Source organism: Callospermophilus lateralis, chromosome 1 (assembly GCF_048772815.1).
Source record: "Callospermophilus lateralis isolate mCalLat2 chromosome 1, mCalLat2.hap1, whole genome shotgun sequence".
NCBI lineage: Eukaryota > Metazoa > Chordata > Mammalia > Rodentia > Sciuridae > Callospermophilus > Callospermophilus lateralis.
The window spans coordinates 33,880,527-34,024,705 of NC_135305.1; the positions used below are offsets into that span (position 1 = coordinate 33,880,527).

At 35.6% G+C, this 144,179-nt stretch overlaps 1 protein-coding gene and 1 pseudogene across 1 annotated transcript; both read left to right on the forward strand.

Moving 5' to 3' along the window:
* The first annotated feature begins 24,210 nt into the window (after positions 1-24,210).
* On the forward strand, positions 24,211-24,697 carry LOC143403390 (M-phase phosphoprotein 6 pseudogene; annotated as a pseudogene).
* Positions 24,698-37,442: 12,745 nt separating this feature from the next.
* Sdhaf3 (succinate dehydrogenase complex assembly factor 3) lies at positions 37,443-98,144 on the forward strand. The gene is made up of 3 exons (XM_076861471.2): positions 37,443-37,688; positions 95,907-96,109; positions 96,228-98,144. The coding sequence occupies exons 1-3, from the start codon at positions 37,515-37,517 to the stop codon at positions 96,283-96,285; spliced, it is 435 nt and encodes a 144-aa protein (XP_076717586.1). The 5' UTR covers positions 37,443-37,514; the 3' UTR covers positions 96,286-98,144.
* The last annotated feature ends 46,035 nt before the right edge of the window (positions 98,145-144,179 follow it).

Here is a 144,179-nt window from a genome sequence, read left to right on the forward strand (position 1 = left end):
CTTAATGAAGTGAGATAATGAATATAAATCAAGATTATAGCTGAAGCAGGCTTTAGGACTGAGACACGATGTTATGACTCTAAGGAATCCTTAGAAATTTGGAGACAGGTGCTGTATCCTGCAGAAATTGTATAGAAATTTGGGGCATTTATTATGACCATTAAAGCAAAAGACTATTGGGCTGGGATTGTGACTCAGCAGTAGAGCACTGGCCTAGCACACACGGGGCCCACAAATAAATAAATGAATGGAATAAAGGTATTGTGTCCAAAACAAACAAACAAACAAACAAATAAATAAAAAGCAAAGGAATATTAAAGCAGGATGGGAGACTTGAGAACAGTTAGGTTCTTTACAATGCTGTTCATTTCTAAGATGACAATGATTGTGTGATGAACCATTATTTTAATAGTAACTTCTCAGCATTGAAAAACACTTCAACAAAATGGGGAAAGGATGTATCTTGAATATACAGTTGGCTCTCTGTTCCTGGATTTCAAATCTATAGATTCAACCAACCACAGATGAAAAATACTGGAAAAAAATATGTTACATTGCTGCTGACATGCAGTTAGGCCTACACAGATTGTGTCTGTACTGCACACATGCAGACTTTTTGTCTTATCATTATTTCCCAAACAACTATTTGCATATCATTTATATTTTATTAGAAAGGATTTAAAGTATATTGGAGGATGTACCTAGGTTATATGCAAATAACTATACACCATTTTATATAAAGAACTTGAACAGCTATGTGTAGATTTTGGTATACGCTGGTGGTTCTAGAACCAATCCCCCTAGTTAGCAAGGAATGGCTCCACTTACATTTGGTTTTGCAAAATGGGACTTTACTGCAGATGTTCTACTAGAATTTTAGTCTTTAGAAAAGGATGATATTTTCATTCTTTTGAAATAAACTAGATTTCAGAAATAAAAACAGTCATCTGGCGCTAGGTCTTTTGATGGTCAAAAATATAAGACGACTAGCTAACTCTAAAAGATTTTTTTTTTTTTGCATTGGATATTCAATCCAGGGGTGCTTGTCCACATCTCTAGCTTTTTAAAAATTTTTAAATTTTGACATAGGGTTTTTCTAAATTGCTTTTGGCCTCACTAAGTTGCTGAGGTTGGCCTTGAACTTGCGATTATCATGCCTCAGTTTCCTGAACCACTGGGATTACATGTGTGTACCACCACCCCAGGCTCTAAATGAAGTTTTACAAAAATATTTTTTGACCGTTGCATAAATATATAGTATCTTGAGATGTCTACTTTAAATAATATTCTTTTGGATCTATGTATTTTATTAGTGCTCACTCTTCAAAATCTCTATAAACTTTGATATTGCAAATAATCTTGAAAGTGAAATATTTACCTGAAAAATCTCTGGTGAAGTTAGAAGAATTTTGCTTTTCAGAAGATAATGAAAACATGTTGACTAGATAATGACTGAATTGGATGTGGCCACTGCTTTATCAACAGTTCCCTGCATCTCTCCACCTCTCCCACCATTATAGTGACTTGGTAGGAGGCATTCAGTCACTAAATTATAGAAAGAGTTGTAAGAAGAAATCTCAGCACACTGGAGTCATTAGGGAGTGGTTCCTTATTTATAGATGTTCTTAACATCATTGAGAAATGTGTATTTGAGCTGCCTCCCTTTAGATTAATAGTAGGTTCAAATGCTACAAATTGGGGGTATATGTGTGCATAGCTTAAAAAAAAGAAAGAAAAGAAGAAAACGAAAAAAAAAAAAAAAAGGAGTGACCAAAACTACATGCATTACAGACTTTAAGCCTTTTAAGTATATTATTTCATAACTTTCTTTACTGTGAAATTAAGTACTTCTAAGTGGTAAAGATAGTATTTAAGCTAAAAAGATGCAAAAGCTGTTCTTTAGTAGAATAGTTTGGTTACAAGTGGAAACAAAAATCAATTCTGGCTAACTTAAACAAAAAAGAAAAAAAGAAAGAAAGAAAATTCCTCAAAGGATATTGTTTCAAATCTCAAAGATCCTGACCTTCAAAAGGATGGAAATTAAAACAGTTCCAGAAGAGTTTCCAGATTAATGAGCACATCCCTGTGTTTGAGACCCTTCTAAACCAAACCGTATGTACCCCTCTGGTTATTCATCTACATCCCTTACAAATTCCTTTGTAATAAGAAGGAAAGTGTGAATGGAGTGTTTCCCTGACTTCTGTGAGCTTTCCTAGTAGATTATGAACTCAAGGAAGGTGGGTCATGGGACCTCTGATTTGTGGCCCATCTGTGAGAAGCACAGGTTACAAACTGGGATTAGAGATTGTCTTCTGAAGTGTGTACAGTTTTGTGGGACTGAGTCTTCACCTGTGGGATTTGATGCTATCTCTATGTAGATAGTGTCGGAATTGAAATGAGTCATAGGATACCCAGTTGGTGTCTAGTGGAGAATTGCTTAGGGTATGGGGGAAGCCCTATCCATCTGGTGGCAGAAGTGTTCTGTGTTGTGAGGTTGTGAAGGCACAGGGTGTAGGTGTTCACCAGCCTCTGTTGCAGAGAGAGCAGCTTTTCTCTTGGGGGCAAGAAGTAGTCATTCACTTATTACATGAACATATGGAGCCCTCTGGAGTCTCAGGCCTGACTGATGAGCTTTAAAAGAATGAAAATCTCAAAGGTAGGATTTTCAGCTGTTTTGTCACACTCAGAGTCCAGAACTGTGTCTGGCAAGTTGGTAAGTTTGTTGGATGAATGAATGAATATTTCTCACACGTTGGGCTTCCATCAAAGACACTTTGGTATTCAGGATCTTCTGATAGTGCAGTGAGTAGGGCAATCCTTAGGAATGAGTATGATCTTCATTACTTGTTCAGTACCAAAGTGAAGAATCAGAAGCCTACACTTTCCACTTCTATGGAAAATTGATTAGGCTTTAAACATAGATAGCCTGCAATGTAACTTTAATGCGAACCACCTGGAACTGGTGCATCACCCATAGGTTAAATTGCATGGTCCACAATGTGACTGTCCCCATCTCTGAAGCCAGCTACAAGTGGAGTTCTCAGGTCACCTGCATTCTGAAACAAACTGCATATTCCTACAAGTGTCCTCAAATAATTTGCTCAAAACATTTACAGAATTAGGCAAGTGAAATAATTTGAACTGAAGTTTTATCATAAAAGGATACTAATCAGGAATAGTCAGGTAAAGATGGAACATGAGGCAAGGTTTGGCAGGTTCTGAATGCAGAGCTTCTGTGCCCTGCCCAGCTCAAAGCTCCAGCCTTCTAACACATGACTGATCAATCTGCATCCCTGATGCTGAGCCATATCATGTCTTAGCATAAACTCAACTTCTATCCAAGTGGCTCACCAACACCCAAAACACTCCAACTACTTGGAAAATTCCAAGGAGTTAGTCCTTCCCAGGAGCTAGGGACAAAAGCCAGTCAAATTCTTTATTATACAATAAGTGTCTGGTTTTAGAATAGAGTCTTAGTTAAAAAGTCTGGGAAGAAACAAAATTTGGTCTCTGATTGAACAAACCTTAATCAGGCCCCTAAAACTTCTGCTAAGCCAATATGTGCATTTCCTTGTAAAATGCACTTTTAGAAAGAACTCTGCTAGATCAATTTAGCAAGAACCCCAATTCTCTATATCTGATCACCCTCACTATCTGATTAGGTTTCTCATCTTCCAACATCTCCCTTGATGTCTGATCATCCTTCAGCAAGAATACTATTAAATCAGTTCAGCTGGAAGCCCACTTACCTTTGATTTCCCTCTTAATAACTTTCCATCTACTAATCCACCCTTCTCTTTGGCTATACATTATCATTAGTTCTTCTTATATTTGTAATTAAACCAAATATCCATCCCTTACTGCAGAAATCCATTGAACTGGGCCCTATATGTTGCAATGGTCTTAAAGTCTGCCTTACTGTGCTTTAACAAGTGTCATTGAATAAGTCCTGGTGTTCTATTACACAGTAGGATGAATATAGTTAATAGTAATGTATGATATATTATTATATATTTAAAATAGGCAAAAGAGAGGGTCTTAAATGTTCTTACCACAAAGAAAAGATAAATATTTAAGCTTACATATATATGTGTCAGATTAAAAAGTAAGATAAAATGTTAAAAAAAATTTAAAGCATTTTTTCTTTAACAGAAGCACTCAGATAATTGAGTGTTTAATAGACAAAAACTTAAAGGTTTATTTGACAAAGTCCAAGGTTAGAAGAATTGTCGTGGCACAAGGGAGCCTTTGTTTGTCAGTTTTAATTTCATAAGCAATTGATTCTAAATTGAATCTATAACATGTAAAATAAATGTTTATTTGATTTATATATATATTTAGTTATAGAGGGCACAATGTCTTTATTTTGTTTACTTGTTTTTATGTGGTGCTGAGGATCGAACCCAGGTCTCATACATGCGAGGCGAGTGCTCTACCACTGAGCCACAACCCCAGCCCTTGATTTTAATTTTTTTAAAAAAGGATAATTTCAGTAATACAGGTGGAAGCAATTAGAGGACAGCTCTTTAGGTCATTGATAACAGGATAAATAAGCTTGAAAATTTTTAGTCTTTGTTACTCCAGATTCAGGCCTATGATTGGCCTACTCTGGATGACATGCTCATTTCCTTAATTTAAGTCCACTCATGGTCATAGCCAATGGGTGAGGCATGGCTCTCCAAAAAGCAAGTAATAGATGCTTAGTAGGCAAAAACAACAGATGTGTGCTTTTCCAAAGCATTTTCTTATACAAAAAATATGAAGTGTAGCATAAGTAGCACTCTTGTTGCACTATACATGGTGATTTTTTTCCCCAGTGCCAGAGATCAAAGTCAGAGTCTTGTGTATGCTACGTGTGAGTGCTCTACCACTAAATTCCACCTCAGCCCACAGTGACTCTTGAACTTGACATTTTGATTAAGATTCATGGATATGACACTGTGATATTCAGGGCTCTTTTATCCATCAGAATTTCATTCTAGATTCTAATTAATATGATCTAGAAATGCAGAGCACCCAAAGAGGCACTTCTCAAGCAGACAATAGTGTTAAATAAATAAACAGGTGACATGTTTACCTCTAAAATCAGAAAAAGATAAATGGTCTTCCAGAGTCGCATGCTAAATCTTCCAAAAATATGAAGCACATTTTTTTTTCAAATTATGTATGAATTTGCACATGGAAACTATAATCATTTTCTAACTTGGAGGCTCTGGGGTCAGCCCTGAGCAAGAAGTGAGGCAGAGAGCTGAGACCATAGACGGTTGGAGTGGTCTTGTTGTCAGATCATGTCATTTTAGACTAGGATAGTGACCAAGGAAACAAAGATAAATATGTAGTGAACAGACATTTTGGAATTCAGTTTTATGGATTCTGTATTGTAAATAATTTTAGGAGCAAGACTCTGAAATGACTGTAGTAATAATACTGAGCATTTGCTTTAATAATCATCTTACTTAGCAATCACACTTTTCAAAATAAAATGAAATAAATCTAAGTATGAGTAATATTATTTTCCCAATTCTGCCAATACAAAAAAAAAAAAACCTGCATATAGCTGTGATTAATCCAAGATGAAAAAAAAAATCCTGTCTCTGTGCTGATTCTTAACTTGTTTTATATTGTGTTACAGCATAGGCAGCATCTCATTTTTCTGCATTTTTCTTAACTATAGGTTTTCAAGACATGTCCAGGTACCCTGCTATCTTAAAACACGTGTTCATCCATCTGCCATCTGCCTAAAAGCCCTCCCCCACTTGATGATGTTCGTTTTGGAATGGGTGACAACTGTAATGTGTTTTAAATGAGGGAATGGACAGCATATCACCAAAATCAGGACCTTTTCAAAATCCTGCTTGGAAATTCTACTCCTTTTATATCTATTTTGTCATATTTTGTTCATTCTGACAGTAGTTAAGATGATGACAATTTTCATGAAAAAATGTTTGTTGGGAAGAAACCAATCATAATTTCTTTTTCTACATCTCTACTATGTGGAGGCTCTACAATTGCAAAAAGACAGATGGCAGAAACCGTGCCTCCTCCACTGAAAACATGAGGTTTCTTAGCATTTGTTTAATTAAATACGGCTGCTTCCACAGCTTCTGAACCAATGTTTTGAAGAAATAAACTCTTGTAAAAGAAAAACTTATTCATTTCACTTTATTTGTACAGTTGATGCCAAGTTTTCCAACCAACTCTCTTTCCAGAGCTATAATAATATCCAGGAGAACTCAGGAAAATATGTGAAAAATGGATTGACATGGTGTGTTTAGAGCTGGGATTTGGGTTCAGTTCTGGGTGCTCACTAGTTCGTATTTAGCACTTATTGGTGGCATTTACAGTTTGCCTGATTTCTTGCCATTGGAATGCACAACCAGAAAAGTACAAGTGCTGAGGTCTGGTGCTTGTTGGAGAGGCTTAATGGGTTAGACTAGAGGAAACAGGACTTGGTTTCTGGCTTTGTTAGTGATAGTTTGTGTGCCTTCAGACGAGTTACTTAGCATCTTTGTGCATTCTCTCCTTACCCATCCAACGTTTTTTTTTCTTCCAGCAATGAAAGGGGTGGTGAAAGACAACGGGGAGGAAGATAGTAGTAACCTACTTTTCGGGGTCAACATAAGTAATTAAATGGATGCTTCATGATACTTTATATTTTGTGATCAAAATATAAGAGAGGATAATTAAGAAGACCAGTAAACTAAGAGGTAACCTTATATAACATGCTTCTTTTGTTTACACTTTCAAAGAAATCTTTTATTGTACACTTTCCTGCATTGTTGAACCCCAGGATTTCAAAATTCAATTCAATAGACTTTTCACAGTTTTTATCTTTCGGACCCTGATAAAACTGAAAAGAGAGGTTTCCATTATTATTTTTGCAAGTTTTTATTCTATTTACTCCAGACAAATTTTACTCTGAGGAAAATATAATGGCTGATAAGTCAAGATAAAGTATGCTTGGATATGCATTGGAAAAAAGACTTGACATTTTCATAAAATATTGTGCATGATAAACCTCCTCCAATACTTGCCTTTAACAGATGTCTTGCTCTGAAATGGAGCATTCTTTTTTTGTATGTGAGCAGTTAAGTAGTTGACAATGAGTTATCTATATGCAAAAGGACATTCTGCCTTGTGCAAATGGTCGTTATAATTATGTGGTTCTCAGTTCCCTTTAGTCCAGGAGCATAGCCCAATTGAAAGCAAGTAAATCCTATAGGACATGATATGCCTTGATAGTTAGTCTCACTCAGGAACTTGCACTGGACAATGATATTTGTGGATCCAGCTCAGCTGGGGCTCACTTTCTCCCCTGGCATCATGGGTGGGCACATGACTCAGGCTTTGAAAGTGAACATCATACTCTCTCCTTTACCCATGACTAATTCAGGAAGGTATATGTCATCCTATGCAGGCCAGTCATAGTTTAAGAAAGAGAAATTCTTTTTTCTGGGATTGTTATGCTTGAGGATATAAAGCCCAGGGATAATATTGCCCATATTTGCCATTATAGCTCATTAATTTTTTTTGGCTGAGTAATATTTCATTGTTTATAGCTCATTAATTTTTATAAAGGGGTATAAAAAGACAGTCTTCTAAGAGGATAGTAAAAATGACTAATAGTCATATTCATAATTATTAATAACAGCCATATTTGTACTAGAAAGAAATGCAAATTAAAATAACAACTTCTTGAGTTGGAAGATGACTAATTGATTAATTAATTGATTAATTAGTGACAAATTTAACTATTGGAAAAGATGCTGAGAAATGCTTGAGTTTGTAGGGGTAGACATTTCCTTAATAGTTTTTGAAAACAATTTAAAAATACTTTACCAATACCTAGGGCCTTGTGCATGCTAGACAATCACTCTACTGCTGAGCTATATCCCCAGCCTTTCCCCCTTATTCTTTACCAATGTCATATTCTTTGCCCCAATAATTGAAAATTAATTCTAAGGAAGTAATCCTAAATAAGAAGCATTTAGGGCACAAAACCAGAAACAACTAATAGCCAAGGTAAGAAAATATTAAGTAAATTATAATAGTCCATTTGAAGTGATATTTGAAGATCAAGTAAAGAATGTAGATATCAAATATTAACCCCAATAATCTTTTAATGCCATCTATTTTATAAACGATTTGTTATATTTGTCTCTTTGATATTTTCTTTTAAAAATATATTGTACAAAGTCACTGTTGTGAACTTCTCACATCTTTTCCCCATGCCCCAAGTGCTGCTGTACAAGAACTACAGCTCATGAGAACTACTGAGATACATTAGGCCAAGGAGCTCGAGGCTCTCTATCCCCAATAGAGAGCGCATGGTACAGCAGGTGCTGTTCACAGTGGCAGACAAAAGGGGTGCAAGTGTTAGTGGAGCAACTATTTCCAAGAATCAGATATTAAAACTCAGCTTCTCTGAAGACTTGAGCCTTTAGAGAAATGGTGAGAGAACAAATTAAAGAGTATCAGGAATTAGGTATTGGTCCTTCAAATTTTGAAATTGTATAAAGATAACTGTAAGTTAGGAAAACCTTTTTTTTTCCCCGTGTGTGTGTGTGTGTGTGTGTGTGTGTGTGTGTGTGTGGTGCCGCGGCTTGAACCCAATATCTTGCACATGTTAGGCAAGTGTTCTAAGTGTTCTGCCACTAAGCTCTGCCCCCAGCTCCAGGAAAGTTTTTAGAATCAGATTGCTCTTTCTGTTTGTCGTGCTAACTTTTAGGGCTCAATGCAAAATAAAAATGTGAAACCCTGGTCTAAAAATCAAGAGCAAAAACTGTTGTTTCTATCCATGCTCGCTCTCTCTCTCTCTCTCTCTCTCTCTCTCTCTCTCTCTCTCTACCTTGTCATAGTGTTTTTTGTTTGTTATTCAATATCATTCTAAGTAAAGAAAAAGAATTAGATATTAAATGTTTAGCCTGGGCACAGTGGCACACCTGTAATCCCAGTTATTCAGGAGGCTGAGGCAGGAGGATCATGAGTTCAAAGTCAGCCTCAGCAAAAATGAGGCACTAAGCAACTCAGTGAGACCCTGTCTCTAAATAAAATAAAAAATAGGGCTGGGGATGTGGCTCGGTGGTCAAGTACTCCTGAGTTCAATCCCCAGTACCAATAAATAAATAAATAAATAAATAAATAAATAAATAAATAAATATTTAACATAAAATTTTCCTGTTTATTCTTTTATTGTGGTGTAGTTTAAATGCAAATATCAGAGTACAATATTAAAAAGAATGAGAAATTTCCTGCCTTCAGCTGCCAGAAGAGACAAATACAAATCATACTCAAGAAAGATGAAACAAAGATTGCCTCAAGCATGGCAGTGAGGGCATTTGTGGAGATGAGCACAGAACCCTGAAGATGCATAAGGGCATATGTGTTTGGGCCTGTCAGTTACTGGGTTTGGCAACTGTCAGGAACTGGAATCCATGCAACTGCAGGTGGGGTCTGGGGAAATTGAGGGTGCCACCACAATCCACAGGAAATGGGTGGTTCCCTGGGATCTTAAAATCTCACTGCAGGAATATACTTAGGATCTGGGTGAAGGTAGGGGAGAATCTTGTCCTTGCCTAGAGGCAGCCTCTGGCAGGCTGCTCAGCAGATGTGCCATGGTGCAGAATGCTGAGCTTCCCCATGCTTCATCCTGGAATGCTTCAAGAGGACAGAGACATAACTCCTTTCCTCTCTGTGTCATACACAGGGACAGAGGAGAGCAATTCTTGTGCAGCAGGGAAAGGGGAGATGACCTGGGCAATGGGGTGATGGGCAGGAGCAGGGAGCAGCCCAGGAAGAAGCAGTCCTGTGGAGATGGAGGAAAGCAAGATGATGTGGGAGCTGAGGTTCCAAGATCCAGGTACATGCTCCATTGTCCATTGGACTTCATTTACCACATCCAAATCCAAAGTTTCCATTATAAAACTTTCCAAGAGTGCAACCACAGAGCATTAAGCCCCAATCTACCTGCGTTACTGCTCTGGTTTCACTGCCTGCCTGAGTGAAGGAGGCACTTAGCCTAGTTAATCTCTCTGCAGTCTTCCAGTTTCAGGATATGTACATGGTTCTAGTCTAGGTCACATTTTTCACTCTCTGAAGGCTTATAGAGTTTAAGAATTAGATCACCTAATTTAGTCTTGTTAAAAAGATCACTGAAATATACCAACCAGACACAGATTAGAATAATAGAGTACTCAGCATGCTCAGTACTAAAGTGAACACTACTGCCATTATTGCGGGAGTGGATTAGTAGTGATGGGAGTAGTTTTGTTATGAAAGTGAGCTCTCTTTTCTTTGTCTTGGGCATGCTTGTTTGCTCTTCTGCCATTTATAATGCAGCAAAAAGACCTTTGCCAGTGCCATAGTTTGGGACTTCCCAGGCTCCCAAACTGTGAGAAATAGTTTTCTTTATAATTTACTCAGTCTGTGGTATTCTATGATAGCCATGGGAAATGGACTGAGACACGTGTATGTTAAGTTTGCTCTCAACAAATGAGATAGTTACCCTCTTTAGAAAAATAGACACCTCAGTGTTGTTAAAGAAATATTTGTGACTTCTTTAAGAAAAGGCATTGAATCACAAGATTTTAAACCTGGAAGGGAGAAGGGAGATCACCAGTGCCTTTGTACAACTGCTCCAAAGTCAAACAGCTTATTATATAGAAACTAGAAACCATGTCTCCTAATTCTCAGTTCAAGTGCCCTTTATAATATACAATACTGCTTCTGCTAAAGTTTTATTTAGAAGCCTATTTTGAAACCTCCTATGTATGGTTGTACCATACATAAAGGAGATAAGATTTAGCTGTATCTGCAAAAAAAGAACAAAATGGTAAGAAAGAGAGTTTGACATGTTAGAATACCATTCATTAGCAACATGAGCAGGCTAATGAGAAAACAGAAATGGCTGATTCATATGATGCGAATGATATTACTGTCTTTATTTTTCTGCTGAGTCTCTGTTGCAGTTCATTCTTTGTGGTTTAGAAATAGAAAAATATAAATTCCAAACCAATTTCTACTGTCATTCCCCACCTGGCTGGCAGTCTGCCTTTCCCATCCATATGCTAATATTTACATTAATCTGCCGTTCTAAAAAAATAGATCAGTTAAGTTTCCCTTATTCAGAGCAATTTACTCAACACATTTCTGTTGAAAACCTCACATCTTAGACACTGCAAAGACTATAAAAATAATTAAACAAAGCTAAACAACCCCATTTTCAAGGAGCCAAGAAACAAAGAAAGGGAACAGGAGGGTTTTTTTTTGTGTGTGTGTGTGTGTGTGATTTTGTTTAATCCAGACCACTGCTACCTCTTATTATGACTAATTAAAAACTGAGATGTAATAGAAAAAAAAATAAATACCCCAATGGGGAACCAGGAGACATGGAATCTAGTTCTTGCTTAGCTTTTAATTAGCTGTATGACCTTGGGCGGGTCATTTAATCACACTGGATCCCCATTTTTTTTTCATCTCTGAAATGAGAGGTTTGGAAGGGAAGTAATTTGAAAGCTCCCTTCAAAGTCTCAAATCCCAATTTATGATTACAAAACATTTATGTGAACTAAGCAATCATCTAATTTATTCCAGATTAACTTATAATTAACTTATAATTAACCGATGTTCCCCTCACTTTAATTCAGAACACTGAATAAAATTGAAATTACAAATTGAAATCAAGATGAAACAAAGCTTTTAGTGTTGGCAATGTTGGCAAGAAAGTCAGTAAAGTTCAAGTGACTATTATATAGTCTTTTTTGTTTAACTTTTGCCTAATGCATAGTTGTTGTATGGGGAAACTCTGTTGTTTCATGTCTTTTCATTCTGATTTAAAGTATAAAGCTGAGCACACACACACAAATCTTATTTAAGGATGAAGGAAGGTACAAGAAGGTATTTTGAATCAGGGCTCACAATTCATCTACTCTTTGCACCAAATAAGAGTTTCCTCTTTCAGGCTGTGGTTAGTCCTGATATTTTTGTGGTGCATTGGGAAGGCTGGTACATATGCACATACAACTTAGCCACAGATCATGCTCAGAACCCCTAGCAGCTAAAAACTGTACATAGGTGGTCTTGATCTTCAGGACCCAGATTTGACAGGGTACAGTATAGAAGAACTCACATTCTTATAAGTGTCCTCAAGGTTTTTTTTTCTTAATATATTTTAGCATATCTTTGCTTTCCTTTGATTCCTTTGAGGTTTAAGGGTGGTCACTGGCAGAATTACACAAATAGAGTGTTCACAGCTCAGCAGTCCTTGGATCCACATTTGGGCTCTACGTGGGTGGCACAGGAGTACATGCCAATAAGAAGCCAGGACAGATCTGTTAACAGAAATTAAATGACTCAGGATAGAGCCCTGAAAGCTTCCATTAAATATGAAAGACTTAAAAATTGTAATAGTAGAAAAAATGTTGATTTAAAAATTACTAGTAGTTTGAGTGTATTAATGTTTTCAAAAACATGTCTCTTTTCATATGTCCCTAAATTAATATTTTTTAATGCTTCTAAAGTTATAAGTCATGGTAGCCTTTAGACTTGAGTTTTACTTCACATTAGAATTTTTAAAATTGAAGAGAGCCTACACAAGCCAGAAACAAAGTATATTTGTGTTCCTACTTTGGCAAAAACTGGTGACAAATCGGAAGATAAGGAAAATATCACTTAAAACATAGCTTATGAAATACCACTCACGCTTCTCAATTTACATCTTCCTATGGGATCTTATCAGTTATCTTGATGAAATCAAAATCAATTTCACTAAACTCAACCTAGATAGTTAATTAAATTTCCAGATTCCTAATTAGGGTAGTTCAATGATCTGTGTCCATCTCTCTGTTCTTTGAAAATATTGAGCTTTGTTGGCCTTACTATTAATAAATAGCCCACTCAAGGTTTTCACTCAAAATTCACAATTCATACTGCATACATGAAAAAGCATATACTTTCTTTGAACAAAATATTTTTGATTCTAGTCTTCAGAATAGCAGCTATTTCAGATTCTGCTTCTGTTTGGTTAGAGGTAGGATAAATGTCTGCATAGACAGTAAAATAATTTTCAGTACTTTCTTCTTACTGTTGAACATTGGAAGTAACCTAGGTCAAGAACTGTCCCTCCAGTTACTTCCCACCTGGTTGTCAGGCCACCCATGTTGAGCAGCCACAGAGTCCAATTTCTATACCAAGGCAATATTTTCCTTTAGTAGTCGCCATACTGTACTAGAATTGGCATTAAATGAGGACCTCAGACATGGCTTTCCTGGGACATAGTTATGTGTTCTTCCCTGCTTTATTGCCAGGATGATTATTCTCGGGGAAAAGCTATTTCCAAAGGGATTGTAAGACACTTGCTGGCTGCCAAAGGAGGGATTTTGAAAACGGCTGTGGTGCTGGAAGAAATGATCCTGACCACATGTGTTCCCTGAGATTGCACGGAGAGTAAAGCTCATAAAAGGAGGGCTTTTGGAGAGAGAAGAACTTTTCTCCTGTTTCTCCTTTTGCAAAATGACAGGAATTGGCCCTGTGGAGATAAAGAACAGAGATTTAGGATGGAAAGTAGCATTCTCCACAAATTTCTGAGAGGCCAGTACTTTGCATCTGTAATTTAACAAGTCAGAGGATAACTGAGATGTTTTGGAGTCTGTATTGGATCTTCTGGGGTTGTGCTAGAATAGTCAGTTAGTGAGTTATTATCCATTTCATGCAGCTTCAGGTCTTATAAGACCTTCATGAAGAAGGTCAGGAATGAGGAAATTAAGGCACAGGCTATGTTTACCAAATACCTTCTTTGGGAGGACTGTTCCCACTGTGTCCTCTTGACTTCCCAGCTTTCCTAAGAGCCATATAGGAAACAAGAACTGTTTGTTTTATTTTGTAGAAATACCCACTTTCGGCATTTCTGTACATCAGTGATAAATCCTCTGAAAGAGAAACTAGGAAAACTGCCCTATTTACATTAGCCTCAAAAAAAAAAATACTTGGGAATCAACTTAATGAAAAAGATGAAAGACCTCTATAATGAAAATTACAGAACACTATAGAAAGAAATTAAAGAAGATCTTAGAAAATGGAAAGATCTACCTTGCTCTTGGATAGGCAGAATTAATATTGTCAAAATGAACATACTACCAAAAGCACTATACAGATTTAATGCAATTCCAATCAAAATCCCAATGAAATTTCTTATAGAAATAGAAAAATTAGTCATGAAATTTACGTGGAAAAATAAGAGACCCAGAATAGCCACAGCAATACTAAGCAAGAAGAGTGAAGCAGGTGGCATCACTATACTAGACCTTAAACTATACTACAGAGCAATAGTAACAAAAACAGCATAGTATTTACATCAAAATAGACTTGTAAACCAATGGTACAGAATAGAGGACCTAGCGACAAACTCAAATAAATACAGTTATCTCATACTAGACGAAGGTGCCAAAAACATATATTGGAAAAAAGATAACCTCTTCAACAAATGGTGCTGAGAAAATGGAAAATCCATATTCAGCAAAATGAAATTAAGCCCTATCTCTCATTATGCACAAAACTCAGTTCAAAGTGGATCAAGGACCTAGGAATTAGACCAGAGACCCTGTGCCTAATAGAAGAAAAAGTAGGTCCAAATCTTCATCATGTGGGATTAGGCCCTCTATTTCCTTGACAAGATTCCTATAGCACAAGAATTAAAATCAATAAATTGGATGGATTCAAACTAAAAAGCTTCTTCTTAGCAAAAGAAACAATCAGTGAGATGAATTGAGAGCCTACAGAATGGGAGCAAATTTTTACCACATGCACACCAGATACAGCACTAATCTCTAGGATATATAAAGTACCCCAAAAACTTAACACCAAAAAGACAAATAACCCAAACAATAAATGGGCCAAAGAACTAAACAGAAACTTCTCAGAAGATGATATATAATCAATCAACAAATATACAAAAAAAGATCAACATCTCTAGCAATTAGAGAAATGCAAATCAAAACTAAGATTTCATCTCACTCAAGTCAGAATCGCAGCTATTAAGAACACAAACAATAAGTGTTGGCGATGAAGTAGGGGAAAAGGCACACTCATACATTGCTGGTGGGACTGAAAATTGGTGCAACCAATCTGGAAAGCAGTATGGATATTCTTTGGAAAACTTGGAAAGGAACCACCATTTGACCCAGCTATCCCACTCTTTGGTTTATAACCAAAGATATTAAAAACTACATACTATGGTGATGCAGCCACATCAATGTTTATAGCAGCACAATTCATAATAGTTAAATTGTGGAACCAACCTAGATGCCCTTCAACAGATGAATGGATAAAGAAACTGTGGTATATATACACAATGAAATATTACTCAGCATTAAAAGAGAATAAAATCATGGCATTTGCAGGTAAATGAATGGAGTTGGAGAATATTGTGCTAAGCGAAGTAAGCCAATCCCAAAAAACTTAAGGCCAAATGTTTTCTCTCATATGTGAATGCTGATCCATAATGGGGAGGGGGGAGCATGGGAAGAATGGAGGAATTTTAGATAGGGAAGATGGGAGGGAGGGGAAGGGAGAGGGCATGGGGATAGAAAAGATGGTGGAATGAGATGGATATCATTACCCTAAGTATAGGTATGAAGACACAAATGGTGTGACTCTACTCTATGTACAACCAGAGACATGAAAAATTGTGCTTTATATGTGTACTATGAATTGAAATGCATTCTGCTATTATGTATAACAAATTAGAATAAATAAATAAATTAAAAAAAGAAAAAATAAATACCCTTTTTTGATACACTCATACTTTGCAGGTGGGACAGCAAATTGGTGCAAACACTCTGGAAAGAAGTGTGGAGCTTCCTCAAAAAGGTAGGAATAGAACTACCATTTGATCTGGTTTTATTGCTCCTTGGTATATATATCCAAAGGAGTTAAAAACAGCATACTATACTGACACAGCCACATCAATGTGTATAGCAACTTAATTCACAACAGTTAAGCTATAGAATCTACCTAGGTACCCCTTCAAAAGATGAATGGAAAAAGAAAATGTGGTATATACACAATGAAATATTAGTCATAAAAGAATAACTTTATGATGTTTACCAATAAATGGATGAAACTGGGAACTACCATGCTAAGTGAAATAAGCCAATCCCCCAAAACAAAGATTGAATATTCTCTTTGATATGTGGATACTGACACAAAACAAGGGGGAAAACAGAAGTTCAGTGGATTAGACAAAGGGAAATAAAGGGAAGGGAATAAGAAAGAACATGGAGTGAATGGGACATAACTTTCCTATGCTCACATATGAATATACCACAATGAATCTTCACATCATGTAAAACCCAAAGATTGGGATCATAATTAGAATAAGGTGTACTCCATATTTGTATAAAATATCAAAATATACTGTCATGTATAACTAAAGAGAAAAAAAATTTAAAAGAAATACCCCCTTTCGCTCATGTTCCGGGAAAAATTGGGTAGTGGGTTACTTATTTTTGGTAACTCTTCTGGTTATCTGTGCTGTCTAACAAACTACTCCAAAAATTAGTAGCTTAAAATAATATAGATCTTTTTTAAGCTTTTATGGTTTATATATATTCTCTTTGTATCACAGATTTTATTGTGGTAAAATGTACATTTTGTTCATTTGTTCATCTGTCTATCAATGTTTGAGTTGCCACCTTTTGGATCTTGTGAATAATGGATGCAATTTAAGAAGGGCTCAGATAGGCTGTTCTCGCTCTGGCATTTCTCATCTGATTATAGTCAGTGTTTAGATCTAGAATAGAAGGAGGCTAGAAGCGCAGGGAGCTGACCCGACATCTCTCTCTTTATTTAGGTATGGACCTTTTTATGTGGACACTCTGTGGGACTACCTTTGGGCTTTGCTACAGCAAGTCAGACTCAGGGTGATAGTTCTTTTTAAGGTGGCATCCTTGGATTGTGCAGAAATGTTTCAGCAGACAGGTGGAAGTGTGCTGAGGCTGGAATCTCAAAGATATGCATCTTTGGCTTCACTGATTGATAAGATTCTCTTCAGAATCCAGATAATCCCCTTCTACTTCCATTTTAAAAGACTTTATTCTTCAGAGCAGTTCTAGGTTCACAATAAAATAGAGGAGGAAGTGCAGACAGTTTTCATATATTCTTCACTCCTATGCATGTTTACTCTTCTCCCACCCTCAATCAAAATCCTGAACCATAGTGACTACTTTGCTATAATCAATGAACCAATATTGATACAACATTATCATTTAAAGTCCATTGTTTATATTGGGGCTCTCTCTTGGTGCTTTACACTCTGTGGGTTTTAACAAATGAATAATGACACATTTTCATCACTATTGTACCACACAGAGAGTTTCACGGCCCTAAATATCCTCTGTACTCCATTTAGATTTCCCTTTCTCCCCTCCAACTCCTAGAAACTGCTGATTTTTTTTTAACTATCTCTACAGTTTTGCCTTCTCCAGAATGTCATATAGCTGGAATCATACAGAACTTAGGCATTTCAGATTATTTTTTTCTACTTAGTAGTATGCATTCACTTTTCTTACATTTTTATATTTATTTTTATGTGGTGTTGAGGATGGAACCCAGTGCCTCACATGTGTGAGACAAGAAGTCTACCACTGGACTACAGCCCCAGTGCCAGGAGTCTTATTTATCTATAAAATATCTGTATTAATTACAGGCTAAGTTACTGTCATAAATAAAGCTGAAAATGTGAGGGTTCAAATGGAATAGAATTTTTATCTTCCTCCTATAACAGTCCAGAATTAATGAGTGATACAGAGCATGAAGGTGGTTCTGCCACACGAAGTAATTCAGGGATTTGGGTTCCTTCTGTTTTGTTGCCATGTCATTCTCCAGGGTATTTTCATTTTTGAAGTTTTGTGGTGTGCTAATTTTGTGCTGTGCATTTGAATTTGGAACAAGGAAGAGGGGCGGGTGGGCAGAGGAGAGGGATAGAGGAGAGATAAAAAAAAAGTGCAAGTAAATTCCTCTTAAAAGGATTTGATGAAGAACTGGGACACTTTGTTCCTACTCTATTAGGTGGAATTTAGTGATATGTTTCTGCCTAGATACAGGGAAAGCTGGAAAATGTAGCCTCTAGCTTGGCAGCCATATATTGGATCTATAAGAAGAAGAAGCGATGATAGTAACAGTGGACAATAAATAGTCTTTGTCACAAAGCTACCATGGAGTTTCAGGTTCTACTTAGAATTGTTGGTAGAGGGATGAAGCTGATGAAGTTGCTATGATTTCCTTGCTCTCCCTCTTCTCACCTGAGCCATTGCAACCACATCCCGTGTGGGTATCACTAGAGAACACCCAGAATATAGAAAGGGTCTGGCTGAGCGTCCAAAAGGGTAAGGAGCTGAAAAGCTGACCAGCTCCAGATACATATATAAAAAATATGTATATATCTTTTTCTTTTGCTTGGAGATACTTCTATGAAAACACTTCATCATTGCTAGGGTTGAATAAATATAAATCAATAAACACATTTATTGAGCACCTAACATGTGCAAAGCTTTGCCTTGCAAACTCTGAGGCATTAAAAAAAATTATGAAATGATTCTTGTTTCCAAAAAGCACAAAGCCAACTTTGGTACACTCAGTTATGAGAAGTTAAAGAGCAATGAGATCCCAAAGTAATGACTTAACATTTAATTACCCATTATGTGCTCTACAACATAAGAGGGCCCTATGTCCAATTACTTATTGAAGCTCTTTATTATATGGGCTGTCTTATGCAAAAGACAGAAGAGCCAAAGCAACCATACTGAATGACAAGGAGTCCTAAGAGCACATAGACTAGAGATTGATAACCCCAGTCAGTCCAAACCATCTACCTCTGTATACCCCCATTCATGGCCCAATGAGTTCTATAGACAGTACAGTGGAGTTCAAAGATGGAGGACATGCTGGGGTTGAAATCCTTTTAGGGAGTTTCTTGATGAAGTGAATTCCACCTGTCACTAAAGGATGGATAAAGTGGAGAGAAGATAGTAGGGCTTAATAGCAAGAGGGGGGAGAAAAAGGGGTATCTCCTAGGACTGACTACTTATGCCACATGACTAAACTAAAAGGTTATGCAGGAATAAAATAGGAGGAACAAGGGCTGGGATCGAATCATAAAGGACTCTGAATACCCATCAAGAGACCTTCTGAATGTGCTGCCTATTGTGGGAAAGGACAGGGTGAACCTGGCTGCAATTGTTTTTAAATAACACACTATACCTAGACAATGAAGAAACACCATTTTACAACGTTAGAATTTAAATGTTAAATGGAAGTTGCTAATCACAGTGGTTTCTTCTAAAACCTGGGGCATCCACAAAAGTTCCATTTGAAGATCTATAGTTAGCCAGCTAAGCATTTTTATAGACTTTGGTCTTTTGAGTGTTTGATCAGTTTTTGTTTATTCTGTCTGATGAGGCTGGTCTCACACAGCCCTCCTTGGTGTCTTCAGAAGGGAAAGAGCCATTACTCATTGCTGCCTCCCCAGTCCTGTCCCTGCCTCAGAGGAGTGTGGGGGCTGCTCTACTAGTGCCATACTGGGAACAAAGTTCTGAAAAGATGGGCACAAAGCTTATATGTTTATGTTTTTATGGCTGAAGGCAGTTGCCCCTAAGTTATTAGGTGACATTTCTTTCACTGAAGATCATAGCAAACTGATAAAAGTACCTATTTAGAGCCAAGTGCTTGCCTGTAATCCCAGTAACTTGGGAGGCTGAGGTAGAAGGATCACCAGGTTGAGGCCAGCCTCAGCAACTTAGTGAGACTGCCTCAAAATTAGTTGGGGGTTGGTGGGGAAAGGGCTGGGGGTATAGCACATTTGCCTAGCTTGTGCCAGGTCATGGATTCAAACCCCAGTACCATGAGAAACCTGCATTACTAGCACCCTTCCTTAGGTCAATAGAGAGCATTTAGTGAGATATTTGTTTAATAAAAACATGTGATGCATGTTAGCAGAACATTCCCAAGACCAAGCACAGTACTTGGTACAGAGATGATTCTTACTAAATTATGTCAAATGATTGAACTAAGTAATCTATGCAAAGTAGTTCTGAAACAAATGCCAACAAGAATAATCTTTAATATACTTCTTCTTATAATCTAGTATTTTCATTTGTTTGAAAAGACTCAGAAAAATTGTAAGGGCTGAGGGTAAAAAGAAAAGTATAAAGAAAACAAAAAAAAAAAAAACCACATCCAATTTTACTTTCCAGTGAACATTTAGGTGTATTTCTTCTAATCGTTCTTTCTATTTCTGTCTTAGTTCATGCATGAATTTTAATGTATTTATACCAAGCACATAACTGGGAGAGTTGAAGCATAAATTAAAGAATGCTACATGGATTTTCTGAGTTTTCTTCTCTGCTATATAAATAGAGAGATGCAAATATATAACTATATCTTATGTGATTATGAGCTTAATTACACACATTGGGAGCTGGTTGTACCAACTCACATGCTTCATATTATGCATATACTCCTTTTGCTCTCAATTGTGCAGCATACAATTAAGATCTCATTAATACTAAACTAAAACAAAACAAAATCCAAAAGGTAGATAAAAACACAAATTTCTGAAACCATTTGGCGTCCTCATTTACACAGATGTGTTTGCCACTTGTCAACCCTAGCTTTCTTCTCTGAGGCTTTCACAAAAGGAAGAGAAAAATTAAGGATTTATATGTTGCCTCTTGTTGGTTATTTTGCTAGCACAGGATTTCAGCAGCCACTGAAATTGGCTTATAGAGGAGTCTCCAGTCCAGAGATCTATGATGAAGATAGCACTTGAGCCAGAAAAATATTTTAATACACTGGCATTATATAATTGGACACTATCTTTGTTTTTTATAAGCCTTGGAAAGCTGTCCACACACTTGGAGAAGTTGTTTAGAGTAACCCTCCACAACCTGTCAATGTTAGGTAAAATAATGGGCTTTTCTTCAACATGATATTAGGGGATTTGTATGAAGGGCCTCTATTGTGCAGTTGAGATGTTTTCCTCTTCTGTTTATTCTACTTTCCTATCTAGCTGCACAGGAGGTACAGTTAGGAGGAAAGGGGGGAGGCTGGTATGTGCTCTGTCAACCCTTCACCACAAACCCAGCTGCCAAAGCTGAAGCAGCCACACAGAGAGCTAAGGAAACTTAAAAAACTTAATTAAGGGGAAAAAAGCAAACAAAATAATACTATAGTGAATTTACTCAGTGCTGTAGCCTTGCCAGGGAAACCACAGAGTCTGCATTTATATGTTTCTTATATAAGACATATCTAATTAAAACAGGAGACGGGACAACAAGCTTTCTTCTAAGTTCATTTAAATACATGTTTATGTTGTGTTTAAATTCCCTGTGGGGTAATGTAATGACAATCCAAAGGCATAAAAGCAATTTGATTAGGCAGCTAGACCCTTCAAGAATACTTTTAGCCTTAAGTACTTAAGATTCAATCACCCTGCTATACCCAATACAAAAGTTATATCTCCAGGTTGGGCAAGCCCCCAGACCTGAAGACCTAGTTCCCAAGCCTGGGCTGATTGACTTTCACCTTTGCAGTCTCTTTTCTCTACTGCCTTAGTGTTGTAATTAAAAGACTATTCTTGAGCTTTATTTTTGGTCCACTCTTCAATGATTTTAAATGAAGCTTCAATGGGCAAAATTTTGGTTACTTAAAAATCACCTAAAACCTCCACATTATATACATATAAATAATATGAAGGTAAAGTTGGGGGAAGCAACATGTCACTCTGTTAGTTTATCTATGGATTATGTTTTAGAACTGTCCTTATTAAAAAGTGATCTACAGTCCTGAAGCATTAGCATCACCTAGGAGCTGGTTAGAACTGCAGGATCTCAGGCCCCCTCCTGGACTAATTAAAGCTGCACTTGTATTTTAACAAGATAATCAGATGACTAGTGAGACTGTTAAAACATCAATTTAGGATAAAGGTCTTCTGGACAAATCATTCTTCCATCAGGCCCATCTTAAGATATTCTGATATATTAAGATATTCCAATAGGAGCACTATGGGAATCATTCCATGTGCTCAGGTTAGTTTTTTTTCCCCTTGGAATTCTGATTTCCCTTTTTGATCTGATAAATACCTTAGGAGATTGATAAGTAGAATAAAGACAATCACAGCATAAATTTTTAAGCCTCTTCTTTATGTCTAAGTTTAACTTATAATGGTTATGGACTATGACTAGGTATATTTAAAAGTGAGTTAATTTTATACTTATGTACATATTTTATGTATTTAAATGGATATAAATGAACAAAAACTTTCTTTAATAATGTGTACCTTTATATGGCAACATATATAGATTCTATATAGAAAGTTTCTTCTGCCAGAGTAATTGAAATGGTTGTAATTCCATTCTATGTTCATAAAGGAAGAATGCACCTGTCTTCTTCCCCACTTTTTTTTAACATAGATCCTATTTGACCTAACTTTGAAATGTATTTTCCATCACTGGCTGCATATGTTATGACATTCTTACATTTTAAAACAGTCTCAAAAAGAACTTTACTACACTACCTACAAGTTCATTTCAAATCCAGTTAAATAAAATTATTAAATTAAAATTATTTTGTGATATTTTCCCCTAAAATTCAAAGACCTTATGTGCTAATATGTTTGTGAAGAAATCCTATAATCATTCGTTGCCAGAGTCTTATTTATAGAGGGAGAATAAATACTTATTTGTTACTTTTAGTGCAGCCCTACAAATAATTTTTAAGAAGTTACTCTTTCAGAATAATGTAGTTTCTAGGCCTATTCAGGCCCTATTCTTTATTTCATAAGTAAATAATCTCCTTTTCTTATCATCTTATCATTTTTTTCACTTGTCAGTCATATTCAGTCTAATTCAGTATGAGTAAAAGTAATTTAAAGGCTTTCACAGGACAAGTCCAAGACAAAAAAGTTACATGATTGATGCTGAGAGTCTATCAGATACTACAGGATGTATCTTGAATCAGTAAGCTCAGCATGGATTTACAAGAGATTATTATTTTAAGAACAACTCTTGCTGGGCACAGTGGCACACGCCTGTAATACCAGTGACTTGGGAGGCTGAAGCAGGAGGATTGAAAGTTTAAAGCTAGCCCCAGAAATTTAGTAAGGCCCTAAGCAACATAGTAAAAACTTGTCTCAAAATAAAAAATAAAAGGGCTAAGATGTGGCTCAGTGGTTAAGCATCCCTTGGTTTAATCCCTGGTACAAAACAAAAACAACAATAATAACAATAAAAATCCCCAACCAACCAAACAAACAAATAAACAAAAAAACCTTTTCTTGTTACTCAAAGGGAAACCTTCATGCTTTTGTATAGTAGGGGGCTTGGGTATAATCTCTGACTTAAGAATATAGATAGTTAAGTGACATCAGTAACATGGCAGAATAGGAGCTTTCCATAGTCATCTCCCTGGAGAAGCATTAAAATTTAACAACTACTCATGAATGAAACTATCTTTGTTGGAATCTGGAATAGCAGAGAAGTTCCAGAACATTATTGAAGCATAAACAACAACAATAACAAAAAAAACCAAACAAACACTCCCCCCAACAAAATAAAAACAAGAATAGGCATAAAGAGTTAAAAGAACAGTTTCACTTTATCCATGTCACTTTGCCACCAAGGTGCCAATCCTTGGTCCATGATTCCTCCCATAGAAGAAAGGGAGAGTACAAGAAGTACCCAGCTTCCCCAGCCATGTGGGATGCTGTCAAGGACCCACTTCTTTCTCACCATACTCAGAAAATTGAAGTGATAGGCACTGCTGAGTGGTTGGACAAGGCTAGAAATACTAAAGAAAGACTGTGGATTCTACTAACCACTCTGTGTACTCCATTGCAAAGACTGCCAGTGAGCCACTGGGATGTTTTGTTTGTGGAACTCCCTCCCTAATTGGCCCATGGGTACCCCCCAAATGATCAAAGTACCTTGCTTTCTTCCAGTCTGGCTGCTGAACACCCCTCATAGATAGTGAGTGCAAGTACCCTGTAAGATAGCTAGCTCAACTCTGTGTGATTGGGAGAAGACACATGAACTTGAACAGTTTAGGACACTGCCCTCAGGAAAGCAAGCAGGAGACTCTGAACATCTGGCCTGTCTTTGCAAGATCAAGAGAAGGTATACAATCTTAAGAATTCTCCCCAGGCTTGCAGCTGGAGCCAGCATGGTGGCCGAGCACAAGACCAAGTTGTCCAAGAACCTGCTGTGCATGAAGTTCATGCAAAGGGGACTGGACTCGGAAACCAAGAAACAAGTAGAAGAAGAAGAAAAGAAAATAATCAGTGAAGAGCACTGGTACTTGGATTTGCCAAAGCTCAAAGAGAAAGAGAGTGTCATAATAGAGGAGCAGAGCTTCTTGTTATGTGAAGATCTTCTGTATGGAAGAATGTAATTCAGAGGATTTAATCCTGAAGTTGAGAAATTGATGCTTCAGATGAATGCTAAGAACAAAGCAGAAGATGAAGATGAAGATGAAATAGTAGAGCTTGATGTGTCAGATGAGGAAATGGCTAGAAGATATGAGACCTTGGTGGGGACAATTGGAAAAAAGATTGCCAAGTAAAAGAGACGGTGCCAATTATGAAGAAGATGAAAATGGAGACATAAAACCAGTTAAAGCAAAGAAGATGTTCTTAAAGCCCCAAGATTAAAAATGATGCCTTAAAACATGTCTTGGGTGGCTGTAAAAACAGACTTTGGAGCCCATCCCAGTGGCATCTTTTAGCTATTAATACTTGATATTTATTTGTAAAGAGATGTGTAATTTTAGAAATAGACTGTGTTTGAAACAGATGTGTAATGGATGTTATACATCCTTTTCTGAATAAGATTCATCAAAAGCAGAAGTTGAGCCTGAATCTTACAGATGTACATAGGCACAACGTTGCTTCCTAAAGATTTTACCTCGGTTCTTTTTACATAGCTCTCTAGTCACTGACCTTGAATGGATTCCTATATATTAATTCAAGTGTTTAAATTGCCTTTAAGATTATATTTTACTTTAAATTATTAGTCATTTAATCATGTCCAGCCAATTCATACATTCATTTTGGAGTCAAATGTCATAGGAATTTATTATATGTACATTCACCAAGAGCAAACACACCTCTCCAACCTGAAGTATTTTCATGCTACCGGGTCTATCACTTTATGGTATTGTTTTTTGTTTAAGGCATTTAATTTTTTAAAAATGTTCTGTAATAAACATCTGTTTACACACACACACACACACACACACACACACACATAAATAAATAAATAAAAGAATTCTCCCCAGAAGGGAACAAGAGGTGTGTAGCAAGCACATACATAAAAAAGGTCTTTGAGAGCCTTAGAATTCCTAGTCAGGCTGTTTGGTGAAGGCATTTCTGTCCCAAAGCAAATCAATAAGAACTGGTGTGGGTGCCTATTTCTTCAAATGTAAAAATATTAGACTACAAGGAACATGAAATATTAGAAATATTAGACTACAAGGAACATGAAAAGCCAAGGAAACATGAAACCCTGAAAAAAACACATTGATATTCAAGGACTTAACTTCAAATAAATGGAGATAAATTTATTTAATAAATTTAAATAAAAAAGATAAAAAAGAATTCAAAATAATTGTTTAAAGTATTCTCAGGAAGCTACAAGAGAACACAGATAACACAATGAAATCAGAAAAAACAATACATAAACAAACTGAGAGGTACAATAAAGAGATAGGATAAAAAAAGAACCAAACAAAAGTTCTAGAGCTAAAGAATATGATGAATGAAATGAAAATGAAATAGAGATCACCAACAAAGGTTTGATCAAGCAGAAGAATCTGAAATTAAAGACAAGTCATTTTAAAATACCCTGTAAGAAAAAAAAAAGTATAATGAAGATGATAGAAGAAAGCCCACAGGAGTTTTGAGACACTATCAAGAGAGCTAATATTTGTTTTATGGGAATTCCAGAAGAGAGAAGGGAAAGCAAGGGACAGAGAGCTGATTTAGAAAAATAATGGCTGAAAACTTGCCAAAATTAAAGAGAGATACAAGCATGTAGGTACATAAAATTAAAAAATCTCTAATCAGGTTCAACCCAAAGAAAACTTTACCAAGACATATTATAATTAAACTGTCAAAAATCAAAGACAAAGAATTTTGAAAGTAGCAAGAGCAAAGAGGTTTATTGCACACCAGGCAATAAGGCCATCAACACGATTTCTCAGCAAATGCTGCAGTTTAGAAGACTGGGTTGATGTATTCAAATACTGGGGAAAAATAAATTGCTAACCAGGAATATTTTATCAAGAAAAGCTGTCCTTCAGAAATTACTTATAGAAATAAAATCTTTCCCAAAAGAAAAATGGAGGGAGCTCATCATCACTAGACTTGCCTTGCAAGAAATGATAAAGGGAGTTATTTAAACTGAAATGAAAGAATGTTAGTTAAAAACATGAAACCATATGCATAAAATTTAATGGTAAAGGTAAGTATGTAGTCAAATTACTCAACACTGGAATAAAGGTATATAAATTACTTATAAATCTTATAAAGGTTACAAGACAAAAATATTAAAAATAAATATAACAGAGTAATTTATTCTTAGTTATACAGTATAAAAGATGTAAATTGTGACCTCAAAAACATAAATTATGAGAATATAAAATTGTAGTTTTTTATATTCAATCAAGGTGAAGTTGCTATTGATTTAAAATAGACCATTGTTATGGTTTGGACATGAAGTTCCCCTCAAAGCTCATGTGTGAGACATTGCATGAAGGTTTGGAGGAGAAATGATTGGGTTATAGCCTTAACCTAATCAGTGAATTAATCCCTGATGGGATGACTGGAGGCAGGTGGGATGTGGTTGGAAGAAGTGGTTCATTGGGGATGTGGCTATGGGGTATATATTTTGTATCTGGAGAATGGAGTCTTTCTCTCTCTGCTTTCTGATCTTAATGTAAGCTGCTTTCCTCTGCCACACTCTTCCACCATGATGTTCTGCCTCACCTCCAGGCCCAAGGAATGGAGCCAGCCTTCTATGGGCTAAGACCTCTGAAACCATGAGCCTTCAAATAAACTTTTCTTCCCTAAAATTATTCTGGCCAGATATTATAGTCACAGCAGCAAAAAAGCTGACTAAAACAACCATTATAATTATAACATGTTTTACATAACCTTAGGGTAACTATAAAGCAAAAACTTATAGCAAATACACAAAGATAAGGAGAAAGGAAGAAAAGCATACTACCATAAAAAATCATTAAATCACAAAGGTAGATAGCAAAGGAGGAAAGAAAAAAATGAATCTATGTAACAGCTAGAAAATAACAAAATGGCAATAGTAAGCCTTTGTCTACCAATCATTACCTTGAATTAAATGAATTGAGTTATCCAATAAAAAGACAGAGAGTAAATGGATGGATAAAACCATAAGAACCAACTAGCTGCCTAGAGGAGGCTCACTTCAGCTTTAAATATGCATATGGGCAGAGAGGTGAAGGGAGGGCAAGACATTCTATACTAATAGAAAGAAAATCTAGAAGGGGCAGATACACATGTAATCAGATAAAACAGACTTCAAGACAAACACTATGACAATAATCAAAGAAGGTGACTATGTAATAATAAAAGTGACAATTCATCAAGAGGATATAACAATTATAAATATATATGCACCCAATAACAGAGCACCTAAGTATATAAAGTAAGTATTAACCAAAGGGAGAAAAATACAGTGATACAATAATAAAGGAGACATTAATATCTCACTTTCAATAATAAATAGATCATTCAATAAAGCATTTTTTTGCAGTATCAAGGATTGAACCCAGGGGCACTCTACCACTGATCTACAAATCCCAGTCCCTTTTATTTTTAATTTTGAGATAGGGTCTCATTATGTTGCTAAGGCTGGCCTTGAATTTAAGATTCTCATGCCTCATTCTCACAAGTAGCTGGGATTATAGGCACACACTATTCCACACTGCCAAAATATTGGTCTTGAATAACACTGTAGGACATAACAGACATAATGAAACATTCTATTTAGCAACAAGAGAATACATATTATTTAGGCTGGGGTTGTGGCTCAGTGTAGAATGCTTGCCTAGCATGTGTGAATCACCAGGTTCGAGCCTCAGCACGAATATAAATAAATTAAATAAAGGTATTGTGCCTATCTACAACTAAAAATATTTTTTTAAAAAAAGAATATATATTATTTGCAAGTACACATAGAATATTGTACAAGATAGATTATATACTAGGCCACAAAACAAGACTAACAAATTTATGAAGATTGAAATCATACCAGGGATCTTTTCTAATCACAATTTTTGAAACTTAAAATCAATAACAGAAGGAAAATTGGAAAATTCACAAATGTGTAGAAATTAAAAAATACACTTCTGAACAGCCAATGGGTAAAATAAAAATTTTAAAGGAAAATTAAAAAAACATATTCATACAAATAAAATTGGAAACAACATATCAAAACTTATGAGATATAGGAAAAGTACTTCTAAGAGAAAACTTTACATGGAGAAATAATTACATAAGAAAAAAGATACATCTCAAATAAACAATCTAACTTTAGCTCTTAAGACAGTGGGAAAAGCAGAAAAAAATATTACTAATCCAAAGTGAGTAGAAATTTAAAAAAATGAAATAGAGAATAGAAAAACAATAGAAAAGATAAGATCACATGTTGTTCTTTTTCCTTTGTTTTTGCAGTGCTGAGGATCAAAACCAGGTCTTCATGCATGGTAGACCAGTTCTGTACCACTGAGCTATACCCCAATGCAGAAGTCAGTTTTTGAAAGAAATAAAATTGACAAACACTTAGCTAGACAAACTAAGGAAAAGTAAAGAAGTCTGAAATCAATAAAATCAGAAATGAAAGAGAAGACATTAGAACTGATATCACTGAAATACAAAAGCTCATGAGTAGATATTATAAATAATTACATGCCAAATATGGATAAACTAGAAGAAAGAGATAAATTCTTAGAACAAACTACCATCGCTGAATCATGAAAAAATGGAAATATGAACAGACCAATAATGAGCAGGGAGATCAAATCAGAAGTACAAAACTTCCCAAGAAAGAAAAGCCCAAGACCTGATGGTTTCACTAATAAATTTTACCATCTAATGAAGAACTAATACCAGTATCTCTAAAATTCTCCCCCAAAAATTGTAGATGAAGGAATGCTTCCCAATGTGTTGTATGAGGCCAACATTGCCTTGTACCTCAGCCAGACAAGAGTACCACCACATGAAAAGGAAACTATAGGCTGATATATATTTTTTAATATTTATTTTTTAGTTGTAGTTGGACATAATACCTTAATTTTATTTATTTGTTTTTATGTGGTGCTGAGGATTGAACCCAGGACCTTGTATGTGCTAGGTGAGTGCTCTACTGCTGAGCCACAACCCCAGCCCCCCAAGCTGATATCTTTTATGATTATCAATGCAATTTCCTCAACAAAGGGATAGCAAAGTGAATTGAACAGTATGATCAAAAGGGTCATACACCATGGTCAGATGAGATTTATTTTTTATATATGAAATCAATAAATGTGATTAACCACATTAATAGAATGGAGGATAAAATCATATGATCAACTCAATAGATCTAGAAAAAGCATTTGACACATTCAATATCCTTTTATGAAAAACTCAACGAATTATATAAGAACTGTATTTCAACACCATGATCACATGTGACATGCCCATAGTTAATGCCATTCTCAAGGATGAAAAATTGAAAACTTTTCTAAGATCAAAAGTAAGACAATGTGCCCATTCTTGTCATTTTTTAAAATTAAATACTAGAAGTTCTAGCCAGAGCACTCAGGCAAGATAAAGAAACAGAAAGCATCCAAATAGGAATGGAAAAAATAAAATTGTATGCAGGAGACATAATCTTATATCTTATAAACCCTAACGTCTCCACAAAACAATCATTAGAACTAATAAACAAATTGAAAAAAGTCAAGATATAAAAACTAGTTGTGTTTTATGCACTAACAGCAAACCATTCAAAAAAGGAAAATAACAAATAAAATTCTTAGGAATAAAGTTTTGAGGAAATAAATAAATCTTATCCGCTGAAAACTATAGAACACTGATCAGAAAATTGAAGAAGGCACAAATAAATGGAAAGATAACCTATATTAATGGATTAGAAGAATCACTATTGTTCATACTACTAAAAGCAATCTACAGGATCAATGTAATCCCTATCAAAATTCCAATGGCACTTTCCAAAGAGATAGAAAAAATTTTCTAAAATTTGTATGAAACCATAAAATACCATAACACCCCAAACAATCTTGAACAAAAACAACAAAGCTGGAGACATCACACCTCCTGATTCAGATTATATTACAAAGCTATGGTAATCAAAACAGTGTAGAACTGGAATAAAAACAGACATACAGATTGATGAAACAGAATAGAAACCCAGAAATTAATTGAAACATATGGTCAGCTGATTCTGGAATATTTGCACTGTGGATACCATGTGGGAAAACTGGACATTCACATGAAAAGAGAAAGGAAGAAAAAAGGAAGGAAGGAAGGAGGGAAGAAAGGAAGGAAGGAAGGAAGGCCTCTTTTCTTATACCACAAACAAAAATCAACTTAAATAGGTTGAAGATTCAAGCATGAGACTTGGTATTAGCTACTGTCATGTGAAACTAGAAAAAGCTTCATGACCTTAGTCTTGACAATGATTTTTTGGATATGATATCAAAACCACAGAAAACAAAACCAAAAATAAACAAATAGGGCTATCTGAAAACTAAACAATTTCCACACAGCAAAGGGAACAACCAACAAAATAAAAAGGTAACCTTCAAAATGGGGGGAAATATTTGCAAATCTTGCATCATGTAAGGGGTTATTATATCCATACTACATAAGGAACTCATAAAATTCAGTAGTAAACCACAATAAAGGTGGGGAAGGGAAGAAGATAAGTTCAGTAGATCAGACAACATGGAACAAAAGGAGGGGAGTGGGGATAGGAATAGGAAAGACACTAGAATAAGTCTAACATGATTTTCCTATGTGTACATATGAAAATACCTAAGTGAATCCCACCATTGTGCCCACCCACAAGAATGGGGTCCTAATTAGAATAAGATATATTCTATGCTTGTATAATTTTATCAAAATGGATTCTACTGTCATGTGTAACTAAGAAGAACCAATTAAAAAAAGTATGGTGAAATGTCTATTATAGTAACTTGCTTCTGGGGAAGAAAAAATTGTGTGGGAAAGAAAACAGTTTTCTTGGGATGATGTAAATATTCTGTGCTTAAAAGCAGTGAAGGTTTTTATGAGTGTATTTGTCAAAACTGTACAGTCAATATTTGTGCCATTCAATACATGTACATATGACCATACCAAAAAATAAATATGTAAGGAATGGGGCTGGTCTAGGTTGGGAAATAGGTAGAAGCATAGAAGAAATAAAATGGCATGTAATAAGCAGATGTTGAATGTAGATAACTGGTATATTATAATATTCACTTTACATACATTTACAATTATGTAATAAAACTTTTGTATAAAAAACCCAGCCAACTAAAAAATAGGCAAATGATCTAACTATACATTTTCCAAAGAAAATAAGCTGTTCAAAATCAAAACCATAATGTTAGGATGGCTGTTATTAATAAAAGGCAAATGTCAACAATTGTTGACAAGGATGTGGAAAAAAGGGAATCTTTGTACATTGTTGGTAGGAACGTAAATTAATATACCCACTATAGAAACAGTATGAAAAAATTTGAAAATAGAACTACCATATGCTCTAGAAATTTTACTTATGGGCATATGTCTTTTAGTGTCATGTTGCTGTGACAAAGTATCTGAGAAAATCAACTTAGAGGATAACACATATTTTGGCTCACAATTTTAGAGTCTTCCATCTATGGTCACTTGGCCTGGTGGCTTTTGGACCTATTGTGAGGCAGTCTCTTGTGGTAGAAGAAAGCTGCTCAGCTCTTGGTAACCAGGAAATAAAAGAGAGAGGAAGGGCCCAGGGACCCAACATACCATCAAAGGTTTACCTGGGGGACCTTCCTCCCACCTCCTAATTGTACCACATATTGGCAACCAAGCCTTTAACACATGATCTTTCAGGGACATTTCAGATCCAAGCCATATCAATATTCAAAAGATATAAATCACTAACTTGGAAATACAGCTCCATTCCACGTCCATTGCGGTATTATACACAATAGCCAAGATATAAAAATAACCTGTGGCCTTTAACAGATGAATGGATAAGGAAAGTATACCATATAATTTTATGCATATATCAATTGAGAAATATTATTCAGCCTTAAAATGGAAATTCCTGCCACTTGTGCTAATATGGACGAATCTGGAGGATGTTATGCTAGTGAAATAGGATAGGTGAGGAAAGACAAATCCTTCACCATCTCACTTATATGTGGATTCTTCAAGTCAAACTCACAGAAACAAATAGTAGAAGAATGGTAACCAAAAGTCAGGGTGTGGAGGCAATGGGGAAAATCAGTCCAAGGATGCAAACTATTGGTTATAAGTTCTGAAATTATATGGAACATGGTGATTGCAGTTAATAATAATGTAGTGTGTACGTGAAATTTTCTGAGAGTAGATACTAACCATTCTTAACACACACAAGTAATTATGTAAAATGATAGATATTTTAGTTTTGTTAATATTTTCATAATGTACACACCTACCAAAACCTCACATTGTACACCTTGAATATATATAATTTTTATTTGTGAACTGTACCTCAATAGAATTGGAAAAAAGACCCTTAAAAATAAAAAGGATTTAAATTGTCCGATTCTATTACTTAAGTATCATAGATCTATTATTATGTTTTAAAGTGAGAATTAAGTTAAAAATCATATTTCTTAGAACAGAGTGCAGTTTCTACTATCAACTTACATTCTCTCCCCCTTCTTCTCCTCCTCTTCACCATCATAACTAATTCTAATTGTCACTTCTTGTGTGCCAGGCATCAACTAGTGTAAATACTTTTTACATATTAAATCACTAAGTTGTATAAGAAGCTTTTGAGGTATATAATATCATTCTTATTTTAAGAGGAAAAAATTAAGGTCTGGAGTTGTCAAATGAGAAGTCACAGAGTTTAAAAGGGGGTTAAATGAAGAAAAAAAAGCTGTCAGAGATGCCACCCATTTTTTAAAAATATATTTAGTTTTTAGTTATAGGTGGACACAATATCTTTATTTACACTTATGTGGTGCTAAGGATTCAACCCAGTGCCTCACACATGCCAGGCGAGTGCTCTACCTCTGAGCCGCAACCCCAGACCCTTCCACTTTTAAAAAATTTGTTCTAATCAGTTTTGTTGTTGTTATTGTTCTAATCAGTTAACATGTTTTGAATCTAGGTAGGTTGAATAATGGTGGAGGAAAAAGTCTTTGAAAAAATAATGAATTTAGTTTGGATCAGGGATTCTGAAGGAATGACAGACCCTGGGATTTAGACTAATCCAATGGTTACAAAGGAAAGCTGAAACTGTGGAGAGATCAGAGGTGTGAGAGATCTGGAGGTATTCAGGGTTCAGTGAAGGCCTATGAAACGATTAGGGTGGGCTTGGCCAGGTGGGGGCAGCAGAGCATCACCAATTGCTGACTATGGCAGAGCACTGAGAGTCTCTTTAGGAGATAGAGGAAGTGGGCCCCTGGAGGTGGGACTACTGGCACAGCAGCAATGTATCCATGATGCAAAGGTTTCGAGAAAACCTTTGAGTTGGTAGGCATGTGAGCAGATGCAAGTAACTAGTGATTTTGGAAAAAAGTGATTTTAGAAGAGTAGCGATATCAGCATCAGATTAAAGGGATTAAATGGGGGAATGGGTATGGAGATAGGAAAAGTAGGAATATGTATTTTTGAATCTGCCAATGAAAAAAAACAGAGTAATAGGATGGTAGTTTAAGGTGAAGGCAGACTAAATGGGGAGATTTTTTTGTAATTTGAAGTATTCTTATGAAAAGTTTATGAGATCACTGGAGTAATATCATGAAGAGAGTAATTAAAGATGACAAAGAGGGAAAGATGCTTCTCAGAATAGTTAAGATATAATCAAGGGTACTAGTAGGTGAAGTTTTCTGTTTGAGGAGAGCAGGAAGAGAGAAGATACAGATGATAGAAATTTTATGGATCTTTACTAAGAGTGCCAACCTTATATAATTAAGCTGTTTTCTAATAGTCATCAGTTATTTGGAAATCTTAAATCATTTTTCCATTATCTACTTTCCCTTACTATTGCATTTTAATAAATAGAAACTTCAGGTACCATGTAAAGATGTTTAAAAAATTCCTTGTTTCTTACATTGGTCACTTCAGTGCAGTCATGTACCTAAATTTTAAGGTGGGAAATGAGGGACCATTTCTGATGTCTACTGGGATGAGTATAAGCAGTTATCATGAATGGATCAGGCTTGTTCACCTCTGTAGACCTCTAAGCAAGTGAAGATTATTTGGGTCAAACATGTATCTTGTCCTAGAGTTTTCATTATTCACCATGATTTAGAATTTGAAATTCGAATGGGCTTAATTCACAACTGAGCCACTTGTGTAATCAAATCCAAGTCTGTGAATGCATTGCTTCCTAATCCAGTGACATAAAGAAGTTTCCAAATCTTTTACCACCAGCCTCTCCTAGTCCCCAATGCTTTTCACTTCTGTTGTAAAGGGAAATGCTCCAAGGTTATTTGCAAGTGACTTACTTTCCACAGTGTAAGGTGAAAACTAGATATAACACAAAGTAGCAGAATGTCACGTAGATGTTCCCTTTCTCCTTTCAGTTTATTTTTTCTTGTTCAGCATTGCTCTCTAACGCTTTTGATCTGAAAATCTCTCTCTGCTTGTTAAAAACCTTCTCTAGTTGCCTCTACCATCTCTATGGATATGTGTGGTTCTTCTATTTTGTGTATAGTGAAAGGCTCCTGCATGCTCCTCATGCAGTCTTGTTTCTTCTTCAACAGAAACATTTTCAAAGTAATTATTTCAGAGTAGGTATGTGCCCTTTTTTACTTTACCCAAAAAAAAAAAAAAATTGGAGGGAATATGGGAGAAGTCACGATTAGTAAAGCTGGAAGAGAATTCGTGAGAATTAACCAATCTCACTTAATTGACATGTGACAAAATCAAAGCACAGAGGGGTTAAATGATTTGCTAGATAACACACAGGAAAAAGAAACAGATGGAGGAAGAACGAAAAACCTGCATAAAGTATAGTAATATGGATTAGTTGCCAAGAATTCAACTCAGTGTTTGTTTTTTTCAGTTTATGGCTATTTTGACCATGAGAGGAAAACTAAATTGGAAGGTTAGGGAAACAGAAAGTTTTGTCTTCAAAAGTTAACTGTCCAGCCCATCTTAAGAAAAAAATATGGCTCATCTGTCATTTCCCTCACTGTTATTGCTTGATTCCTTTTCACAAGGCCTAATCACTTCACCATTGGATTCTTTTTGGCCCATCAACTCCATTTCTTAGCATTGATTATTTTCAGTGCTCTGCAGACCTTTTCTGTTCCCTTTAGACTGAATTAATTCTTTCATTTATTTTTTTATTAATTCATTGGCAGAATGTTTTCCCACATTTTTATGAGAGCTTTGGCTCTGAAAGAAGTATTTATTATACATGTACTTTAACCCCAAAGGAAACCAGAAAAGAAGGAAACTGGAACAAGAAATTAATATTCAATTTATGGGGATATTAACAGATGAAATATGGTTAGAAAAAATTTCCTGAAATAAAATAACCACACTGCCCTTCAATCCTTGCCATCAGTGTGGTTTGTCACAATACCAAATTAAATCCATTTTTAAAAAATGTCCTGTTATTTTAAACAAATATTTTCCTTAAATTTAAGCAAAAAGAAAAACTCCATTCAGGCAATAAATATTGGAGTGTTTACTATTTGTAAAGCACTGTGGTGGGCCCTCAAGAGCATAGTGAAATGAGTAAGTCTCTGTGGGATACTTACTTTTTTTGAATTTCAAAAGCCTTTGCATAGATGGAAATCCGGGGTCTGTTAGAGAATCACACAAGTTTTCACACTCTTGTCTTTTCCCCACCAAATCTATGCAGCACTTGATACCGCTGAACTTCTCCCATTGATTTAACAAATATTTACGGCATTCTTAATTATTGGTCTGGTGTAGGTCACTGATATATGGCAACAACGGTGAAAAGAATCACAAAATTCTTGCTCCTGCAGAATTTGTACTCTAGTGGGGGGAGAAACAGAATATATAACTAGGTAAAATATCATGTATAAGTACTATAGGGGGGCTAAAAAAGCAGAGTAAGATCATTGGAAGTTTTTGGACTGGTGATGTTGCAATTTCAAAGATTTCCAACAGGGTTTCCAGGGAGGGTCTCATTAGGATTTTAAGGGGTAGGGAGACTTTGGGTTTTATTCTGATAAAAAGTTACTGGAGTATTTTCTTGGACAGATGATCTGATTTGTAATTTTGGAGGACCATGAATGAAGTTGGTCATGTCCTGAAGCAGGAATGTAGCTAAGGGAATTACTATAAAACCCAGTAGAGAGATAATTGTAGTAGAGTGCGTGGAGGAAACTGGTAGATTTCTGCATATATTTTGTTGGTGGAATCAACAGAATCTGCTGAAGAACTAAAGATGAGATGGGGAAGAATGAGGACAAGGAGCTACCAGCTTTAGAAACCAGTTATATTTTCAGTATCACCTTTGTAAAAGGTGGAACTTTTTAAACCTCTTGATTCCAGTTTTCACCCCAGATTCTTTAGCCAGAATCATCAGGACGTTGGAGACACTACCTTTAAAACTCCTCCCAAGATTCTTCCACAGCCAACTTGGGCTAACAAAACTTGAGGGCTTAATATGTAACCTGTTGGTTACATATGACGAGCTCAAGCACAGCACTGTGCAGTGCGCGTGGGCCGTTGGGCTAGTGGAGGAAAAGATGAATCCTACTTTAATTCAGGAATACCCTTAAGAAACCTTAAGTGGGTTGGGTTAACCACGGTACGGGAGGGCTTTTTGGAGTAGTCTGATTTTACAAAGTTTTTCTCAGACCTTTAAAAAGAAGGAAAGAACAAACATGAAAGAAAAAGACAGTGGGGTGGTACGGAGAGAGAGGTGACAACTGCACACTCCAGATTCTAGTTCCTCGCCTCTCTCCGCGCGACACAACTCGGGAGAAATAGCCCTGAAGCGCAGACGCTACTACACGAAAGTTACGCCTCTACCAGAAAGGGGCCGGCCCGTTTTCCGTACGCAGCAAAGCTCGAGTTTCCGGAAGGACCAGATTCGGGAGCGGACCAAACCGGATGGAGGTCGCGCGCGCCCGCCTTTTCCCGCCCTCTTTCTGGTTCACCCAGAGGCAATTTCTCAGGGGGGCGGGGTCGCGACGACCTTTTGCGCAGGCGCAGTCGGTGGTCCACGCGTGGTGAAATGCCTGGAACGCACGTTTCTCGTGTCCGTGGCTTATATAGGCGGATCTTGCAACTACACCGGGTTCTACCCCCGGACCTTAAATCTCTGGGTGACCAGTACGTGAAGGACGAATTTAGGAGACATAAGACCGTTGGTTCTGACGAGGCCCAGCGTTTCTTGCAGGAATGGGAGGCAAGTGACGCCCCCTTTTCTTCGCCTCAGAGGTTTGGGGTTTCCTTAAGTGGTGTTCCCGGTTTGTCCCTTTCAGAGTCCGCCTGTCCCAGCTCGTGCCCACTAACCCATACAGATTAAACAGGGGCATTCTACACTTGATAAAGTTGCATCCTGAGTCCCTCAGTTTCTCCCACCGGTTCCTGGCTGGAGCAGATCCAGTGTGTCTAGCTCAGTTCAGCCTTTTGAGCTGTTGCAGATACTTGTCGTGAGGTGAGGATGGAGGTCATAGAATTGACTAAATCACTGTCAAACGCCCAGAGGGCTTGCCGGCTTCCGTCCGCTCCACTGCCTTTGCAGGTAGCAAACGCCTGTTAATAAGTTAATGGTTATTTCATAACAGTCTCCACACTTAGAGGTTTGTTTTCCTGATCTTTTTAAATCTCAGGGTCTTAGTGAATTTCTTACTCGATACAGAAATCAGATAAAGGACTGTTAAGGATTACTAGTGGTGGAGGAGGAAAATACTGGTCGGAGTTAAGCCAGGTGCAAGTTGGTTTCTTTAGGCTCTCCAGTCACGAGTCACGTCGCTTTGTTACTTTACCCTTCGCTCTTGTACCCAGTCTTAGCAGTCGCATGCATTAGGGATTAGTGACTTTAGTTTTTGAACGAAGGAAAAAAGATATTTACAATTTTTCGTGCGTTGGGGGCCCTGCAGGATTTCCTCTTCTTATTGTTAATATTAAGAAATGAATGGATTTGGAGATTAGAGTACGTCTCAGGTATTTGAAAGCATGGTAGAGGTGAGTTTTATGTCTAAAAAGTTGATGGTTGAAGAGGTGATTGAATTGGACTTTTTAAAAAAAAATCATAGAGGTTATACTAGGGTAAACCTGGAACTTCTTCACTGAATTCCAGAATTGATTGTTGAACCATTAAAGTTTTAAAGACGGACATTTAGATTAATGGCGACATTTAGAAAGTTCATAAAAATCATGGTGTAGTTGATATAATTTGTTTGCCTGAAGCCAGGGAAGTTTAATATTTTAAGTGCAGACCACTTTCTTTTAATAAGGTAATTTGGTCTTGGAGCCAGAACTAGATTCAGATTCAGGCTTGGATATTATTAAAGGTCAGATCACTTAATTTTTCTAGTCCTTTATCCCTCACCTGTAAAGTAATAGTATTTATAGTATGCATCTGAAAAGTAGTGTATGTTCCACTAAGAATGTATTCCACTAAGCTACATCCAACCCTTGTTGCAGACTTTTAACTATTTAAAAAGTATTTAAAAGCGCTTAGAATATTATTAATTACATTGAAACTATTATATATTTAAGGTGTTTGTTAAGTGACCTCTTTTAAGTGAGTTCTGTTTGTGGATAGACAGGAGAGTTTGGTTCTGTGCTGGGAAGAAATGAGGTTACTTTTAGAAGTCATAGTTGGAAATTTTCAGGGAAAATGTAGGAAAGAGTGGGAACTTAGAATAAATTGTTATAAGCTGAGGGAAGAGAGGGTGTAAGAAAAGAACTGGTAAATTGTTGAACAACCTAGGAAGCTTGGTAGGAATTTAGCTTTTTTTGTTTTTAACTCTTTTGGAATAATTTTAGACAAGGTACAGAGATAGTATGGAGTTCCCATACATCTGTACCCTGCTTCCCTTTCTGGTAACATATCACCAAGGTATGTTTATCAAAACTAAGAAATTTAACAGTATTATAATATTATTAATTATACATATTTTCGCAAGACTTCCATGAATGTTTTTATTCTCTCCAGGGTTCAATCTGGATCCTTGTTGCATTTAGTCATCTTTTCTCCTTAATCTCTTCCAATCTGTGACAGTTGATCATTTTTTCCCTATCTTTCACTGCCTCAACACTCTTTTGAAAAATACTAGCCTTTTACTTTGTAGAATGTTTCTCATTTTTTTTTGATGTTTATTCATGGTCATGGGATTGATGTTATCCATTATTGAGAATACTATAGGAATGAAGTATCCTCAACACTTCAGAAGGTACATATCTACATGACATTATTGGTAACGGTGATTAACTTGGTTAAGGTGGTATCTGCCAGGTGTATCCACTGTGTTTTGGATAAGGTTTGAGTGTGTCCTCTAAAGGTTCATATGCTTGATGCTTGGTCCCTACTGTGGTGATGTGTAGAGGTGTTAGAACCTTGAAGAGGTGGGGCCTAGTAATATAGTTTTTTTTTTTTTTTTTTTTTTGGTACTTGGATTGAACTCAGGGGCATTCAACTGCTGAGCCATATCCCTAGCTCCATTTTTGTATTTTATTTAGAGACATGGTCTCACTGAGTTGCAAAGCACCTCGCCATTGCTGAGGCTGGCTTTGAACTTGGGATCTTACTGACTCAGCCTCCTGAGCTGCTGGTATTACAGGTGTGCACCACCTTGCCCAGCTTCATTCATATTAATACAATTCTTGTTAGGACACTGGTTAGTTCCTATGAGAATGGGTTGTTATAAAAAGAGTGAACCTGGCTCTTAAATCTCTCTTGTGTCCTGTCTGCTTGTGATCTTACACATTCTTCCACCATGATGCTATCATGGGCCAAGCAGATACCAGTACCATATTCTTGGACTTCCAAAACACTGAGCTAAATAAATTTCTTTTTTCTTTATACATTACCCAGCATTAGGTATTTTATTATAGTGACAAAAAATGGATTAAGACTGTATTTTTTTTTTTTGTAATTAACACCTATTTTAGGGCAGAGACTCGGAGACTAAGTTCTCTTTAAACTTGGCCAGCTATTTTTAGTGTTCATTGAAGATTTTTGCCTGTGTGTTCCACTAAGCTATGTCCTCTCCCTGTTGCAGACTTTTAACTTTGCTGTGTGGAATTTGGCCTCTAGGATTCTTTCGTATACTTCTAAAAGTAATTTTGGCCCTGAATGAATTCTGAATTTGTTTTGTATCATGAGCAAAGTTGGGTATGAGTACTACTGGATAAAAGAAAAGGGGAAGGATCAAGAGTGCTAGAGAAGTTTTCTAATTCCCCTTGTTTGGGATCATGGAAAACAGGCATATCTCAGAAAGAATTCAGCTGGAGAAGTTTCTGTTTCAGGACCACTGGGAGGAAAGTGAAGGAAAGTATTTTATTTCATCTTAAGAGTAAACATGTAAATGTGTGTTTACAGAGAAAATTCTGAATTTATATAATTTCTTAAGAGAAAAAAATTGCAAATTTAGGAAGAGATGTTTGTGATTTATTAAGATAATGTTTGATAACTGGTTTATAAAATGTTCGTTATAATCTTATTCCCAAGTCTTTTAGGAGGCAAGAAGTAGAATTGTGTTGGTAGATCAGGGTCTTATGGCATTTTAAAGTTCTGACTCTGTTCATTTTATGAAAAATGGCTGATTTAGATAATACTTTTAATTTTTCTGTCTACCACTTATTTTCTAGGGACTCAGAATAAGAGTTAAGATTAAATAGTAAATAAAATATGTTGGTGAGAGAATGTGAGACAGCAAAAAGTAGTGTGCTTTCTATAGCTATTTGAGAGCCATATGTTTAATTTTCCTTTTTCTACCCCATTTATTTATGCAGATTGCCTTCTTGCCTGGCTTCTCTTGCTTTTCCTAAATATTTGCCTTGCACAGTGTCTGGTGGGGAATGTTTATAAGTAGAAATTCTGTTTCTGGAAAAAAGTAAAAAGGCTTAAGCATTCTGCAAAAGTGTTAATCACTTTCTATCGCCAGGAATGTGGTAGGCATATTATGGGGCATAAAAATAAACAGTTAATATATTTTACTTTCACAGTGTTCAAAGTTTTGTAGTGTAGAATAGGCAGTTATAACACAGTATCAAAGAATGTCTGTTAAATGCTATGGGAGCAAGGAGGAATGAAGATGAAGGCAACATAGATGATTGAGCTGAGCACTGAGTCAAGAATAGGACTTTAATATTAGAGCTGGCTGCCATGCCTGTAATTTCAGAAGCCTGGGAGGTGGAGGCAGGAGGATTACAAAGGTTGAGGCCAGCCTGGAGAAACTTGGCCAGAACTTCAGGAAAAAGAAAAAAACAACAACAGGACTTTCTAGAAAAAGGAATAACATGTGAAGCATTGAAGTAAGAAGCAATGTGACTTTTCACAGCATTGCTATGCTTGGAATTTAGTTTCTTATGAAAGATTAGGAAGAGATAAAGCTGAGAAGAGACAAGATATTCTTCTAAAGATTTTAGGGTTTTATTTTGAATAGAAAGATTGTAAGCAGTGGTGGAAATGATTTAAATTATATTTTAGAAAGATCATTTTAGCAGCAGTATAGAAAGAACCAGATTGAAGGTAGAGAGAATTATAGGCGATGATACAGTAATCTCAAATATATACATGCCTGAACCAAGACAGAGATGTTGAAAATGGAGGGTACAGATTTATGAGTTATTCTTTCAAGGCAAAATGGGACTTGACTTATGGTTTGGGTATGAGGGTAAAAGCTCCTGTTAGTATGCAGAGGTGAGATGATTAGATTATGAGACCTGCAAACCAATCTGTCCATCCTAGTTTGAATGGAATGGGTGGTAACTGTAGTCAGGTGGGGTGTGGCTGGAGGAGGTGGGTCACTGGGACATGCCCTGGAAAGATGCATCTTCCCTGTGGCTCCTTCCTCTTTCTCTTTGTCTACTTTCTGACCCCACTCAGAGTGAAGAAAGGCCCAGAGCAATCAAGTTGGCAATCTATGGACTGAGACCTCTGAAACTATGAGCCCTAGATAAACTTTTCCTCCTCTAAGTTTTTCTTGTCAGATGTTTTGGTCACAGTGATACAAAATACTGACTAAAACAGTGACCGACATAGGCTTAGCATGGGAGGAAGAAATAGAATGGAAAACCATTAGGTTTTAGAATAGGGTACTAATAAACACAATAGGTACATAGGAGGAACAGGTGGGAGAATAAGTTGAATTTGGTACATTTTGTGTTAATAATTCCAGTGGAACAGTTAAGTACAGATATTCTAAGACATGTATTGGTCTGATACTGAGTAGACAGATTATGCCTGGAGATAGAAATTTGGAATTCGTTATCTGTAGTTGATGGTCCAGAAGTGTGGATGAAAGTGCCCAGATTAGGTGATCAAAGATTGATGACTAACATTTAGGGGAAAGTAGCTAACATTTAGGAGTCAGGAGAATGAGTAGATGATAGTGTAGTGCTAGAACCATTCTCTTTTGTTTAAAATTGCATTTAATTGTTCCTAGTCACTTTGCAAAGAAACATTCTTCCTTATTATATTTAATTCTTCAGACTTGTGTGATAGTAAGGAAATGCTGCTGAGTCATGTAGCCATACATTTGTAACTCATTTGGGATATATTTTCTTATTTATGACTTTGAAGTGCATCGTTAGATAAAACATGTGATTAAGTTGCATGTCACATATATTTAGAGTTTCTTTAACTTAGTATAATTAGAGTTGGATGGGTACTTTGCTAATTTTTGTAATTGTATACCTCTTATACCTAATTTGGGGACCTCATTTTGTTGATTTTGAACATTCTGATTTAAAGTTTGTATTTTAGCATGTGGGATAAAATGAATGAATTACCTCTTTGTTTAGTAAATTCTATGTTTGGAGAATATATTTACTTAGCATGAGTGGGTCACTTGAGTGCCTCTTAGTTGTATTGTTTATTCTGTATGTTACTTGCAGCTTTTTGTTTGTTTGTTTTGGTTTATTGAATGCTGATGGTTTATTGAATGGATCTGTTACACATATATTTTCCATATCAAAGTATGTCTTTAAAAAGTTTTTAGACCTATTGTGGTACTTAATTAATGGCCTAAAAAGAAATAAAATGATAATAGGGAAGATATGAAATAGTATATTCTTGCAACATAAATGTGTTTTAGTCTTTGTTGTTAAAATGAAATACCTAGGGGGGGTAACTTTATAAAGAAAAGAGGTTTATCTAGATCAATGTACTATGCCAGCATTGACTGGTGTCTGGTAAGGACTTCATGGTGGATGAAATTACAATGGTGGGAACATGTTTGGGAGGGAGAGATCACATCGAGACAGGAAGTCAGAGAAGTCAGGGTTTGGAGTTACTCTTGTAACAACTAGCTCTTACAAGAACCAACTCAACTTCCAAGGGCAGTGCCCCCCAGTGACCTGAGAACCTTCCAGTAGGACTCATCTCTTAAAGGTCCTGCCACCTCTTATAGAAACATCTATATTTGTGTATGTATGTATACAACATGCAGTCTTACACATTTGAAGTTTTTGTTCAGAATTTGTACAGAAGAATAATATTAATTTTACTTGTTCAACTATTTTATGTAACATAGTTTATGGCTGCTTAATGCGAATGAAAAATACACCTGAAGTTTTATATCAGAAATATTAGAATTGATTGAAAGGTAGGTTCATTTTACTCTGTTAAACTCTTTTTTTTTCTTTTTTTGTTTTTCAGTTTATATACACTTCAAATTTTTTTCTCCCTAGTACTGGAGATTTAACCCAGAGCCTCATGCATACTAGGCAGGTTTTCTAATACTGAACTATATTTCCATTCCCATCAACTTTTTGTAAAAAATCAATAATGTGTGCATATGGTTTAAAAATCAGTGTAGAAGAGCTTATAATACAGAGCAGTATATTCTTTTCTGAATTTTAATTTATCTCTTGTAGGGACATTCTTTATTTTAGTCTTGTTTCAGATGTCTTGTGAATTTTGGTTATCTGTTCATATTTATTTTTTTATTTTTTATTATTTGTTTTAATTAGTTACACATGACAGTACAATGACCTTGATATATCATACATTTGAATCAGATGGGATATAATATCTCATTTTTCTGAGTTTATAGGTTGCAGAATCACATTGCTCATGCATTCACAAAAATACACACAGTAATAATAATGTCTGTTTCATTCTACTATCTTTCCTATCTTTCCAATCCCTCCCCTCCTCTCTTATCACTTTTCTCTACTTAGTCTAGAGTAGCGCTATTCTTTTTGTTTCTTACATCTTCATACATGTATTTTGTATAACAATGAGGGTCTTCTTTTACCATCCATGCAATTCCATTTCTCCTTCCCTTTCCCTCCCACCCCTCTTCCCTATGTAGAGGTAATCTTCTTCCCATGCTCTTCCTCTCTTCTCCATTTTGAGTCACCCCCCTTATATCAGAGAAGACATTTGGCATTTGTTTTTTTGGGATTGGCTAACTTCACTTAGCATAATCTGCTCTAATGCCATCCAATTCCCTGCAAATGTGATGATCTTATTATTTTTTAGTGCTGAGTAATATTCCATTGTGGATATATGCCACATTTTTTTTTATCCATTCATCCATTGAAGGGCATCTAGGTTGGCTCCACAGTCTAGCTGTTGTGAATTGTGCTGCTATAAACATTGATGTGGCTGTGTCCCTGTAGTATGCTGTAACAAAATGAAATTGAATCCCTATCTCTCACCATGCACAAAAGTTAACTCAAAATGGATCAAGGATCTAGGAATTAAAACAGAGACTCTGCGTCTAATAGAAGAAAAAGTAAGCCCTAATCTCCATCACGTGGGGCTAGGCCCCAATTTCCTTAATAAGACACCCATAGCACAAGAATTAAAACCAAAAATCAACAAATGGGATGAATTCAAACTAAAAAGTTTTTTTTTTTTTTTCTCAGCAAGAGAAATAATATGTGAGGTGAATAGGGAGCCTACATCCTAGGAACAAATTTTTACCCCTCACACATCAGATAGAGCTCTAATCTCTAAGGTATACAAAGAACTCAAAAAACTAAACACCAAAAAACAAAATAACCCAATCAACAAATGGGCCAAGGACCTGAATAGACACTTCTCAGAAGAGGATATACAATCAATCAACAACTATACGAAAAAATGCTCATCATCTCTAGCAGTCAGAGAAATGCATATTGAAACTACTCTAAGATACCATCTCATTCCAGTCAGAATTTATGAAGACAAACAACAATAAGTGTTGGTGAGGATGTGGGAAAAAGGTACACTCATACACTGCTGGTGGGACTGCAAATTGGTGCAGCCAATTTGGAAAGCAGTATGGAGATTCCTTGGAAAGCTGTGAATGGAACCACCATTTGACCCAGCTATTCCTCTTCTCAGACTAAACCCAAAAGACTTAAAAACATCTGTTCATATTTATGAATGCAGCAATAGGAAATAAAAACTCCCCACATAGGTAGGCGTGGTTGATTAGGAAGCTACTTTTGGGTTACATAGTTTCAAATAACCTAATTTCTGTTTGCTTTTCTCTTCAGAGTCCCTTATTTATCTGGTGTTCCTTCAGTTGGTTCTGGTGGTTTGTCTTTCTCTTCAGCTACATTTTCCTTTATATCCTTGTGCTGTAGCTTCCTGTGTCTACCTGCTTCATTACTTATATTCTTTTGCCTGCTTTTTATCTTCAGAAATTTTCTGAAGTCTCTTAGCTGCTAATGGCCTGTTCTTGTTTTTTTTAGTCATTATGGATTACTCCTTTTAACAATTCCTTCCCACTAGTGCAGTGGAGTTTTAGAAGAGAGAGCTGATAAGAAATAGATTCAATTACAGAATTTCTCCAGTCTGCCATTCTTTACCTAAAAACTCTAAATTCTTTTAAAGTTGAAAAGTTCTATTGAAAAGAAGATGACGGTGGCTTATAGAAGTAAAATGACAGATAGCTTCTTAGGACAAAAAAAGCTTGTGTTTCTACTTCATGATAGGCTACTTAAGATTTTGGAAATTAATGTTTCAAACAGACTTTTGCAGTGTAAAATGATTGCATACTTTGTTTTGAATCTTGCTTCTTTACCAATTTGTCTATTTGATTCTTCATTTTTATAATTATTCCTGAGGGAAAGGGAAGCTTCTTAATGGTCTTTTTAATTTTCTTTACTTCTAGTGTAGTGTCTTACAAACAATGTTTAAAAATTATTTTATGTTCATTAGCATAAGGTGCTACTTGTCTTTCATTTCTTTTTTTTTTTTGAGAGAGAGAATTTTTTTTTTAATATTTATTTTTTAGTTTTTGGCGGACACAACATCTTTGTTTGTATGTGGTGCTGAGGATCGAACCTGGGCCGCACGCATGCCAGGCGAGCGCGCTACCGCTTGAGCCACATCCCCAGCCCCTGTCTTTCATTTCTATTTCAAAGTTCTTTTTTTTTTCTAGCAACAAAAGGAGAATGGAAATTGCTGGGATATAACTGTTAGACTTTCATATTAATTAGGTACATATTTATTTTCTGTGTAATTTTCTGAAAGGTTTTCTTGGGCTTTAGTTGTCTTAGTAGAGAAAATAATATATTGCCCCTGAAATTACAGATGGATCAAAAAATTTTTTACCCCTAAGATATGATTACATTGTGAGATTGTTTAACCTGTTGAATCAAATGGCTTAACCTACTTTACACTTTTTATTGACACCCTGATTTTCCCCTTTAATCTTTTCTGTTAGTTGTATGGGTATGTTAGTATAGCAATAGAATTGGTAAAAAATAAAAACAGTGTATTTCTGTTTTTTTTTCTTTTTCTTTTTTTTTATTGGTTGTTCAAAACATTACAAAGCTCTTGACATATCATATTTCATACATTAGATTCAAGTGGGTTATGAACTCCCATTTTTACCCCAAATACAGATTGCAGAATCACATCGGTTACACATCCACATTTTTACATAATGCCCTATTAGTAACTGTTGTATTCTGCTACCTTTCCTATCCTCTACTATCCCCCCTCCCCTCCCCTCCCATCTTCTCTCTCTACCTCATCTACTGTAATTCATTTCTCTCCTTGTTTATTTTCCCATTCCCCTCACAACCTCTTATATGTAATTTTGTATAACAATGAGGGTCTCCCTCCATTTCCATGCCATTTCCCTTTTCTCTCCCTTTCCCTCCCACCTCATGTCTCTGTTTAATGTTAATCTTTTCTTCCTGCTCTTCCTCCCTGCTGTGTTCTTAGTTGCTCTCATTATATCAAAGAAGACATTTGGTATTTGTTTTTTAGGGATTGACTAGCTTCACTAAGCATAATCTGCTCTAGTGCCATCCATTTCCCTGCAAAATCCATGATTTTGTCATTTTTTAGTGCTGCGTAATACTTCATGGTGTATAAATGCCACATTTTTTTTATCCATTCATCTATTGAGGGGCATCTGGGTTGGTTCCACAGTCTAGCTATTGTGAATTGTGCTGCTATGAACATCGATGTGGCAGTATCCCAGTAGTACACTCTTTTAAGGTCTTCAGGGAATAGTCCGAGAAGGGCAATAGCTGGGTCAAATGGTGGTTCCATTCCCAGCTTTCCCAGGAATCTCCATACTGCTTTCCAAATTGGCCGCACCAATTTGCAGTCCCATCAGCAATGTACAAGAATACCCTTTTCCCCACATCCTCGCCAGCACTTGTTGTTGTTTGACTTCATAATGTCTGCCAATCTTACTGGAGTGAGATGATATCTTAGGGTGGTTTTGATTTGCATTTCTCTGGCTGCTAGAGATGGTGAGCATTTTTTCATGTACTTGTTGATTGATTGTATGTCCTCCTCTGAGAAGTGTCTGTTCAGGTTCTTGGCCCATTTGTTGATTGGGTTATTTGTTATCTTATTGTCTAATTTTTTGAGTTCTTTGTGTACTCCGGATATTAGGGCTCTATCTGAAGTGTGGGGAGTAAAAATTTGTTCCTATGATGTAGGCTCCCTATTTACCTCTCTTATTGTTTCTCTTGCTGAGAAAAATCTTTTCAGTTTAAGTAAGTCCCATTTATTGATTCTTGTTATTAACTCTTGGGCTATGGGTGTCCTATTAAGGAATTTGGAGCCTGACCCCACAATATGTAGATCGGAGCCAACTTTTTCTTCTGTCAGATGCAGAGTCTCTGATTTGATATCAAGCTCCTTGATCCACTTTGAGTTAACTTTTGTGCATGGCGAGAGGAGGGGATTCAGTTTCATTTTGTTGCATATGGATTTCCAGTTTTCCCAACACCATTTGTTGAAGATACTATCCCTTCCTCCATTGCATGCTTTTAGCCCCTTTATCAAATATAAGATAGTTGTAACTTTGTGGATTAGTCTCTGTGTCCTCTATTCTGTACCATTGATCCACCTGCCTGTTTTGGTACCAGTACCATGCTGTTTTTGTCACTATTGCTCTGTAATATAGTTTGAAATCTGGTATCGCTATAACGCCTGATTCACACTTCCTGCTTAGAATTGCTTTTGCTATTCTGGGTCTTTTATTTTTCCATATGAATTTCATGATTGCTTTATCTATTTCTACAAGAAATGCTGTTGGGATTTTGATTGGCATTGCATTAAACCTATAGAGAACTTTTGGTAATATCGCCATTTTGATGATGTCAGTTCTGCCTATCCATGAATAGGGTATATTTTTCCATCTTCTAAGATCTTCTTCATTTGTCTTTGAAATATAGTCACACATAATATAGCATTTACTACCTCCTGAATTTAAAAATAGTTAAAATATAAAGGCAAATGGAATATATTTGTGGCTAGTAGAATATATGATTGATAGCATTAAGAATATAAAGAGAGCTCATTTAGCTTGGTAGGGAAACACTAATAGCTTAAAAGAATGGACAAAAGGGCATCTACTAGGACTTTCTGTGATTTAGGTACAAAAATGTTAATTGCTATGCTGTGTGGATATAGTAAAAGTAAGAAAGTTAAAGCAGTGTAGATATCCATTTATCGAAGAATGAAATTATAACAAAACCATATAATGGACAGGTTGTAGGCAGCTATTGGAAGTGCTATTTTAGAAGAATGAATGACACATAACACTGCTCATGATATAATTAAATGTAAACACTATTAATCTTTGGGTGATAAGTTGAAGAATGATTTTAATTTTCTTCAGTATAATTCAAGGTTTTCAGATTCTCTACAAAGATTACATGTTACTTTAGTAATTATAAGAAAGCCAGTAGAGTTATTTTTAAAATGCAGTTGGACTAGGTTCAGTGGTGTATACCTGTAATCCCAGCTACTTGGGAGGCTAAGGTAGGAGGATTGCTGGTTCAAGGACAGCCTGGTCAACTTAGCCAGACCCTATTGCAAAAACAATAACAACAATAGCAGAAAACCAAAAAAAAAAAAAAAAAAAAAAAAAAACACAGAAAGGGCTGGGGATATATATAGTTCAGTGGCAGAATAACCATCTGTTTATTCCTTGGTACTGAAAAAAAAATCATAGTTTTGTACACTCAGTATTTTTGTTGCCAGTCTTGTTTCACATAGAACTTGAAGCAGATACATTCAGAGCTAAATACTAGCACCTTATTAATATATTCCATGGGAGGCTGAAGCAGGAGGATTGCAAGTTCAAGGTCAGCCTGGGTTAATTTAGCCAGATCCTGTCTTAAAATTAAAAAAAAGTAGAATGGGCTGGGATTGTAGCTCAGTAACAGAGCACCCTTCTGTTCAATCCTTGGGACTGAAAAAAAAAAAAATTGCAGTCGGATATACTGAATATTTTTGTCACCAGTCTTGTCTCACAAAGGACTTGAGGGAAACATATTTAGAATCACATACCAGTAACCTTATTCATTTATTTTCTAATTTTCCCTTTACGTTTTATATTTTAGACTTGGTCTTTTGCATGTTTCGTGAATGTTAGTGTCAGTTATATATTTTGTGTGCTCTTACTTAATTTTTTAAGTGAAATGAAAGAAAATGAAAACATGTATAGGATCAAAGTTAAACTTTACCTTACCATTAGTAGAAACATTTAGAATCCTAAGGATTCTAAACTAAGATTAGAAGAGAACTATGGTCATCTGGTGTCATCAAGGTCATTTTTCTGGTATAAGGTCTTTTTAAGTAGTATGGGGAATCTTCTCATGTTTAGTTTCTCAGAGGTCATACACATTCAGTGATTCTCCACTAAATCAGTTTGATAAAGACTTAATTTAAATGCTACTTTATAATTTTATTCTATTCTACTGTAATTTATTTTTTTTCATTTAGTTTTTTACCTTTTCTAAGTTATTTTAGATTGAATGAGGATGACTGGTAGAATTGGTAGGGAAGATAAGTTAATTGTTGGTTTATCTTCTAATAGGTTAGTTAGGGAGGATGGAAGACAAGTAAACAGGCTCCTTTTGTGGCTTGGAAACCAGGAGATTTAGGAAAGATTTGAGGTAGATATTTGCCATCCTGGATTCTGGTTACAAGGCCTGGTAATCTTGATTTTGTAAGTCTGCACTTGGACTAACCAACATACCCAAATATGGTCAGATTCTTGCCATAGGACTTATGCTAATCAAATTTATGTAATACTGAAATATAAATCATAATACAAGTTTGTTTTTTTCTTGCTGCTAGGGGAGAGGGAACTGATGAATAGAGCTGGCTTTCCTTTTCTAGCAATCAGATATTTACATTCACTTCCAGGGGCCCTTTTTCAGATGTGACTCAGAATTCAGTATTTTTTAGATTTTTCCAAAGGTAATGGGTATGTAGTGAATTTTAAGAAACACTCCAGTGGGATCTAAGGTAGTATTCTGTAATTGTTAATATACCTTCAGAAAATATTTGACCATTCACAAGTGAAGATTTCATGTCCATGTAGTTCATGCTTTACTGCCAAGTTTATCTTATTGTAAAAGAGATTTTGCTTTTGAGAACTTTGCAAAACTGCAAATATTGGTGCACACCTGTAATCCCAGCATCTTGGGAGGCTGAGACAGGAGTCACGACTTCAAAGCCAGCCTAAGCAATGGTGAGCAACTCAGTAAGACCCTGTCTCTTAGGAAAAAAGAGATTGTGGATCTCTGTGAAGCTTTCCAGGAGACGGAGTTAGTGCTTAGAAGTTTGCCTGGTAAACATGGAATTAAAATAATGACAAGTGGATGGGCTTGAGAAAGTTTTCTTTAGGCCTCCCTGTGTCTGCAGAAGAAAACATCCCTTTAGTAATCATTTTTGTAAGTCCTCTATGTTATTTTTTTTCTGGGCAGTGCTGAGCACATATTAGCAAGTTTCTCCCCAATCCTTTATTTATGTTAACCACCTTCTTTCTCTTGAGACATCATCATCATCTTCATCATCATCGTCATTATACCTGTTAATAGATTAAGCTAAGTTTTCTGGGCCTAAGAGATTTCAGATTCATCTTATTGTGTACAAACTTAATTACCTTAATTCCCAAGGACTGTAATGCTTTTTTTTTTTGAGTTATATTTTTATTTATTTTATTTTTTTTATTGGTTGTTCAAAACATTACAAAGCTCTTGACATTTCATATTTCATACATTAGATTCAAGTGGGTTATGAACTCCCATTTTTACCCCAAATACAGATTGCAGAATCACATCGGTTACACATCCACATTTTTACATAATGCCATAGTAGTAACTGTTGTATTTATAATTTTTTGCTCTTCTTGTCTTCTATACCACTATAACTTGAAGCATTTCTAAAGTATGTTTGTTTTCTAAGCTCTAAAACACAAAAATATTCACACTTTATTTGAATAATTCTTAATGGTATGACTTATTCCCCTAAAAAACACTTCATCGTTATAAACATACAGAACAAAACCAGAATATAATGTTTAAATACCAAATGTTTCTGAGCTTTGATACAGTGACTTCACTTTGTTGCTGCTGAAGAGGTCTGTATTTAAAAACCCATCTCACTTAACTAAAAAAAAAAAAAAAAAGGACTCCCTGGAAGTGAATGTAAATATCTGACTTCTAGAAAAGGAAAACCAGCCCTCTTCATCAGTTCCCTCTTCCCTTATCCCTTGCTGAGGTGCTCAGGCTGACCAAACTTGTGATTCTTCTGCCTAACTTGTGATTCTTCTGCCTAACTTGTGATTCTTTCTGCCTAATCAAAAAAAAGAAAAAATCATATACTTTTCGTGTGACCTTTCCAAAGCTAATAATGGTGGTAGGTGGCATAGCAGATACATATATACAAAAACAGCAGGAATCACATGAATGAGACAGATACTATGGTCACAGCAGACACTGTGGACTGTGACTCCTACAGAAGGCATCATACTTACTGCCTCACACTTCACACTTCCAAACTTGGTCCTTGCGGTTTGTCTGTGTTGCTTAATTTATTTTATAATTTATAGATACAGATATAAAATTAATAACTTTAGCTGGGAATATGGCTCAATTGGTAGAGCGATTGCCTTGCATGCACAAGGCCTTGTGTTCAATCCCCAGCACCAAAAATAAGTAAATAAAATTAATAACTTTAGGATTTCTGGCCAATAACCATAGTTACACCACTTTAAAAGAAAAATCTGTGAGATCTTTAAATGCCTTTATAAGACTAAATGAAAGATATGAAGTGAGAACTTATTATTATAGGATATCTAGAGTTAGAGAAAACATTAATATAGTTTTAAGATGCTAAAACACCCTGGAATACCTCATGCAAATACCTGATATTTCTAGAGCACTTTTAGAAACTGCAGTATGATCATTCTAATTTTGTAATTCACTCTTTTTATTTATTTAGGTACTGAGGACTGAACCCAAGGGTGCTTTACCACTGAGCTACATCACCAGTGCTTTTTATTTTTTATTTTGAAACAGGGTCTCCCTAAATTGCTCAGGCTAGTGTTGAACCTGTGATCTTCCTGTCTCAGGGTCTTAAATCTTCAGGATTATAGGCATGTAGCACTGCACCCAGCTTTAAGGAAATCTAACACCATCTCCTCAGAGATGTATTTTGGTATTTTTTCTACTTTGTGGAACTCACATGGCAACAGATGCTCAGTTTTATTTCTTCATCATATCTTCTTTTCCAAACTCCTCTTTCTCCTTCCTTCCTTCCCCTCCCTCTCCCCCTCCCCCCCCTCTTCTTTTTTCAGGCAACTTTTGCTATCCCTTTTGCACCATCAAGTTTTTGTGAAGTGGCTACATCTTTGTCATATTTCTCTTTCAGCGTTACCATGTTATTATTGTAAGGCTGTTTTTTGCTATCACTCACATTACTCCACATCTCACCCAGTTTGGGGGTCTTCAGTTGAAATGCCAGTGTTTGTGAATTTGTTCTTTAGATGGCACTCTGAACAGAACAGGAAGAAGTGAACCAGTATTGGTAGTTTAGGGCATTAGGATCCTTCTATCTGCTTCTTTTAGTTTGTCTAAAAGCTTCATTTCTGGATCATCACATTTGTATTTTCTTTTCCTAGGCATTGTCTTCCTCCTCACAGGGTTTTCTTAGAAAATTGCAACAAATGGGGAATCTCTGGATTTTAATTTTTCCTGTACTTCTTGCTTGCATGTACAAAGAAGGCAAAGTAGCTTAGATTTCTTGGAGTCACCTTTACCCATATTATTAACTCTATTGTTTTCCAATCACTGAAAAATATTTTCAGGACCAGGGATTGAACCCAGAGGCACTCTGCTACTGAGCTACATCCCCAACATTAGTATATTATATTATATATTATATTACATTATACTATATTATATTATTTTTGAGACAGGGTCTTACTGAGGTGCACAGGCTGACTGAACTTGTGATTCTTCTGCCTAAGTATCTGAGTAACTGGGATTATAGAAGTGAGCCACCACACCTGCCTCCTATTATTTTAAAATAATTTAGTAGGTTGGTGATTATGAGAATAGTTATATTAAATATACATGTCAATGCCATTTTCAGCTATGGTATTTAATCCATTAGTTTGATATACTATATTTGTCAAGATTTTAGGACAAAGACTAATAATAGGAATTCTTGGAAGATTGGTAGCCTTTTAACTAACTTTATACTTGAGTATCTTTCTGAAAATTTGTTTATAAACTGATTTTTTTTTTAAAAATGTAATTATGTTTTAAGCATACTGGCAAACTTACTATTTAAAGGAATTCTTTTTTGGATCCTTTGTAAAGTGAATAATCAGCCCATAATTTGTTTCTTTGTGTAAAACTGCATTTGCATACCTCAAATTTGTTTTAAATAGGCTATGTCTACAAGTGTTGATGCATGTGTCTAAAAAGAAGAAAATTTAATTTCTGTTTGATGTGAAGAACATATTCACTTTTGATAAGTGAGACATACCAGATTATTTTATCTTCATTCTTTTCAACTAAATGCCATCAAAATGTGCTTAACACCCTAAATTAAAGGAGTGGCAAGACTTCGTATATTTAGATTGAGCCATGGTATATTTTTGTAATTTATCTTCTTAAATAGGAGCAGGGTTAGTGTGAAGTTATGAAAAGTTTGAAAAGTTATTTAGTGCTTTTATCTTTTCTTTTTAAAAGCATAACTGGAATTCCAAATGTTAATCGCTTTATTTTCTTTAAAATTTTTGCTTTAGCTTGTGTATGTATGTGGTGCTTTTAAATAGGTTTGTTGGCTTACTTTTTGCAGTAGTTTGATTATACCCATCAGTTTATTGCTCTGTTTAATATCTGGAAGATACTAATGATAATTCATCCTCCTCTTAGTTTTAATACTAAAATGCTAACTAGAATTAACCAAAACAGCTATTTAGTTCTTAATATAGTAAAACATGGTAGTTTTATAATGAAAAGATGAGATAAAAAATGATTGCCATTCTGAATATTGTACTGCACTGTTGGTTAAATGAGAGTTTTTTTTGTGTGTGTGTGTTGTTGTTGTTGTTTTGCTTTTGCAAGACTCTGTGGAAGCCTCGAACAAAACTTGGGGTTAAGAGAGTTTAGGAGAGTTAACAAGTACAGTAAGAAATCTGCGTGTAACTTTTCATCCTCCAGAACTTAATTACTAATAGTCTATTATTGACTGTAAGCCTTATAATATCATAATTAACACATTTGAGTATTATATGTATTGTATAAGTGAAAAATAGAGGAGAAATGCCAAAGAGCACTTTTTGCTACAAACATTTTTTACTGTTTCTTTTTCATGTGAAGATGGATGCTACCAATATGATCTCACTGTGATAGCAATAGGAGGTGGGTGTGAAATTATTACAGTCGTATATGTATATTACAGTTAATTTTATGGAGTTAGAGTTTAATACTGCATCTTTACATTTGTTTGCATTTTTCTTCTCTGCAAATGGTGTCATATATGTTCTATAAGTGTTGGTGTGTAAGTTTTGATAAATTTAATTTTTAAAATTTGTGTATATTTTATGGGAATAAATTATATATTATCTAAATATATTTTATGCATTCACAACATTCTTTTTCAATTTTTGATATTTCTAGGCTATTCATTTAATTTGAGAGTTTTTTCAAATGGTTGCTGATCTCAAAAATAGTCTGCATATAGCGGACTTGTGCAGTCAAACCCATGTTATTCAAAGGTTGTACAGGTTAAAGCTAAGAGCATTGGGAACTTGTACACATCTCTCAGATCTTCTACACAGCCAACTAGATTGTTTATCAAAAGAGAAGCCTTCTCACTATCAAACATGGATTCTTTTAGATTCCATGGAAAGTCAATTTCTGTTAGTGGGTCACAAAACTCTTGGTAATTAATTTCCTGGGATTTAGGAGAAATACTTCTAAAATGAGGCCATTTATCTTTGTCTGCTGCTTTAACAAGTTGAATGTCAGGAATTATCCATAGGGCATTATTAAGTTCAAAACTGAGAAGGAGACAAAGGATCAGGAGCAGAGGTTTTGAGATTGAGATCAGGGTGGGACATGGAGAAATTACTCAAAATGTTTGAACAATGTGAGGGTGTTGGTCACACAGTGCCATGGAGTCTAGACAGAATCAGTCCAACAGAGTTCATTTGTTTACTTATTCACTCATTTCCTACTGTTTTTTAGGGGAGAGGTATATTAATATATAGTTAGTGACTTCAAGGAATTTATGCGTCTGTTTATAAATCTGTATATGATAGAATGAAACTCATTGTACCTTTAAGAATAGTGGTTGAGAATATTGGTTTTTTGATAGCAGGACAAACGGATTTGGAGTATGAGTACAGGAGGAAAAACTTCTTTTTCTTTTAGCCAGTAGATTTATGATGAGGCAATTCCCTTCCCAATATGTCTGCCCTGTATCTTGCCATTTCTACATATGGCTCCATTCCATTGTATTTTGAAGATCTTTTTGTCTTTTGAGTTTCTATTAAAAATATACTTAACCTTTGAGAGATTCCATTTTAAATTTATTGTTGGCTAATACATTAATAAGTATCTAACCATTTTGCCACTTACTGAGTGACATTGGCTTATTTGATTAACTATCCCAAATCTCAGTTTCCTTTCCTGATCGGTAAACTGGGTATACCAGCAGTACTTAATTCTAAGATTAAGGATTAAATAAGATAGTGTATGCATAGTATTTGCCCAAGAGTCTTGCACATAGTAACTGTTCAATAAACATTAGCTATTTTAGCTCTAGTGTGGGGTAGGAAGGAGCTTAATAATGAGAAGGTGAAAAATTTTGGTGTTTTTTGAGGGTGCTAAAAACAAATTATGTAATTTTCATTTTAAAAAATGAACTTCTCTCTTATCCTCCACATACAATTAGTTGCCAAATCCTACTGATTTGATTTCCTTTTAGAGTATTAGAACGTTGATCTATCACTTCCATTCCAATTATCATTACAAGTGTTTGTAATAACTTCATAAGTAATTTTTACCTTTAGTCTATTAGTTGTTGTCTTACAAGACACAAATTTGATTGTTTTATTACTTTTATGAAAATTCATCTGTTTTTCCATTAACTTCTCTTTAACAGAGTAAAAAAGTGTGCAAAATCTAAGCCAGGCACGGTAGCACACACCTGTAATCCAGCTGAGGTGGGAGGATTATGAGTTCAAAGCCAGCCTCAGCAACTTAGCAAGGTGCAAAGCAACAACTCAGTGAGACCCTAACTCTTAAAAAAAAAAGCAAGCAAGCAAGAAAGAAAAAGCATTAGGGATGTTGGCTCAGTGTTATGTGCCCCTGAGTTCAAATCCCTGGTACCAAAAATTTAAAAAAAAAGGGTGAGGGGGCAAAATCCGGCCCAAATTCATCTTATTACTTTACGTCTCAGTATTCTTTGTCATGAATTCTGTTTTCTGGTCATTCGACTGAGTGTCTCTGAAAGTAGCCATTCATTTGGATAAATCATTTTATTTTCCCACAAGGCCAAACCCTAAAATGTCTTTCAAAACAACACCAATCCTTTTCTCTTTTTCTTTTTTTTTAAACTTATATATGACAGAAGAATGCATTACAATTCATATTACACATATAGAACACAAATTTTTCATATATCTCTGGTTGTATACAAAGTATATTCATGCCAATTTGTGTCTTCATACGTGTACTTTGGATAATGATGTCCATCACATTCTACCATCGTTTCTAACCCCATGCCCCCTCCTTCCTCTCTCTACCCCTCTTCCCTATCCAGAGTTTGTCTATTCCTCCCATGCTCCCCTTCCCTACCCCACTATGAATCAGCCTCCTTATATCAGAGAAAACATTTGGCATTTGGTTTTTTGGGATGGGCTAACTTCACTTAGCATTATCTTCTCTAACCCATCCCTTTACCTGCAAATGCCATGATTTTATTTCTTCTAGGTTGGTTCCACAGTTTAGCTATTATGAATTGTACTGCTATAAACATTGATGTGGCTGTGTCCCTGTAGTATCCTGTTTTTAAGTCCTTTGGTATAGACTGAGGAGAGGGATAGCTGGGTCAAATGGTGGTTCCATTCCCAATTTTCCAAGTAATCTCCATACTGCTTTCCATATTGGCTGCACCAATTTGCATTCCCACTGGCAGTATATGAGTGTACCTTTTCCCCCACATCCTCACCAACACTTATTGTTGTTTGTCTTCATAATAGCTGCCATTCTGACTGGAGTGAGATGGTACCTTAGAGTGGTTTTGATTTGCATTTCTCTTATTGCTAGAGATGATGAACATTTTTTCACGTATTTGTTGATTGATTGAACATCCTCTTCTGAGAAGTGTCTGTTCAGGTCCTTGGCCCATTGTTGATTGGGTTATTTGTTTTTTTGGTGTTTAGCTTTTTGAGTTCTTTACCTTTTCTCTCTTTCTTAATTAAGTCTTCCAGTGAAAAGCAAATCTCAATGTTTTCTAATTTTCCAAGACATTATTTTTCTATTTTTGTTGCCGCAGTCTCTCGGCTGGGCACAAATCACGAGTCTCCACACAGCTTGTAGATTCAAACAGCAATTCTTTATTCCCGAACTCACACCGGCCGTCTACAAACACGTTCTGGGGGAATCCACGTTCTCTGCCCAAATCCACTCCGTTCTCTGCCCAAATCCTCTCCTGCCTAAATCCACACCGCATGGGCTTCTGTCTCTCAAAAAAATACTGTCTGACCCTAAGCACTCAAGAGGAACTCAGCAGCAGGATACGCCCTATTCCAAAAGAGGAACACCCTAATCTCCTATTACTAAACCGCCCTATTCTAAAGGGGAAACACCCTACTCTCCTATTATGCTAAACTGCCCTATTCTAAAGGGGGAACACCCTAAACACGGATCCTGCCCTGGTCCTTGAGCAAGGTCACCTTTCAGAAGTCCTTCCACTAGACAGCATGGGAGTAAGCTGGCAAGGAATTTGTCATACCTACTTGGCTGATGGCTCCCAGCATTTTGTTTTGATTCTTACTACTTTCTTCATCATGTTATGAGTATGTGCACCTTTTTTCCACTGGTACATGTAAATTCATTGAGGATAAAAATGATGTTTTACTTATTTTGGTGTACTTTACAATTACTAAGACAGTATTTTATGTATAAAAGATGCTCAGTAAATCATCTCCCCCAAAGAAAAATGAGTGATTATATTAATGTTTATATCTCAATAAAAAGTTAAACAAATTTGTGAACAGTAGTTGTCATAAAGATTAGTAGTTTAAGCAAAGACTTAAATTCTTAAAATTGTATTTCATTAGTACAAGAGAATTCATTGTTATAGTTCACTGGACACTTGGCTTATTCCAAGCACTCTACTTCATATTTTGGTCTAGATGTGTAGTTAATGGGCATGTGACTGTTTGGATAGTTGGTTCAGTTTTTAATTATGAAGCTAGTATCAGACCTCTTTGGTTCCAATTTATTCAGAACAAGTTAATGTAGCTTGATTCTGTTTCTTTTTTCTATTCAGTACAGTATTTTAAGTGACTGAGGTAGGGGAGAGTAAAGGAGACAGTCGTTAAAGGATTTAGGATCATGATTTGGAAGAGACCTAGAAGAAGTATAACTGGTACAGATCTTAGTAACAAATGCAGTAGTGTCTTCTATTCAGTTTCCTTATGGTGCAAGCAAACACCATCTTTTCTCAGGAAGAAGTGGAGCCTTGTGCACAAACATTTTCACTAAATTTTAGTAATAGTTAACTTCAAGGTTACAATTGGATTAATCTTTTCAAATGTGGGAAATTAGGGGTAAACAAATACTTTAGTGATATACAGTAGTTTTTTAAATGCATGTGTAATTTCAAAAATTTCCACATGATGGCAGAAGATCCTTGTGTCTGGAAAGATGGATAAAATTAAGGAAACTTTATATTTCAATTTCAATCTGCAATATTTGTCTTTTCATATTCCAACTAACAATTTTCATGTTTGTATTATATAATATAAATATGCTGTTTCCATTTTTAATGTTTTAATTCACTGATTTTACAATGAAGTAAATAATTTTTCTATTTCTTATATACATCCATTTTTGAAGATTTCATGTATTCTCCTGAATAGCATTTTAAATTGAGTAATTATCTTTTTTCTTAGTCAGTTTAGGAGAAATCGAGGGCAGATATTTACTCTTTAAAGGTAAAAATATCAGACCTAATATGTGAAATTTTATTTAACTCTACTTTAGAAATTAAGGAATTGATTTAATCTGTATTCTTGTGTGTTAACCAAGAATTTTGAATGACAATCTCATGGTATCTTTACTGTTTTGTTTCTTGCCTCATTCTCTGTCACTGTTTCTCTTAATTTTTCTTTCTTTCTTTCTTTTTTTTTTTAATAGTACTGAGAATAAACTTGGGGTCTAATGCATGCTGGGCAAGAGCTCCAACACGGAGCCACCACATCCTCAGCCCTTCTGGTCTTAATTTAAGAAATTCACTCATTCAGTACATTTTTATTAAATGCCTACCATATTTCAGAAACTGCCCTACCGGTGATTTCATAGGTTAAAAGAAGAAGAGGAAGAAAAAAAACTCACACAAAAAAACCTTTGTTTTGCAAGGTAGATAGCCACCAAATACGTGCTGTAAACACATGACAAAATAGATTTTTCATGAAATTTTAAACAATATACAGATTTTTTACATGGGTACAGATTAATTGCCAAAGTGTGATTTTTTAATTATATGCTGTATTTTAAGTTTTTTGGGTATAGACCAAGGAGGGGGATAGCTGAGTCAAATGGTGGTTCTATTCCAGTTTTCTAAGGAATCTCCATACTGCTTTCCAGATTGCTTGTACCAATTTGCAGTCCCAGCAGCAATGTATGAGTGTGCCCTTTTCCCCACATCCAACATTTTTTGTTGTTTGTATTCTTTTTTGTTGTTGTTGTTGTTTGTATTCTTAATAGCTGCCATTCTGACTGGAGTGAGATGAAATCTTAGAGTATTTTTATTTGCATTTCTCTAATTGCTAGAGATGTTGAACATTTTTCTATATGTTGATTGTATATCCTCTTCTGAGAAGTGTCTGTTCAGTTCCTTGGCCCATTTATTGATTGGGTTATTTATCTTTTTGGTGTTAAGTTTTTTGAGTACTTTATATATCCTAGAGATTAGTGATCTATCTGATGTGCTTGTGGTAAATCTTTGCTTCCATTCTGTAGGCTCTCTGTTCGCCTCACTGATTGTTTCTTTTGCTGAGAAGAAGCTTTTTAGTTTGAATCCATCCCAATTATTGATTCTTGGTTTTAATTCTTGAGCTCTAGGAGTCTTATTAAGAAAGCTGGGGCCTAATCTGACATGATGGAGATTTGGGCCTATTTTTTGTCTATTAGGTGCAAGCTCTCTGGTTTAATTCCTAGGTCCTTGATGTTACTAGATTTAATTTTTTTTTTATATAGAGCTTTTGGTATCACTGATATGAAGCTAATATTTAACTTTTTGCCAAGTGGTTCTTTTGCTAACAGTTTAGCAACTATTGATTTACTTACATGTGCACAAAATATTTAGGATAAAAATGAGTGAAATTGATTTAGGTGAATAGCTATTTGATCTCACTAGAAATAATCATGGTTCTCAGCATAATACTGTAAATATACTATCTGTAGCTATATGGGTAGTCTTGTACAGTTTTAAAATAATTCAGAATTTTAAAGTAAATACTGATGCTGAGTAGATTGTATCTTGGTTTTTACGTGGTCAGTGTAAAGGTCTGTGTGTTTAATGTTTATTTTGAGAAGTGGAAATTCCACGCTGGCTTTTTTATTCATGATAAACATTTTTGTTAGTTGACTGGTGCCAAAAAGAGTTAGCAAGTAAATAGTTATAGATTTGTACCACATATTAAATGTCAAAAACAGTATTGTTGAAACAAACTCTATTGTATTTGCTCTCTATATTCTGTATTTCCCTTATGTATTTTACCTAACCTTTTATTATAGTTTGGATGAGTGGTTCCCCCAAAAAGCTCATGTGTGAGATAAAACAAGAATTTTCAGAGGTGAAATGGTTAGATTATGAGAGGTGTAAACTAATGAGTGGATTAATCTACTGGTAGGGATTAACTAGGTGGTAACCATAGTCAGGGTGTGGCTGGAGGAAGGTAAATCACTGGGGGCATGACTTTAGGGTTTATATCTTGTCGCTGATGAGTGGAATTGAGAGTGGAACTCTCTCTGCTTCCTGGTGGCCATGTCCTGAGCTGTTTTCCTCTACCATGCTCTCCCACCATGGTGTTCTGCCTCACTTTGGACCCATACTATGGAGTTGGCCATCTGTGGACTGAACCTCTGAAATTGTGAGCCAAAATAAACTTTTCTTCCTCTATGTTGTTCTTGTCAGTTCTTTAGGTTGCAGCATGAAAAAGCTGACTAAATTCCTATGATTTTCTTGTCCCTACTCAGCTTGCTTAATGGAAGTTTTGTGTACTAGTCTGAAATGTGGCCTAGTCTAAGTAGTTGGTAGGGCAATAGGGTCAAATACTTATGTGACTATTCTGTGCTATACCAGAGGAGGCACTTGTGTTTGAGTACATTAACTTTATTAACCAGATCTTCTGCACTGCCCATAAAAGAAAGGTGTTGGTTATCTTGAGTCAGAAGAGAATTGGGAAAGAGATGGGTTATCAATGGGTATCTTCCAGATTTAATCACTTATTAAATCAAGAATTTGTTAGTTGCATCTTAAACAATGCTAGACTAGTCTGTGGTAGAAAGTAAAAGTACAAAGTAGAAGGTATACCAATGCTAATGAAACCATTAATACTTTAGTAAAAATGAAAAAATTCAGGAGGCTGGAGGTGTGGCTCAGTGATGGAGTGAGCTCTAGCATGTGTGAGAACCTGGGTTTGAACTCAGCACTACCAAAAAAAAAAAAAATTACAAATTGACAAATTTAGGGCACAGTTTAAACTGTGTTATAAAAAAAAGTTTTTTAAAAAATATTTACTTTTCAGTTGTAGTTGGATACGATACCTTTATTTTATTTATTTATTTTTATGTGGTGCTGAGGATCGAATCCAGGGCCTTATACATGCTAGGTGAGTGCTCTACTGCTGAGCCACAACACCAGCCTGGTATGCTTTAGTTTTATAAGTAAAATATTGGATTTAGTCAAGTTTTTCATCTTTGCAGTACTGGGGATGGAACCCATGGCCTTGTGCATGCTAGGCAAGTATTCTACCACTGAACAAGAGTCTAAGCCACCTAGTGGCTTGGGAGGCTGAGGCAGGAGGATTGCAAATTCAAAGCCAGCCTCAGCAATGGTCAGGCACTAAGCAACTGAGTGAGACCCTATCTCTAAATAACATACAAAATAGGGCTGAGAATGTGGCTTAGTGGTTGAGTGTCCTTGAGTTTAATTCCCAGTACCTCACCCCTTCCAAAAACAAAAAAACAAACAAAAAAACCAAACTCTAAGCCATAACTGGTCACAATATAAACTCAGATCCTACTGACAGTTTGTTAAATTTTTGTTGTTGTTGTTGTTGGATGTGTAATTCAGATTTTAGGTGACTGATTTTATTTCTTTACTACAGTTTTTTAAAGGGTAGTTTTTTAAAGATCACAGCAACTTTAAGAGTAAGGTATAGAGATATCTTTTGTATCCCCTGCTCCTACACATGCATAGCTTCCTGCATTTTCACCATTCTCCACCACAGTGGTATGTGTGTTGCCATTGATGGATCTACATTGACACATCATAATCACCCAGAGCCCTGTGTCTTACATTAGGGTTTCCTCTTGGTGTTAAATTCTGTGGATTTAGATAAATAATGGCCTATATCTCAATATGGTATCATATAGAGTATTTTCACTGTCTTGAAAAAATCCTCTGTTCTCTGACTATTAATCTTTCTCACCAACCTTTTGTAACCACTGTTCTTTTTACTGTCTCCACAGTTTTTCCTTTTCTAACATGTCATATAATTGAAATCATACAGAATGTAGCCTTTCAAATTGGTTTCTTCCTTTTTTTTTTTTTTTCCCCTTTCTACTTTAGCAGTTCTGGGAGCATTTCTGGGGAGCAAACCCATGCTTTGTGCATGCTTGACAGTCTTTTTTTTTTTTTTTCCTTTGTCTTATACTCTTGACAGTTTGGTTGTAATGTATCATGGTAAAAGTCTCTGGTTATGTCTATTTGGGGTCTTACGGGGTTTCTTTATATGGGTGTTTATATCTTCTTTAAGAGTGTGGATGTTTTTTGCTGTATTATATGTTTTCTATGCACTTAACCTTTTTTTCCCCCTTCTCTTTGGGTTCTCCAAAAATGTGAATGTTTGTTTAATGGTATCCCACAGATATTGAACACTGTTTTCACTCTTTCTTATTTTTGCCTCTGGCCACCCCCCTGAATATTTTGAAAGACCCGTCCTCAAGGTCACTATAGTTTCCCTATAGCTTCTTTGGCTATAATTAATGACTTTGGGCATGATGGAGTCAGAGATACTGCTCTGACTTCACAGCTCTGTTTTTGTTTTTGTTTTTGTTTTCTGTTTTTGTTACTGGGGATTGAATTCAGGGACACTTGACTACTGAGCCACATCCCCAGCCCAATTTTGTATTTTATTTAGAGACAAGGTCTCACGAATTGTTGAGTGCTTCCCTAAATTGCTGAGGTTGACTTTGAACTTGCTGTCCTCCTGCCTATGCCTCCCAAGCTGCTGGGATTACAGGCATGCAGCACTTTGTTTTTGTGTTTTAAAGCACCAATTGCTGGTCCATTTCCCTTATGTTACACAGCTACTTATCTATTCACCTACTGAAGAAAATCTTGGTTTCTTCCAGGTTTGGGCAATTTTGACTAAAACTCTTGTAAACCTTTGGACATAGGTTTTTGTGTGGACATAAGTTTGCTACCCTTTGGGGAAAATACCAAATCATATGATTGTTGGATCTTACCATAAGTATGTTTATTTCTGTAAAAAACCACCAAAGTGTTTTCTAGGGTGGCTGTTCCATTTTGAATTTTCCATTTGAAATGAGAATTCTTTTTTTTAATATTTTGTTTTAGTTGTAGTTGGACACATACCTTTATTTTATTTTTATGTGGTGGTGAATGCAGTGCCCTGCACGTGCTAGGTGAGCGCTCTACTGCTGAGCCGCACAACCCCAGCCCCAAGAAATGAGAATTCCTTTAGCACATGTTCTTGCCAGTTCTTGGTGGTTTCCATGCTCTGGATCATTCTAATAGGTTTGTAATTTTATCTTATTGTGTTTATATATTTTTATAGTTAACATAAGGAAGTTTAAAATTTCCTTTTGAATATTTGTCATTTGAGTCTGCTAAAATGAACTGACAGTACAAAATTTAGCAGGATAAAAAAAATACAAATTTTATACATAAGCTAGGAGTCATCAAAAATATGAAAATACAAAGAAGGACCTAGATGATTGATACTTAAATACCCTTATCATGGGGGAGAGGTCAGTAGGCAATTTTAGAGGGGTACTAAATTATTTTTAAGGACAAATTTTCTCTAGACTCTAGGTATGGTGGTTGATTTAATGTTTGGTTAATGAAATTTTTAGGAAAATTGAAGACAGTCATGTTGCCCTTCCGTGGATCTATTTTTGGAATTTTGATTTTTAAACTTTGGAGATCAAGTTAGGGAGAATTGATGTTCTTTATTATGCTAAATTACTTCAGTTTTAAAATTTAGAATTCAGTTCCTCAATCATTCTCAGTAATCATTAGTTTAAGTGTTCAGTAGACATTTTGGCTTATGACTAACTACATTGTTGGACAAGGTAGCTCTCAACAACTATATATACTGGTCTCTGTGAAACTCTTCCTTTTATTTAACCGACCAACTTTTCCTTTTATAATCAGCATAGACATCACCTCTTCCTGGAGACCTTTTCTGTTTCATTCCTCATTTCTCATCCCACCACTTGAACTCTACATTGATTTCTATTTATATTAATTATTATATTCTCATTCCTCTTCATTATTACACTGTGTTGTAATTGCCTTTGTACTTGTCTGCTTCATAACTGAAGTATAAGCTACTTTGAATCAGAAATTGTGAGATCTTTGTATCCCTAAACTTGACATTTAGGGTGTATACAATGAATAATTGGTTATGTATGAATAATAGTTTCACATTCATTTATTTTTATAATGACTAACATTTTTTAGAATTATGTTCTCCAGACCTTTGAAGCATGTATCTTTCATTTGAATATAAATTTAATATAAATTCTAATATGCCTTGACATTAGTTAATATCTCTTAATATATGACACTTAGAAGGGAATGTTCATTAACAAAATGTATCATGAATGTAAATTTTCATTCTAAGTAGTCTTGATATTTTTAAAAATTTTGGGCTGAGTTTTTTAGATCTGACTACATTGCCGTTTTAAAATAGTACAGTATGTTTGTAGCAACTAATGAACCAATATTAAAACATCATTATGAGCTATAATTCATTTTTTATTTACATTTGCCTGGTTTTTATTTAGTGACCTTTTCCACTCCAGGATTCTATCCAGGAAGCCACATTATATTTAGTCATCATGTCTCTTGAGCCTTCTCTAAACTGTGATAGTTTCTCACACATTCCTCATGTTTGATGACCTGGCAGTACTAATTAGGAATTTTGTAGTTTGTCCTTAAACTGGAGTTATGGATTTTTGAGAGGAAGACCACAGAGGGTATACTGTTGCCATCATTTTTACTTCATTAATTGTGGCTAATGAGCTTGCATTTATAGTTGGAGAAGTATCCATCATCTTATTGTCATCTTTTACTTGTGGTTGTATTAATCTTACTGTCTTTAGAAGATTCTTTAGAGACATCTTTTAAAGCATCTTGTCCATTTTATAGGTTTATTTAATTAGCTTAAACTTGATAATATGAATTATAAATCCATTTAAATGGCATATCAAATTATGGCATATTCAAAAGCATATGTCAATGGCAAATGCAATGGTGGTAAGGGGGTCCATTGGTGGCATTGGGAACACCTGTTCTTCCCTTATATTGTTTATTGCTTTTATACTACATAGCTTAGACTGTATGTTGTAGTCATGAGGATGTCGGGGACAGTCTGTAATTTAGTGAATCTGGAGACTAATGGTCTAATAGAATACTAAAATAATTTTAAAGATCATTTTACTAGCTTCCTAAATTAATTCTTTTCTATATTCTCCAGACTTCCTCAAATTTTTATTCCTTTGTATGATGTCCTCATTTTGAGAATTCTATTTTCTGACAAAAAAAGATGGGAGGGGGACTAGTTCTGTTTTTTTTTTTTAATTTTTTTTTATTTTAATTTGTTATACATGAGCAGAATGCATTACAATTCATATTACACATATGGAGCACAATTTTTCATAACTCTGGTTGTATACAAAGTATATTCACATCATTCATGTCTTCATACATGTACTTTGGATAAGGATGTCCATCTCATTCCACTGTCATTTCTAATCCTGTGTCCCCTCCTTTCCCCTAGTTCTGGTTCTTATTGGCAATTTATTGCTTTTACAGATTTAGCATTTAGTATTATTTAATGTGTGGTCAAATTACTGAATGCTAAAGTAAGTCCATAAATGCTGAAATAAGTAATGGTAACATAAAAATGGAATGTATCATAGTCTAAATGCATATAGTATTTGTTTTCCTTGAAAAGATCATAGGTAACCATCTGCCTCCAACAACAACAAAATCATGGACCTGAATTCATATAAATAAATAGTCATTACATATCTGAAGAGTTTATTGTTCAAAGTATATTGCTTTATAATTACATGCTGAACCTGGGAATCCTTATTGAAATCCAGTCATTGCTAGAATACCTGTCTTAAAAATTTTCTTTTGGGGGTAGGTTAATTGGGAGGGCACTTACAGGAGGCTGGCATTTATATTCTCTAGCAATACAGAATATGAATGCTTTCACCCTTTTGTCTTTTGTTTGTTTGTTTTTAAATCTTCATTTCTTCTCAACTCATAAACACCTTCCCAGTATCTCTAGTTTATGACAATTTCTTTGGAATGGGAACATACACAAGCTGTATCATTGGAAAAAATAATTTACAAATAATATAGTCTAGGATCACTTTAAAGAAACCCAGAATACAAAACATAAATTTATGACTGTGATTAATTAGGACTAATTATTTCCAAAGAAATTATTCATAAAATTCATAAAATAAAATGGTTATAAAACCATAAAAGTTTTATAAAACCATAAAAGTTTTAAACTATTTGTAGTTTTACTTCAACTTGTAGAAATCTGATTCATAGAATCTTCTCAGAATTGTAAATTGAGGGAGATATCTCTAGGCATTTTGACAGATTACTAATATGAACTTGTTATAATTAATAGATCTTCTATAAAGCATGTTTGAACAGTATACTATTCAGATATGTAATGATTACGATATGAATTCACTGTAGGATTTTGTCATTGGCAATGGGTGTGTAGCTATGAACTTTTCAAGGAAAACATGTAATATATGCATTTAGACTATAATACATTCCATTTTTTTGTGTTACCTTTACTTATTTCAGCATTGCTGGGCTTATTTTAAAATTTGGAAATCTGAACATAATAAATTGCTAAGAACAGTAAATTGCAAATGTAGTAACTGGCATTTTGATGCTACCATGAGATGAATAAATATGATACTTTATAGCATGGCATGTGGCAACATGTTCAAGGAAGTTCATATTTTATGTTTGGCATATTGTGAGATGTTGCTTCCTGAATTCATATTTTTTGTGCTATATGTTTTAGTACATTTTGTGAAGCTATTGTTATTGTGATGTTTAAAATATATATTAAAAATGAATGCAGGCTCAAGGCTTTGATCTTTTCAGTTAAACTTTTTTTTTAAAAAACACATATTTGTCTATTATTTTACCATTCTGTTGTTTTAAATGAATCTTTTTATTATTCAGGGCTGTTCTTTTGTCAGATATTCCTCATCTGAGGCATTATCCTTCAGGAGAATAACTGCATGGATCTGAATATAATTTGAATAGATTGTCTTCATACATGTACTTTGTATTCATTTTTAGCTTAAAACTTGTCCATAATTATTCTTTCTACATTACTATTCCCAGATGTTAATACTAAAACTCTTTGACTCAGGTGAAATTTATTTTTTAAAATGAATGTACTCTAGCAGATTTAAATTTGAATATATATGATTCACTTTCTAAGTGATTATTATATTTTGAAATTTAAGATTTGATGGTTGGCCAGTATGTATTGCTCAAAATAATTTATTGAAAAATGTGTCTACCTACATAAAGTTCATTTTTGTGTTTTCTTTTTAAATGTTTTTATTAGTAATTCAGTATAAAGATAATGTACTTGCTGAGAGATCCTAATTGAACATCATATAAAGAAATCACTCATTTTTTTTTAAACAAGTTCTTATTTTCTAGCAAAGTAGAATGCATGTAGGTTTCCTAGATTCTTAGTCTCTATTGTTCATGCAATTAATGCCAGTTTGTAACAAATAATCCCAAAATTTGGGTGTCTTAATATGATAAAAATTTGTTAAACTCTTAGAAAATACATTGTAGATGTTCTTGTTCAGGCTGCTGAACAGGAGCACTTCTTAGAGGCAGTCTCCTCTAAAAAGTGACACTGGAATATAAACTTCAACATTTTAGATGTGTGGATATGGGTGTGATCTTTGAGATTCCCAGAAATATGTGGGTGCTTTTCAAAGCCCTTACTCCCCAAAGCTTCTCATTCAGCTGCCTTTCATACCAAGACATTTAGTTAGTCTGCCCCCACTTCAATCCTGTAGGTAGCAGGAACTAGTAGTACATTCAGTTCCTTTGCCTCTCTTTCATAAATGGCCCCCTGGTGCTTCTTTCAGCACTGGAAGAGTAAAGCAAGATAAAGGCAATTCCTTTGAGCCTGTCATCCAGGCAGTCACCAAACAAGTCACAAGAAACAACTCCAGTTCTTTGAGAATAAGTTCCATTCTAGTTTTCCTTGGACTGGCTGGGTACCTGTGCCTGGAATGTGGGCTGTTTTTTTTTTTTTTTTTTTTAGAGAGAGAGAGAGAGAGAATGAATTTCAATATTTATTTTTCAGTGTTCGGCAGACACAACCAACATCTTTGTATGTGGTGCTGAGGATCAAACCCGGGCCGCACGCATGCCAGGCGAGCGCGCTACTGCTTCAGCCACGTCCACAGCCCCTAGGGCTGATGTTTTAAAGGCCATTGCCTATCTGGGGAGCATAGAAAGGGATCAGAGTGAGTTAAAATGCCACAAAGTTGTCTTACCAAGATTCATCTTTTTTTGTCTTGACTAAATGCTTATGTGATTTCTGTAAGCTTTCCATTTTAGAGTTTGGAGAAAGTGTGGTCTGCCATTTTTTGACAGTTTATTTGTTGCTTTGTGGAGGGATAGCTTACTGGAGATCCATACTCTGCCATTTTTGCTGACTTTTGTTTGAGAATTTGAGAATGGTTCTATCCTGATGACATTGGGAAAGGAAAGGTAATGATAAGGATGTGTTAAAAATAGGCTAATGGCAGCTGCAGTGGCACAAGCCTCTAATCCCGGAGGCTTGGAAGGCTGAGACAGGAGGATTGCAAGTTCAAAACCAGCCTCAGCAATTTAGTGAGGCCCTAATAAGCAACTTCATGAGAACTTATCTCAAAATGAAAAATAAAAAAAAAAGATGGGGATGTGGCTCAATGGTTAAGCACCCCTGGGTTCAATCCCTGGTGCCCAAAACAAATAAACAAAAAAAATACAATAGCGGCAAAAAAAGGTAATGGAAAAAAATAGCAGTTGTAAATATGGGATTGTAGTGAATGGTACAGCTGTCCGAGTTTGATATTAGGCTTTTGAATTTGGCAATGCTGAACTTTGGAACTTGAAAATGAATTTGTGGAAAGAAAAGCAAAAGGTGGTGTGCAAAGAGTAGAAACCAAATACGGTCAATGTATAGAAACCTGTAAAAACAGTGAAATAGGACTTTCTTTTTTCTAAGTGGGAAAGCTATATGTGGAATTTAGTATGCATTATCATTAATTTATACTTGCTACTACTTGTTCTAGTTTCTTTGTTGTTCTTTTTTTTTTTTTTTTGCGGGGGTGGGGGGTGATACAGGGGTTGGAATGCTAGGCAATCATTCTACCACTGATCTGTATTCCTAGCTGGAATTTGTCATTTCTTTAAAAAAAAAAAACCCAAAAAACAGTGTAGTCTGTGAGACTTTATTTCACAGTTTGGATTGGTTGGGATTAAAGGGAAGAATAATTAAAACAGCAATGTTTCTCTGCTTAGACTTTATCAAAGAATCATTAACTTGTAATAAAAGAAATGAGAAAGACCGAAGTACATTCATGTAGCATATTACAATGTTTCGGTCAGCGAAGGACTACATATAACAATGATCCCATTAGATCATGTCACCTAGTGATGTTGTGCCATCTTAATTTGTGTGAGCATACTCTGTAGTCTTTGCGCTGGGCTCTTATTTAAATCTACTGAGAGTTGCCTGTGTATATGATTGACCATTATGTCCTCCACAGATAACAAATTTTGAGATATTTCTTAGAATGTATCTCTGTTACTGAAGATGCATGACTCTACTCAGTGTTGCCTTTATTTTTTGTTATGCTTTTCTTTCCCTTTGCCCAATCCTACCCTTCTCCAAATTCAGGCAGCTTAGTTTCTAATCACTATAAGAGCAGAGCTTTTTAATCTCTGTTGAATTGACTTGAACAATCATTTTGACGAGTATGTTCTACTATCTAACTTCAAGTATATTCAAATTGATCTTATCCCATTCTCCATTTCTTCTTCTCCTTTCAGCCTTTGCTTTTGTCATATTTAACACTGTATGTATCGGCCTACAGACATTCTAGGAAAAGCAATAAGATGAAATTAATAAAAAGTTACAATGTACCTCCACAGTGGAATTGTAGAGGCTTTAATTATTTGGAACTACAAAAAATACCACTAAATTTCAAAAGTGTGTTTTAAAATAGACGGAATCACTATCCCCTGAGACTGTCAAAGTAACTTCTCTCTAGTGATCTGTAAATTATTATTCTTTTAAAAAGTCAATCCATAATTAGACTGGAGAAGGAAGGATATGATCATGGTAGTTTTAATTGCTCCCTAAGTGTATTTTACCAAAGTAATACATTTTTTTTTAAATTGGAAAAGGAGGACAGTATGTTACAGACTATATTATTGAAAGTAGAGAAACCAAAAACATTTCTTATGGCATATTGTTTTAAGTAATGTTAATAATTTGTATGTCTACTAATGAAGTATAGAGATTTTAAGGAAATTCTATTTAGAGTTGAATACTTGATTTTTTTGAATATGTATCTTTAGAAATATTCTTCCTCTATTTTCTGAATATCAGTTTACCAGGGAGACTATGATGATGACTATTAGGAGGATAATACAAAAAGAATAAGTCAAGGACCCCATGAACCAAATAAATGAAAATCAGAGAAATCAAAGATGAGCTGAAAAAGGAATGTTTTGTTTTAATCAAAGTGCCCATTGTCAATTTCTTGTGATTTGAGTTTCTACAGTACTAAATTTGTTTATCTGTGCAGCAGGAGGTGTTAGTTATTGCACACTTCCTCCTGGTGAGCCAACATACTGTTAAGGGCAATCATGTTATCCAAAACACTTATCCAGAGCAAGTTTAGAGAAGTTTGTTGGATAGCTATAGATAGCCTTTGCAGTCAAGTCAGCTGTAGGAGTTAATGTTTGAGAAATTTTTAATAACCACCTCATTTACATTTGTGCCATGCCAGGAAAGGAGTATTGTATGCCAAGATGTATATTTAAAGGAATTTGTACCTGCAGCCAATTTTCTGTTTATTCTGTAGGCCAGAAATAATAGGTGTAGACAAGTGTTCATGTTTCACTTGGTTATGGAGTGACAATGGTGGTGTTGTAAAATCCCTAATTCACACTGGGCTCTTATTTCAATCTGTTGAGAGTTGCCTGTGTATATGAGTGACCATTATTATGTCCTCCACAGATAACAAATTTTGATGGGGGACAGCACCAGTTTCCTGTGCGTCACCTTATAGAGTAGGAGTCATAAGCAGAGAAGCAGTGGTAGTATTTCTTCAAGCTCTACTACTGCATTATTGCGTGATTGAAAGGCTACTAACAGAACTAGAACTACTGAATTTTTTTTTTTTTGCTTTGGTTTTCTTATTCAGTTTCTGGCATAACTTAACTGGAAAACCTTCACTATATGTTTTGACTACTGGTATTTTAAAGCAAGGAATCCAAATACTAAGATCTAAAAGCCTAATCCTCTAGAAAGAGTTAGATTATAATTTGAACAGTGGTTCATACCTTGAATGTCCATGAAATTGAAATTTGTTTATAGTGTCAAATAGAGGTTATAGATAAGATTATGTAGGGATTTAGGTTTAACATGATGTATCCAGTATTCATTTAAACTATCTGTTGAAGATATCAACTGTAAAAATCTAATTATAGCTTTTTCTTGTTGTGCATCCATAGAAGGTACAGGAAAGGAAGGACAGAGGTTTCATGACAACAGAAATCTTGATTTATTACCTTGAGAAAGCTGCTTATGTCTAGCATGTCATCTGCTTCTGGGAAGAAACCTCCCTTGTGAATTTTACTTTGATGTCCCCTATGTTGTAGAGTCCCAAGAATATTAAATCCACAGCTTCCAACTTATGAAGGACCCCTTAAGTCTCAAGATGTGAAGTTTTGCTGCAGTGTGGGGAGTGAGAAGGGTGTGGTCCCTTCTAATAGGGCTCACAGGTAGCCTTTCTCTAGTTTTATTTCCAACAGACCCAAGTCTTTGTGTTCTAGATTGGTGAAAAGTCAGGTAGTCATCAGTTGGTGGATCATGGAAGGTTTATTTTATTTGGTGAGAATACTCTTTGGGATAATGTGGTTAAAGCCTGTAATACTGAGTTACTTTAGAGTTTATATGAGCAAGAGATATAAGACTTTTATTAGTAGCATGGGTTACTCAGTAGCTATTTCATAAGAGATTAATTTGTGTTATCCAGTAGGGGTGGATCTAATTGTCATCATAGCCAATATACCTTTGGCCAAGCAGTTTAGTTAATCCAGTTAATTTTGCCAATTTCAGTTTTAAAATGCAATTCATCCTTTTAACATTCCTAGAAGATTGAGGATGATAGGGACAATGGTAGTGTTTCTATTTGTAATACTTGGTTTCATTACTTATCTAGTGAAATGAGTACTTCTATTCCTGGAAGTTTCTTCAGGAATGCTCTATAAAGGAAACACATTTTCTAGTAACTTTTTAGCTACTGCAACATTGACCTACATGCATAAAAAAGCTTTTCAACTGGAGAACATACAATTACAAGAGAATTTTGATATCCATGGCAGATGGCAGTGAAGTCTGTAAGTGGTCCTGTGATCCAGCAGGTGATAGAAATGTACCCCTGAGGTTTTTATTGTCCTCCTAGGGTTATAGGTTTGACAAATCAAGCATTCATTATAAAACCTTTTCTGAAGTTCTAAAAGTCATTATACTATTTTTTTCATAATTTATATAATTTTCTCTACTTCATGATAAGTTTTTAAAATAAAAACTACAAGGACCAAGTAGCCATCCATGAGTCTTTGCTTAAAATTAAATGTTTATTTTTTCAGATACCAATTTTGTTTTCCCAAATCAGGCATATAGCACTGTTTACTAAATAGGTTATTGTTGGTGATTAGACTTGGATCATAGGTATTTTTTTGAAACTATATATACTGACAGGTTTATTAGTAGCTGACTGAGCATGAAAATCTGTCTGAGGATTTCCTTTTTATATTTAAACACTTCTTGTTTTGCTTAAAGTTGGTTTAGCAGTGTTTTAGTCAGCTTTTTCACTGCTGTGACTAAAAGACTCGATCAGAACAACTGTAGAGGAGGAAAGTTTTATTTGAGGGCTCATGATTTCAGAGGTCTTAGTCCATAGAAGGCCAGCTCCATTCCTTGGGGCTGAAGGTGAGGCCGAACTTCATGGTGGGAGAATGTGACATGATCAGAAGGCAGAGAGAGAGACTCGCTCTCTAGAGACTAAATATATATCCCATGGTCACGCCTCCAATAAACCACTTCTTCCAGCCACACTCCACCTGTTTCCTGCTACTATTCAGTTAATTCCTTCAGAGATCAACTCCATGATTAGGTTAAGACTATAATCCAATCATTTCTCCTCCAAACCTTCTTGCATTGTTTCATATGTGAGCTTTTGGGGGATACCACATCTAAACTGTAACAAGAAATTTTATGAACCAGTTTCTTTTTTCTTTTCTTTTCTTTCTTTCTTTTTAACAGCTTGTAAACTTTCTTTATTATAGGTTCATCTAAGTCTCCTTCATCTACACTGGACTAGTTGGTGACCTAGAGATGTTACCAAAGGGAAAAAATAAATCCTTCAGTAACTGGAAAAAACACAAGTCTAACCCATATCATTTAAAAAGATGAAATTAAGTATAAGTCTGTTTTAGAAAAATTAAAACCAATTTTAAAATTAATTTTAAATAATAATTTTTAAGAGTTACTCAGAATTCAGTAGGCAACTTCATTTCCTGAATTTCCAGTCAACCTAAATTTATGAACCAGTTTCTTGACTAGAGTTCTAGGAATTCTTACCAGTCCAATTGCATGAGCTTAATCTTTTCAGGAACCTGTACCTATCAGAGTTATTTCCATGAATCCCTTTAAAGGTGAAATTCTTCCAGTTTATAGTTGCTCACAATTCTTTTTTTTTCTCTTTTTTAATTGGTTATTCAAAACATTACAAAGCTCATGACATATCATCTTTCATACATTTGTTTCACAATTCTTTTAGCATAGTGCCTGTTTTACTAGAGTAGAGCAATTGTCTGCCATGACAAAACTTAAAGTAGACTTTCTTAAAGATCCGAGGAGAAATAAATAGATCTTAATGTCTCTAAGCCATAATTGGGCACCTTTCTGTGGAGCAAAGGAAGGAGCACTAGATTTGTAGAGACAAGAGAGTAACTGTATATCCCTGTGATTAGAAATGAATGAAGCAATAGACAGAGTTGAAAGGTCCAAAAGTCAAGAAGAAACTCAAATTTGAAAATGCTGATTGAAAAGTAATTATGCAACAAAAAATATTTTTTAATTATTTCTCTTGCTATCATGATATGCTCTGCCCTATGTTTTCAAATTCTTTAAAATATTAATATCATAAAACAGTTTCCTTACTATCATTAATATCCATTATTAGAGCTCTTATGAATACTTATAATGGATTTTGTGTGAGATTTTTCTGCCATACAATGTATGAGTAGGGTTGGGGCTGAAGCTCAGTGGGAGAGTACTTGCCTTGCACGTGTGAGGCACTGGGTTCAAGCATTGGCACCACATTAAAAAAAAAAATGTGAGTGATTGACAGTCTTTTGGGGTATGCTGTCACAAGTGGAAATTGTAGTTATATAAAGTGGTTTGTAAAATATAGCCATGATTATAAAGAATTTTTGGTGAAATTTCTTTTTTCCTTTTCTGTCTCATTTTGTTATTGATTTCTTTTTAAACGTATTTGTTCTTTCTAGATATACATGGCAGTAGAGTGTATTTTGATATATTATACATACATAAAATAGGTATAATTTGTTTCAATTAGGATCCCATTATTATGGTTGTATGTGATGTGGAGTTACATTAGTTGTATATTCATATATAAGAATAGGAAAGATAAGTCAGATTCATTCTACTGTCTTTCCTCTTCCCATCCTCCCTCTCTTCCCTTCATTTCCCTTTGTCTGCTAATCTTTTCCTCCCTTGTGGATTAGCATCCACATATCAGAGAGAACATTCTGCCTTTGTTTTTTGGGGACTGGCTTCTTTCACTTAGCATGATAGTCTCCAATTTCATCCATTTACAGGCAAATGCCATAATTTCATTCTTCTTTATGGATGAGTAATATTCCATTGTGTATATATACCACATTTTCTTTATCCATTCATCTGTTGAAGGGCACCTAGGTTGGTTCCATATCTTGGCTATTGTGAATTGAACTGCTATAAATATTGATGTGGCTACATCACTATAGTATGCTGATTTTAAGTCCTTTGGGTATGAACTGAGGAGTAGGCTAGCTAGGTCAAATGGTGGTTCCATTCCAAGTTTTCTGAGGAATCTCCATACTGCTTTCCAGAGTGTTTGCACCAATATCCACCCTCACCAGCAATATATAAATGAACCTTTCCCCCCACATCCTTGCCACATTTATTGTTACTTTATGTTTGATAATTGCCATTATGACTGGAGTGAGATGGAATCTCAGTGTAGTTTTGATTTGCATTTCTCTAATTTCCAGAGATGTTAAACATTTTTTTCATATATTTTTGGCCATTCATATTTTTTCTGTGTAGTGCCTGTTCAGTTTCTTAGCCCATTTATTGATTGGGTTTTTTGTTTTGTTTTGTTTATGGTGTTAAGTTTTTTGAGTCTTTGTATATCCTGGAGATTAATGCTATATCTGAGGTGCTAGTGGTAAAGATTTTCTGACATTCTGTAGGCACTCTGTTCACATTCTTGATTGTTTCCTTTGCTGTGAAGAAGTTTTTTAGTTTGATACCACCCCATTTATTGATTTTTTTATTTTATGTCTTGAACTTTAGGAGTCTTATTGAGGAAGTTGGTTCCTAAGCCAACATGATGGAGAATTGGGCCTACATGTTCTTCTAGTCAGCACAGGGTCTCTGGTCTAATGCCTGGGTCCTTGATCTACTTTGAGTTGAGTTTTGCTCAGGGTGAGAGATAGACATTCAATTTCATTCTACCACATATGGATTTCTAGTTTTCCTAGCACCTGTTTGGAAGGAAGGAAGGAAATCAAAGTACCATTAAAAAAAGACAATGGAATAAAATGCCTTCAAAACTCACTTGAAGAGCCTATACGACCAACAAACTTTCACTGAGACAACTATAAAGGAACATGATTAACAAAGTATAGAACAAACCATAAAGGCAACACTGAGCTTAAGAAGGAATCATAGGCAGAGAAGGTTATAGACATTGGAAATCTAAACACATATTTACTCTAAAACAGTGTGAGCAATCATGTATAATTATTGGGGTTAAAACACAAAGAAGGAGCTGAAAACCCTAAACAATAGGAAATAAGATGGGCTGAGCACAATGATGAGAATTAAAAAAAAAAAAAAAGAACAAACTATAAGGAACAAGTACAAATTTATTTAACATATATTCTGTAATTGCACTTTATTATGATAAGTCCTAGCAGCAATTACTATTAAATCTTTGAATTTAGTAGGAGAGCTTCTTGCTTGTCTCAGCAAATAAAGTAGCCAAGAATTCAAATTAATGATGATGAGATGCAGATTAAACATAAACAAATATGACTTTAACAACATCTAATAAATGCTTTTTATACCCATATAGTAATTGGTATATTAATAGTTGCTATTCATCTTCCCTTTCCTCATCACAAAGAATAATCACTTCATCAGAAGCACCCATACAAATGTTATTTTTTCAAAATTTCTATATTGTTACAACAGGCTCTTAACTGATATCATTGCATTTGCCCTTGCTCCCTATTATGGTCAGAATGTTTGTGCCTCCCACAAATTCATATCTTGAAACCCAATCCCCAAGGTGATTAATCCCCAAGGTAATTACCTTTGGAAGGTAATTAGGGCATGAGAACAGGGTCCCCTGAATGGTTTAGCTCCAGAGAGTTGCATTAACCCTTCTTCTAACATTGAAGGTGCAACCAGAAGATGCTATGTGAACCAGGAAGGCAACTCTCACCAGATGTAGAATTTGCCTACTCCTTGATCTTCCCAGCCTCTAGAACTATAAAAAAATAAATTCTATTTATAAACTTAAATAAAAAGGCGTGAGGAGAGTTCATTATAATACAGTTGATATTGGAGTTTTATATCTGTGACATACAGAAATATTTCTGTATTTTAAGATAATGACCAACTATGTATAGTAACATTATACCAGGATTATCAGATTTCTAGGAATTTCATTCCACTTCTGAAACATATTAATACCACATTCATACAATATGACTTGAAGAAGTTTCAGCATTACTCACTATTTGAAAATGCTTTCTATGCAATTTATCACATCAAATAAACCTAATTAGCTTAACATTTCTCTTTTTATAAGGATTAAAACAAATTCTTTTGAGATATTCCAGGGGCCCATCCAGGTCAAAAGGACTTATTTTAGAATTTAATTTTTGGAAGTTCTCAAAAATATCAAAAGGTTAAAACAGTTGGTTAAATAGGATCACAGCTTTGGAGAATACTTGCGTATTCAACAAGAGTGATAATTAAAAGACTTCAGAGGCATATGGAGAAAGTTACATGGCAAACTAGTACTCCTAAGAGAACCTTATTTTTAAGAGAATTCTAGTTTTGCTACTTTGTTATATCCATTAAATTTTTGTCCTTTACTTTTCCTATTTTTCACTGTAGAACAACCAGTAATTTTTACTTTAGAACAAAAATTACACTGCATTTTAACAAAACATACTCATATTCCTTATAGTTTTATTTGTCAAAAATACATCTTTATAATAAACTTGCATGTATTGCTGTTTCTCTTATAATTTATAGTTATTTTTAGTGATAATATTAATTTGAATTTTTTAACCCTGAGTAACCTTAATATCTAGAGAGAACTAGGATGTAAGCAATTGTGACTATTCTGTCACACTAGTGTTTTATAGATTGGTAAATCTATGAATCATGATTTATAGAATGTTTTCTCAAGAATGTTAAAATCATCTAGTATATAGTGAGACCATCTTTCACGTGAAAATTTTATTTACTTATATTTGTTTAACTCATTTTTTAAAGAACAATTATTTTCGGATTGCTCACATGAGATACTAAACAGCTACCCATTATCCCAAGTAATTTTGTTTGCTGAAAGATTTTGTAATATAGGGAGAACCTACACATATTTACTAATAAATGTAGGTAGGAAAAATTGTGCTTCTATATTATATTTAATACTGACAATTCTGAATACATGCATATTGTAATAAAACCAGGGAACTTTAACTAGCTTATATTTACTGAAGATTTTCTCCAAAATCACATGAACTTGAATAAAATTTACCGTTAGTTTCCACCTAAGAGTTTAAGGAATGTATACTTCATGTATAAGCACCAATTTTTCTTTAAGCCAATTAAATCATAAATTAGCTTTGTCAATATCATCTTGATGTAGAAAAGTATGTATATAGATATGTATACACACATACAGATAGAAGTGAGTTATTTTTTAATGGTCAGGTTTAAAGTTATTTTAATTGTACATATTTATGGTATATGATAATTTGATACATAAGTATAATGCATAGTTATCAAATCAGGGTAGTTCCTTAAGTACCATGTCCTTAAACATTTTTAAAAACTTTTTGATTAATATGCAATAATTGTACATAATATGTGTGAAGTGTGTGTGTATGAAGTATACACTGACCAAATCAATGTCATTAACATTTCCATCTCCTTATAAGTTTGTATTGAAGTCTCTGAACTCCTTTATTTTACTTATTTGTAAAATACATAATAGACTATTGTGAACTATAGATACTCACTATGCCCTAGAATGTTAGGACTTATCCACTCTCCCTCAAGTTTCCTTTGCCTGTTCCCAACCTCTAAATAATCACTATTCTACATTCAGATTGGCTTTTCTTAGCATCCATATATGAGAAATGTGATATTTGTCTTTTTCTGTCTGACTTATTTGAGTTAACACAATGTTCTCCAGTTCTTCCATTTTTTTGTGGCTGATTTTCATTCCACTGTATAGATATTACACATTTGCTTTATCCATTCATCTGTTGATGGTCATCTCTGTTGATTCTATATCTTAGCTACTATGAATAGTGAATAGTGTTGGAATAAACATAGGTGCAGGTATTTTTTTAATATGGTATCATTTCCTTTGTATGTATGACCATAAGTGATATAGATAGATCATCTGATAGATCTTTTAGTTTTTAGCAGCCTATATACTATCCTTCATTGTGATTGTACCAATTTACATTCCTACCAACAATGTATAATAATTCCCTTCCTCTACATCCTTACCTGCATTTACTTTTTTTGTCCTTTTGATAATAGCTATTCTATTTGGGGTGAGTTATTTTCTCATTATGGTTCTAATTTGCATTTCCCTGATAGTTGGTGGTGTTGGATATTTTTTCAAAAATATTTTGGCTATTTGAATTTAATATTTTGAGAAGTGTCTATTCATATCCTTTGCCCATGTTTTTAGTTATATTATTTTTGTTGGTGAATTTTTGAGAGTTCCTTTTTTTTTTTCCTGGATAGTAATCATTTGTCTGATGAATAGTTTTGCAGGGTTTTTTTCCCCCCTTTATTATGTAGGTTGCTTCTGTACTATGTGATTGTTTCCTTAACCTGTGCAGAACTTTTTAGTTTACTATAATACCATCTATTTTTTTTTCCTAAGCTTTTGGGATCTTATGAAAAAAAAATTGTTTCCTTTGCCAGTTTTTTCAACCCGTTTTCTTCTAGTAGTTTCAGATCTTACACTTAGGTCTTTGATCCATTTTGAATTGATTTTTTTTTTTTTTAAATAGGGAGAGAGATAGGAGTCAAGTTTCAGTGTTCTGCATCTCCTCAATATCTGATTTCTCCAGTATTATTTACTGAAGAAGCTATCTGCCTGTGATTGGCTGAAGCTTGGCTATTTCTGATTGGCTGCCCTTGACTCTTACAAAATATATACTGTTTTGGTTAGGTAGAAAGTCAAAATGTGAAGAAAGCCTCAGGCTAAAAGCCTCCAGTTTATTTAGTTTAGCAGAATATATAATGGCAAGATAATTATTATCTCAGAAAAAAACAACTAAAGAAGTGTTGATTCATGAGGTCTTTCATATATCTATGACATTTTTTGCCACTAGTCACCTTGGTGAATTGTTGGTTAGTTCACAGTGAATAACTACAAGTGACAATTTGAAGTGAAATCATTCTACAAATTTGGGGGATAGTGGGAGAATAGGACAAACTAACATTTCTCATAATTTGCTAGGCATTAAAACAACATTATCATGTAATTACATAATGTGTTGAAACTACAGGAAAGATGTATAAATATATTTGAGCACATAGTTTGAAACAATGTGTCATGGCTATTAGGAGACTAATGGAAAATAGTATAGTTTAGAGTTTTTTGATCATAACTCACTTATAAGATTAAATCGTAGATGCTTAGAAAACTTTGTTAAGCAATCTTTAGATTTATTATCATTTGAGAAAATTTTTATGTATATAAAATGGTTGCATTTTATACTTTTAATCAAAATAAAAGTTAAAGAAAATTGATGTGATTTACTCTAAAGATTATTGATTTTAGTAATATAGGTTTTACATTATATAGGAGAAAGAATAGAAGAAGGTATGGAAATTCTTAGAACTCCTTTTTAATTGAATTTTTTATTTGTGTGTTTTGGAGATTGGACCCAGGATTGCTTAACTACAGGGTCTCCCTTAGTTGTTTAGGGCCTCATTAAATTGCTGAGGCTGGCTTTGTACTTTGGATCCTCCTGCCTCAGCCTCCTGAGCTGCTGGTATTACAGGCATGCACCACCAAACCTGGCTTTGATCGAGTTTTTTTAAGAGACCAGATTGCACTTGTTTTAATGTAGCAAAATAAGTTTGACTTAAAATTAGGGTATCTGAAAGTGATTTTCCTTGTTTCATTTGTTGCTTATTTGGCTACCAGTTAGCATTCCATTTAGTTCTCTTTAATCCCATCTTTGGAAGTTGACTTCCAAAGATGGGATTAAGGAGAACTTTGTTGCCTTTTTATATTATGTTTTTCTGATTAAAAAATTAAAATGACTTTAGGGAAGATTTTGTAAAACAGTATAAAGAAGTAAATATCATCTCCAAATCATGTTTTAGTAGTCCTTACTATCTTCATTTACTAGGATGAATCAGGGTCTGAATTCTGGTAGATCTCAAATTCACTCATTGAAATGGTCAAGTTATCTGTTTTTTGCAAAATTGAAGAGATTAATATACAGATTGCAGTCCTAAATTAATAGTTTTTTTTGTGAAACAATGTTAGGTGAACTGAAACATGGATCTTGATTGTTCACACATTTTATATGTTTGATTCTCTTTTCTGATAACATGTTCACACCTGGTATTGCCAGACATTGAAGGCATTGTGAATGTCTTGGCATGATCTTTTGCTTTCAGAACTTTGTTTTTGAAGTCTAATGTAAGTAATTTCTACAATAAGAAGTATGCTTTTAAAGAATATATGCACTGAATGCCAGAGTCCCATGAAACCCTATTATGGCAAAAGTGATGCTTGAGATAAGTCTTAAAGTCTGATTCTATGAAGTAAATAAGTATATTCCAAATAGAAGGAATATATGTTGACTGATGCACAGACAAGCATGGAATATTTGGGAACTATTGGCGGTTTGTAATGAGGCTGTTGAAATAAGGAGCCACATGGTGAAGGATCTTGTAGTAAAAATAATAATCACTCTTTTTTGCAAGAATCATATGCATATCTGGAAGTTATTAAACATAGCCAATGATATATAAGGAATTTTATGACTGTGTACCTTTCTCCACTATTGTGTCTTATTTAAGGGGATCCAAATTCTCATTTGCCTGATTGCTTTCACTTGGAAATACTTAATAGTTTATAACATTCAGTACTTTTTTTCTTGCCAAGGTGATTAAAGAGGGGTATACTGAGGAGGATATACACGTTAGCTTTGTGCTTTGCTTGTATCCTTTTTTAAACCTTTTTAAAATGCCGCTCAATAAACTAATTTTTTGTTCCCTGTGTTTCTCATTTGTTCTATTTTTAAATTATGAGTAAATGTCCAAAATTAGGTTAAAATATGTTTAATCATAGTCATTAGTGAATGAGTTATTTTTTTTAGCTTGATCATACCTATATGGTTTCTGGGTAATTTGAAATATGATTGTGATAATGCTAGAGTGTCTCTTTTGGTTTATTAGATTAAAATCTGAATATAGAGAATAACTTTTAACAAATTTTGTTAAAATTTGTCTTTCAAAACAAAGTATCAGAATGTAATAATAATTTGCTTTGGATCATAGCATGTAACCCCAGATTGGAGGGTAACATGTCAACTTCATATGTGATTTTTTTTCCCCCCGTTTTTGTAATACTGGGAATTGAGTTTAGGCCCTCCTGCAGGATAGGCAGGTGCTCTATCATTGAGCCATATCCCCAGCCTCTCACCAGTTCTTTTTATTTTGAGATAGGGTATTTTGCCTGTGTTGGCCTCAAACTTGTGATCTTATTCCCTGAGCCTCCCAAATAGCTGGGATTATAGGTATGTGCCACTGTACCCAGTGTCTGTGGGATTTTTAAAAGATACTTAGTTTTATGTAGTAACTCACTTGATCTTTTAATAGATTACTTTAGAGAATGTCTGAGAATAGATTTCTGTGGATTTTTTTGATGACAGCCAGAATATAAATTAATAATTTGTTAGAAAATATACTGCTCATTTTATTTTCTTGATAATCCTTTGAAGATTTTCTAAACTCATTGTATCAAAGCATAATTTGAATGTATCTTTTTTGTTTTATATAATTTGTTTTTTCCTTTTTTAAAATTTGGAATTATCCTGCATTTAGATAAATGGGCAGAAAAACCTGTTTATCAGTGATTTTAGCTTTTTTAAAGGCAGTATTTGTAATCTGTATATATGGAGTATTTACTTTTTGCTATTTGTAGTAGCTATATTCTCCAGCATTGCTGTTTCTTTCCTTTTCCCTTCTAGATTGACATTTTCTCCTTGTCTCTATCTGTCTACAACCTTTCTTAGAAAGTCTCACAAGCTCTACTAAATAATAGTGGGCATGTTATTTCCTTCCTGGTCAGAGATAGTGGAATGTGGAACACATGCCTAGTATAAGCTTCAACTATGAGAATTTGGAAGTGGGAATGGAGGACCTGGTTTGTTGGCCCTAACTCTTTGACTTGTTAGGTGTTATAAATAGGGGTGGAGGTCAATAATTTGGAGACAGGTAAACAATGAGCAACTAAAGTAAACTCTGATACCAGAAGTAATCCCTATCTCACACTTAATCTTTCATTTTTTTTCATTGTAATTGCATTGAAACCCTTAATAAGAATTTAATCTCTATATAAAGATATATAGCGTTTCTATCCAACTCTTCATTCTATTGAATAGATTCTAAAATTTGTCAACTTTTTCAATTTTTTTTCATGTACTGCAATTAATTTTGGTACTAATTTTACTGAACAGTTCCCTTATTTTAACATTTTTAGTGAATCTTTAGGTTTTCTTGATTAATTTTATACAAATAATTATTATTCCTCTTTTCAGTAGTTTGATCTCATTAATTTGATATCTTACTCATTTGCTTCATTGTTTCATGTTAACCACCTCTTTTCACACTTTGAAAGAAATCACGTAAATAATGGTTTTGTTCTTAGAGTTTTTGTTCAATTCTTATAGAAGTTAGATGATTGAATTTTTCAAATGCTTACTCTCAACACCAGAGTCAATGAGTTGACTCCTCAGTGATGTAAATTGAAATCTTCTAAAAGTGAAATTTCTAAAGTGTTTTCTCAATTGTGTGCTTTGAAAAATTTCTTCATTAATGTCAAGGATGAAATATAGTATATAGTATTTTCCACATACACCTAAATAAAAAGGTTATATTTCATAAGGAAGAACACTTATTGATATTAGAGCTCCCTAAAAAATACTTTGGAAAAGTTGTGTTCTAGAATTGCAACTGATATGCAAACCCAGCAGTGGATAAAACTGCTGATACCTTTGCCTAAGTTGAGGCTGTGTGTTAGAGGTATAGTCAGTAGTAGAGTGCTTGTTGTCTATCATACGTTAGATCCTGGGTTTGAGCCCCAGCCCCCAAAACAAAAACAAAAACCCCCAAAAGTACAATAAATGGACTGTAGTAGCAGTTATTATATTCATCATTGCTTTCCACTTACAGTTTTAAAAAGGCCAATATTGTTTAAGAGCATCCTTCATGAAGTAATACACATCAATTTTATTAAACATGGACCTTTGAGTATGTGTCTACAATTCTATGAGAAGTGGGAAGTACTAAGAAAGTACTTCTGCCTTTTACCGATACGTGATGCATATTTGAGTAAAAACACTCGTGGAAATATTTAAGTAGCAAGCTAAATTAGACACTTTTTTTTTTTTATTTTACACCCTTTTAACCTGAGAGAAAAAACTGACAATTGTTGTTCAGATTTGGGTATTTGCAGACGTTTTCTCTAAAATTAATGGAGTGATTCTGTCACTTCAAGTAAACAACCATTTCTGGGCAAAGGTAAAATTTTCACTTGAAAGCTCAGATTAGAGCTTTCTAAAATTTCTATCTACCACTGTAAAATCTACAAATTCAATGTCATCTTAAATTGTGGATCCTTATAAAAATCTAGAAGATTAACCATTTTACATGATAGCTTTCAGTTTAACATTATGCCTTTACCTCCTTAGGAGTGGTTTCTGGTAAATGTTTCATAATATTAATTTATTAACCATTAGAATTATAATTACTGAGCACTGTCTTTGTTTCCAACTACTATGCTAGATGAAGGAAATTTGGTAATGAAGAAAATGTATATTTATTTTTCATGGACTTTCTAGTGGGGAAACAAAATAATGTCTGATTAAAGTAAGTACTAGGCAGGAAATTTAAATACTGAGAAAGAGTAGTAGGACTAAATAGATGAATTAGGAAGGCCTCTCCAGGGAAGAGACATTTAACCTGAGACCTGAGGGGTAAACAGCAGCCAACCATGAGAAGAACAGTCCAGGCAAGGGGAAGAGTATTCATAACGACATTATAAATGCAAGGAGAATTAGAACTCCATGGTATTATGGCATGGATTCAAGTACCTTTTAAAAATACCAACAGTTTATAATTTAATTCTAACCCTAACCCTAGTAGGCAGTACAGAGCTCATTGTTGTACTGTAAATGTTTGGTAGTTTTAATAAAGATGTCCTGATAATTGGAATGCTGGATAACAGCTTTTATCATTTTTTAATACCTGTGTGAATGCACCATTGTATTATAGGCTTAATATTTATAGTATAACGAATTTTATAAAATTTATGCAAATAATACCTTTAGAGAAAAATTGAAGGTACTATATAAAGCATCAGTGTATGGTTCGTTTACCTCAATGGTTTTTGAAATGAGCAGGAAAATATATTTTTAAAATCACTTTTATGCCAGGCAGCAGTGGTACACTCTTGTAATCCCAGCAACTCAGGAGGCTGAGGCAGGAGGATTGCATATTCAAAGCCAGCCTCAACAACTTAGGGAGACCCTATAATAAAATAAAAAGGTCTGTGGATGTGACTCAGTGGTTAAGTTACTGTGGATTCAATTTCTGGTACCATAAAAATAAAATAAATTTACAATTATATATAATATTTATACAATTATATATATATATATATATATATATATATATATATATATGTAATATTAAGCTTCTAGGAATTTTTAGATGAATTTCATAAATAAGAATGTACTTATTTGACATTAAGGCATATTTCATTTGTATATATCTAGTGACAAGGATATACAGAAATTATAATAGAAAAGGAAAGAGTATTTGAGAGTCATTCTTCTCTAACATTTACTTACTGTTTCCTTAGCCAAGAGCTTTCCAAGTTCTTGGTTTTATTCTCCCCCCCCCCCCACCCGCCCCTTATGCTTTAAGTAGCTACTAACACCTTTCTTGCTCAATGCTAGAGTCACAGATGAAGCCTGAGTTTGGTTTTACTGCAGTGGGCAGAGAAACCAGGGGAACTTGACTACAGAGAAGCCCAGCTTCATGGTCACCCGAGAAATACTCTTAATGTTGGCACCTGTATTATTTTCTATCCTGTTGCATCCTATGGATCAATGTGATTTAAGTGTCTAGGGGTTGAGAAATAACATTTATTTTGCTATCTGTGCTGTAAAAATGGAGAATCTATCCTTACTGACTTGAAAATCATAAAACCTAGTCAAAAAAGAGTCAAGAAGTCAAATTTATTTCATCGCAACAATTCATTTTTTTCTAGAATATGAATATTCTGTATTAATGACTTGAGCAGATGTATTTCAAATACCCAAAGTGTCTTTGACATTAGTTATTGTAATTTAGGTAACCTTTGGCTTTCTTGTGGAGGAGGGTGTTTTTGTTGTTTTTGCTCTGCAAGGAGGCCTGACATTTTTAATCAGTTCTCTAGGGAAAGTTTGATTAAATGCTGCAAATTTAAATTTATAGGTTCAGGGTTGCTAAGTAGAATCTTACAATAATTGAATAAAATTGGGAAAAAGGTATTTGTTTCTTTCTAGATCTAATAGTTATCCTTCTGTTTGGGAGTTTACATTCAAGGGCTTCAAATAATTCATCTAATCTATGAAAACAATTACTACTATTATAGCTTTCTAGTGAATTGTGAGAAGGGCAACACATGCTTTAATCTTTTTTATTCTTTTAGGAAAGTTGGCAATGAAATTATATAATTTAAAAGAAAGATTTCTTTAGACAAATTCTGATTACATGTAGAAAATTTGGGGTAGCATTTTTAATGACCTAATCCGAAATGTAACAAAATGTCAGGTTTTTAAATGGAATGGGTGGTACATAGAACTTGTCTTGAATTATATTCTCTACAGTTGATATTTTAAAAATGCCTTGTTTATAAAAGATTTAAAACCAGTGGTTTTGTTGGGTTAGACACCTTTCCATGGTATTAAAAAATATCTGGAATAAATAACTTAAAGGAGGAAAGATTTATCTTGACTCATAGTTTCAGAGGTTTTTATCCTTGGTCAGCTGGCTTTATTGTTTGGGGGTCTGTGGTGAAACAAAACACCATGGCACAAGGGCATGGCAGAGCAGAATGGCTCATATATGGTAGCTGGGTAGCAGAGAGAGAGGAAGGGTCTAGGGACAAGGTAAAGTTCCCAAGGGCATGCCCCTAGTGATCCATTTCCTTCAACTAGGTCCCGTTTCCTATAGTTTCTACTACTTTCTACAAGTCCATTCCAACTCTGAGTCCATCAATGGACTAATCCATGGATGAGGTCAGAACCCTTATGATCTAGTCAATTCTCAAAAGCTCCACCTCTCAATATAAGCTACATTGGGAATCAGACATTCAACACATGCACCTTTGGGGGACGTTCCAGATGCATAACAACTATTAAAAGGAGGTCTGTGAAAAAATGTTTTTCTAAATATGAATTTGTGTGTGAAGCAACTACCCAAAACTTTTATTTACTCAGTTTGTCAGTTCATATGTTGTGATTAAAATGTTTATTTTGGGGTGATTGCATTGCAGTTCTGTTTTCAAGAAACCAAGAAAAGCAAATACGAGATGTGATTTAAAAAATTGAAACTTGAGTTTTGTTGTTTCTTATGGTTAAATTAATTAATTTTACTTAGACAAATTAAGTTGATCTCTATTAGGACAAATCATGAAAAACCAGAGCTTCAACTTATTCATTTCAAAGTTTCTCCTATAGTTTCTCTTCTTCCAGCTTTCTCTTCCATTTAATTATGTTAGTCTTTATTATTTAAAAATTTAGAATAGCACAGAGGTAAAGGTGTTCAGGACAAAATGTGAAAGATCACCCACCCAAATTTTGTAGACATTCTTACAGCCTACTTTCACATAAGTATGCTATTACATATATAAATTTGCACATATTTTAAAACCTAAAAAAGCATTGTATTTACGTAATATCCTGTAAGTTGATTTTCTAATTTGTTTTGGGAGCTTCTATCAATATATTCTTGATTTTACTCTTTTTAACTGTCACATACTATTCCATAATATAGATGCATCATAGTTAATTTGATCAATTTTTTATATCTTTCTATATGGATAACTTTAAGATATGAATGGAGCCAGTAGCTTTTCTTTCCTGGTATTCCTTTTATTTATACCTGGAAGCTCAATTTTCTGAAATACATGAATTTATTTTCTATGACATTTTTGTTTTCTATGTCTCTATCACTATCCCACATTCAAATCCTATTCTCTTTTTGCCATCTCTCTTCCTTATTGGCAACTGGAGAATTCATGGCACAGATTAGTTCTTTAAAAACAGTCTCAATTTTTGTGTGCAGTTGTATAAGGAATTTTATGCCTCTTTGATTCTAGCCTGTGAGGAAAATAGCACAAATCTAGCAACTTATATTATGAATACAAATGCTAATTTTATGGCACACAAACTGAACTAAATCGAAGTTCATTATGTGATAGAGTGATAATTCTGAAATCTTATTCTTTTACTGAGGAAATTCCCACACAGTTACTATTATGGTATTATGTAAAAATGTGGATGTGTAACCGATGTGATTCTGCAATCTAATGTTTTGAATAACCAATAAAAAAAAAAAGACATCCTCAGCAAGGACAAAAAAATAAATAAATAAAATTATTTGGCTATGTCTTATATACATAAGGGAAAATGCTAGGGAATATAAGAAGAACTGCTGGTAAATTTCGACTTTCTTTATTAAAGAAACTTAATATGATTTCTAATGAACACTTTAAAAGTGGCAGAAGAAACAGTGAAATGGTTAATTGGAAATAGGAGAGAATGAAGATCAAAGAGGATTAATTAAGATTAATTAAGAACAAGATTAATTAAGAACCTGCTTATAGTGGAAAAAGCAGGTGATCATTATAACTTCATTATACTATAATAGTATCACGATTGAGCAAAGATAACCTCAAAACTAACTGGTTTATTCTTTGAACCCTGATGAATCCACATACAAAAAATTTTTAGTTGTATTTTAGGAGTTGAGATTATAAAGAATAGAACATATTTGAATCTGAAGAAACAGTTTGCTTTTTTCCTTTGCTGATTCACAAAAATAAAATTTTACTTTGAAGATGCTTTGTATTCCTTACTGAAACAAATAATTAAAAATTATGATTTTAAGGTTGATAAAGCAATATCGTTAAAGAGTTACATGCGTGTGGTTAGACAGGTGAAGGTTAGCTCTTCAGGACTTAGTTTTTTAGATGAGAAATTTCAAACCCATAGTTGGGATTTAGAAGTGATTGAAATAGTTTTAGATTAGTATTTATACATAGTTAATTCTATTGATTTTGTATTTTTTATTTTAATGTTCACATATGTATATATACATACATACTTTTAAAAAACTAATGGGAAAAATTTCATACATATACACATGTTCAGTGAACACAATGAACCATTCATACATCACTTGACTTCAGTATTTATCAGTTCATGGCCAGTCTTGTATCTGTACCCCTGTACCTTTTCTCTAGATTATCTATCTATCTATCTATTCTAATCAGTTATACATGACAGCAGAATGCTCTTTGGTTCATTGTACACAAATGGAGTACAATTTTTCACTTCTCTGTACACAAAGTAGGGACACACCATTCATAAATGTACAATTTATAAATGTACCATTCATAAATTGTACAATGTGCAATCATAAATGTACCTAGTGTAATGATGACCATCTCATTTCACCATCTTTCCTATCTCCATGTCCCCTTCCCTCCCTCCCTCCCCTTCCCTCTCCTTTGCTCTATCAAAGTACCTCCACTTATATACCCCCTCCATCCTGCACAAATTATGGATTAACATCCACTTATCAGAGAAAACATTTGGACTTCGGTTTTTTGGGATTGGCTTACTTTGCTTAGCATGATGGTCTTCAACTCCATCCATTTACCTGCAAATGTCATAATTTTATTCTCTTATTGTTGAGTAATATTCCATTGTGTATATATACCACTCCAGATTATTTTAAAGCAAATCAGAAACATAATTTTATTTACAGATGCTTCAGTATGTATCCCTAACAGAGACTCTTTAAAAAAGTTAACTATAATACCATTACAGGTCAAATATCCCTTATCTGAAATACTTGAGCCCAGAAGTGTTTCAATTTTTTTTTTCTCATGTTTGGTTTGCATAGACTTTGCTGGTTGAGCATCCCTAACTTGAATTTTAAAATGCTCTAAGACCTGAAACTTTTGAGCATTTTGGATTTTCAGGTTGGGGATGCTTAGTATGTATTATGACTTCAAAATTAATTTCTTTTGTTTTTGGCAGTACTGGGGATTGAACCCTGAATCTTGCCACCTCTAAGGCAAGTTCTCTTCCATTGAGCTGCAAACTTAGCCTAATAATAATTCATAAAGTTTTTGATTGAATAAAAATTAAATCGATACATTGTAATTCATTGAACTCTCAAAATTAACATTGATACATTACTTTAAACTAGAAAATATATTTAGACAGTTTTGCACTATTCTCTTTTGCTGTTCCAAGTTAATTCAATATCCCATATCATGTTTAGTAGTCAAATTGCCTTTGTTTGCTCTAAACTGAGAAAGTTACTTAAACCACAAAGGTGATACACCCTTTTCAGTGCCTAATGATCAGGGGCTTGTGATGGCAATAAAACTTACTAATGGTGATATTTACCTTGATCATCTGATTGAGGTGTATCCTTTAGGTTTTTTCATTGTAATGTTGCTATTTTTCCTTTATTACTTATATAGTTTTAAAAATTTCCTTTGAAACTTAGTTTTCCATAATCTGAATTTTGCTGGTTGCACTCCCACAGTTATGTATAGTACTTTATTCTGCCTTCTGTATTTCCTATTAATTAACGGAGTAGGTACTCACTAGGTGCAGGTTTATTTTTGATATAGGTAAAATATACTTCACTCAGGAGTCACATAATATCTGGTTGTTTCTCCTTTTATGTTATTCATTGAAATGGTTTAGTTTTATTAATTACAAATGCTAAAAAAACAACTTTTATTCTTAAAATCTATACAACAGAAATTAGTTTGCTAATGATTTTTCCAAATAAAATTTAAATTGATAAATTTAGGAAAATAATTACTTAAATTAACTATTAAACTGACAGTTTTTGTCTTTTATGTACGTTAAATCACATTCTGATAGATTCAAGCAGTTTGACTCCATCTGGAGCATGCGTAGTTTAGAAGATAGCCAGAGATTTTTGCAGAGTTTATTTGCAGAATTTAAGGCTCCCTTTAAGTAGCTTTCTTCCCTGGCACCCCCCCCCCCGCCCCCTTTTATTGGTTCTTTTTAGTTATACAGGACAGTAGAATCCATTTGATGTAATCATAAAAGCATGGAATATATCATTCTAGTTCACACTCCAATACCTCTCCTTCACCTTCTCTTTCCCTACCTCCTGCTCCCTTTCCTCTATTGATCCTTCTGCCATTTACCCACAGTTGCATTTTCCGTTTTCATTTTCCAACTGCTGTGGGTATTCCAAACTGTCCTCTGATTGCTCCTTAGTGACACTGCAGGCCACTATCCAAGTTCTAGTCTCCTCTCAGCACCAAATGGGAATCTTCCTTCAGACAAAAACACAAAAATGAGAATCTAACCTAATGTCCTCTGCATTTCTTCAAAGAGTTGATTCCTTTCTGTTCTAATTCTGATTCTAATTTCTGTTCAACTTGTGTCTTTGTATTATTGGTTTATTGGTGTTTTTTTTATTATTGGTTTTGATTTGTGTTTCCTTGATTACAAATAATGTTGGATATCTGGAAAAATATTTATGGTAGTTCTTTGCCATTTGTAATTGGGTTATCTTGTTGATAAGTTTTATATTCAGAATACATAAACAGTTGTAACTTAAGAAATGTACAATTTGAAAATTACATTTTCATTCTTTGTTGTTTTACATTGATATCAAAATTAAAAATTTTGTGCAAAGATGACAAATACTTTATTTATTGTTATGTTGCTCAGACTTTGTGTCATTTGTTAGAATCAGTTGCCAAATCAAACATCACAAATGTTTACCAGTACTATTTTTCCTAGAAGTTTTATAATATTACCTCATATTTAGGCCTTTGATCCATTTTGACTTAATTTTTTATATGGGGGAAAGAATTCAACTTCATTCACCCTTTTGCATGAGGAAATGCAATTTTTCTGTTACCACTTGTTAAAGAGACTGTATTTCCCCCTGTTAAGTAGCCTTGACACCCTTGTTAAAAATTAATGGAGCTATATATTTTATAGGTTTATTTCTGGATTCTTGGCTCAGTTCTCTTGGTGTTTGTTGTATGTCTATCCTAATGCCCATTCCATACTGTTTTGAAATTGTGAAGTGTGACTCTTCCAATTTTGTTTTTGTTAAAGATTGTTTTGTCTAGCCCTTTTGTATTTGTGAATTTGAGAATTGACCTTATTTCTATAAATGAATAACTGAAGTTTGCTTTTCTAAGATTCATCCATGTTGATATGAAGATATTTATTTCAGTTGCTGTTACTTCTTGGTAGTCCATTATTTGAGTAAACTTCAGGGTATGTGTCCTTTGTCCTCTTGAAGTATGGATAGATTATTAAAGCAAAATACTAAAAACAAACAATGCTCCATTGAACATTTTTATGCATGGCACTTGTTCACAAATTTGATAACCGCTTTAGTTTAGTTCTCAAATCAGGGGTGATTTTGCCTGCCAAGGAACATTGGCAATGTTTGGGGCCTTTCTCATGATAAAGATTAAGGGGAGGGATGCTACTGTCATCTAGTGGTTAGAGAACAGAGATCCTGTGAAATACAGTATGAAAGAAAAAGCTCCCACCCACTCCACAACAAAGAATATCCAAATTATCCAAAAATCTTAGTAGTGCCAAGATTAAGACATGCTGCTCTGAAGCATATACTTGGAAGAGGAAATGGTAAACCTTATGATATATGCAATATTGTTATTTTATGAAGTGGATTTCTGGAAAGCATGAAGAAATTATGACTTTCCATATAAGCAAAAGTTTGGAATTAGAATTAAAACTGCTTCAGTGACACTAGCAATCTAGTGTTTGTAAACAATTTTGATGTCTTAAACCAGACTGGGTAGTAGTATTATTCAGAATAAACTCAGCATATGCATATAATCTTTAACCTAATGAAATACATGGGTACTTCCTGCTCGATTAAAAGGTTAATTTTGAGCGAGTGTCTGTTTCAAATGAGTTACTGAAAACAATGGTAGTTGGAATATTAGGTTGAATATGTTAAGACCAAAATGACAACATGAAAAATATAGATTTCTTTTTCTGACATAGATGGTTGTTAAATATTGAAGGCTGAAAGGATAAAAAGTCTTTCTTTAACATTTTAAATCTTTAATTGAAGGTAGGTAAATAGACAATTTTGGGACTTACTTTTAAGCCTATAAGATTCATGGACCCTCTTTGAAATTCTCATTAAAGCTATGGTCCCAGAAGTATGTGCATACTTGTGTGTCTACAGTTTACGGTTTTGGCTGGTTTTGCCCCTCCATGGGATCTCATCCAACACACACGCACCATTAATTTATAACTGAAGAATTTTTCTAAAAGCCTGTGCTGAAAATAAGCTATATTTGAAATTATCACTGAATAATAAAGCTATGACTATATTATTTATATCTTCTTAGGCAAATACAGAAAATTTAGTGATGGAGAAAAATAGGTAACTTGGAATTAGAATTCATTAAGTCCTCCATGATTAAATAAGTGAACATCAATCATTTTTCTTTTTCTTCTTCTTAGGTGTATGCATCAGTGTTATGGGAACAAGCTAATGAATACAGACAAAATTCAACTGAAAGAGCATGTTTTGGCACCTCCCTCCCAGAAGAAAAACTTAATGACTTTCGTGATGAGCAAATTGGACAGTTACAGGAACTGATGCGAGAAACTACTAAACCCAACAGGCAATTTAGTATCACGGAGTCTACAAAACCAAAATTTTAGTAAATACAGTAAAGTTTGACAAAATATAAAATTTAGAACCTTTTAACTATCATTGGTTTTTTAAAGTTATTATTTCATCCTTACGTATTATTTTATTTTTGTTTTTTATGAATGCAGTATGTGGACCAGGATCACCAGAAGACAACTGGAAAACTTTAGGACATTGTTGGAATAGCAGTATTTACTGAATGGAATTTGATTTTGTGCATTAAATAAGGAAGCCTCCAAAATGAAATATTGAGAATTTTTTGTATACAAGTTTGTTTTAAATGCTGATGTTCAAGCATTAGAGATTTTCTTTTGCTACATCAGTTAAGTATATTATAATGACAAATGTAGAATTTCAACAAGTTTATTAGATTGTCATTCTGAAAGTATCATTTCCACTTTAATAATTGCATACATGATTATTCTGCATGTCTCCTTCTGACTCATTGTTTATTCACAATGAAATGTTAAAGAGAAGCTTTAATATTCAGTATTATCGTTTGCATAGTTGATTGTACAAAGTATAATAATGTTTCTACAGTATTTATAAGAAATGACCCTTCAAATAATTTTTAGTTACTTTGAGAGTCTCATTTATTGCCTAATGTTTGGGGAGTATAAAAACACAAATTTTTCTCATAGTTAGATTGATTTATAAATTTTAAAAAAGACAGATTAAAATCTTACATATGCCAAGATCATTTGATATACAGGGGATCAGTAGTTATCAAAGACAAAAAGTCTATTCCCATGCCATGGATTTGCTCAAAAAGGATGGTGTGGTGATATTATGCAAATTTAGCTTCTAGGCCTCAGAGCCTGGCATAGCTCCACTGGAACTATTGGAAACCTGCCCAACTGCCATGTTAAGCCTGAGCTGACCCTCCAGAGTATCAGATTAGGTTTTGGGAAGCATAGTAAACTACACTACCCAAAGCAATCCTGGATCAGCTGACTTTCAGCCAACAGCAAACACATGAGTGAACCCAGATAAACTTAGGTTTATAAGGAATTTTAAAGGACATTGGAAATTTTCTAATATTGATAAGTGAAAATATGTAGAATTTTTACAAAATGCTTTATTTCTTTTTTTAGTAAGGTGGCAGACTATGTTCATCTGAGCAGTGCTAAAACTAAAAACTTTCAAGTAAAATAGAAAAAGCATTTTTAGATGCATCTGGGAGTTGGCAGTGTTCTAAAAGATTAAGTAATTCCAAGGCTAGTATTACTAAATGTAACTGCTGCAACCCTTTTGCCCTGAGGGTGAATTTCAGGTTTGGTTTTGATTGTCCTTAGGAACACTGTGGGCAAAAATACAGAACTTAGAGCCCAGTTGAAGTAGATTCATAAAATACATTTTTCTCACAAAGCCAGAACCCTAAGGAATACCATCAGAGAACGCCAAAAGCAAATCTTCTCCAGTACTTGTGCAGAGTTTCAGAGCATCCCAAATCAAGTCATCTATGTACTCAAACAACAAGTTATGAATTTATATAAAATGGTCTCAGAATAAGTACCTGAAAGATTTAAACAAATTTTTGGAGGATACTGAGATCACAGTTTCCTCAAGTTTAAATAAACTCCACAAGGAAAATTAGCACAGCAACTAAGGCAATAGAGATAGGCCCCCAGAAAACTCAGAAATTAGAACATGTTTTATAATTGTTACAGTTTAAATATTAGGTGTCCCTTAAAAGCTCTGTGAAATGATGCAAAGAAGCTTAGAGGTAAAATGATTGGGTTATGAGAATCTTAACTTAATCTGTGCATTAATCCCCTGATAAGGATTAACTGGATGGTAACTGTAAGCAGGTAACGGTGTGGCTCAAGGAGGTGAGTCCCTAGGGGCGTATCTTTGAGTATATATTTTGTCGGTGGTGAGGAGAGTCTCTGTCTGCTTCCTGGTGATGTTCCCAGCTGCATTCCTCTACCATACCCTTCTTTCATGATGTTCTGCCTCACCTTACACCCCGAAGAATGGAGCCAGCTGTTAATGGACTAGGACTTCTGAAACCCTGAGCCCCCAAATAAACTTTCTTCCTCTAATTGTTCTTGTCCAATCTTTTGGTCACAGCTGCAAAAAAAGCTGACTAAAACAATATTACACATGTGCTAAGAAGAAAGATTGTTTAAAATGTCTCCAGGAAGCAGGGCATTTACTATAAAATATGACTATCATATTTGAGAAAAGAAAAAACAACTTTTCCAAGTGGAAAATAGAATAACTAAAAAAGTAAACTTCAATGAACAGGTTTAACAGATTAAAAGGAACTGAAAAGAGAATTAGTGACTGTAATGGACAGAAGAAATTGTGCAGGATGCTGAGTAGAAAAGCAGCTTGAAAATGTGAGAATACAGGAAAAAGAATAAAAATCAAATGTATAATAGACTCAAATAGGTAACGGGGACAGAAGCAATATTTGAAGAATTAATTGCTGAGAAACTTTCAAATAAAAAACACCAGTCCACAGATTTATCCTCAGCAGAATAGATATGAAGTCCTCACTTACACACAATTATAGTAAAAGATAGAATGCCAAAGACAAAAACTGGTTAAAGTAGCCAAAGTAGAAGTCACAATTAACCTTCAAAGGAAATCACCTAGAGCAGGACAAGTCCCTAGTAGTCTTGGTGACCCAGCTCTTCCCAGCTTTCTTGTTGGTGGTTCCTTAGGGAAAAAAAAAATGTGCTCAGAATATGCTGGTAATGCAAGATCATAAGATAAAGAGGGAATGTCTAGAACACTGTGATTTGTGTTTCTATCCCTCTTAAACTGGCATGACCTTCAACACTATAACTCCGCATATGAGGTCACCACCAGGATGTAAAACCCAAGTGGAGTGCCTTCCAGGGACCCTCAGTTACAGTGTAGTTGGGGCATGTACAGATGAGACTCCTGGCCTGGACAGCTTTCCTGACCCTTGGAGGAAAGGCTTGTCATGAATCCTAGGCTACTGTTGTCCTTGCTGCCTATCTATAAGTAAAAGACATACTTCATGTGATGTGTGAATGTTCTGTCTCATCACTTTTAGAAATAGAAATTGTGGACTGGGGTTGTGGCTCAGTGGTAGAGTGCTCGCCTAGCACGTGTGGGGCCCTGAGTTCGATCCTCAGCACCACATACAAAAAATAAAATAAAGGTATTGTGTCTGACTACAACTAAAAAATAAATATTGAAAAAAAGAAATAATAGAAATTGTAGTGCAAGATGCAGAGGGCTGAAGTGGTAACCAGTACACAATGAATCTTCCATACAGTTAGATCTTTAACTGACTTCTAAGGATCAATAATGGAAACCAGAAACCAGTTGTATGACTCAGAGAAAAATAACTTCCGACTTAAAATACTATACCTCAAAAATATATTTCAGGAATGATGGCTGAATAAAGTCAGTTTTGGACAACAAAATGAGCAAGTTTGCCACCTAAGTATTCTTAAATTCTAAAAGATATCCTTTATATAGTAGGAAGGTGATTGAAGATGGACTGAAAGACCGAAGGTTGTGAATAATGGATGAATCTAAAAAAAGCATTTGCTATATGAAACAATAATGCTGTTTCATGGAGTTCAAAATTATATTTAAAATACCTTTCAATTGAAATATATAAGTTGATAGGGTAGTGACTGGAATAAGTCCTCTAAATTTGTATGGTCTGAGAGAATAAAGGTATTGGTTAGCTTTAACCTTAAGTATAAATATGATTTGAAGTATAACCACTTAAAATGATGGTTACACAGAAATTAGTATATCGTTTCTGAGGTGTAATAGAAGGTAAAAATAGGAAAATAATCATAAAATAGAAAAAGAAGCATAGAAGGGGCAGGAATAGGGGAAAAAAAAAACAGGTGGTAGATAGTGGTTTGCCTCTTCTGAAACTGTTGGGACTTTCATTCCTGCTCTGAGTTATTAAGAGAGAGTGGAAAACAATCTGACTATAGTGTTTAAAGGAGAGGCCTTTGGGAGGTGACTTGGACTTTTCTGGCTTGGGACTGTTCTCACAAGGCCATCACTGTATGCAGCCCCAGCCTTTGACCAGAATTGAGCCAAAGTAAACCTCTATAACTTAACCAATCTGTCATATATTAGTATAGTAGTACTAAATAGTCTTAGGGATGTAACCCAGTAATTACAAGAAATGTAAATGGACTAAGTTATTTTGTTAAAGACAAATTGTTACCTAGTTAAAACGTGAAATCAATTATATGCCATTACAAAAGATGACACCTAAAGAATACATAGAAAGTTTTAAAGTAAAATGATGATTAAAGTTATACAAACCAAAAGAAAGTCAATATAGATAATATTAGCATCTGAAAAAATTGTTAAAGCAGAAACATTGCTAGGGATAAAAAGAATCAGTTCATATAATGAAAGGTTCAATTTATTAGGAAGAGAATGCTAAATTGGCATTTACCTATAAGTAAATGATTAAGCAGCCCCCTATTTGGAGAAATTAACGTGATTCTAAATAACCCATGAGTGAAAGAAGAAACTCTAGTGGACTCTGGGACATAAGTACAACTAGACAGTGATGAAAATGCATAATGAAATTATGGGTTGCATCGAAAGAGCCCTTGAATGAAGTTGACTTCAGTGAGTCTAACAGAAGCAAAGAAAGGTTGAATATTACTGAGAAGAGCTATCTTAATAAAAGAATACCACAATATGTTCAAAGAAAATAGAAGGAAATAAAAATTAGAGCAGAAAAGTTTTAAAAATCATAATTTATTATTTGAAAAAGATTCAGAGACCTCCCAGCAAAGTTAATCAAGAAAAACCAGGCAACATAACCTCTAAAGAACAAAATAGGACAAAAATTTCTGTTGTATCATTAAATAGATATATGAACAACTTAAAGCCAATAAATGTATAACCTGTGGAAGAAATGGACAACTTTTTTTTAAATTTTTTTTTTTTTTTTTTTGGAACCAGGGATTGAACTTGGGGACACTCGACTACTGAGCCACATCTCCCACCCTATTTTGTATTTTATTTAGAGACAGGGTCTCACTGAGTTGCTTAGCTCCTCGACATTGCTGAGGCTGGATGTGAACTCTCATCCTTCTATTACCTCGGTTCTCCTGCCTCAGCCTCCTAAATCACTGGGATTATAGGCATGTACTACTGAGTCCGGCAAAATGGACAAATTTTTTGGAAGAGGAAGCTGACAAAAATAATCAAAACAATGTTTCAGTAGCCATGAAATTATTGAATCAATGGTTTAAAATATTCCCAGAAAGAAAATTTCAAGCCTAAATAACACCTTTGATGAGTACTGCCAAATAGTATGAAATATATAATTCCAAACTTAAGTCTTTCCAGATAGAAAAAAGAGGGATACTCCCTAATCCATTTTTATGAGACCAACAAATACCTATGAAATGAAGTAGAAAAGGAAAATTACTGACCAATTTTACTTAGGAACATAGATATAAAATCCTAAACTTAATATTAGTAAGGCAAATCCAGCAAATTTATTGTGATCTGGTCATGTTTATGCCAGGAATCCAAAGTTCTTTTACTTTAGAAAATAAATTACTATCGTCTACCACATAATCAAATTAAAGGAGATTTAGTAGTGATCATCTCAAGAGGTGAAGAAAAAGTGTTTGCTAAACATTCAATATCTATTCATGATAAAAATGCTCTTGAACTAGGTATGGAGGGTACTTTAGTCTAATTAGAGGATTTCTACCAAACATGTGCAGCAAACATGAATTGTTGAAAGCTTTCTCTTTGAGACTGGGAAAAAGGAAAGGATGTCTGTCAGTACTTCTTTGAGTCAAAACTGATATTCTAAAATAATATTATTGTATATGTGGAAGATATAAAAGAGCCTACAAATTATGAGAATAAGAATTTAATAGTTTTCTAGATGCAAACATTGCTACACAAAATTAAAATCAGTTGTGCGCCTGCATAATGGTAACAGCATGAAAATTTTCAAAGATATTTTGTCAACAAATATTGAATACTTACAAACCAGTTTACTAAAAGATGTTCAAAATTCTCAGAAGGAAGTTGTAAAATTTTACTTTCAGAATGCTAAAGAAACTTGAAGGTACTTTATGCTCAAAGATTGAAAGACTTAATATTGTAAATATCTTAATTGTCCTCAAAAGGTCTGTCATTACAATACAATGTTCATCAAAATTCCAAATATTTTTTTTTAATTGACAAGCATTTTTTAGTATGCAGTGCCAAGATTCAAGAATAACCAAGGCATTTTTAAGAACAACATTTTGAAAGATCTTACCATACCAGACATCCAAATAGTATCGCTTTAGTTAGTAAAATAGTGTGGCATTTCATCACACAGGGACTTGATTTCTGGCAGTCATGTGTTACACTCCATGGAGCAAGGACTGCTTGTCAGTAAATGGTTCTGGTTCCTTGACAGTTGACTTTTTTTTTTTAAGGGGGAAAAAAAAAGAAAGAAACTTTGGTGTTTAGAATTGTTTGGTTTCTGTTTTTATTTTTAATTTTTTAGATGTTGATATGCCTTTATTTTATTCATTTATTTATATGTGATGCTGAGAATTGAACCCAGTGCCTCACACATGCTAGGCAAGCACTCTACCACTGAGCCACAACCCCAGACCCATAGAATTGTGGTTTCTTAAAGATAAAAATATGAAAGGCAAATTTTTATATCATTATTTTATTAAACTTTAGTTTTTTAGTTAGTGCTGAGGATCAAACCCAGGTCCTTGCACATGCAAGGCAAGCACTCTACCACTGAGCCACAACCCCAGCCCCCCCCCCCCAAAGACAAAATTATAACCCTTCAAGAAAATAAGATAAGGAATATCTTCAAAATATTGGAGTAGGAAGGGACTTTAGACAAAATAAAACTACATATATAGAAAAAAAGGTATGAATACAGTAACATGGTACTTCTTTCGTCAAAAGCAGTTAAGTTTGCAAAAGAATGCAAACATAAGCCTCTGAGTATAAAGAGTTGCAATACATACAATGGCCCATGGGCATAGTATACAGAATGTCTGAGGAACTTCTATCTACCATTAAAATTCAATAGAAAATTGGCAAAAATCTTGAATAAAAAATTTGCAAATAAGGAAGTTCATGTAGTTAGTAAATAGAAAAAGTATCTTTGGCCTCAATTGAAATAAACGTATGCAAATATAAATCATAACTTTTTTGGAAAAGTCTGACATTCCTTAGTAAATTTAAAGATGCTTATACTGAATATTATTATGGTATTAATGCATTAATACTATTCCATTATTGTGTTTGAGTACAGATACTGCTGTCAAGTTCATGGATTTGAGTTCTGACCTTTCACGTGTGACTTGATATATAAAAAGTAAAGTTTTATCTTGGTTTTCCTCTCCCTCAAGAACCAGTTTTTGCCCTTCTAGTATTGGTAAGATTAATTAATTAATCCATGTGAAATATTCAGAACAGTACTTAGAACATAATACTATAAAGCGTTCAGTATCATTGTTATTAATATTACTTTGCAACCCACAAAACCAATCCTACACAATCTTGTGCAGGTGTGGAGAACATTCTGTACAAGAAGGTTCATATAAGAATTATTTTAGCAACTCTACACCATAAGCAATACTAATATTTCTCAACAGGAGATAAAGTTGTGGTATGGTCATATAGCAATGAGTCTTAATGAACTATTAGTTTCATAAATACAATACTGAAAGATGCTGAATATAAATACAGTAAATGAATCCATTTGTACCAAGTAGGACATCAGGCAAAAAATAAAAAATAAAAAAACTTGTGAGCAATGCAGATATTAGTGATAAAACTATAAAGAAAGGTAAATGACAGTCACAAAAATTAGAAGAGTGGTTAACTCCAGAGGGTGAGCAAGGTTGTGACTGGAAATGGGTGCATGGAATCTTCTGGGGTCCTGGGTGGGAATGTTTTATATTTTATACTGGGTGATATTTATGTGTGTCATTCTTCAAATTATATGTGCAACTAACTCGTTTGACCTACATTTTAAGCTAGTAAAAATTTGTGGAGTGGGAAAGAATTTTTTTTTAAATAAGGGCATAGACAGAGAGAGTGTAATCTCTAAAGGGACTATGCACAGGGCTTTTGGGAGGTAAGAATGGGTCTGATAGGGAACTACTGCTCCCACCCAGTGTGAGGTACTCTGCAGTTTATTAAAGAGGAGTGGTCCAACATTGGATACATTAGATTTAAGTACCAGGCACCGAATCTTAAAAAGATTCTATATAGCCTAGGGCCTAGGCATTTTTAGTTTAAAAAACCTTTTTAGGAGTTTCTAGGCTTGAATTCTACTGTTGTATTAAAAAAAAAAAAAAAAAAACACTGACTAAACAACAAACCTTGACTGAATAAAACTAATAAAGTAGAAATTATTTTATTTCAAGTAAGGAGAAACTACAAGATTTTTTTTTCATTTATCATAATTAATTATCTTCTTTAAAAACATAATCCAACACCCCAATTTTGAAATTATTCATAAGCTTGTTTAATATACAATTTGTAAAAATATGTCTATTTTAATAGGGAAAACAATTATGTTTACTTTTATTTTTAAAAATAAGATAAACAAGCACAGAACTATTTTCTAGCCTTTGGCACTGTTTTATGTTGTGTTTCAAAAACCTTTCTTCAGTGAACAACTCTTAAGGATTGTTTGCATTTTCCCTTTGGTACCTAATTGATTCTTTTGGTGGAAGACCTGATAAAGGAAATACTCTAAGACCTTTATAATATAATTAGATTCTCATAAAAGTATTGAATTAAAGAGGCTGATAAGTTCATCTAGGCTAACCACATTTTTCACCTACCCCCTCATCTGTCTCAAGATCGGTGTATTTGGAACACAGATTCAAACTCCAACTGATTTTATGTTTGGACATCTCTAAAACTGACCTATAGAAACATGAAGAAATACTGAGATGAATTGGCAGTTATGGGCTTTAGGAAGTGTTTTAATTTTATATAAATTATAACATTAACCTGTGCTGTTTTAGCAAAGAAACAATAGCATTCAACCTGAAATAGTATACCTGTTTCAGGTTTTCAATTAGTGCAAAAGCTGAAAGGGGCTGAATGTTGAATAATTGTTGTTAAGCAACTTTAAGAAAATAACTATCTGCAGAGTAATGGCATATCCAGTGGATGCTGACACTCAAATTACATAACTGGAAGGAGAATTAAGCACTAGGCCACAAGAATAGTAAAACTTTACAAGTTCATTATGATATACATTTTACATGTAAGATAAGCTCATGCAAAAGCAATTTGATTTAAAAAGTATGACTAAAAAGATTATGGATAAAAATGTCTGAACTGGTTTTGAACTAATTGATATTTTATTTTTAATATATTTTTTGTTAGTTGTAGTTGGACACAATACCTTTATTATTTTATTTATATATTTTTATGTGTTGCTGAGGATCGAACCCAGCGCCTTGCATGTGCTAGGCAAGCACTCTGCCACTAAGCCATGACCCCAGCCCCAAATTAATTGATATTTTAAACCTACTTTTCTAGAACAGAAAAAATGTTTGATTGATCTCAAAGCTTAGCCTTCTGACATGCCTTCTGTATTCTGTAGTCAAAAGAGACATCTCACATTATTTTAACTGCTTCCCAATCTCAGTTTTCTTATCAAAAATACATGTTCCATCAGGGCAGGAATTTTGTTCACTGTTGTTTGATCATTATTTGTAATAGTGCCAAGCACATTATAGGAACTCAATAAATATTTGAATAAAATAATATCTGAAAACAGTGTATCAGGGTTCATTCTAGAGACAAAACTGATTAATTGGAATGAGAAAAGTTTAATATAAAAGTAGTACTTAATATGGGGAGTAACTATAAAGATGTAAAGAGATATCTTTTGGGCGGGGGGTGGGATTACTGGGGATTGAACCCAGAGGTGCTTTACCCTTTATATTTTTTGAGTCCCATTGCTGAGGCTGGCCTTGAACTTGCCGATTCCCTGCCTCAACCTCCCAAGGCCCTGAGGTTATAGATGTGTGCCACCATATCCAGATAAAGGATATCCAAGGATATAGTTCTGAGAGAGTACCCAAGGATGAACAAAGTTGGAAGGAAGGGTGCTTCTCAAGGCTGAGATTCAGAGCTCTGGAGGAGGTTGGTGTGGTAGCTGTAGCCTATTGGATAGCAGAGACATTTGTCCTGTTGTCCAGGCTGCTGCTCTTCTCCCTGCTGAGAAGGCAGGAAGCTGCTCTCTGGTGGATACAGTAGTACTAGCAGATAGGCTTACAGAGGAAGTTGGGCTCTTGGTATCCTGCTTACTGGTAAGCAGACAAGTGTTTGCAGTGTGCACATCTGGAGTGCCTTAAGAAACAGTCTTGTGTAGTATAGCCAGGCTGAGACTGGTGGCAAAGTATTTGAACCGTGGTCTCTACAGTATTGAGCCTCAGGAAATGTGTGGTTTCAGTATATGGTATCCATATCTGGAGGGACACAAGAAGTGTCTTGGGGGTGCAGACAAAGAAGTGAGCATTGGGACACAGGTAGGGTACTATGAAACTTGGGATGATCAGTGTCCATATCAGGAGGGACATATGAGGTGGTCCTAGTTCAGGCCAGGCTACAAGCATATCAAGAGATTATATATCCTGGGCTGGGATGTGGCTCAGGTGGTAGCGCGTTCGCCTGGCATATGCGGGGCACTGGGTTCAATCCTCAACACCACATAAAAATAAAGATATTGTGTCCACCAAAAACTAAATAAATAAAAATTTAAAAATCCTAATTGTGTAACTAGGGCAGAGTATCACTGGATGTTCCCACACAGGTACTGCTGCCCACTAGGCAGCAAGAGCAAATAAACCAAGATGGCAGTATGCTGGAATAAGAGAAATCTTTGTTTTTACAATGATCCTCCAGTACTTCATGGACAGAGCTTAATCTTGTGCTTACTGCAAAAGTGAAACATTGAAATCTCCATAAGAATAGCTAGTGATGGAGAATGAGTGTAGAGAAGAGGCAACAAACTGATATCTAGCACATATAGCTAATAGAACACTTACATACACCAGGCACCAGGATTCCTATAGATTATTACACCAGGCACCAGGATTCCTATAGATTATTACACCAGGCACCAGGATTCCTATAGATTATTACAAAGATTATATATAATAGTTACCAATTAACTACATAGATTCTTTTAAATAGATTCTTCCCAGAGTTGGGTTGCTATTAGTTCATCTTATAAATGAATGATATGAAGCTTAGAACAATGAAATAACTGGTTAGAGGTCCAGGAGTTAGGATTTCAACCCTTTTAGTTGGCATGGCATTTATGGCTTCAACCCTGATACCATTATACTTTCTCTCAAAGGAAAATATAATAGAATTGGTAAAGATGATCTGCTGGATTAGCAGCTATTGGTTGTGTTCTCATCAAGTGGCCCTTTAGATTTTTGCTTTCCAGTGGTCTTACCCACTCAGAGGTGCTGATGTTGTTCATGGCCTCCTCACCATTCCTTTCAGTACATCTGTACCAAATCTTCATAGGGTACCTCTTGCCTGCCACCTAGTAATGATGCCAACAAATAGGGTAGTCTGCGCTAGAGTTCCTTGAGCAGGGAGACATGGCAGACTTGATAGTGAACATTAGGTAATGGCAAGTCTTCCTAAAGAAGATTATGAAGTTAATTTCCTAAGGTCCTGGTATCACATAGGCTCTAAATCTGGAAAGAGATGATATCAGCATTCCATGTAGGAATGAAGAGAAATATATCTGTTTACTCAAGGAATTACACCAAATACCGCCACATTTTGTTCTTAGGATTTTGTTCATAGACCTCTTGTCACTCTATTCCCTTTCTGGGTACTCCATCAGCAACTTTGGCTCCCTGTACTATGTAGTTTGATGATCTCCAGGTCTCCTTCTTGTGAGCTCCATAACCTATGAAACTAACCATCCACTAGAACCCAAGACCACAGCTCAAACCTCAGTTCAATCGGTTGCCCCAAAACTGATCACCCTCCAGAGTATGTCTGCTCTTTATGAATTGAATCACCAAGCTATAATTACCAGAGACTATCATCCTTGATATGTACCTCTTCCTCACTTCCACATGAAATAAGGCCTTTTCCCTCCTTCATTTAACATCACCAAATCCTTAAGAATAATTGCATTCCATTTTTAAAATTTTTTTTTGCAGTACTGGAGATTGAACCCAGGGTGTTGTGCCACTAATCTATATCTCCAGCATCTCTGACTACTTTTTTTTTTTTTTTTTTGAGACAGTGTCTCGCTTAGTTGTCTAGGCTGGCCTCAAGCTTACAGTCCTCCTCTTAGCTTCCTGAGTAGCTGTATTTGTAGCACATACCTGAGGAGACATGTGCTTGGGTATCTGTCTTCATTCAGTTTTTTTCTATCCATACTTTCATCTCTTTAGTTCAAGCCACTGTTTCATCTGGATTTCTACAAGACTTTATTAATTGCCTCTTTGTATTGACCCTGCTAGTCTATTCTCCAAAGGCAGTAAGGGTAACTTTCCCACAAATCCAAACCTGGTTATGTCACATTCTTGCTTTAAAAATCCTTTAATCTTATCTTATTTGGGATAATTCCAAACTCCTTAATTGCTTACTTGCAGCCTTTATATCACCTTCTTATATCACCAGGAGTCTAGTCAGGAGATGGAACTATACCAATTATTTCATTGAGAGAATTTAAGATGAAAAATCGAAGAACAAATAATGCAAAAAAAGAACCCTGATACTATACAGGATCAGTAATTGCAGGAAGAAGCTTAGAAAATTAGGGGAAGAGGTTGCAATTTTTACACTTTAGAAGATTAAAGGTTGTTCCCTGTACAGCCGAAACTTGGACTTCTGAAGAGGAGAGAGCAGTGGACAGTTTGCACTGGTCTCTAAGATGGAGCATGATGAGGCTGGGTGGTTTTTGCAGATATTGGAAATGGCAAGCTTGCTTCAACTGCTACCACTGAAATGGGCTGTTGTTTCTAGAATGAAGAAATGAGGCTGGGTGATGCTGAGGGAAAAAGGAATAAGGAGCAAACAAAGTGACAGGAAGGAGCAAGCTCTTCCTCCTCCAATGTAGAAGTTTTTCTCTAGCATCCCCTGTTAGCAGAACAGAAATGTGATCTATAGAGTCCCACCCCCAGCATCAAAAAGAGGAGCATAGAAGTGTGGGTGAAGTTGAGAGAAAACTGGCAAAATTCATCTCCTTTTGTTCCTTAGCACACACACAGGCTTCTACATATAGTTGTCTTCAAAACAATGAAAACAATTCTGTATGCTCAACTAGAAATGCAACTGCCCTGGTACAAATAAGGATGTAGTTAGCTTTTTCTCAAAGTCCCGATCATAAATGCATTGGCATTTATAAGTAGTCACACTGTTTTTCTCTGAGTATATTATTTCCCAAATTCCATACAGTTTTATCTCAACACTTAAACACCTAAACACCAAATTGCAAACCTCACTGATAACAAATTTGTATAATAAAGGAAAGGATGTGAGAGAAAAATTTATATTTACATACAAGAAATGCACATCCATTTACACAAGCAGAAAAGAAAATATATTTAGGTGCTTTGTCATCATTTTCATAACTATTTCCATAACTAGTCATGAGGTCAGTTTATAATTTCCTTCTTCCATAACTAATGATGTGTTCTCTTTGTTCCCAGCCATGGCTTCAGCAAGTCAAAGATTTATACCTGGTGGGACATTCTAAACCTTTGTTCATGAGGGGTCTGCGTTTTCAGTGGATCTGCCTTTTTTGGCCAGAGAAATTCCTGGGTTCTGAACCTCTACTCCTGAGTGAACTTTTTTCCTGTTTTCCAGAGTCCTCCTTGCCCTGAATTTGACAATAACCCAATTTTCTCCTGATAATCAGGACCAGTTATCACAGCCATTCCAATTTCCTCTATTCTTTGTTCAGCCCATTTCCCAACAGTTTAGAGGGCTTTTCCCCACCCTCATTTTTGAAATCTTGCCCCGTTCTTTTTCTTCTTCTTCTTCTTCTTCTTCTTCTTAGTTTTCGCAATGTTTCAATACATAGATATATGTGTTGGCCCACAAGCATACCTTGGCCAATTGTACGATTGACACGTGAAGGCCAGGCCTTGCTCATATGATAAGTGATGGCCAGCAAGAGTCAAAGCGAAGCATTTTCACCTTGGTCAGGTGGAGAGGGACTGCTTCATTGCATTGGTTTCCCTGCCTTCTCTGTTGTGTGAATAAGGTGGGCTTTTGGTGAAACATTTTATACCAAAGATTCCTTATTTTGGGTTTTTGTTTTAATGTTAATGAGTCCAGAGAAGCCTCCCAAATTATTTAAAATTTAGGGTCATGGGGGCCTAAACAGAAGTTAACCCTGGGTCTCAGTTTCATTTCCTTTTCAAGTGATTGTCTAACTCTGACTCAAAACCATAAGTGGGTGGTTAAGAAATCATCAATAAGTTGTAGGCACCTCTGCAGAACTTCTGCTTTCAGGAAAAAACAAATCTTGTGCTGTATAGCATGTGGGTGGGATGACTTTAATTCAGATCAGGGTTTCCATAGGCATTAAGACCAAGGTAAAGTAAATTGCTCAGATTAATCACTTCAAAGCAAAAGAGAAAAGCTCTAACTCTATTGATTAAAGTTCTTAATTGCAAAAGAATCTCCCCCTACATAAAACAAAGGCATAAATAAAGGGGTTGATTGGCTCACAGAATGTACTTAGCCAGAAGCAAAGAGTTGGGATGCATCCCACCAGGCCTGTGTTGGTTATAATGGGAAAAATATCCCTGCTGCTGTAGCTTGTATAAGCTACATCTATGATGCTTACATCTATGATGCTAGAGGTTGGACACTAGAGTCTAGAGTTACCCCCAGAAAATCCAAAACACTTCTGCCAAGGATTCAATGACTTTGCCCATGAGCATGCAACCAGGTGCTCACTTCTGTCTCATGCAGGTGGATATATTGGTAAAGCTAGGTGTAAGGTCACTAGAGTGGGCTTCTAGTTTGGATTATCAATCCAACTTTCAAAGCACAACAAGTTTACTCAGCACAATGTGGACCTAGCTTCTAAGAAAGGATAAAGAAGAGACAGCATCTATAATAACAGCATCACTGAGACCTTGGATGAAAGTTCTGATGTCCCCTATCATGTGCTGGGGTATATTTTGGTGCAAGAAATGACAGGAAGCTGAAGCAAGCATAGATCACTCAGCATAGGAAAGTCATAGGGTTTTGGGATTTCTGGAATTAAACACTCTGCCAATCACTGAAAATACCAAAGGTGGGGTATCAAGCTCCCATTCTTCAGTAAAGCTATAACCATACGTTATATGTTACAATAAATGATCGTGACAACTAAGTACAACATACCTAGCAACATCTTTGAATTTTTCCTTTCACTAAAGTGGATATTTCAAGAAGTCTGACTAAAGATCAAATGATGTTCAAGCACCCTGGAGGCTGGAGTAAGACTGACAGTTTGGCAGGCAATTTTTTCCTTTCATATATAGAAACCTGGCTGAAAGGGAGCCTGGGAACTGCAGCAGTGAGCTTTTCTTGGCATCTATAATCCAGGAAACTAAAGAAGGTGATTAGAATGATGTTGTGTGGGCCAGAATGGAGTATGTCTGGCTAGTTAAAAGCACAAAATGAGTTAATCTTAAAAAATTCCCTGGCCTAGGAATCTAGGGAAAGGCCTCTAATGCTATCTGCTGTAGATTGTGACTTTGGACAAATTACATGTTCACTTTGGCTTTCAGCTTCCGCAAGAGAGATCTGTGTTGTGATAGCCGTTACTCTAGCTGTAACATTATATAATTCCATAATTCGGGTGAATCTGTTCCAAATCACTGAGCTTCAGCACCACAGGGGACACATGACTACATAGGTTGAAAGTAACGGATGTCTTTGAATTAAAAACCCATCCTACGTCAAAACTTGAGCTCCTATACATCTTTGTGCTATTTTCAGATTTAGGAAGTATTTTTCCTGCTCTTAGGATAATGTGACTTGTATAAAAGTCAGTTGGCTTTAACTCACATCATACCATTTCATTTTAGAAAATTAAAATCACTAAACATATTTTAAATTATTTTGGACACAATTTAATTTCCAAAATACATATTTAATCAAGAAAGTAGTACTACATAGATACAAAAAAAGATAGGCATTTCATGAATTTTTGAGGCAAAAGTGAAACTATATTAGTTTGCCATAACAGAGTACCTGTTAACAGAGTAAAAGTTGTTTTCTAAAACAACAAATTTATTTTCTTGGTTCTAGAGGCTAGAAGTTTAAAAAAAAAAAAAAAGGTTCTAAAGGCTAGAAGTTGCCAGCACCTTTATCTCATTTAACTTTAATTATGTCTGTAAAGGCTTCATACATCTCCACCTGGAAAGGCTTCAAACAGCCACCTTGGAGATTAGGACTTGACATGAATTTTGGAATGGGCACAATTCATTACTCAGCACTGCCTCAGTGGGTATTAAAGTCCTGGTGAAGAGAAGAGTCAGTTATCAATCTCTGAGTCAAAAATCCCTAAAGGAACTTTGGTACATAAATAAAAATAATAAAATGATTGATTGAATGAATGATATATACATGTGACCATTTACTTGCTACTTTGAGATTTTTCTGACTTAGCTTTCTCACAAATTTGTTTTCTAAGTCCTCAAAATGGTAAAGGATTAATTTCATTACCTCTTTACAATGACAAAAGCTTTAGAAAGACAATGAAGGGGTGAATACAGAAGAATTGAGAAAGATGCTTTGATAAATTTAGAAATAAAAAAATTCTCTTACTGACAGGTACTATTCAACTCACTACAATAATTACCAAGTAACTCCAGTCAGTTAAGCACATTTTAACAAATTTAATGGACCAAAACTTAATTGTGACAAGTAATTTAGTCCTGGTTACAGGGATAACTAAGAGAAGATTAAAAATTTAAATATTCAAAAGAATCTGCCAAGTATATTTATCAGGGGTATTTAGATTTTGGGGGGGGGTGGGTTTAATATTCAAAAACAATCATGTCTGGCAAATATAGTAGATGATTAATCTGATAGAGTACATAGCTTATTATGTGAAATGCTAATGATGAATGCCCGACTTCCTGTGCAGTTGAAAACCAGTTCTATTGAAGACGACACTCAGTTGATAAAACTACCTTCTTCAAGTTTTGTGGCAGAGCACTTGCCTCGCACATATGAGGCACAGGGTTCGATCCTCAGCACCACATAAAAAAAATAAACAAAATAAAGATATTGTGTCCATCTACAACTAAAAAAGAAATTCTTAAAAAAGTTTTGTGTTTGGAAAAGTTCTTTTCAAAGTTCTTCATGTGCCACATTAGTTCCCCGCTCTGTTTTGAAACTAATAAACTAGTTATAGATCTTGAATTATTTTGTTCTCAAAGATGACCCTTAGCTCCTTTGGCTCTTTCCTCTTAATTTTGTGGAAGTGCTACAAACCAAAACATACTCTTACCTGAAAACATTTGAGAGCCTTTATTGACTGGGGAATGGAGAGAGTGTGGGGAGGTCAGAAGAACCAGGGCTCAGAAGAGCAATTTGAAAGCTTACCGACTTCTGGGAAAATAATTATAAAATAAAGCTCTTTATTTGTTGACTTCAGTGACATGAAGACATATCACCAAGCCTTTCTGAGGTCCACAGGTCTGTTCCTTTTACACTTAGTACTCAAAGATCCAGTCAGGTGTGGTAGCACATGCCTGTAATCCCAGTGACTCAGGAGGCTAAGGCAGGAGATTTCAAGTTTGAGGCCAGTATGGCAATTTATCAAGACCCTCAGCAACTCAGCAAGACCCCGTCTCAAAATAAAAAGGGCTGAGGCTGTAGTTCAGTGGCAAAGTGCCCCTAGGTTCAACTCCTGGTACAAGGAAGGAAGGAAAAACTCAATGATCCACTACTGATGACTTCCTAAAGTCCAGGACTGAGCAAATATCTCACATTTTATGATTTTGGCTCAAAAATGTTTTAATGCAAAATGACTGCAGGTATAAAAGATGGCAGGTTTAACTATGTAGCATCTTCTTCCTAAGGAAGTAACGACTGAAAGAGGCAGTTTTGGGATTGGATAAAATAAAAAGACTAGAATGAGCAACATAAAACTCAAATGACAAAATAAAAAAGATGGGGAAAGACATTAAGGTACAGACTAAAATCTCGAGATGGTACCTGGGAGAATGTTAGTATGAAGAAACCATGCATGAAAAGAATATACCTTTGCTAATTCATTTCTGTTTAAGAATTGTCCTGATATTTTTCTTGCTAAGGGGGAAAAACAGAGGAATGAAAACTAGTAGAGAGGTCTATTATTGCTAATATGTCAGGAAAAAGTAACCAAAATTAACTCAAGATCATGGGCTCATTTGGGAAGAACACTGAGCAGGTCCTAACAAAAGATGAAATAGTTTTGGGGGTGCTTTTGAGCAGATAAGAAGATATCTTAGAGATGGAGTTTCCAGATCTAGTAAAAACAGTAAAAACCAAGACACTCAGTTAAATTTGAATTGTAGTTAAACAAAAAATTATGTGTATATAGTAATTTTAGTATGTCCTACTGGAACCATTGGGATTTAAGTGACTGCACATTTATATACACCCAACCCCCCCCAATAAATGTGGTAAATCCAATGACCATATCTATTACTATATGGGTGACTTTGAGCAATTAGCTTTTTTCCATTTTATCTCTAAAATGGAATGGAAACAATATTACTTCCCTCATTTTGGTTATTTTGAAGTTTAAATAAAATAAGGCCTATAAAGCATTTAGTAGAATACCTAACACATAGTAAATGCTCATTATGGGAGAGAAGGAACCATTGGATCTTGGGCAAATTTGCTTCAATTACAACAGTTCAGTTCATAAATATTTTACACATTATAATCGTATTATATTTCCCATGGAATATGAGCTTATCGAGCAGCTTTATTCATAATTCATAAATCTTAGAAGAAAAAAAGATTTTCATCCACAGATGAATATGTAAACAGACTATGGTATATGTTTATTTTTCTATGAGAAAAAGAGCTATCAAGCAATGTAAAGAAGTGCAGAAAATTTGCTTGTAGGTTGCAAGTGAAAGAAGTCAGTCTTTCAGGCTGTCTACTGTATAATTCTAACTATATGACATATTTTAAATGACAAGTTATAGAATCAAGAAAAAGAGTGGCTAGCAGGGATGCAGGGGATCCCTGGGAGTTGAGTGGGTAGAGGTAGGCAGTGAGACATGAAATGGCAGAGTAAAGAGGAATAGAAAGTATTCTAAAATTTAAATCAAACAGGCAATTCTGCCATTCATCTTAAATCTTAGTATTTGAAAACTGGGATTCTTTTTCTCTTGCAAGAAGAGATCATTTTGCCAGTGAATAGCCCAGACTTTCTACTCAAAAGGACACCACTGCCTGGCATTAACTGGAGCCTGTTGGAGATCCAGACTCTCCGGCCCCTACTGAGGCATACTGAATCAACATTTGCATTTTAGCCAGACTTCAGGTGGTTCCCATGAACATCAAGTTAAATCACACTATTCTAATAGTCAGGAATGTGGATTATAAAGTTAGATTTTTTTTTTCAGTCCCATCATACTCCTTCTTCTAACTGTGCCATTATAGGTAAAGTTATTTAATATCACTAAGTCACAATTTTCTTATTTGCAACACAAGTGAGAATACCTACCTCAAAGAGTTATTAGGAGAACTTATTGAGACAAGGCTTATAAAGCTGTTAGCATGGCACTTGGCAAATAAAAAGTAGTCAATAAGTGTTACAGATTGATGTCCCTAACAATATCAATGGTATCAGAGACCCAGGAATAATTTGAACTTCTTATGTTAGAGTTTTATCTTTTTAACTTGCAAAATACTTCTCTCTAAGGAATGAGGGAAGGGAAAGAGGGAGGAAGAAAGGTAGGGGAAAGAAATAGGCATACTAAAGTTACTCCTGGATGGATTGTTCCTTTCTATTTGTGGAAATAATTGGCAGTATTCTTTCTCAGAGCTCTGCATAAGAACCAAATGAATCAATCTGTTACAAATTGACACAACATAAATGAACTAATTTTGTTCTTATTTAGCCCAAATTACTGTTTCTAGTCAGAAACTCCTTCTGACAGAAAGAAATGTGAGGGTCCCCTTCCAGTTCTATTATTCATAAGAATGTCAGCGTGTCACAGCCCTGGAACTGGATGCCTGGCACTGGTGTCTGTTTTGAATCTTTCTGTTTTCAGAAGATATTTAATGCTAAAATCACTCTTTAAGGTAAGGACTTTAGCAAATAGAATTGCACCTTATCTAAACTGGACTTGATCAGAAAGGCATTTTTTATGTAATTATCAATATGTTGAGAATCTTTTAACTTAGTTGTCTTTAGATTTTTCCTTTATAGGATTAATTATTGATACCAAAATAAAATCAATTTTCATTCAGGCTAACAACAAAAAAAGGGCATTTTTAAAGGTTTCTTTCATTTTACCACAGAGTTATCTATCCTGAGAAATCAAGCCAATGGATGCTTCAGGGTGACTCCTGTAATAGGAGAAGTCCGAGTCTATATGACTTGTTTTCACAATGCCAGTATAGAAAGTAATATCTGAGAAACTGCATGTAGATAATCATCCAACTGGCCATGCCAGCAAAATATTGTGGTCAGTTCCTTTCCTAATGCTAGTCCCCTTGTCTTAATAGCCCTTGTCCCTTCTACTTCTACAGAATTCCTACTTGTCCTTAAGATTCATCTTAAATGTCACCTCTGTGAAGCTTTCTCAATTATCTAAGACATAGTTCATGTGCTTGCTCTTATAATGTTTGGTTCTCTTATAATGTTTGGCTGTTGATGTGTCTGTCCCCTATTCCCCTTCCCTGGTGTTTTTAGTCAGCTCTTTTACTGCCATGACCAAAAGACCTGACAAGAACAATTTTACAGGAAGAAAAGTTTATTTAGGGGCTCACAGTTTCAGAAGTCTCAGTCCATAGGTGGCTGATTCCATTCTTTAGAGCCCAAGGTGAAACAGAATATCATGGTGGGAGGATGCAACAGAGGAAGGTGGCTCAGGAAATGGTATCAGGAAGCAGAAAGAACTCTGTTCAACAGGACAAAATATATACCCCAAATGCACACCCTCAGGAACCTACCTCCTCTAGTCAAATCCTGCCTGCCTGCAGTTACCACTCAATTAAACCCTATCAGGGGATTAATGCACTAGTTAGGTTAATTTCTCATAATCTACTCATTTCAACTCTAAACTTTCTTGCATTCTCTCACACATGAGCTTTTAGGGGTACCTAGCATCTAAACCATAGTATCTAGTATTGTGATTTCCTGGGAACAGTGGGACCATGGAATTCATTTCTGTGTTCCTAGTGCTCAGCCTTAAGAGCCAGCAGTAGGTCATAATTTTTTAAGGGTGCACTCTACCTAATAAGTCTTGTTGACTACTTCAACCACTGAATTACTGGTAGAGTTCTTTCTTGGATTATGTATAGTTCCCTAGGGTTGCCATAACTGAGTACTATAAACTGAGTGGCTTAATCAATAGGAATATATTCTCTTATAGTTCTAAAGGCCAGAAGTCTGAAATGCTATTAGGGCTGTGCTTCATCCAGTCTCTAGGGAAAGAGCCATCCTTTCCTTTTTCAACTTCCAGTAGTGCCAGGTGTTCTTGTGGCAGCAAAACTCTGATTTTTACCTCAGTCTTTACATAGCCCTCTTTGCTTTCTCTTCACATATTGACACAAGTCATGTTGTTAAATGGCAAAGGTCTGTCAGGGAGCCAAAGCAGTCCTTTCTTACTGGTTCTTGTAATCACAATCATGTCAAAAAGAGTTCAGACATGTCGCTCAGAGTAGCAGACATGAGTTTATTAGAAAGGACAGGGAAAGGGAGAAGGGGACACTCAAGGGAGACAGTGGATCCTTCTCAGAGAGAGGGAGGATGGTATGTCCCTCATTACTCGTTTTAAAATTTTATGTTTTTTAAAAGAAAATTTTGTTAAGTATTTCATATGTGATTGAGCTGATAAATTTATGTGTCTTTGTGGAGGCTAAATATATATCAGAGATACATTAGGATTATTATAGAAATCATGTTTTTTGGTTGATAGCTATTATATGAACTGAATAGTTCATGGCTATTATATGAACTGAATATGTTTTTGTTCTTGTTAATTCTCTTTTGTATTTTCCTTGCAAAATTTTATAACTGCTGCCTGTACTTTAGTGTTTTGCAAAGTTACTACTTCTAACAAAACAACCCAAATTAATTTAAAAATAATGAGCCATCATCACCTCCGGGACAGATAAGATAAATGTTGAATTTTAGTATCAATACTGACTCTAATTATGGAAAGGGTAACTGTAAAATTATAGGCATTAAAATAAAACCATTACTCCCACTTCAAGACTGGTGAAAATGTTCTGGTGGATGTTTAAAGTTGAAACTTGGCAATCAAGGTTAAGGAAGTCAAAGGTCTAAGGAAAAAGCAGCCAATATTTTGGCCCTCTAAAGTCATCCAGGACCCAGGGGATGATGGAACCCCTCTAAGGCCCTGCAACTCCAGTGAGTGAGCAACCTCCCTATCCAAGTGATCATGAGGACCCTAGAGAACAGGAAACCAAACAGCATATGGTATGAAAAGAGAAGGATCCTTGAGAGGGAAATGCTTCCAAGGGAAGTCACATGTGGCTAGCACAACCTTGACACATTCGGTAAAGAAAAAGCTAACGGAGCCAACAAGCTTCTCACAAGTTCTCAAAAGTGACTCCTGAGGAAACTTAGCTGATCTTAAGAGTAGATAGGAGCAAGGTCCATTTTGACCCACTTGGTCTTAAACACCTAATAGAAAAGTATAACCAAAGGCAGACACACTATTATTTGAATGGAACTTGAGATATACATGTGATCAGCTGTGCCAAAATTAAGTAAAGCCAAGAGGCTATAAAGGAAGAGGTCTTATATAGGAGTTCCTGATAATAACTATCAAGAAAGACTCTGATAGTGTTGCAAATTTGTCCCAAATAAACTTGAGCTTGCTCTTACAATAAACTTGAGCTTGCTCTACAAATCTTCCTAATCCCTATGTAGGCTGACTTGATCTGGGATGTGGGTGTTTTTTGTTTTGTTTTGTTGGTGGTATGATTATATGAATTATACAATCCTGATATTTATCCCTCAAATTGGTCTAAAAGATATAATGTGGCACATGAAAGCCTTAACTAACCCTACAAAGGAGAGCTCTAAATGACACTATCAGCGATACCACTATTGAAAAAGCTATTTTACAGAAATTAGATGGCATTAGATATCTTAACTATAGCTTAAAGGGGTGCCTGCATGTATGTATGTAGACCATATATACATACATTTTTTTTCTGACAACTCTACTAATGTTTCTAAAGCCTTAAATAGCCTCCACTCATAAATCAAATGCCATGTTGAACCCCACCTTAAGCTTTAATGAGTTACAGCGTTCATGCTTTTCAGACTACCTGATAATGCTTATTACTTTTATGAGATTATTTATGAATAATACTTTGCTGTCTTGTTATGCTAGCATGATCCTATGTATGCCTCATCTATCCACCCACCAACTGCCATCAAGGACCTCTAAAATTGCCTTTATGCTAAATTCCCTTAACTGTCCATGTCCCACTTATTAGAGAACAGGACTTTGGGTCACTCTCCCTAACTTTTCCCTCTCTCAGCAGGAAACTACAAGATAGAATCAACACCCAGATACCCTAAAAGAATTTAGGGACATAAAGTCCTTGAAGTAGGAAATGATAGGTAATTGATGGATGTGAGTGGTTGGGAACATGAGGTTAAGGGAATAATTCTATAAACTGGGCCCACTGTACTGACTCTCATATGTTTTATTTAAAAAAGGAATTCACCTAAAGTCATACCAGGTTTAAGTCAATCAGATATGTCACTTTCCTCAGCAAATGACCTGTTATCTGCAGGAGAAATGCAGGCCGGAAATGCCAAGAAGAAGAACCCTGAAGGGGATCTTTCATGACCTTTACACAGACCAGGTTCCAGAACTCAGGGAGATGAGGACAAATCCCCCTTAATCATAAAGTTGGTAATAATGAGCTCCAATTAGAACTGGAAGGCATGGCCCAAAGTGACCTATAGTTGTCCCTAACCTTTACCATGCACAGTGAGGACTTAAAAGTGATGTTATCCTGCTGTCACTCAAAAGTTCAGAGGTGGACTTGAGCAGGACTCTCTGGAAATTTATCTAGGACCCCCCCCAGTAAAACTAGAGGGCTGAAGAAGGGCACCATCCTTCTGCTCTTGGAGTAGATCCACTCTCTCCTTTGAGAGTGTCTTCTTTTCCAATTTCCTGTCCCTTCTAATAAACTCATGCCTAGTACTCTGACTAACATATCTAAAATATTTTAAAAAATATATATTTCAGTTGTTAATGAATCTTTAATTAATTAATTAATTAATTAATTAATATGTGGTACTGAGAATCGAACCCAGTGCCTCACATATGCTAGGCAAGCTCTACCACTGAGCTGCCCCATGTCTGAAATTTTTAACTCCTGTTTGCAAAAAACATTGAGGAAGGACTACCATGCCTGCTTCAATTCCCCAGCAGGCTCTTGCCCTATAACAATATTTGACTAAGGGCTCACTCTATTTTACAGTGACCCAATTCCCAAATTAGGTCCCATTTGAAATACTAGGGGTCAGGCCTTTAATATCTTTCTGGAGGGCACAATTCAAATCATGTCAGACAGTAAGAATCACAGGGGAAATATGATGGTGGGCATGTTCTCTATCTTTGTACAAATGAATCCAAATTTAGAAATTAAAATCACAGTAAGTTTTGATAAATAGCAGCCAGAACTGAACATTAAAGGTGAAATTATTGTAGCTGAAAATACATTAATCTGTTAAATTGTGTAAAACATTACTCACCTAGAGCTTGCTAATATTTAAGTGAATGAAAATTATTAAATAGAAGTCTTCGAAACTGTCAGTGGAATGAAATACTATTTATTCCTTATATAGGTCTAACCCTGATATTAGAATCATCAATATTTACCATTATTTCACATTAACCAAACTTTCTTTGATAAATTATGAAACTATTGGCAGCTTGCATTCGAATAACTTTAGTCATTAATAAGAGAAAAGCAAGTTAATTAACTCTTGAGGAAAGCCATGGGGATATATTGAAAAGGGTGATGAGATGTCAAAAGCCTAAGATGTTAACAGCATGGGTGTTGGCATCAATGGCAGATGATGCCCCTTGGGCAGACATCAGCCTCTTTGATGTTTGTCATTGGCAGCCTAGTCTTGTGTAGGAGAAATGGAGGCTCTTGCAGACCCTGGTAATACACCGGGCCACTGGGCTTCCATCAGTGGTAGGAAACAACACTATTGTAAACTGGGACAGCAGAGAAAGAAATTGCAGATACCAAGAGTTAGTAAAGAGGCTTTGCAATAGCACCAAATGGATTCAAGTTACAGAATCCATTTGGGAGGAATTAGATGAAAGAGGCATTCTGGAATTTTGCCAGAATACCGTGAGGCTGAGGCGGACTGTTAAGGGGTGGTGACATTCATGAAGACCTTATATTACCTCCAGACTTGAGTAGCTCTAAGTTCATGATTCTACAAAGAAAGCAAGTAACAAAGATCACCAGAAGCCTGAGGGAGGCAAAACTAATGAACAGTACAAGGGCAAGAGGGAAAAGTCAAGGGAAGATGACAGAAGGAGAAAAGGAAAGAGAAGTTCTCAGGGAAATCAGGAAGACCAAATGACTAATCAGGGATGAGCTGAACAGCAGTTTAGACAGGGGTGACCGTGAGAAGTGTGAGGGGAAGACATTTTAAGGCCTCCTGTCTAGAAGCATGATAGAGAGATGGTGAAAATCTACTTTTTGGATAGAAGTGGAGAAGGGGAATATCTAGTGTGGCTTTAAGAGGCTAGGGGGCTAGGAGAGGGCCTGGGTGTCTAGGGCAGCTGGGTAGAGAAGGGAATGACTAGTGAAGCTTACAAAGATGTGGGAGGAGGACAGCTGGCACACTGACCCAAATGTCCATGTGGGCCAGAGGCAGAACATTGTGTAGAAGGGTCTGCACTAGGACAGTTGGCGGAGCAGGTGCATTGGGGGATCTGGACCTAGTCTTTATGACTCACTAAGCTGTGGACCCTGGCTCAAGATAGAGGCTTTTAAAAATCCACAAAGCACCACATGGGTTAGAATAGCCTTGGCCAAGAGCATTTCTTCTGATCTTTTTTTTTTTTTTTTGAACCTGAACCATTAACACTTTCTTCTTCACCTCTCATATTTGAAAATGGCTGTCTTCTCCCTTGCCCACTCTGTAAAATCTAAAGCCTATCTTTATTTTCACAAGCAGCTCTGATGGAGGCATATCACACAAACTTAGGAAATCCTTTATATTGTGTCTCTGTCTCAAGCTTGTCAGTTACTTCCAGAGACTTCTCCTACCTATCACTCAGACCATGTCTTCTCCATTAACCAGAATCTTCAGTGTAAACTCAGATGTGCATCGCTTGGTCCTTGTTCTCAGCAAGCCCTGCAGAGCATTCCCCCACAGCTGGCTTCCATGATGCTTGAATCCTTCTCTTTGCCTTAGGCTAAGGCTTTCTCTTTTGGATCTTGGAGTATTTGTGAAGGTACAAATTTCTCCACAAAAATGCACACAACTTTAAGTGTACGTTCAGTAGTTTCTAGGGTCTGTAAAACTTGTTCATAACACTCAGAAGTTAAGTCACAGCTCTAGAGACCACTGAAAGCAGCTATATACTTATGTATATTGTCATTAATTTTCATTTTGTAGAACTCATGACCTCAAATGCTAACACACATGTGATGTAACTACATGTCTCTGATACCCAGCGTGCTTTTTGTCAGTGCTTTGAGAATCCTCATCTATGATTCCTATCTTCTGGTCACCACTACTCCCTGAATTCAGGACACAGTTGTTGTTCTTATTTTGTAGCTGTTTATTAAACCCAGGGCTAGTGCATGCTAACCATGCCCTCTACCATTGAGTTACACCCCCAACTTGGCCTTAATTATTTTAATTTCTTTGTTACAAATGGCCTCCACACTTTTTATCCTGATTCACATGTTTCACTTTGGGTTTCAGAATGATCTTGGTAAAATAAAATTAAAATGTCTTCCCTTTGCTCACAGCTATTCAAGGACTCTGCTGCTTATAGTTGTTGATATTATATACTTGTGACTACTAATTCTTAATAGGTCAATATATTAGAACTTTGATACATGGTAAAATATATTTTTGCTGTAATTAAGACTGGGTGATGGGGTCTACCAGAGAGAACATGGGGGTGAGTGGATCATGGAATCGGGGTAATTTGGGACAATAATGATAAACTTGGACTAAAGAAAGATTGTATGTTTTCTGAACTGTAGAGCCATCATCTCAGGAGTGTGGAAGAACTCTCTAGAGAGAAAGTAGCAAATAATTCTACCCAAAGAGCAATACAGTACTGAAGGATGACTAGATTTATGCTCTGATAATTTTATAGGGTTCTTTTTTTTCTACATCTCTGAAAATTTGGGATTCTTAAATCTTATAATCTATAATCTTAGAATAAATGAAACAAAGAAATATTTAGTTTTATTAAACATAAAATGAGATGAAGATTTTTCTTCCTAACATTTCTAAAGAACCCAGAGTAGATTAACATGCTAGATTTTGAGATAAGGGTTTGGGTACAAGAACATATGTGGCAGGTGATCAGCAGAAGCATGGTGAGAGGATAGAGAATCGAGACAGGAAAGGAAGGAAAAGAATAGCCAAAAGGTGTATTTTTTTTTCTTTTTTTTTTTTTTATTATTTTTTAATTAATTTTTATTGTAGGTTGTTCAAAACATTACATAGTTCTTGATATATCATATTTCACACTTTGATTCAAGTGGGATATGAACTCCCATTTTTACCCCATATACAGATTGCAGAATCACTTCAGTTGCACAACCATTGATTTACATATTGTCATTCTGGAGTCTGTTGTATTCTGCTGCCTTTCCTATCCTCTACTATCCCCCCTCCCCCCTCCCCTCCCCTCTTCTCTCTCTACCCCCTCTACTGTAATTCATTTCTCCCCCTTATATTTTCCCTCCTTTCCCCTCACTTCCTCTTGTATGTAATTTTGTATACCCCTGAGGGTCTCCTTCCATTTACATGCAATTTCCCTTCTCTCTCCCTTTCCCTCCCACCTCTCATCCCTGTTTAATGTTAATCTTCTTCTCATGCTCTTCTTCCCTACTCTGTTCTTAGTTACTCTCCTTATATCAAAGAAGACATTTGGCATTTGTTTTTAAGGGATTGGCTAGCTTCACTTAGCATAATCTGCTCTAATGCCATCCATTTCCCTCCAAATTCTATGATTTTGTCATTTCTTAATGCAGAGTAATACTCCATTGTGTATAAATGCCACATTTTTTTTATCCATTCGTCTATTGAAGGGCATCTAGGTTGGTTCCACAGTCTTGCTATTGTGAATTGTGCTGCTATGAACATGGATGTAGCAGTGTCCCTATAGTGTGCTCTTTTTAGGTCTTTAGGGAATAGACCGAGTAGTGGAATAGCTGGATCAAATGGTGGTTCCATTCCGAGCTTTCCAAGAAATCTCCATACTGCTTTCCAAATTGGCCGCACCAATTTGCAGTCCCACCAGCAATGTACAAGAGTACCCTTTTCCCCACATCCTCGCCAGCACTTGTTGCTGTTTGACTTCCTAATGGCTGCCAATCTTACTGGAGTGAGATGGTATCTTAGGGTGGTTTTGATTTGCATTTCTCTGACTGCTAGAGATGGTGAGCATTTTTTCATATACTTGTTGATTGATTGTATGTCCTCCTCTGAGAAATTTCTGTTCAGGTCCTTGGCCCATTTGTTGATTGGGTTATTCGTTATCTCATTGTCTAATTTTTTTAGTTCTTTGTATATTCTGGATATTAGGGCTCTGTCTGAAGTGTGAGGAGTAAAGATTTGTTCCCAGGACGTAGGCTCCCTATTTACCTCTCTTATTGTTTCTTTTGCTGAGAAAAAACTTTTTAGTTTGAGTAAGTCCCATTTGTTGATTCTAGTTATTAACTGTTGTGCTATGGGTGTCCTATTGAGGAATTTGGAGCCCGACCCCACAGTATGTAGATCATAGCCAACTTTTTCTTCTATCAGACGCCATGTCTCTGATTTGATATCAAGTTCCTTGATCCATTTTGAGTTAACTTTTGTGCATGGCGAGAGAAAGGGATTCAGTTTCATTTTGTTGCATATGGATTTCCAGTTTTCCCAACACCATTTGTTGAAGATGCTATCCTTCTTCCATTTCATGCTTTTAGCCCCTTTATCAAATATAAGATAGTTGTAGTTTTGTGGATTGGTTTCTGTGTCCTCTATTCTGTACCATTGGTCCACCTGCCTGTTTTGGTACCAGTACCATGCTGTTTTTGTTACTATTGTTCTGTAGTATAGTTTGAAGTCTGGTATAGCTATACCGCCTGATTCACATTTCCTGCTTAGAATTGTTTTTGCTATTCTGGGTCTTTTATTTTTCCATATGAATTTCATGATTGCTTTCTCTATTTCTACAAGAAATGCCATTGGGATTTTGATTGGCATTGCATTAAACCTATAGAGAACTTTTGGTAATATCGCCATTTTGATGATGTTACTTCTACCTATCCATGAACAGGGTATATTTTTCCATCTTCTAAGATCTTCTTCTATTTCTCTCTTTAGGGTTCTGTAGTTTTCATTGTATAAGTCTTTCACCTCTTTTGTTAGGTTGATTCCCAAGTATTTTATTTTCTTTGAGGATATTGTGAATGGGGTGGTTGTCCTCATTTCCATTTCAGAGGATTTGTTGCTGATATACAGGAATGCCTTTGATTTATGCATGTTGATTTTATAGCCTGCCACTTTGCTGAATTCATTTATTAGCTCTAATAGTTTCTTTGTAGACCCTTTTGGGTCTGCTAGGTATAGAATCATGTCATCTGCAAATAGTGATAATTTGAGTTCTTCTTTTCCTATTTTTATGCCTTTAATTTCTTTCGTCTGTCTAATTGCTCTGGCCAGTGATTCGAGAACTATGTTGAACAGAAGTGGTGAGAGAGGGCATCCCTGTCTTGTTCCAGATTTTAGAGGGAATGCCTTCAGTTTTTCTCCATTCAGAATGATGCTAGCCTGAGGCTTAGCATAGATTGCTTTTACAATGTTGAGGTATGTTCCTGTTATCCCTAGTTTTTCTAGAGTTTTGAACATAAAGGGATGCTGTACTTTGTCGAATGCTTTTTCCGCATCTATCGAGATGACCATATGGTTCTTATTTTTAAGCCTGTTGATGTGGTGAATAACATTTATTGATTTCCGTATATTGAACCAACCTTGCATCCCAGGGATAAATCCTACCTGATCATGGTGCACAATTTTTTTGATATGTTTTTGTATCCGGTTCGCCAGAAGTTTATTGAGGATTTTTGCATCTAGGTTCATTAGAGATATTGGTCTGTAGTTTTCTTTCTTTGAAGTGTCTTTGTCTGGTTTAGGAATCAGGGTGATGTTGGCCTCATAGAATGAATTTGGAAGTTCTCCCTCTTTTTCTATTTCCTGAAATAGCTTGAAAAGTATTGGTGTTAATTCCTCTTTAAAGGTTTTGAAAAACTCTGCTGTATACCCATCCGGTCCTGGGCTTTTCTTAGTTGGTAGTCTTTTGATGGTATCTTCTATTTCCTCAATTGATATTGGTCTGTTTAGGTTGTCAATATCCTCCTGACTCAATCTGGGCAAATCATATGACTTAAGAAATTTATCGATGCCTTCACTATCTTCTATTTTATTGGAGTATAAGGATTCAAAATAATTTCTGATAATCTTCTGTATTTCTGAAGTGTCTGTTGTGATATTGCCTTTTTCATCCCGTATGCTGGTAATTTGAGTTCTCTCTCTTCTTCTCTTTGTTAGCGTGGCTAAGGGTCTGTCGATTTTATTTATTTTTTCAAAGAACCAACTTTTAGTTTTGTCAATTTTTTCAATTGTTTCTTTCGTTTCGATTTCATTAATTTCAGCTCTGATTTTAATTATTTCTTGTCTTCTACTTCTTTTGCTGTTGTTTTGCTCTTCTTTTTCTAGGATTTTGAGTTGAAGTATTAGAAAAAGAAAAAACCAACAAATAAATGATCTAAGGAATGAACTCCAAGCAATAAATTTTCCTCTTAGAACTGCTTTCAATGTGTCCCATAGATTCCAATATGTTGTGTCTGTGTTTTCATTTATCTCTAAGAATTTTTTAATTTCCTCCTTGATGTCTTCTATAACCCATTGATCATTCAGTAACCTATTGTTCATTCTCCAAGTGATGCATGATTTTTCCTTACTTCTTTTATCGTTAATTTTCAATTTCATTCCATTGTGATCAGATAAGATGCATGGTATTATCTCTACTCCTTTATATTGTCTAAGAGTTGCCCTGTGACATAATATATGATCTATTTTTGAGAAGGATCCATGTGCTGCTGAGAAAAAAGTGTAACTGCTTGATGTTGGGTGGTATATTCTATATATGTCAATTAAGTCTAGGTTATTAATTGTGTTATTGAGCTCTACAGTTTCCTTATTCAACTTTTGTTTGGAAGATCTGTCCAGTGGTGAGAGAGGTGTGTTGAAGTCTCCCATGATTATTGTATGGTGGTCTATTAGACTCTTGAACTTGAGAAGAGTTTGTTTGATGAACATAGCTGCACCATTGTTTGGGGCATATATATTTATGATTGTTATGTCTTGTTGGTGTATGGTTCCCTTGAGAAGTATGTAGTGTCCCTCTTCATCCCTTTTGATTAACTTTGGCTTGAAATCTATTTTATTTGAAATGAGTATGGACACTCCTGCTTGTTTCCGAAGTCCATATGAGTGATATGATTTTTCCCAACCTTTCACCTTCAGTCTATGTATGTCTTTTCCTATCAAATGCGTCTCCTGAAGGCAGCATATTGTTGGGTCTTGTTTAGTGATCCATTCTGCTAGCCTGTGTCTCTTAATTGGTGAGTTTAAGCCATTAACATTTAGAGTTATTATTGAGATATGGGTTGTTCTTCCAGCCATATTTGTTTATTTATGTTACTAAACATGGTTTGTTTTCCTCTTTGATTATTCCCCCCCACCTTTACTGTACTACCTCCCGCTGTTGGTTTTCATTGATATTTTCCATTTCCTCTTCCTGTAATATTTTGCCGAGGATGTTTTGAAGAGCTGGTTTTCTAGCTGCAAATTCTTTTAACTTTTGTTTATCATGGAAGGTTTTAATTTCATCTTCCATCCTGAAGCTTAATTTCGCGGGATACACAATTCTTGGTTGGAACCCCTTTTCTTTCAGTGTTTGAAATATGTTATTCCAGGATCTTCTAGCTTTCAGAGTCTGTGTTGAAAGATCAGCTGTTATCCTGATTGGTTTTCCCCTAAATGTAATCTGCTTCCTTTCTCTTGTAGCTTTTAAAATTCTCTCCTTATTCTGTATGTTGGGCATCTTCATTATAATGTGTCTAGGTGTGGATCTCTTATGATTTTGCACATTCAGCGTCCTGTAGGCTTCTAGGATTTGGGATTCTGTCTCATTCTTCAAGTCTGGGAAGTTTTCTCGTATTATTTCGTTGAATAGATTGCTCATTCCTTTGGTTTGGACCTCAATACCTTCCTGTATCCCCATGACCCTTAAGTTGGGTCTCTTTATGTTATCCCATATTTCTTGAATGTTCTGCTCATGGTTTCTTAACAGCTTTGCTGAGCTGTCTATGTTCTTCTCCAGTTGAAATACTTTGTCTTCATTGTCTGATGTTCTATCTTCTAAGTGTTCTACTCTGCTGGTAGTATTCTCAATTGAGTTTTTAAGTTGGTTTATTGTTTCCTGCATTTCCAGGATTTCTGTTTGTTTGTTTTTTATAACCTCTATCTCCCTGTATAATTGATCTTTTGCTTCTTGGATTTATTTATGTAATTTATTGTCGAAGTGGTCGAAGTGGTCTTTCATTGTCTGATTTTGCTGTCTAATGTCCTCCTTGAGACTCCAGATCATCTGAAGCATGTATATCCTGAATTCTTTATCTGACATTCCATCTGCTGCAGATATTACCTCTTCTAAAGTTGAGTTGACCTGCATTGCTTGTGGTCCTTTCTTTCCTTGTCTTTTCATACTGATCGCGTTTCTTTCTGCTTGGTGAAACTGTTGTGTTATTGATTTTTCCCCCTATATATTTATATTGCTCTTGTATAGCTGCAAAGTCTCCCTCGCAGGCTTTGGCGGTGGCTCTGCCCCTCCTCCAATTGAGGCAATGTGCCTTCCACGCCAGGAGGCCGCTGTACCTGTACTTACGATGGGCCTGTTCTTTCGGTGGTCACAGGTCCGCCTACCTTGCAGGCGTGAGCAGCGGCTTTGCCCCTCCGCTGGCCACTAGGCCTGTTCTGTCTGTCGGTTGCAGATCTGTCTACCTAAAAGGCGCTGGTGGCGGCTCTGCCCCTCCCCCGACCGGGGCGATGTATCTGGCGGGCCACTGGGCCTGTTTTGTCGGTGGTCACGGTTCCGCCTACCTTGCACACGCGTGGAGCAGCTGTTTCATTAGTGCCTGGGCACACTCTCCTTGTTTGCCTCCCTCAGGCCCTAAGTTTGTAGAGCTTGGGGCTGAGAACCCCCAGCAAATTTGCTTACCTTCTGGTAGCCACGCCCCCGTATCTGGTGCAAGAGACCTCAGTTGTCAGCACTGGTGGGAGCTGTAGCTGGGAGACCCGCGCCGCGCGGCTCCCGCCGGCTCCTGCGTCAGCGCCGCCTCAGCTCCCGCCGGTTCCCGTGCCGCTGCCGCGGTTCCCGCCAGCTCCGGCCGGCTCCCTCGCCGCTCTAATTCTCGGCAGGTCTCCTTTCAACGGAATTTTGCTAGAAGATCCTCAGTAGGTAGAATGTAGCTGTTTTAATTGGTGTTTCTGATCCCGTTAATGTGGAGATATTGAAAGTGCAGCTTCCTCGCCGGCCGCCATGTTGGATCCCTCTGTCCTCAAGGGATTTTTATACTATCTTCTTTTCAGATGTTCCGCGTACGAGCCACCAAATGCCGCAGTCTCTCGGCTGGGCACAAATCATGAGTCTCCACACAGCTTGTAGATTCAAACAGCAATTCTTTATTCCCGAACTCACACCGGCCGTCTACAAACACGTTCTGGGGGAATCCACGTTCTCTGCCCAAATCCACACCGCATGGGCTTCTGTCTCCCAAAATGTACTGTCTCCCAAAAGGTGTATTGATGAGGGGTCATAGCTTTGTGGTGCTAAACTCTCTTCTGGGACCTCCAAAAGAAGGTGAAGAGAAAATCCCGAGAATTATCTTCTATAGACTTAGGAAGCAGAAGTGTTTTCTTACTGCTTCCCTTTGTTGGAGGTGCTGCTAGATATTTCTACCCTGTTCCTTATGCAGACTGAAAAAATGTTTTTACTACCAGAAGGTCCCCGGATAAACAAAAAGAAGACATTGGGGGCATAAGAGAACTGTCTAAAGGTAGCCTTCTGAATGGGTGGAGGCATAAGGACCAACAGAGGCATACTCACTTTAAATTGAACTTATAATTGTGGTTTTGAGTAATTATGGTACTTCATTTTACTACTACAAAATGCATAATTATGTGCACAATGTTGTACATTATATATGTGTTTTCTAGGTTTATTGAGGTGTGGTTGGCAAATAAAAACATTACATACTTACAGAATGTAACTTGATATTTTGACATATGTATGTTATGAAATGGTTACAACAATCAAGATGACTATCTCCACCTCAGGTACCCATCACTTTTTTTTGAGGGTGTAAAAACATTTTAAGAATCTATTCTCTTAGCAATTATCAAGTATAAAATATAATATTAACTATAGCTGTCCTGCTGTACCATAGATCTCCAGAACTTTCTAAATATGCTTTCAAATATGATTCCTTTTATTCTTTTATGACTTCATCCTTCAAAGCCCCATTATGTCTTCCATATAGTCTTCCCTGGCTGTTTAATTCCCCACATGGTTATTCCATAATTTGTCCCACCACTCCATCTTTTTTGAATTATAAATATTAACTCATTAATTTCACAAATTAATGGGTTTCACTGTGACATTTCCATACATTCACATATCTTGCCTTAATTGCATCCACCTTCCCTACTCCCCTCTCTTGCCCTTCTCTCCTCCACCTCTCCATTTGGAATGTACTTTTGTTGCATGTATCTATTCTATAGCTATTGATATGTATATCTACCAACAAACTACATGATTGTCCATGTTTTATCTAAGTTGATATTCCCTTTATCTGCCATAAGCCAGACATGATAGGTATTCAGCAAATATTTTATTTGAATAGAACTATATTTCCCTACATCTTTGTAACAAGTATATTGTTGCAGAGTTGATTACGTAAATTAACCAGATTTATAAAGTCAAAGTCAATATAAATAAAACATATTAATAGATCTGAAGGGAAAGATAAACTATAATACAAGATTATGAGACTGCAGTACTTGACTCTCCATAATGGATGAATTATACAGATGGAAAATTAATAAGGAAACCTTAGGCATCAACTATACTTTAGATCAAATGGACCTAATAGATGTATGCAGAACATTCTAACATTCTATGCAATAGTAACAGAATGTATATTCTAAAGTGCATTAAAACATCCAGGATAGGTCATTATTACACAATAAAGTCTTTTTGACAATGAGTCAAAAAAAAAAAATCAAAAGAGAAATCAAAAGACACACTAAGATGAAAATGGAAACAACATATCAAAACCTCTGAGATGTAGCAAAAGTGGTTTTGAGAGGAAAATTTATAGCAACATTTATATAAAAAACACAAAAAATCGTCACCCCAATTGGAGCAGGGGCAGAGCAGAGCCACCGCCTGCTGCCCACACCTGCAAGGTAGGCAGACCAGTGACTGACCAGCAGAACAGGCCCAGCGGCCCGCCGGCGAGGTAGACACATCACCCCAATTGGAGGAAGGGCCCAGCTGCCACCCGCAAGGTAGGCAGACCGCACGTCCCGGATAAGAGGCCCAGCGGCCCGCCGACCTAGTTGAAAGATCACCCCAATTGGAGAAGGAGCACGGCCGCTGCTCGTGCCTGCAAGGTAGGCAGACCTGCAACCTGGAGAACAGGCCCAGCAGCCCGCCAGCGTGATAGACAGATCATCCCTATTGGAGGAGGGGCCCAGCCATTGCCCGCAAGGTAGGCAGACCACGCAACCTGGAGAAGGGGCCCAGTGGCCCGCCGGCGTGATAGACAGATCACCCCAATTGGAGGAGGAGCACAGCCGCGCCCACCCCTGCAAGGGAGACTTGGCAACTATACAAGAGCAATATAAATATATAGGGGGAAAATTCAATAACACAACAGTTTCACCAAGGAGAAAGAAACGTGAGCAGTATTAAAAGACAAGGAAAGAAAGGACCACAAGCAATGCAGGTCAACTCAACTTTAGAAGAGGTAATATCTGCAGCAGATGGAATGTCAAATAAAGAATTCAGGATTTACATGCTTCAGATGATCTGGAGTCTCAAGGAAGACATTAGACAGCAAAATCAGACAATGAAAGATCACTTCAACAATGAATTACATAAACAAATCCAAGAAGCCAAAGATCAACTATACAGGGAGATAGAGGTTATATAAAACAAACAAACAGAAATACTAGAAATGCAGGAAGCAATAAACCAACTTAAAAACTCAAATGAGAATACTACCAGCAGAGTAGAACACTTAGAAGATAGAACATCAGACAATGAAGACAAAGTATTTCAACTTGAAAAGAACATAGACAGCTCAGCAAGACTCTTAAGAAACCATGAGCAGAACATCCAAGAAATATGGGATAACATAAAGAGACCAAACTTAAGAGTCATTGGGATACAGGAAGGTATAGAGGTCCAAACCAAAGGAATGAGCAATCATTTCAATGAAATAATATGAGAAAACTTCCCAGACTTGAAGAATGAGACAGAATCCCAAATCCTAGAAGCCTACAGGATGCTGAACATGCAAAATTATAAGAGATCCACTCCTAGACACATTATACTGAAGATGCCCAACATACAGAATAAGGAGAGAATTTTAAAAGCTTCAAGAGAAAGGAAGCAGATTACATTTAGGGGTAAACCAATCAGGATAACAGCTGATCTTTCAACACAGACTCTGAAAGCTAGAAGATCCTGGGACAACATATTTCAAACGCTGAAAGAAAATGGGTTCCAACCAAGAATTGTGTATCCAGCGAAATTAAGTTTCAGGATGGAAGATGAAATTAAAACCTTCCACGATAAACAAAAACTAAAAGAATTTGCAGCTAGAAAACCATCTCTTCAAAACATCCTTGGCAAAACATTACAGGAAGAGGAAATGGAAAATAACAATGAAAACCAACAGTGGGAGGTAGTACAGTAAAGGGAAAAATAATCAAAGAGGAAAAACAAACCATGTTAAGTAACATAAATAAACAAATATGGCTGGAAGAACAATCCATATCTCAATAATAACCCTAAATGTTAATAGCTTAAACTCACCAATTAAGAGACGCAGGCTAGTAGAGTGGATGAAAAAAAAAAAAAAGATCCAACAATGTGCTGCCTACAGGAGACACATTTGATAGGAAAAGACATACATAGACTGAAGGTGAAAGGTTGGGAAAAATCATATCACTCATATGAACTTCAGAAACAAGCAGGAGTGTCCATACTCATATCAAATAAAATAGATTTCAAGCCAAAGTTAATAAAAAGGGATAAAGAGGGACACTACATGCTGCTCAAGGAAACCATACACCAACAAGACATAACAATCATAAAAATATATGCTCCAAACAATGGTGCAGCTATGTTCAAACAAACTCATCTCAAGTTCCAGAGTCTAATAGACCACCATACAATAATTATGGGAGACTTCAACACACCTCTCTCACCACTGGACAGACCTTCCAAACAAAAGTTGAATAAAGAAACTATAGAACTCAATAATACAATTAATAACCTAGACTTAATTGGCATATATAGAATATACCACCCAACATCAAGAAGTTACACTTGTTTCTCAGCAGCACATGGATCCTTCTCAAAAATAGATCATATATTATGTCACAGGGCAACTCTTAGACATTATAAAGGAGTAGAGATAATACCATGCATCTTATCTGATCATAATGGAATGAAACTGGAAATCAACGATAAAAGAAGTAAGGAAAAATCATGCATCACTTGGAGAATGAACAATAGGTTACTGAATGATCAATGGGTTATAGAAGACATCAAGGAGGAAATTAAATTCTTAGAGATAAATGAAAACACAGACACAACATATCGCAATCTGTGGGACACAATGAAACCAGTTCTAAGAGGAAAATTCATTGCCCGGAGTTCATTCCTTAAAAAAAGAAAAAACCAACAAATAAATGATCTCACACTTCATCTCAAAATCCTAGAAAAAGAAGAGCAAAACAACAGCAAAAGAAGTAGAAGGCAAGAAATAATTAAAATCAGAGCTGAAATTAATGAAATCAAAACAAAAGAAACAATTGAAAAAATTGACAAAACTAAAAGTTGGTTCTTTGAAAAAATAAATAAGATCGACAGACCCTTAGCCATGCTAACGAAGAGAAGAGAGAGAACTCAAATTACTAGCATACAGGATGAAAAAGGCAATATCACAACAGACACTTCAGAAATACAGAACATAATTAAAAATTATTTTGAATCTTTATACTCCAATAAAATAGAAGATAGTGAAGGCATCGATAAATTTCTTAAGTCATATGATCTGCCCAGATTGAGTCAGGAGGATATAGACAACCTAAACAGACCAATATCAATTGAGGAAATAGAAGAAGCCATCAAAAGACTACCAACTAAGAAAAGCCCAGGACCGGATGGGTATACAGCAGAGTTTTACAAAACCTTTAAAGAAGAACTAATATCAATATTTTTAAAGCTATTCCAGGAAATAGAAAAAGAGGGAGAACTTCTAAATTCATTCTACGAGGCCAACATCACCCTGATTCCTAAACCAGACAAAGATACTTCAAAGAAAGAAAACTACAGACCAATATCTCTAATGAATATAGATGCAAAAATCCTCAATAAAATTCTGGAGAATCAGATACAATGACATATCAAAAAAATTGTGCAGCATGATCAAGTAGGACTCATCCCTGGGATGTAAGACTGGTTCAATATACAGAAATCAATAAATGTTATTCACCACATCAATAGACTTAAAGATGAGAACCATATGATCATCTTGATAGATGCAGAAAAAGCATTTGACAAAGTACAGCATCACTTTATGTTCAAAACTCTAGAAAAACTAGGGATAACAGGAACATACCTTAATATTGTAAAAGCTATTTATGCTAAGCCTCAGGCTAGCATCATTCTGAATGGAGAAAAATTGAAGGCATTCCCTCTAAAATCTGGAACAAGACAGGGATGCCCTCTCTCACCACTTCTGTTCAATATAGTTCTCGAAACACTGGCCAGAGCAATTAGACAGATGAAAGAAATTAAAGGCATAAAAATAGGAAAAGAAGAACTTAAATTATCATATTTGCAGATGACATGATTCTATACCTAGCAGACCCAAAAGGGTCTACAAAGAAACTATTAGAGCTAATAAATGAATTCAGCAAAGTGGCAGGATATAAAATCAAAACACATAAATCAAAGGAATTCCTGTATATCAGCAACAAATCCTCTGAAATGGAAATGAGGACAACCACTCCATTTACAATATCCTCAAAAAAAAAAAAAATAAAATACTTGGGAATCAACCTAACAAAAGAGGTGAAAGATTTATACAATGAAAACTACAGAACCATAAAGAGAGAAATAGAAGAAGATCCTAGAAGATGGACAAATATACCCTGTTCATGGATAGGCAGAACTAACATCATCAAAATGGTGATATTACCCAAAGTCATTTATAGGTTTAATGCAATGCCAATCAAAATCCCAGTGGCATTTCTTGTAGAAATAGAGAAAGCAATCATGAAATTCATATGGAAAAATAAGACCCAGAATAGCAAAGGCAATTCTAAGCAGGAAGTGTTAATCAGGCGGTATAGCGATACCAGACTTCAAAATATACTACAGAGCTATAGTAACAAAAACAGCATGGTACTGGTACCAAAACAGGCGGGTGGACCAATGGTACAGAATAGAGGACACGGAAACCAATCCACAATATTACAACCATCTTATATTTGATAAAGGGGCTAAAAGCATGCAATGGAGGAAGGATAGCATCTTCAACAAATAGTGCTGGGAAAACTGGAAATCCATATGCAATAAAATGAAACTGAATCCCTTTCTCTCACCATGCACAAAAGTTAACTCAAAATGGATCAAGGAACTTGATACCAAATCAGAGACACGGCATCTGATAGAAGAAAAAGTTGGCTACGATCTACATACTGTGGGGTCGGGGTCCAAATTCCTCAGTAGGATACCCATAGCACAAGAGTTAATAACAGAATCAACAAATGGGACTTACTTAAACTAAAAAGTTTTTTCTCAGCAAAAAAACAGTAAGAGGGGTAAATAGGGAGCCTACATCCTGGGAACAAATCTTTACTCCTCACACTTCAGATAGAGCCCTAATATCCAGATTATACAAAGAACTCAAAAAATTAAACAATAAGATAACAAATAACCCAATCAACAAATGGGCCAAGGACCTGAACAGACACTTCTCAGAGGAGGACATACAATCAATCAACAAGTACATGAAAAAATGCTCACCATCTCTAGCAGTCAGAGAAATGCAAATCAAAACCACCCTAAGATACCATCTCACTCCAGTAAGATTGGCAGCCATTAGGAAGTCAAACAACAACAAGTGCTGGTGAGGATGTGGGGAAAAGGGTACACTTGTACATTGCTGGTGGGACTGCAAATTGGTGCGGCCAATTTGGAAAGCAGTATGGAGATTTCTTGGAAAGCTGGGAATGGAACCACCATTTGACCCAGCTATTCCCCTTCTCAGTCAATTCCCTAAAGACCTAAAGAGAGCATACTACAGGGATACTGCTACATCAATGTTCATAGCAGCACAATTCACAATAGCAAGACTGTGGAACCAACCTAGATGCCCTTCAATAGATGAATTGATAAAAAAATGTGGCATTTATACACAATGGAGTACTACTCCGCATTAAAAATGACAAAATCATAGAATTTGCAGGGAAATAGATGGCATTAGAGCAGATTATGCTAAGTGAAGCTAGCCAATCCTTAAAAAACAAATGCCAAATGTCTTCTTTTATATAAGGAGAGTAACTAAGAACAGAGTAGGGAGGAAGAGCATGAGAAGCAGATTAACATTAAATAGGTATGAGAGGTGGGAAGGAAAGGGAGAGAGAAGGGAAATTGCATGGAAATGGAAGGAGACCCTCAGGGTTATACAAAATTACAGACAAGAGGAAGTGAGGGGAAAGAAAAAAAAAACAAGGGGGAGAAATTAATTACAGTCGATGGGGTAGAGAGAGAAGAGGGGAGGGGAGGGGAGGGGGGATAGTAGAGGATAGGCAGCAGAATACAACAGACACTAGTATAGCAATATCTAAATCAGTGGATGTGTAACCGATGTGATTCTGCAATCTGTATACGGGGTAATAATGGGAGTTCATAACCCACTTGAATAAAAATGTGAAATATAATATATCAAGAACTATGTAATGTTTTGAACAACAAACAATAAAAATTATTAAAAAAATACTTTAGAATTTTCAGATTGAAAAATGTACAATTTTACTACTTTTGAATTTGTATTGATATCTAATAGTAAAAATTTAGAAAAACCTGAAAAAAAACCCCCCAAAAATCTCAAACAACTAAATATTATACCTCAAAGAAATTGAAAAAGAGGAATAATCTAAGCTCAGAGTTATTAGAGGGGAAGAAATAAAGATCAATAAGAAATAATGAAATGGATTCTAGAAAAATGGGGGAGGGGAAATAAATGAATGCAAGAGTTGGTTTGTTGGACAGATAAACAAAATTGACAAACTTTAGCTAAACTTGCTAAGAAAAAAAGAGCAGGCTCAGAATCTTAAATGAAAAAGGAGAAATTACAACTAACACCACAGTAATACAAAGGATCATAAGAAATTACTATGAACAATATGACAAAAAAATCGAAAAACCTAGAATAAATGGAAAAATTCCTAGACACATATAACTTACCAACACTTAAAAAGAAAATCTGAAAAGACCAACAATGATACAAGGCTGGTTCAATATACGGAAATCAATAAATGTTATTCACCACATCAATAGCGTTAATGATAAGAATCACATGATCATCTTGATAGATGCAGAAAAAGCATTCGACAAAGTACAGCATCCCTTTATGTTCAAAACACTAGAAAAACTAGGGATAACAAGAACTTACCTCAACATTGTAAAAGCTATATATGCTAAGCCTCAGGCTAGCATCATTCTAAATGGAGAAAAACTGAAGGCATTCCCTCTAAAATCTGAAACAAGACAGGGATACCCTCTCTCACCATTTAGTTCTCGAAACACTGGCCAGAGCAATTAGACAGACAAAAGAAATTAAAGGCATAAAAATAGGAAAAGAAGAACTTAAATTATCATATTTGCAAATGATATGATTCTATATCTAACAGACCCAAAAGGGTCTACAAAGAAACTACTAGAGCTAATAAATGAATTCAGCAAAGTGGCAGGATATAAAATCAACACGCATAAATCAAAGGCATTCCTGTATATCAGGGACAAATCTTCTGAAATGGAAATGAGAACAACCACCCCATTCACAATATCCTCAAAAAAAATAAAATACTTGGGAATCAACCTAACAAAAGAGGTGAAAGATTTATACAATGAAAACTACAGAACCATAAAGAGAGAAATAGAAGAAGATCCTAGAAGATGAACAAATATATCCTGTTCATGGATAGGCAGAACTAACATCATCAAAATGGTGATATTACCCAAAGTCATTTATAGGTTTAATGCAATGCCAATCAAAATCCCAGTGGCATTTCTTGTAGAAATAGATAAAGCAATCATGAAATTCATATGGAAAAATAAAAGACCCAGAATAGCAAAGGCAATTCTAAGCAGGAAGTGTTAATCAGGCGGTATAGCAATACCAGATTTCAAACTATACTACAGAGCTATAGTAACAAAAACAGCATGGTACTGGTACCAAAACAGGCGGGTGGACCAATGGTACAGAATAGAGGACACGGAAACCAATCCACAATATTACAACCATCTTATATTTGATAAAGGGGCTAAAAGCGTGCAATGGAGGAAGGATAGCATCTTCAACAAATAGTGCTGGGAAAACTGGAAATCCATATGCAATAAAATGAAACTGAATCCCTTTCTCTCGCCATGCACAAAAGTTAACTCAAAATGGATCAAGGAACTTGATATCAAATCAGAGACACGGCATCTGATAGAAGAAAAAGTTGGCTCCGATCTACATATTGTGGGGTCAGGCTCCAAATTCCTTAATAGGACACCCATAGCACAAGAGTTAATAACAAGAATCAATAAATGGGACTTACTTAAACTGAAAAGTTTTTTCTCAGCAAGAGAAACAATAAGAGAGGTAAATAGGGAGCCTACATCCTGGGAACAAATCTTTACTCCTCACACTTCAGATAGAGCCCTAATATCCAGATTATACAAAGAACTCAAAAAATTAAACAATAAGATAACAAATAACCCAATCAACAAATGGGCCAAGGACCTGAACAGACACTTCTCAGAGGAGGACATACAATCAATCAACAAGTACATGAAAAAATGCTCACCATCTCTAGTAGTCAGAGAAATGCAAATCAAAACCACCCTAAGATACCATCTCACTCCAGTAAGATTGGCAGCCATTAGGAAGTCAAACAACAACAAGTGCTGGCGAGGATGTGGGGAAAAGGGTACACTTGTACATTGCTGGTGGGACTGCAAATTGGTGCGGCCAATTTGGAAAGTAGTATGTAGATTCCTGGGAAAGCTGGGAATGGAATCACCATTTGACCCAGCTATTTCCCTTCTCGGACTATTCCCTGAAGACCTTAAAAGAGCATACTATGGGGATACTGCCACATCGATGTTCATAGCAGCACAATTCACAATAGCTAGACTGTGGAACCAACCTAGATGCCCTTCAATAGATGAATTGATAAAAAAAATGTGGCATTTATACACAATGGAGTACTACTCCGCACTAAAAAATGACAAAATCATGGCATTTGCAGGGAAATGGATGGCATTAGAGCAGATTATGCTAAGTGAAACTAGCCAATCCCTAAAAAACAAATGCCAAATGTCTTTTTTGATATAATGAGAGCAACTAAGAACAGAGCAGGGAGGAAGAGCAGGAGGAAAAGATTAACATTAAACAGAGACATGAGGTGGGAGGGATAGGGAGAGAAAAGGGAAATTGCATGGAAATGGAAGGAGACCCTCATTGTTATACAAAATTACATATAAGAGGATGTGAGGGGAAAGGGGAAAAAAAACAAGGGAGAGAATTGAATTACAGCAGATGGGGTAGAGAGAGAAGATGCGAGGGGAGGGGAGAGGGGATAGTAGAGGATAGGAAAGGTCGCAGAATACAACAGACACTAGTTTGGCATTATGTAAAAACGTGGATGTGTAACCAATGTGATTCTGCAATCTGTATTTGGGGTAAAAATGGGAGTTCATAACCCACTTGAATCAAATGTATGATATATGATATGTCAAGAGCTTTGTAATGTTTGAACAACCAATAAAAAAAACATACAAATTAGTAAAAATCTCTTATTTATATGTAAATGATATGTAAATAATACATTCTAGGTGCTGTTGATTGAACCCAGGGCTATGCACATAAAAATCTAAATGTTCACCTCATTAAATGCAAAAAGAATTATTTGACAGAATTCAACATCTTCATGATAAAAAACACTTAATAAATCAGGGATGGGGGGATGTGTATCAACAAAATAAAGGCCTTATATGACTAGCCCATAGCTTACATTATACTCAAATATGAGAAGTTGAATAGTTATGAATGAGTGTCCCTCACAGGTCTGTATGTAAAACTGTGGTCCCCCAGCTGGTGGTAGTTGGGAGGTGCTCTGGACTTTTAAGAGGTGGGGCCTACTGAGATGTTCTTAGTTTATTGGGAGTGTGTCCTCAAATGGGATTGTGGGACCCAGGACTTTCAGTTTTTCTATTTTCTGGCTCATAATGTGAACAATATGCTCTAATTCATGCCCCCCACCATTGTCATCTGGCATCCTCACCAGAGGCTCAAAGCAGTGGGGATGCCTGTCTTGGACTGAAAGTTCCAAAACCACCCAGTCATGAGCTAAATCAACCTTTTCATAAATTAAATTGCTTTAGGTATTTTGCTGTAGTAATGCAAAGCTAACTAAAACAATCATGCACAATATAAACATGCCCACTCTTGCCACTTCTGTTCAATAAGTTACTGGAAGTTCTTGCCAGATCAATTACCTAAGACAAAGAAATAAAAGTCATTCAAATAGGAAAGGAAGGGAGGGTTTCTTTCAATGTGGAATAGAGAAGATCGCTTTCCTGGCTGCTCCATGGCATGAAACCAAAAGCAAGTAGGCACCTTCTCAGCAAGGTGGATGAATAAAAGGTGGGCTTTATTGGAATTTAATATGAACATTCAAAGAAGATTGGGGGCTCAGGAGGTTGGATATAATAAAATAAGGAAGAAATCCTCAGTGTCACAGCCACTGCTGCAGCTAGAGGCACCAGCCAGAGTAGTCCATTCATGAGCAAAGTAGAGTGATAGGGAATTAAAGGAAATCACATTTTTAGGAGCCTTGAGGAATATCTGGGTACAGAGAGTTTAGAGATCAAAGACACTGTCAGACTAAAGTGGAAGGTGTGCTACACAATATCCTTGTGCAGGAAAGAAGCTGCATCTCTCCTAGCCGTGTGCAGAAGACAGAGGAAGAAATGATTTTGCAGCTGCAGCATGGGGGCTGGCAGCTAGGGGAGCCGATTCCTGGCAAACCTGAATTTGGCGCAAAATACAGGTCACACTGCATAAGAGTATGCCCTAAGTGACCAAGAGAAAAATCAAATGTGGAAAGGGATCTACACATGGGAATACTGGTCATGGAAACCCACTTGGCTTTCCCCCTCCCCCTCCAACTTGTCTGCTTACAGAACCAGCTGGGAGAGACTCATGGGGTCAAGAATTTAAAAAGGGGGGCTGGGGATGTGGCTCAAGCGGTAGCGCACTCGCCTGGCATGCGCCGGGCGCTGGGTTCGATCCTCAGCACCACATAAAAAATAAAGATGTTGTGTCCACTGAAAACTAAAAAATAAATATAAAAAATATTCCCCCTCCTTCCCTCCCCCCCTCTTTTTTAAAAAAAAGGATTTAAAAGGGCAGGGGTAGGAGAGGTTGAGTTTGGAGACTAAACCTGAGACCAGGAAATGAGGGATCCACAGATGATGGAATGGACTAAGAATTGGCTTCTCCACCACGTGAATGGAACCCAGGAAAAGATCCCTGGGCTGCAGGTTTCCAGGGTGAATTGGCAATTGCTGGGCCCTGGAGGTACACTGATTTAAAATCTCCAGACCAACTGGCATTCAGTGACTCCATCTCCAGTAATTCTGCCTATGGGATTACTTCTCATTCCATCAATTCCACCCTGAAGGTGGAGCAAGAGCCAACCCACCTCACACTGGTGAGAAGAGAAGCTGAGGATCTTTTGAACTCTAATAGAAATAATTCTTTCACTTTTAATCATGTTTTTTTTCTTGTCTCTATGACATTAATGATTCATGGGAATTTATACATATTTATATTCTCATTTCTAGTATTTTTGAAGCATTTTTTCATGGATCAATATTTTGAGGACTAGGATATTTGATTAGTATAGTTCAGATTTTTTTTTTAAGTTTTACTATCCTCCTCTCATCCCCCTACTTATCTGATTCTTTTTCTCTTTTCATCTACTAACAGTTAATCTCTATTATTCTTTCACTCTTTACTTTTTTTTTTTTTTACTTCTACCTATCTTCTCTCATCCTCCCTCATAATCATCACATCTTACCCCATTTCTATTCTCTCCCTGTCCACTATGTGAAATTGTAAACACTTTTGAAAACTTACTGTTTTTGTTGTAGGTAATAACTGATCAGACCATTTCTGTTTATTGTGACAATTAACATTGTAGATGTCATAACAGGAACTAGTTGGTTTAATGCTGTATATTGTTTGCATTGGTGGTTGTTATTTGTCTCACCCTAAATGGTGAGTGTTTTAGTCAGTTATTTCACTTCTGTGAATAAAAGATGGTTAGAACAATTTTAGAAGAGGAAAAGTTTATTTGAGCATTCAGAGTTTCAGAGGTCTTTGTCCATAGAAAACTGGCTCCATTCCTCAGGGCTCAAGGTGAGGCTGAACATCATGATAGCAGAGTGTTCCAGAGGGAAGCAGCTCACATCATGATCAGAGGCAGAGAGAGAGAAAGAGAGAGGTATTCAGTTTCTAGATACAAATATACACCCTAAACCGTGCCCCCAAAACCCACCTCCTCCAGCCACACCCTACCCGCCTCCAGTTCTCACTCAGTTAATCCCATCAGGAATTAACTTGCTTATTAGGTTAAGGATATAACCCAATAATTTCTCCTCCAAACCTTGCATTTTCTCACATGTAAAGTTTTGGGGACACCTCACGTAAAAACCATAACATTCCACCCTGGTCCCTAAAAGCTCACACTCATCTGACAATGTAAAATACATTTAGTCCATTCCCAAGAGTCCCCATAGTTCTGAGATTTCTCAAAGTTCAAGTCCAGAAACTATGAGCCCTCAAATAGGGCTCAAGGCAATCTCACATTTGAGCTCCTGTAAAATTAAAAAAAAATTTCCAAGTATCAAATATATAAAGCTATAGAGTAAACATTTCCATTCACAAAATTAGGGACATAGAAAGAAGGGATAGGATTAAAACAA

Coding starts and splice junctions, on each gene's coding strand:
- Sdhaf3 (XM_076861471.2), top strand. CDS start 37,515: ATGCCTGGAACGCACGTTTCTCGTGTCCGTGGCTTATATAGGCGGATC. Junction 37,689..95,906: donor GTTTCTTGCAGGAATGGGAG/GCAAGTGACGCC, acceptor TCTTCTTCTTAG/GTGTATGCATCAGTGTTATG. Junction 96,110..96,227: donor TCTACAAAACCAAAATTTTA/GTAAATACAGTA, acceptor TTATGAATGCAG/TATGTGGACCAGGATCACCA.